The 144179-nt window shown below is 41.2% G+C and overlaps 1 protein-coding gene across 3 annotated transcripts; it reads left to right on the forward strand.

The window, feature by feature from the left end:
• The first annotated feature begins 18025 nt into the window (after window positions 1–18025).
• Window positions 18026–97452, forward strand: MEE18 (maternal effect embryo arrest 18). Of its 3 annotated transcripts, XM_087671429.1 has the most exons (14): window positions 18026–18372; window positions 54471–54587; window positions 54712–54844; window positions 55788–55884; window positions 68886–68929; window positions 69180–69336; window positions 69552–69638; window positions 94419–94502; window positions 95394–95495; window positions 95744–95791; window positions 95970–96095; window positions 96214–96306; window positions 96424–96557; window positions 96637–97452. In XM_087671429.1, exons 1-13 carry the CDS (start codon window positions 18159–18161, stop codon window positions 96523–96525), a joined length of 1404 nt encoding a protein of 467 aa, XP_087527555.1. In that variant the 5' UTR covers window positions 18026–18158; the 3' UTR covers window positions 96526–96557; window positions 96637–97452. The 3 variants fall into 3 exon arrangements, with proteins under 3 accessions (XP_087527555.1, XP_087527564.1, XP_087527570.1); XM_087671438.1 differs by lacking the exon at window positions 96214–96306; XM_087671444.1 differs by lacking the exons at window positions 94419–94502; window positions 95394–95495.
• Window positions 97453–144179: the final 46727 nt, after the last annotated feature.

The following is a 144179-nucleotide window of genomic DNA, read 5'->3' on the forward strand; positions in this document are numbered from 1 at the left end:
CAAGTCACGAACAAGAATGCTGGGAGCATTCGGGAAGAAGTAATCACACCTTAGCAGTTGGTCATACTAACGACCTCTGAATTGATCGTGATTGTACACTTAGGTACATTGTCTGAACTTCTTTGCTCAAGGAACTAATTCAAGGCAAAACACTTAATGCTTCAGGTTAAAAGCTTGGAGGGAGAGGCAGGTTCAATTACCTCCGACTGTTTGCCTGGCCCTATCCAAGGGAGTTGTTAGCCGTGTCAGGGATATGGACCAAACTCGCCACGAGAGGTCTCTCCGTGGGTGCTGCTTGGAGCAGGAGGACGCTTGGGTGCCAAGGGAGGCTCTGGCTGTAAATTGCTTGCCTCCGGATCCCGCACAAGAGGCCGACGTGACTCAAGATGGGATCTCGAGGCCCGTGTACTAGTCTACGGGCGGAACTTGGAGCAACAATCCTATTGATTGCTGGGATAGCCTTCGGGCATGATACTTGATGTATTCTGAGACTATGATAAATAAAGATCAGATATTTGAAAAAGGAACTTGCTTGACATTGTTTTTGTGTCAGTGTGTAAGTTACGTGAAGGAACCTGTGTTTAAATTGATTAATTAAGGAAGCTGCTTTTGCATGTCTAACATAATGTGGTAGGTAATTAGATAACTAAGCAACCCAAGGAAAGTGCGGTGGATGTGACTTGGGTCCGTCCTATGGAAGGGTGGTCCCAATTAGCTGGGAACTTTTCTCGAAGACGTGATAAGGAGACTGTGAAGACCTAGCGTCAGTAGAGTTAGAATCCCGATTTATGTTGTTTTAGGGGAACGGAATGGGACTATGCCTTATGGGCAGGGAGGTTGAGCTTCGTATCCCTCTCGTTTTCCATTCTCCATGAACCAAGTGCAGCATAAATCCGCTTCGACTCTGTTGTTCTTACGCAAAGTGGTTCATCTAGAACTCAACACTAGCTATTTCCTAGAGACTTTTCTGATAGGAAAGAAACCCTGACTTTAGGTCGGTCCTAAGTGGGAACGGTTGAATACTTCCGCTCGGGGCAGACTCAAGAAGACCTAGATCGCAAACCCTGTGACATTCTTTGCGAGTGCCAGGTGGCGCTTTCTAGACTCTCTTCCCGATGGGCTGCTAAGACGTGTCCCACAAGTGGACGAGCGGACACGTTACAGCATCAAAGATGAGGACTCCACCTTAGCAAATGTCTTGAGAACACTCGCCTTCATTGTTTGTTTGTGCTTATAAATCTAGGTTCAAGGTCTGTGAAAGGAATAAATGACCCAAGCTCACAACATAAAATTGAATAATGATTCAGGTTGAATTCAAGGAGAGCACGCCAAGCTACCCCCAGCTGGCCGCCAACCCTAGCCAAGGGGATTTCAAATAACCGTAACAGGAATGTGGACCAAACCCGCCATGAGAGGTCTCTCTGTAGGTTAATTTGAATGTAGGAGGACACTTGGATGCCAAGGGGGCTCTTGATTTAAATTCCCTACCTCCGGGTCTTACTCAAACAATCTACGTGACTCGAGATAGATTCTCAAGGCCCTGTTACTAGTGCAAGGGCGGATACTTAGAGGAACTAAGATGCATCCTCACGGATTGTAGAATCGGTCCTTTTTGGACAAGACTTGAATTTCAGTTAAGATGATAATAAAAAGTTTGCTCAAAATCTGAGATTGCCTGATCAATGACCTTTGATTGAAACTCATCGAAGCATCATACGTGTTCTATAGACAATCGACATTTTCATCTAATTGCCAGCTTACATTGAGAGCAAGGACATGAGACATGCTAATTAAGATATGCCTCGCGATCTTGAACATCACGGCCTTCATCGTTTTCCATTTGGTCTACGTACGACAAACAATTTGTTTTTGCTATCATTTTTTTTCTTTCTTAAATTGTTTGAGAAGGGATTTCTTCTCTTGTAACTCAACAAAATTAACGTATATAAAGTCTCCACCCACGGGCCTACAATATGTAATGTCTAATATGCTATGCATGGGGGTGAGAGACTAGCTACCCTATGTCGGAGTGTTCCCCGTCTCGTGGTATTGCACTGGACCTCGCTACCTTTTTTCCTTTGTGTACAACTTGATATGCAGAGCATAGGAGGAGGTAGCACAAAGCATGTCAATAAAACCATCCATTCACCTCCAAGTCCAATCTCTCTTTCACTTTACCAGACCTAGAGACACGGGCTTTTCGTACCTCCCCGAAGCATCGAACACACCTAAGGTACATCCTTAATACTATATATATATATATATATATATATATACTACTAGTACTCATCTTCCTAAAGCATCGAACACACCCAAGGTGCACCTTTAACAAAACCTCTCTCTCTCTCTCTCTCTCTCTCTCTCTCTCTCTCTACTACTACTACTACCACCACTACTAGTGCTCACCTTCCCGAAGCGTCGAGCACATATTACTACTACTAGTACTCGCCTTCTTGAAGCATCGAATACACCCAAGGTGTACCTTTAATAAAACCTCTCTCTCTCTCTCTCTCTCTCTCTCTACTACTACTACTACTACTACTACTACTACTACTACTACTACTACTACTACTACTACTACTACTACTACTACTACTACTACTACTACTACTACTACTACTACTACTACTACTACTACTACTACTACTACTACTACTAACAAGAAAAGAAGAAATTAAAGAACAAGATATTACCCTCTCTTTGTTTTTCATCCATTCCTTCTTCTCTCTCCCTTCCTCCCTCTCTCTCTTTCTCTCTTTCTCTCCCTCTCTCATTTCCTCTCTTTCTCTTTCAATACACATCATTTCCTCTCTTTCTCTTTCAATACACATCAATACTCTCATTTCCTCTCTTTCTCTTTCAATACACTACTACTACTACTACTACTACTACTACTACTACTACTACTAACAAGAAAAGAAGAAATTAAAGAACAAGATATTACCCTCTCTTTGTTTTTCATCCATTCCTTCTTCTCTCTCCCTTCCTCCCTCTCTCTCTTTCTCTCTTTCTCTCCCTCTCTCATTTCCTCTCTTTCTCTTTCAATACACATCATTCTTAACAAAAACAAACTAAAGAAAATGAGAAAAAACAAGAACAAGTCAAGAGGGAGCAATGCACTCCATGGCAAACCTCTGAGGATGGATTCCGTGGCTCCTCTTCACGATGGCAGCTCCTCTTCGCCCTTCACGCACTTTCTCCTCTTCTTCGTAACGGCGGCGGTGCCGGTGAGAAGCTCTCCTTCTCCCTCTTTCTCTCTTTCTCTCCCTCTCCCTCCCAAACACACACAATGTAGTTCACTCTCTCTTTCATTCTTTTGCACAAAATGACGCGCTCAGGTTTTGGCCCTTTTTTTGTCTGGGTACCATCATTATTTGCGTCACAAATGGCCGTCGCTATTCCCCTATATCCTTGTAGTGAATAAGGACTTTATATTATCCTCAAATGGAATGCCTTGTGAGATAATATGGTTGAAAATAAATTGGAACTCATTCAAATGAGCTGATATAGGGGTATCCTCCTTTATGGAAAGGTCTACAAGCTTCTTCAACCAATACAACTGAGATGCATCACTCTAATTGTCATAAAAATCACATATCTTCTTCCATAAATCATATGCACCATTATCACTCAAACTAATACTAAAGTACACTTGCTTAGACAAAGACAATACAATAGTAGACTACATAACTCATCAAGCTCATCTTTGTCCTAATTTTTTGGCTTTATGCCCTTGGTTTTCAATGGTTTAGTATGCTTCTTTTGCAACAATACCCACCATATTTATGTCTAGCTTTAAGTGCATGGGTGATCCTTTGACTCTTGTGCATTCCAATATATGTGGTCCTATGCCCTATCAGTCGGTGGTGATGACCGAGAAATCAGAGCAAATAGAGGCACCAAAATGTGCGTAACATGGAAACATCCTTTGCAAATTGACACTTTGCTTTTGTACTCTCTTGTAAAAAATCAATTATGAAGCAATGTAAATTGTGTAGTTCAAAAGGCTCACATTATAAAATGTAGAAAGGAAAAGAAAGGTCAGCACATTTTGTCCCATTCCAAAAATTGAAGGGTCTTTAGACCTTAGCCAAGATGTATGCACATTCAATTTTATAACATCAAGAAAGGAAAAGGAATAGGTTTGTCGGATGATTTGAGGATGTGGGAGGTTGAGGTGGTTATACCCTCTCTCTTCCTTTATCTTCTCCTCTCACACTTCATTTCCCACTCTCACTCATTTTGGCACAACTCTCATCTTTCTTGTTCTTGTTTCTTTCTCTCTTGTGCTTCATTGCCTAATCTAATGTAGAGTGAGGAGGAGGTAGAGAGTGAGGATGAAAGCATTGTTCAATTTCTTGTGTGCCATTTCCTCTTGTGTGTTCTTGGAGCAATGCTTTCTTGGTGAGAGAAAGAGTGTTTCTTGCAGGTTTTTGAAGGCACGGGCATTGTACCATGAGGCCTGCTCTCTTGGTATATTTGGTGCTTCTCACATGCATTCATTTTTGGCAATCTTACCAGGGGGACCCTGTCCACTATAAGAGGCAAACATTGCAACGTAGTCATGGCTGTTTGCAGTCTACGGGCATACACGGTCGACTAGGCAACGTGAAGGTTGATGTCTGTCTCTCTCTCTCTGTCTTCTCTAGAGTTCAAGAGACGACTGGCTTTTGTTAGTACCTCACCCTCACTACAAGTGTGAAATGCGGACCTCCATACGGCGATGCCACCTTCTGTCACAACTCTAGCTCCTCCACCTTCTTGAATCCTCTCGGCTGGCCAACGTCTCTGTCATCTCTATCTCCCCATGCCTCTTTTGTGCCATATGGTTTCAAGCTGCAGTTGTCTTTCAATCTTTCCACGTGGCATTTTAGATATTTGAACAATTTTCTTACCTTATCCTCCATCAAGTGGTCAAAGAAAAAGAAGAATTATTAAATATTTAATGTTAATAAACTATTCTTGCATATAACTCCTTGTTCATATGTTTCAATTCTTCTCAATCCCTTTTTCGCACCAAGAAATCTCTTACTCTTTCAAACATATGAGACCTTTTGTTGTTTTTACTTATATCCTTAATAAAGCCTATCTCTCTTTTTCCTTTCCAAAAGTAATTGGGTAGGAGAACTTTAATGTTTTATCCTTCGTAAGGGTGTGCTTAATGTTTATATTTTTTTCGGGTTTTCTTATGTGCTTCATTGGTGGTTATCTTTTATTCTATGTTGAGTGTGATGTTGCTTTTGCATGCAAAATTGTTGAAGAGCTCTATCTTTCGGGTATTTGCTTGTAGTTTAATTTGGCATGCTTTTAACTCTAGACTCAACGACCTAGTTGTGTGTTTTTCTTTTGTGTGTTATTTTCCTTCCCTATCCAATGACAATTCAAAGACGATGAAGAAAAGAAATGAAGATTGAAGAAAGAAGATGAAGATTTTTCAAGTGCTGATCATGGTTTTTTTTCAAATGTGTTCACAGGGATGCTTCACACTTGCGTGGGAGGAATGATGACCGGGAAATCAATGCAAATAAAGGCACCAAAATGTGCTTAACATGGAAACATCCTTTGCAAATTAACACTTTGCTTTTGTACTCTCTTGTAAAAAAACAATTATGAAGCAATGTAAAATGTATAAGGCTCAAATTATAAAATATAGAAAGGAAAAGAAAGGTCAACATCTTTTGTCCCATTCCAAAAATTGAAGGGTCTTTAGACTTTAGCCAAGATGTATGCAAATTCAATTTTATAACATCAAGAAAGGAAAAGGAACAGGCTTGTCGGGTGATTTGAGGAGGTGGAAGGTTGAGGTGGCTACACCCTCTCTCTTCCTTTATCTTCTCCTCTCACGCTTCATTTTCCTCTCTCCCTCATTTTGGCACAACTCTCATCTTTCTTATTATTGTTTCTTTCTCTCCTGTGCTTCATTGCCTAATCTAATGGAGAGTGAGGAGGAGGAAGAGAGTGAGGATGGAAGCATTGTTCAATTTATTGTGTGCCATTTCCTCTTGTGTGTTCTTGGAGCAATGCTTTCTTGGTGAGAGGAAGGGTGTTTCTTGCAAGTTTTTGAAGGCACGGGCATTGTAGATGCCACCATGAGGCCTGCTCTCTTGGTATATTTGGTGCATCTCATGGGCATTCAAGTGGCACAAAGTACTTTGTGTCATTTATTAATGATTATTCTCATAAGGTTTGGGCTTATCCTACTAAGTAAAAAACCAGATGTTCTAGCTACATTTTTAGCACTTTGTTGCTCTTATTGAGAACCAATCTAGGTGTAGTCTAATATTTCTAAGGTTTGATAATGCGATGAATGAGGTATTAAGCATCAATTGATCACTCCATATATTCCACCCTAGAATGATATTGTAGAGCACCAACAAGACTATTCAATAAAGATTCCATAGTATCTTAGTCAAACAGGCTTACTACAATATTTTTGGGTTGAGGCGGTTACTACTATCGTGCATCTCATTAATAGGTCCCTGTGCACTGCTCTTGGATGTTAGGTTGTAAAGGAGGTATGGTTAAGGAAACCTCCATCATATGCTCAGTTGTGGATCTTTCGATGTGAGGCTTTCTACCATATTCCTAAAGATAAGCATAATAAATTGGTCCCAAAGTTCAACAAATGCATCTCTCTTGGATATGGGGATGTAGATTATATGAGCTATCGCCTTTGGGCTCCCCATGTTTAGAAGGTTATTCGTAGTCATGATGTGATTTTCCATGAGAAGAATATTATGCATAAGAAACCTAAGCAGGTAGTTGAGGTACGCATGGTGGTCCTTCAAGAGGAGCCTCTTGTTATAGTACACCCAAATAGACCATCCTATAATTGATCATGTAGTGGCCCATAATCCACCTATTATGTAGGATCATGCTGTTAGATAGAGAGGACATGCTATACAAGCCCCATTGCTCACTTTGAGGCACTCTTTTAGAGCTTTGCATCCTTGTGATTGCTATGAGTCCTCTATGGATTATGCCATGTTGATAGGCTTTGCTAAGTCACTTACCTATGAGGAGGCTATGCGTAGAGGTGATTCTTATTCTTGGGAGAGGGCCATGTGTTCTAAGTTTGATTCACTATAGAAAAATCATACATGGAACTTAGTTTCCTTGCCTAATGGGAAATATGCATTGCCATGCGCAAGTGGATGTATAAACTGAAGAGTATCCTTGGTTATCCTATGCCAATATACAAGGCTAGATTGATTTCAAAGGGTTTTAAGTAAGAACATGATATTGACTTCAATGAAGTCTTTTCTCATGTAGTCAAGATGACTACCCTAGGCTTAGTCTTAGCCTTGCTTGCTCATTTGGACTTGGATCTTTATCAAATGCATGTTAAGATGGCTTTCTTACACGGGGATCTCCATGATGAGATTTATATATAACCACCTAAGGGCTTTACAAAGAAAGGTTGGGAACACCTAATGTACAAATTGAAGAAGAGTCTATATGGGCTTAAGCAACCACCTAGGGAGTGGTACCATGATTTTGATGCTTGAATGCATTAGCAAGGGTATTTCCCCAGTGATATCGAAGAAGGCCTATGATGGTAGCCCTACTATCTTGGTGCTTTATGTTGATGATATGTTTATAGTTGAAAGTACTCATATTCAACTGGATACTTTAAAGACAAGCAGCTCAAGAAGAGCTTTGAGATAAAGGACATGGAACAAGCCTCACATATAGTTGGTATGTGCTGTTGGGTTAGTTGCAATGGAGCTTTTGTGTGTAGAGATGCAAGTTGAGAGAGAGAAGAGATCGAGACACATGATTTGTGGTACTGAAGAGTGTACCTCAATAATGATTTTAGATAGGTATATGTACTATGTACAACCTGGCCCTTACAGGCGACACGGGCACTGCCCTTTATCCCAACAACCTCCCCCCTAAAGGCAATGTGCCCAAAGGTAGAGGAAAAGAATCAACTAAGTCTAAGTACGTACAAAGCTAAAGAGACTATACCTATCCAATACCCATCATTTGCCACGGCAATGGGCAAACCTCTCTGCTAGAAGACCTTTCGTGAGAAGGTTTGCAGGGTTATCATCAATGTGCACCTTGACCAACTCAATGCTCTTGCTGTCAAGTACCTCTCTGATGAAATGATACTTCACTTGTATGTGTTTTGTCTTTGCATAAAATACGGGGTCCGATGCTAACATGATAGCATTTTGACTATCACAGTGGAGAACAAGAACCTCAGTAATCCCAAGCTCAGCAACCAAACATGATAGCCATAAGGCTTCTTTGCATGCCTTAGTGGCAGCCACATACTCTACCTCCGCAGTAGACAATGCAACACACTTCTGCAGCCTAGATATCCAAGAGACAGATCCCCTGTGAAGTTAAACACATACCATGTAGTGGACTTTCTGTAGTCAGCATATCTAGCATAGTTTGCATCCGTAAAGCCAACGACAAATGTCTTTTGCTTACCAAAGCATATGCACAAATCCTTTGTGCCCTTGAGGTATCTCATAATACCTTTCACTACTTCCCAATGCTTCTTGCTAGGGTTTTCCATGTACATACCAACCACTCCCACTGCAAAGGCGATGTCTGGACATGTAGCAACTATAGCATACATCAAACTGCCAATGGCTGAAGCATACAGAATCTTGGCCATTTTCGCCTTCTCATCATCAGACGTAGGGTTGTCCTCTGCACTGAGTTTCACATATGGAGGCAATGGAACTCCGATTGCTTTCCCCTCCTCCATATTGAAATGCATCAATATCTTGGATATGTACTCCTACTGAGATAGATAAAGTAACCCCCTCGATCTATCTCTGAGTATCCACATCCCAAGAATGTGATTGGCATCACCAAGATCCTTCATGTCAAAGCAGACATGAAGACTTTACTTCAATAAATCCAAGGCACGAGTATCCTTGCTAGTAATCAGCATGTCATCAACATACAGAACCAAGATAATCAGGCTGCCATCTACTGCCTTCTTGGTGTACAAGCAGTGATCAACTTGAATTCTTTGAAAGGCCTGAGACTGCATGAAAGTATCAAACGTATGATAACATTCTCGCGATGCCTGTTTCAGCCCATACAAACTCCATTTCAGTTTATAGACCATCCTCTATTTGCCTTTAGCAACAAAACCCTCAAGCTACTACATATATATGTCCTCATGCAAATCACCACGTAAGAATGCAGTCTTTACATCCATCTATATGAGCTCCATATCTTCAGCTGCAACCAAGCCCAAAATGGTTCTTAGAGTAGTCATCTTGACTATAGGAGAGAAGATCTAGTCAAAGTCACTTCCATGTTCCTGCTTGTATCCCTTTGCAACTAATCGTGCTTTGTACTTTGGCAAAGAACCTAAAGTAATATTCATCTTGTAAATCCACTTGCATGGAAGAGTTTTCTACCCTTTAGGCAGTTGCACCAAGTCCCAAGTACCATTCTTATCAAGTGATTCCATTTTCGAAAACATGACCTTGAACCACTTCTTGCTGTTTGATCTAGTCATTGTTTCCTTGAAGCATGATGGCTCATCACAATCAGTAACCATGACATAATCTGCGGCATACTACACACCAGGAACAAACCTATTTGGTTGCCTTGAAGGTCAGGTTAACCTATGCAGCGAAGGTTTTGCATTTGCTAGCTGTGGGGCCTGCAAATTTGCATTTACACATTGCTATCTTGAAATATGGGCATGTAATTTTGCATGCACAGGTTGTTGTCCTAAAATACGAGCCTATAATTTTGCATGTACAGGTTGTTGTCCTGACAATTCAGGCTATCCTAATTGCATGTTTTCAGGCTAAAACTATGGTGTATCATGGACAATACCTTGCTTGTCATTTCCAGCACCATTTTTTGCATTTTGAGAAGTATTTATACCAGGTATACATTGTTGTCCATTGGGCACAAATGGCTGTCTAAAAGGTACATCCTTCCTGAAAACAACCCTCTTGACTTTCTTAGTCTTCTCAGGCTGTTTATGCATGCGATCTTCACGAAAGATGACGTCATTGCTGCACACTATCTTTCTTTTCTCAAGATCCCAAAGTCTATACGTCATCATATCCTAAGAATATGCATTTACAGGACTTTGGTTCCAGTTTGTTGTGTTCTTCTTTTCGTGTGTGCACAAAAGCATCACAGTCAAACACTCGCAAATGACCACTCTTCCTGAGGGACTCTCCCCCCCAAAGACCTGTTCAGTGACTTGTTAATTAGATGAACGGCCGTCATAACAGCCTCTGCTGCCCAAAAGCCATGGGGTAATACAGCATGAGTTAGCATCGTACGGACCTTATCCTGTATGGTCCGATTCATGTGCTCTGCAACTCTATTTTGAGGTGGATTATGAGGGGCATTGAGCTTCCTCTTTATCCCCTTGCTATCACAAAATGTTTGAAAGGCTTTGGACACATACTCCCCACCATTATCAGAGCGAAGACACTTAAGTGTCTTATCAGTCAGGTTCTCAAAAAAATGCCAAGAATTTTTGAAACCTGTCAAGCACTTTGTCCTTGTATGAATAGGGTAAACACATACCTTCAGTGTAGCATCATCAACAAATGTGACAAAGTATTTCTTTCCTCCTAGAGATAATTGTGGCATTTGACATACATCAGAGAATGTACTAACTCTAGAGGCAAAGATTTCACTGAAAGAGACTTTTTATGAGATGTCTGTGCATGCTTACCATAAACACAATGATTATAATGCTCAAAATCAGCATAATGAAGACAAGGCAAGTAACCCAAATGAGAAAGTACTTTCATACCTGTTTGACTCATGTGTACCTGGCCATGCCACAAGGAAACACTTGGCTGCTCGATCATCACGCACACTAGATACATGGAGAGGATACAAAGTATGGCTCTTTGAGCCTCTAGCATTAACCCTATATCCTCTACAGATCTTGCATTTCCCATCACCAAAGGTGGTATGAAATCCATTGTCATCTAGTTGTCCAATGTACTAATCAAGCTTTTATTGAGTTGAGGCATATGCCTTACATTCTGAAGAGTGATGACAAATCCATGCTAAAACTGCAATTGAATGCCTACAATGTCACATGCATAATTGTCCCCAAGATGGACAACACCATGTCGACCTCCTATACAGTCTGTAAACCACTCATGGTGAGGGATGACATGAAAAGAGGCACTTCAATCCAAAATCCAAGTGTGCATGTCATCATTTGTATCAGCTATCAAAGCATGTGCACTGAAACATGAAGAGACAAAGAGTACATCATTCCCACTGTCGCTCTCATGGCTAACTACATTCACCTCTTCGATCTTCGCACTACTTTTCTTAGCAGACTGAATCTCTTTCTTCTCTTCCTTGCTGTCATCCGTCTTCTTGCCTCTCCCTTTCTCTTTCTTCCATTTATAGCAATCAAGTTTGAAGTGACCCTTCTTGCCACAGTGGTGGGATTCACCATCCTTATTATGTGATTTACTGTGTCCCTTGCTATCAGATTTGAATTTCTGCTATGATTTGCCTCTAGTATGCAAAGCACTGGAAGACTTACTGGATGCATTGTTTTGCCGATTCATTTCTTCCATGAGTAAAGCACTCTCTACATCAGCATACAAAAGCATTTAGAATTGCTCATAATAGTCCTAAAGGTATCCCAACTCTCTGGCAGAGTGCAAAGCAAGAATGCAGCTTTGAACTCATCATCAATATTGAACTTCAAAGTGGCAAGCTCACTAAAAATGGAGTTAAACTCACTAAGGTGAGTAGACATTGCATTACCCTCTTTCATATGCAAATCCATGAGTTTCTTCAGCTAGTAGACTTTAGTTGCAGCACTCTTCTGGGCATACAATTCTTCCGATCACTTCCAAATGCCATAAGCTGAATCCAACCATTCAATGTTAAACAACAAGGTATAAAAAATCGATAGCTCAATGGTCGAGCGTGCAAGCTCATTTAGCTCATCCTAGTTGTCCTGCTCTACATCAACTGGTTTTGTTCCCTTTACTTTAATTAGCTTTGCTTGCTTCTTCTGCAACAAGATATTATAGCATTGCTATTGCCAAACTATAAAGTTGTGTGCTCCTTCAAGCTTCTTGATATGCATGAGATGATTGTCACATCTACTAGCCATGATTCACAGCTAATGATTCACAGCCAAATAATTGTATGACAGCAAATGACAACTAATACCAAGCAATGGAAGCTCCAAAATCCACTCAATAGTATGTTAGGAATATCCCCAAGTATGTAGCAACAATAACATACATCAGTTCATTGCCCAAACTGCCTCAAAAGCATTCAATGACAATAAACATACCAATTTCCTGACAAAAAATAGAGTGCAGTCCTGGCATTCAAGACAAATCTGTCCTGAAAATTTAGAATTGAAATAACCTCTCAGACTGACTGAGATTGAACTCTAAAGATCATGCAAAGATGCTCAAAACATCACCATAATGTTCTTGCATAGAAACATATCAGATTTCCTAACAGCCAAGACCAAGTCTAGAAGCAAGACATAATGCATACACATTCAAAATGTCATTCAGCCTTGTTATTCCAGCAACTAAATCTCTGTCAAAAACAAGTAAAATGATGACTCTAATCACCCCAAAATGATCTCTAATCATGGGCATAGCATCTCTAAGTCATGTAGCACCAAATGGGCATCAAATAGTCATCACATAAGTGAATCATACATGTTTACAGTCAAGATGGACAATGTATTGCTATTTCAAACTTACATAGGGGATATATGCCAATGCTATATGTTCTTTTTCCTATGGGCGATGATGGTTGACATGTAAAGGTGCCTTACAGTAATGTTAATATTCTAGTTAATATACATGGAATGTCTAATAAAGATTGTGTTACTCATATGCAAATTTATGCATTCTGACTACAAGTGCATGAGGACACTGAGCTGTACATGTTGCATGGTGGTTGATTGTTGCAAAATTTATTGTTGATGCTTATTCTAGTATAGAGCAATGTAGGTTGACTTGGTGTCATCAAAATCAATCAATTTTACTCTGGGAAGTTTATAAAGACTTGGCAGATATGATGGGAGTGATGGATAATGGGCCAATACAAGTTACTGGTGCCTCTGTTGGTAAAAGGGTGGTTTTTCCATCTTTTTTTACTAGTGGGCCAAGGCACATGTATCAGCTATACCAAGATGCCATGGCTATAGTGCAAAGTAAGGGAAAACCTGATCTCTTTATAACAATGATATTCAATCCAAAGTGGTCAAGAGATAGCTAATGCTTCGCTGCTTGGACAGAGTGCTTATGATCGTCCTAATTTGACTACTCGAGTCTTTCATAAAAAACATGCTAATATGATGCATACATTGTTGAAAAGGAATCTGTTTGGAAATGTTGTAGGCTATGTTAGTGTGATTGAGTTTCAAAAGCGAGGGCTACCACAATCTCATACTTTGTTGATCTTGGAGCACCCTTTTAAACCCTCTGAAGCATACCATTATGATAGATTTGTTTGTGTTGAGTTTCTTGATAAAGTAAAGTTCTCAGCTTTGTTCGAAACTATCACAAAATGTAAAGTCCATGGTCCTTGTGGTGCACTGAATCCCAAGAGCCCTTGCATGTGCGATGGTCAATGTACTAAAAATTTTCCTAAGAGGTTTGTGAATGCGACAATTGTTGATAGCTCTGGCTATCCTGTTTATAGAAGATGGGATGACTGTTTATAGAAGATGGAATGATGGAAACACAATCACGATAAAGGGTAATACTATTGAGATAATCAATGGATTGTTCCATACAATCCTTACTTGAGTAAAAAATACAATGCACATATAAATGTTGAGGTATGCTCAACTGTGGCAGCTGTTAAGTATTTGTATAAGTGTATATACAAGGGGCATGATTGTGCAACCATTAAATTTTTTGTTGGAAGCTCATGGTTGAATGGTACAAGCGTCCGTGAAGTGGACAAGATCAAGAGTTCTTTAGATGCATGATATGTTTTTGCTTCAAAAGCATGCTGGTGAATATATGACTATGCATTGTACAATGAGAAGCCTGATATACAACGGTTGTAGGTGCACTTGCCTGATGAGAATTGTGTGGTGTTTCAAGATATGGGCAATAATACAACGATGTACTTCGGAAGATGCAATAATGTGTATTGCTTTTTTGCAAAGATGCATAGTCATATATGTGTTTTTTGGAGGGTGGAATGATATGCTTGCTTCGAAGATGTATCTATTGAAATTTGATAGCTTTGTAGTCCCTACTTGGCACATATGTGAAATAGCCTTTATGCATGTTCGGTTGGCATATACTCGGTAGTAGAGCTGATTATTTCCTACGCTATATTTAAGTGTTTACTAGACTTTTGTAGATGCCTACTTCAAGTTGGGGCTATTATCTAGCTTTTGAGTATCAAAAGGAACTGCAATGTATCTTGCACGCAATAACAATGCATGATTATTATAAGAAGAATGCTTGCAAGGGTCATTGAGGGTTTATATGATGATGTCAATGTAGATATTTTACTTCCAATTTTTATCGAGGTGGTGCATTGTGGATATACTCAATGTTTTTGAGTGCATACGGGTGAAGTTAAATAGGATAAGAGGTTTTGATGATCTCACATTGATAGAATACTTAAGGGGTGGCTGACTTATGAATTTAAAGACCTCGGTTGCTTTGTAACATTACATTAAGCTATGATGATGCCTACGAGTGGTTTGTAGATATTAGGCCAGGTACTGTTATTCTAAAGTTAGGTAATCTTTGTCAATTGTTAGATGTATTTACATTTACATTATGGCTTTCTAAAAATTTAGGTGCAAGAAAGAGAGGAAAGACTATTATGTCCCTTATACCATTGCCAAAATAAGGAGTGGCGGTGGGACTTGCTTCACCTGACCATGCTATGTTGAATAATAGAAATTTTCTCGGTGATTCCTCAAAGAAAAGAAAGCTTCATTTTGGTTAGGCCCCACAGGAAATTTCTGATTTTTTGTTCATGTTGGGGCCCTTCTTGTAGCATTTGGATACAAATGCATAGGCACAATCAAGGAGTAGCAATTTGTTGTTTGTTGATACTTAACTTTGTGGTGCAAAGTTATTAGCACGATCTCTAGAACAAACTTTGGTTTTGGGTTCTACTTCACCTATGTGTATTATTAATACTAAGAGTTTGTTTATAGTGCTTGGATACACAGACTTTGTGGTGAATTTCATGTATCTTTCATTTATGGTTCATTTCAACATAGCAATGTTACTTCTAATTGTAACATCCAAGGATCATATAGAGCTACTTCTAACTGTTACGCAAAGCAAATATGGATACAAATTTACAAGTTCGATGCATGGTCATTGCACAAATATATGAGTCTCTATACACCTAGATACAAATGCATTTCTAGCCTTTTATACATGCATATATATGAGAGAGAGAGAGAGAGAGAGAGAGAGAGAGAGAGAGAGAGAGAGAGAGAGAGAGAGAGAGAGAGAGAGAGAGAGAGAGAGAGAGAGAGAGAGAGAGAGAGGGGGGGGGGGTGGGTGAGTGAGCATGGGTAACGTTTACAAGTCTGGTGTGTAAAAGGTATTGTATACATATATGAGTATGTATACACCTAAATGCAAATGCATGTTTGTCCTTTTATGAATGAGAGAGAGAGAGAGAGAGAGAGAGAGAGAGAGAGAGAGAGAGAGAGAGAGAGAGAGAGAGAGAGAGAGAGAGAGAGAGAGAGAGAGAGAGAGGTTGCAAACAGAGGAGAGGGATAAACAAGGGGAGGGAGGGAGAGGTGGAAAGGAGGGGAGAGAGAAAGCGATGGGTGTTGCAAAGAGAGGAGAGAGAAAGGAAAGAGAGAGAGAAAGGGAAGGAGGTGTGTGAGGGAGAGAGGTAACAAATATGTGGGAGAAAAATCACAAAGAGGAGAGGTGTGAAAAAGGGTAGGGAGAGAGAGACAACAGATAGCGAGAGAGATTCAAAAAAGAGAGAAAATAGTGAGCAAGCATGTGACATCTTATGCTTGAGGACGCAAAAGAAGAATATGTGTTCATGTTGGTTATGCAATGGAAGTGAAGCATGTGATGTTTTTACACTCAAGGATGGTGAAATTACTGTGCGATAGGGAAATCCACTTCGTGGCAGCAAGAAAAGAGAAGAGAAGAGAAGAAAAGTGAATATCTTTTTGAAAGTCAAGGGAATGGCACCTTCCCCTACAATTATACAACAATGAAGAGGCTTGTGCCAACTCTTCAACATGCTACTTGTATAGCATGTTTATGTATTTGTTTGTGTTACTGTTGTGCTTTTATGAAGCAATAAGCTAATTCTTAACCAAAAAATTTAGTGAAATACGAAAGCCACCACATCTCAAACTTTAACCAAGCAACTTTTTGTTTTTGGCTTTACTTTCTGCAAGGTACTCTTCATCAACATGATGTTTCAAGCTGTACAACAAGCTTCTAGCCAAATATAATTAGGTTCAAAAACTTGTGAGTGTTGTTCATCTAATTTATACTTTAAAATAGACGTTTCATTTTGCTTAGATAACATTGAAAACAAAACTCGATTTAGCGACATTAATATCATACATAAACAAATTCGCATTTATCCCCCCTCTTTTGAACATGAGGAGGTGCTGGCATCAAAAGAAAATAGTATAGCAAATATTGTACAAAAGGATTTCCTATGAATAAATTAAAATTTGATTAACCATTTGACCCGCTCTCATTGGTTGAAAGATGATGGCGAGAGGAGGAAGCCTTTTTCGCTTCCACTACTTGATTCACATATCGAATAGTGAATCCTCCTTTAGATAGGTCACATGAAGGTCGTAGCTCTACTACTTTTGTTGGAATAATCATAGAATGGGAGGATGACCCCTTGTATCCTAATGTCACTTTGCCACAAACTGCATCTATGAGCTCCCTATCCTCCCATAGAAGGAAATCTCGTATAGAAGAAGATCCAATGAGCTAGGACTATCTACCTAGCTTGTAAGGTCCCAGAATCCTATTAACAACATTATAGATGTATCCTAGGTCAATGTTGTTGGAGGAGGTATCTCCATGAATAAGTAAAAAAAAAGCATATGCGAACAAGTTCGTCACAACATATTTACAAAGCATGAATAACTTGTACTCTAGATACTATTCTCATGATCTTCAAGAAATGGAAAATATAAAGGCTCGCAAGCGGGGCAAGCCCGGTGTATACAGCTCTACCCAAGCTGCTCTTGTATGAGTTATGGGTCACATTGTTATGCAACTATTCTTTGCCCAAGTAGCAAGGTATACCTATCTTTTTCTCATCATGTATATCATCATCTATCTATGGGTAGATAGATGGAGAAGGGGCCTACAAGTCATCATGCATGCCTATAAGTAGAATTAAAAGAAGAACTTGACAGTGACTTATACATCCATGAATTTTTTTTTCTAAGAGATAATTAAATATAGTAGTAAGGTTGTCATTTTGGAGCCCCCGATCTCCTTGCCTAATTCCTACTCATTTGGCAAAGATCCCCAAAAAGCCAAGTGAAATTACCAATACCCACCTCAAATATTCTAATAAATAAAATCGCAAGACATAAGCTTAACTGCAAGTGTCAAGCTAGTTAATGTAGAGGGGGTAATGGGGTGTGAAAAAGTTAAGTGTTCCACCATTTGCTCCTTTACTACGAATGTGTTAAGCTAGTTAATGAAGAGGCTTGGGCCAATGGTGTGCGAAAAGTTAAATGTTCTACCATTGGTCCCTTTACTCTACAACAAACAAACGCTTTTGGGATATCAAGGGAATGGGGAAAAATGAACAAAGAGTCGTAAAGGAAGAGAAGTTGGTCAGACTAGGGCCAACAAACAGAGGCTTAGAGTGCTGCCACACGCTTAGTCTGCATTTGCATCCAAATGTAAAGGTGGTTACATATTTAGTAGATAAAAAAGAAAAAGGCATGTCACACGTTGCAAACTTTACTTATTTGACATGTAAAGGTTCAGTAGGTCTGCGCGTGACCTCACTCTTAGACAGAGGCGGAACTAAAAGTTCGGGACTAAAAGTCTCACGTGGGGATATGCGGGCCTGTTTGTACAAACGAGAGGGCCGACAGGATCTTTACATCGAGAGAGAGAGAGAGAGACACACACACACACACACGCTCTCTCAGAAAGAGAGCTCTCGGGAGTCGGGAGGTGTTGCAAATCGCGATGCAATCTTTTTCCACCTTCCGTTCTCCCCGTCATCATCAAGGAGGCCTCGGAACGACAGGAACCTTCCTTTCTTCGAGCCGGCTGGCCCCCATCTCAACCATGAGCTCTTTCATCCGCCTGCCTTCCATTCCTGCTCTCTTTGAAGACGGTCGATGTTGCTTGCATAGTAATGCCATTTCGTCAGCCCCTCCTTCCATGCTCGTCTTTTCGGGTACGTGCTTCCGCTCTTCCATCAAATCTCTCTTTTTCTTAAAGGAAAGGTGCTTGTTTGAATTTCCGCTACCAGAGTACTTTTTTGTACTCCATCTAGGATAATCGGCCAGCCTTAGAGAAAAAGAAAAATGTAATTCTTGAGTGCATTCAATCATTACATGACAACTATAGCATCTGACAGCATTTTTCAAGTACATCCAATATCTGTCTTTCTTATAGGAAAGGTGCTTGTTTGGATATCTGATACTAGAGTACCTTTTTTCTACTTGATCTATGGTAATCGGCCAGCCTTAGATGAAAAGGAAATTGTAATTCTCGAGTGTATGCGGCCATTGTATGGCAGGCATAGCATCTGGTAGAAGAAAGCGTCATAGCAGGCTGTTCTTGCTGCTCCAGGCCCCTCTCCATACAAAATCCCACTCAGTCGGGGTGCTTGGCAAGTACCTTAAAACCCAGAAAGCGGCCTATCAATCGGATTGAAGACGGGTCTACATGAAAAACTCAAAATGGTGACTGATGTAGAAGCATCTGGCTTGGTAAGAATGAGCCAAATTAGGACCCAACCAATCTATTATCACTTGTATTGAGTGACATCCATCACTGCACCCTTTGTTGCAAATAGTCATGCCAAAGGCTATCAACAACTTAGACATATATTTGTGTTGTGACACCTTGTGGTAATTGAAACACTTCAAACCCAAGAAAGAAGTGTAGCCACCAATACCTATCATATCAAACTCTTGGCCTAATAGCACATCGGCATTAAAGAAATATGGTCCATATGACTCCTTGTAGTGAACCATCAACATGAAGAATGGCATAAGTCACCAACCCATTTATCCATCTAAAGTAGAAGTTGTACTTCGACCTCTAGAACTCGTTGCAGAAGAAAGTTGTCAATTTGCTAATACTGATCTCGGGTTGCTTGGGTCAGGCCATAGGGGTCTTCAACAAGTATTAAACTCGATCCTCTAATTTTGGAACATTATAACTTGGTGTCTGGTCAATATAAATCTCCTCCTAAAGAACACCACGTAGAAAGGTTGACTTAGGTCGATTATTAGTTAAACAAGGTGAATTACGAGTTAGACCTTCATTAGTGCTTTTAAAACACAACCCCAAAACTCATTTTATACCAAGCATATATTTTCAGAAATGAAATGTGATCCTTATCCAACTTAGACACATTCCCAACATTTTCACTATCATATTTATCCACAGGAAAACCACGTACATTGCAATATGATTTTTCATTACTTTAGAGATGGTAGAAGCTAACATAACAAGGATAGATTCCCCTTTCAATTTTACATCAAGAGTATGGATCTTGCCCTTAAGTTGAGGAGTTACAACTTTGATATGGGTATCAACCACATGTGATGGCACCAAGGCAATGGTGCTATAAAGAACTCTTCATTGTCCATATAACTTTGAATATGCAAGTGAAGCTTTCCAATGATAGGAGTGACGGGCTTTACATGCTTGTTGTGTCAGAGTGCAGCGATGCGGAAGCGTGGGACCAAGACTGAGAGAGAGAGAACGCAGAGAGAAGAGAGAGAAAGAGACAGTGGAAGATGAAGATCTGCTGTATAAAGTGTGCTGTATACAAAGATATGCAGATATGTACACGGGCGCAGTGCGCGGGATTGCGTGTCTCCACCTCGGTGATGCAACCTGCTGTTCACCTCGAAGTCTGCTGCAGTCTGCTCGATCTTCAACTTGAAATCTGCAGACAGAGATGAAATCTGCACGAGCCTCTAGCCTGTAATCTGCGAACAGAAGTGGAAGAAGACTGCTGGAATATCGGCTATAAATAGCTAGAAACTAGGCGCCAAAAATAGGCAGGTCGGTTGCATTAAATGCAACCAACTATCCAGAAACAGGTTGGTGGCAGTCCGACTGTGTAGTTCGACTGTACGGACAGGATCTGATGGCTAACACCCCCTCTCAGAGCCTGGACGGGGCAGAAGCCTAAGGGATCTGGCATGTCTCCGAAGTAGAGCCTGGGGAAGCGCCTTCATAAACAAATCTGCAAGATTGTCCTCCATCTTGCAGTACTCCACAATGATGGTCTCATCCAGAAGCTTCTCTCTGATGAAGTGGTACTGGATTTCTATGTGCTTCGTCTGGGCATGGAAAACAGGATTTCGTGCCAAGGCAATGCAACTCTCATTGTCGCATTGCAGCAAAGTAGGACGAGTCTGGGGGCAGCCAAGCTCCTCTAACAATCTCCGAAGCCACACAGCCTCACATGTGGTGGAAGACGCAGCCTGATATTCCGCCTCAGTAGACGAAAGGGCTACCGTGGGTTGCTTCTTGCTACTCCATGAGATAACACCTGCACCCAAGGTAAAACAATAACCTGTTGTAGACTGCTTGTGGTCCACATCACCAGCCCAATCCGAGTCGCTCCAACCTGCAAGTACAAGATCTGAACCACCTGTGCCTGCTGGATAATGAATCCCTAAATCAGATGTCCCTCTCAAATACCGAAGTATCCTCTGGGCAGCCTGCCAATGCACCGTCTGAGGTTCACTCATGAACCCCGCCAAGAGCCCAACAACAAAACAAAGATCAACACGAGTGTTGAGGAGCCAAATCAATGATCCAATCAACTGACGATAGCGGGAAGCATCCGACATGGGAGAAGCTGAATGTGAAGTGGCCTTCCAGTTCGGATCCATAGAAGTAGAAATGGTCCGACAATCCTCCATCGCAAAAGAAACCAAGAGCTCCTGTGCATATCTCTGCTGAGAGATGAAAATCCCCCTTTGAGACTGATAAATCTCATGGCCCAAAAAGAAATGGAGTAGACCCAAATCCGTCATCTCGAATGTCTGATGTAAAGCTGCCTTCGTCTCTTTGACCTTCTGTGCATGATCACCTGTGACAATCAAATCATCAACATACAACACAAAAAGCACACAACCAACCTCGGAATTGTGTACATAAAACTGCGGATCGGCCTTGGAACGTCGATATCCCAACTGTGACTGAAGGAACGAATCTGTAGACTTTCCCATTTGAAGATCCAAAGCCAGGAGGCTGCTCGACATAGATCTCCTCCTTCAAATCACCATTGAGGAAGGCCGACTTCACATCCAACTGGTAGACAGGCCATCTCCTATGGCCAGCCAAGGCAAGAACAGCTCGAATAGTCGCCATACGAGCAGTGGGGGCAAAAGTGTCATGACAATCAATCCTTGGGCGTTGTGCAAAACCTTTAGCAACAAGGTGAGCCTTGTGCTTGTCCAAAGAACTATCGCTAAGGTACTTGGTCTTGAAGACCCATTTGATGCCAATCACCTTCTTATTCGGGGGGCGAGGCACGAGATACCAAGTGCCATTCCTCTCAATAGCCTCCAACTCGGCTTCCATAGCTTTCTTCCATGGTGTGGACTGTAAAGCCTCCTTCACGGAGGTGGGCTCTTGATCCTACATAACACGGGTCATCAAACAATAGTTAGAGCAAACAAGCTCCGTAGAATGTGCCTGGTGCCTCCGTGACCGCCGCGGACTATCCTACGGTCCCCACTCCTCAGGGACCCTCTCGATCCCTGAATCACGGAGTGTGTCACGGGCCCAACAAGGAGGAGGCCGGACCTCTCCTCGTCTCTCTCCAGCAGCTGAAGACTCTGGGATATCTACCGGTGGTAACTCCTCGGGGGTAACCGGTGGAACAATAGACTCTGTATCGGAAACAGAATCGGAATCAAAAGGCGCGGGCTCCAAAGGAACTGTCTCGGGAGCCCAACTCTCCCTTGGATCTCCAAGAACGGGATGCTCCTCACCCGTTGCTATGGCCGAAACATCCACGAACCGCACATCTCGACTAGTGTACACATTCCGCTTGACGGGATCATACAAACGATAGCCTTGGGACTGAGAGCTGTAGCCAACAAACACCTGTCTTCGGGAAGCTGCTTCAAATTTATCACGATGAGCCTTGGGAATGTGAACATAGGCATCACACCCAAAAACCCTAAAATAAGAAATATCGGGCTTCGTCCCAAAGTAAGCCTCAAAAGGTGTCATCCCATCAACGGCCGAAGTGGGGGATCGGTTAAGGATGTGGACTGGAGTAGCTACAGCCTTGGCCCACAGAAACTGAGGTGTCTGTCGGTGCTCCATCATGGTGCGCGCCATCTCGATCACACTTCGGTTCTTCCGTTCAAGAATGCCATTTTCTTGAGGAGTGTTGGTGTTAGCAAACTCCTGGTGAATTCCTTTATCTGCACAAAAACGAGCAAACTCATTAGAAACAAATTCACTACCCTTGTCGGATCGCAAGGTCTTCAATCTCCGGCCCGATCGGTTCTTCTCAAAGAGAAGCCAATCCTTGAAGTGGGAGAAAGCCTCCGACTTCAGCGCCAAGAAATAGGCCCAAGTCATCCTGCTGTAGTCATCTACGATCAACATGAAGTACGAGCTTCCTCTCAAGGACTCGTTCCTCATAGGGCCACAAAGATTCATAGATACAAGCTCCATCGGTGAAGTAGACCGCCGCGAAGCTTTGTGGGGAATCGCATCCCTATGTTGCTTCCCACGAATGCAGGAGACGCATGGCTGTTGGCTCACCACTATGTTTAGCAACCCTCGAACAAGCTGTCCACGTGACGCCCTCCGAAGATAATCATAGTTGAGGTGACCAAACCGAGCATGCCATAGCTCTGACTGTGTCTGAGAGGTAAGAAGAAGAGTAGGGAGGGCGGTAGAAGACGTTAATCTGTAGATGCCGTTCTCCTCATATCCTGATGAGAGAACCTTCCTTGATCCACGATCAAGGACTCGCACCGAATCACTGTCAAACTCCACCAAAAGTCCAAGGGAACAAATCTTATGAACCGAAAGGAGATGATACCCTAAACCTGGCACATGCAAGACCTCTGAGGTATGGGTACCACCACATCCATCTGGAATAAGCTGCATCTCACCCCGGCCTGCAATAGACACCGAAGAGCTATCTCCAATGAGAATCTGCCCACGCGAAGGTCGCAATTGGGTAACACCAATTGATGAAGGAGTCATGTGCCGGGAGACACCACTATCAACGATCCACTCTCGAGCCTGGGGAGCTGTCATCGCAGCATCAGAAGCATTCGGTGTAGAGTCCTCAATGATAGCTAGATGAAGAAACGCAGCTGATGAGGGTGCAGCCACCGCTTCAGAATCCTTCGTGTCCTTCTTGTTGGTGTCCTTCTTGTCTTTGTCAGGGCAATCCTTCTTCCAATGGCGAGTCTTTCCACAATTGTCCTTGTTCTTCTTTGACTTGTTGTCCTCTTTCTTCTTCTTTTGGTCCTTCCCCTTTTTCTGAGAGGCTTGACCTGTCAAGGCTTCCGACTTGGAAGCATGCTGTCCCTTCAGTTGTTCCTCTTGGTCCAAGGCCATAGGAATCAGCTCTTCCCACCGAAGAGTAGACTCACGCCCCGAAGCAATAAGGGCGGAGTAGAAAGCACCGAATCGTGGCGGCAATTGGGACAAAAGTGTGATCGTCATGTCTTCAGAGGAAATCGGCTTCCCTGCATTCTGAACCTGCATCTGAAGCTGTCTAAGCTTGTTGATGTGCTTCCGCAACGAAGAAGACTTGTTCAAGGACAAGGTCCGCATCTGCACCTCCAAAGAAACCCGCTTCATAAGGGTCATCCGGTTATACATCTGATCAAGCTCCAGCCATATCTCCCGAGCCACTGTCAAGTGCTCGATGTGGGCTATCACGGCTGTAGTACAAGACAGAAAAAGAAAAGAATGAATGCGAGCATTCAGTTTATCCCAGTGAGACTGTGCCTTGGCCAACTCCGCACGAGCATCGAAAGAGAGTTTGGACTCATCTCTCACCGAGGGTCGGTTGATCTCCTGTACAAGCTCCGCCAAATTGTAGGACTCAAGGATGGCCAACATCATCACGCGCCAGATGCGGTAATTGTCGCCATCAAGCTTTTGATCTGAGGGAAGAGCCGGTAAGACAGGCACCTTCCGGTCCATTATCGTCTGGAACTCCAAGTCAATCTCTGTAGACATCTTCACCTGTAATGCCTTCACAAACGCAAAGGCAGCCCCCTCTAACTGTGAGAACGCAGCCTGCTAGTGCTCTTTCTTCTGCGTCCCATACCTTCTTCACCCGCCGGAGGCGATGAAAAAGCAAAACCTGCACTTGAAAGCTGAAAACTCAGCCTTCCTCCTCTTCAAACAGCAGCAGACAGCAGCAAATCCACCAACCAGACTCCTTTCTCGCGCGCCCACGCTCGCTTCAGCCTTGTTCTGAGGTGCAGCCCTCCTGCTCGCCCTCAAATGCTGGAAACACAGCCTTGTGTCACGATGAAAACTCTACTTCAGGTTGGTTCTTCACTTAGTCAGCCCTTCTACACTGCTCTGATACCATGTCAGAGTGTAGCGATGCGGAAGCGTGGGACCAAGACTGAGAGAGAGAGAACGCAGAGAGAAGAGAGAGAAAGAGACAGTGGAAGATGAAGATCTGCTGTATAAAGTGTGCTGTATACAAAGATATGCAGAGATGTACACGGGCGCAGTGCGCGGGATTGCGTGTCTCCACCTCGACGATGCAACCTGCTGTTCACCTCGAAGTCTGCTGCAGTCTGCACGATCTTCAACCTGAAATCTGCAGACAGAGATGAAATCTGCACGAGCCTCCAGCCTGTAATCTGCAAACAGAAGTGGAAGAAGACCGCTGAAATATCGGCTATAAATAGCTAGAAACTGGGCACCAAAAATAGGCAGGTCGGTTGCATTAAATGCAGCCGATTGTCCAGAAACAGGTCAGACTGCCACGTGGTAGTCCGACTGTACGGACAGGATCTGATGGCTAATATATCATACCAATCTATCCCATGGGACCCATCTCATCCTCTTTTATGCCTAGATAGACAGCCATGTTTGTATTGATAAAATTCGACGGTGCATTAGGATCAAAGAAGATCAATGCATGCTGAGCTCTAACCTTATACCATGCTTTGCAAAGTTCTATTGCATCATCATTGGACTGATATGATGCCACATCAAGGACCAAATGAGCTAAGTTGTTGGGCTTTTCTCCCTTGGGATCTCCCTTATTTTCAGTCTTTTTATTGTGCTGCCCATTGGGGTAGTCCCTCACCATGTGTCCCTCGAGCTCAATAGAATGGATGATGTGCATCAAGTGTGTTTTGCTTTACAGGACTTGAGGACTATGCTTTGGAAGTGATTAGTTGTGTGCTCATATATGTTATCCCTTGGACTAGCGTTCTCATGCTATAGTTGGTGCAGTTAGTTTCTCTTGGGTGGACTTATGCATTTTCCTGTAAGTTATTGGGCATTTTACTGGCTACCCTATATATTTTATTGCTTTCTTTTGTACTATATATGACCACTAGGAAGCCTGCTCTCTATCACTTGTCATTTCAAGTATTGGTGAGAGAGATTGGCTCAAGGAGATACTTTGACAGCCCCTTGTACATCTTCCCTCTTGATTTCAGCATGCATTGACTGTAGATTTCTACGTTCTTTTGTCTCTTTTGCCTCTCCCTCTTCTCTTGTTCATTGCCTTTTAGCCTTGTCCATACACTTCCGCATTCATTGCACTCTGACATGGTATTAGAGCAATGTAGATGATTGATTATGGGCAGACGTGATTGGAAGGATTCTTCACAACAAAAGATTGTGTTTTTAGCCTTCAGAGGCTGAGGTGAACATGTATAATATGGAGAAGCTACAAAGTTGCTATTTTTTGCAGGTTCTTGCTGTTGGTGAAGGAGGAAAGGTTGCATTTTCAACCTTTTGGAGCAGATTTTGAGTTCTCATCACCCCCAGTATGTGAAACTCTTTGAGGACAAGTGGAGGAAGCCCTAGCAAGCATCAGCACCGTGTGCGGAGTCAAAGGGGGATTGCCCTTGTTTTTGTGCAAGTCATTGCATGTACAATGTTGACCGAAATTGATGTGGAGTTTTAGGCTATTATGGATCCTAAGGTCTCCATGTTGCCAGCTCTTCCTTCAAATCAAAAGCTTGATGGGGAGAATTAACGCATTTGGTGCATAATGATGCTTTCTATATTGGAGTCTTATGATTTGGTGGAGCTTGTGATGATTGAGGCTATAGACTATCCTATATCCCGTGATGCCTCTATTTGCAGATGAGAAAGCCGAATTGATAAAGATACGGGCGCATTGGGACAAATTGAATATCTGCATTTGTTCTCTTTTCTCTCTCTCTTCCTAGATCAAATGTACAATTAGATGACCATGATGAAGCGGGTGTCTTTGAGGTTCAAATGAGAACTTTGAGTCCTAACAAGTCTTCTTCTATTTGGGAGCATGTCAATAAGCTTCGGCAAGTGTAGATGCAGGTTTAGAATGTAGGGAAGGCAATTATCTTGGAGGACAGGTCGATGACTCTTTTCTCTTAGTTACCGTTCTGATTTAGTGCATTCTACTCTGCCTTGATTACTTCACGGCGGATATAGACCCTTAAGTGGGAGGAGTTGGTTTCTATGGTGAAACCAGCCTTCCTCCTTGGATAGGTGGTAAATAACCTGATTTAGCACTAATTACAACATATATAAAATTCACATAAACTGAAAATGCACACTTTACCACTTTAATCTTGGACATTGGACACCTTGTTGGCCTTAGAATTGACACCCCTTGCTGCATTTCTTTATCTTATATCACAAATGGAAGGAGTACAATTGAGATCCTTTGATCTCCTCTGCTAATCCAAGTGCCTCTTATAGTAAAAACTGACCAGTAAGTCTCCAAACCAATTTGCCCCTTGGTTTGCTTGGGGATTGGCTTTTACTTTGCTTCTTAAAAGACAAATTTAGCCCCAAATCTGATATTGATTGGTTGGCCTTTGAATCTCTCTGAAATTTCTCAATTTCAGCTGCTAAAATTGAAGTCCCAACCCTTCAATTTTAAGCACACATCCCAAGGAAACCCTAATTTTTGCTACAAATTAGGATGAGAGAGAATGATGTAGAGAGAGAAATTTCAAAGTTTCATTGTGAGAAATGTTGAAAAACTGCTACTATCTTACTCAAATAGCCATGTCATTTATAGCTTAGGACCACCAGAAAGACTGGTGCCCCCTCCTGTATGCTATCATCTACACCTATAGAATGCTGTCACTTGCTCATGGAGAGCTCCAAACTATTGTCAGATCCTGTAGGATTGATGTCTGGTGGCTACAAATCACATTAGCAGCCTCTCCTTGCTCTCTAACAACCTCCTCTCTCACAATGGTTGGAATACACTCCAGCTCGTAAAAACGTTTTTTTGACTTGCACGGGCAAGTTTTGCCAAGTGGCCGGCTTCTAATTCCATTTTCCAGCATTGTCTAGCTTATTAAATTAATTTTCAGAATATTACTTTTTAAAACTAATTTAATAATTTTTCTAGTGCTCAGAAAATTAATTTCACTAGCCAATAATTAAATTGGCTAGGTCAATTTGTCTTCCAAGTATCCCTAAGCAATTATTGGCCCCTAGATCGGCATTAATTAATTAATTAATACCTAGTCTCTAATGTCACCACTGACATTAGTGGCCAATTAATTGGTCTAGGCCCAAATCTGACAGTGAGTACCACCTAGTACCTGTTAGATATAAATTATTGCAACTTTTGCCTTTGGCACCCATTGCATTCTTGGAGTCCTTGGCTTGTTACCACGAAATAAATAACTGCCATGTACATTACATGTGCTAAACAACCTTGCACATTTGATTAATAATTTAATCGAATATTATTAGCAAGATTAAAGCATCGCAAAATTTCACGTCTCCGTAACATATGGTCTTGGATCAAGAGAAAGAACTCAAAGGTTAGAATGCTCCTAAGTCGAAGGCTTTGACAGGATACTCTTCCCAACAAAAAGAAATGAACAAGAAGAAGAAGAGGAAGGACAAGAAGTCAAAACAAGATAAAGCCAAGGAGTCTATTTGCCATATTTGTGGCAAGCCATGTCATTGAAAGAAAGATTGCCGTGACGAGGACAAGAAGGATACAAAGAATAAGAAGAATACAAAGGACTCATGAGCGGTGGATGCTCCTTCATCGCCCCCTTTCTTCGAGCTGATAGACAGTGTTCCTCCTTTGATGGCCCTTGATGAAGCAATGATGACCCCACAATCTTGTGAGTGGATTGTGAAGAGTGGTGCTTCCCACCACACTTCTTTCCATGGGATTGCCCATATGCATCCGACGCATGGGCAAATCCTTGTAGGTGATAGTTCTTCGGACCTATCAAAGACAAAGGTGACAGCTGATTTTAGACGGGGCAAGGTGGTGCCCACACATTAGAGATGCTCTATGTATTGGGTCTAGGGTGTACTTGTCCAATGTGCCATCATTGTAGTACTTGGTCTTGAAGACCCACTTGACTCCAATGATCTTTTTATGAGGAGGCTTCGGTACGAGATACCAAGTGGCATTCCTCTTAATCGACTCCAGCTCTTGCTCGATCGCTTTCCGTCAATGATCATTTTGTAAAGCCTTTTCACGGAAGTGGGCTCCTGATCTTGCATGACACGAGTCATCAAACAATAATTAGTATAAACAAGTGCGGTGTGGTATGCTTGGTTCCGTCGAGAACGTCGCGGGCCATCCTGCAGCTGCCACTCCTCGGGGACCCCCTCAATCCTTGCATCATGAAGAGTGTCACGAGCCCAATGAGGAGGATGGATCTCACCTCATCGCTCTCCATCTGTTGAAGTTTTGGGAAGGCCTAGCGACAGCAGGGGAGAATTCTCAAGAGGCACAAGCTCTAGAGGAACAGTCGATAGCTGTGCCCAGCTATCACCAAGATCTCGAAGAACAAGGTGTTCCTCACCCCCCTCTGAGGTTGGAACTTCCACGAACCGAACATCACGGCTCGTGTAGACATCTTGCTTAATCATACAATTGGTAGCCTTGAGATTGCAAGCTATAACCCACAAACACTTGTCGTTTGGAAGCCACTTTAAATTTGTCATGTGGTGTCTTCGGAATGTGAACATAGGCATCCCACCCAAAAATGCCGAAGCAAGAAACATCTAGCTTAGACTCAAAGTATGCCTCATATGGAGTCATACCAGCAACAACGGAAGTAGGAGAACGATTAAGGATGTGAACTGCGGTAGTCACACCCTTTGCCCATAGACAATGAGGTGTCTGACGATGCTCCATCATGGTATGGGCCATCTCGATCACACTGCGATTCTTCCGCTCCAAGATGCCATTCTCCCGAGGGGTGTTTGTATTGGCAAACTCTTGGTGAATACCATGATCTGCACAAAAATGACCAAGCTTTGTAGAAACAAATTCTCCGCCCTTATCTGATCGTAAGGTCTTCAGCTTCTGGCCCGATCGGTTCTCCTCAAAGAGCAACCAATCCTTAAAGTTGGAGAAAGCCTCTGATTTCAGCTTCAAGAAATAAGCCCATGTCATCCTACTATAATCATCCACAATTAGCGTAAAATACAAGCTCACTTGAAGGGATTTTGTCCTTAGGTCCACAAAGATTAGTAGAAACAAGCTCCAAGGTGCTGAAGACCGCCTCGAAGCCTTGCTGGGAACAACATCACGAGTTTGCTTCCCATGGATGCAGGATACACAAGGATGCTGGCTTACCACAATATCCGGCAAACCTCGAACAAGCTGTCCCTTGGACGCCTTGTGAAGGTAATCATACTTCAAGTGGCCAAACTAAGCATGCCAAAGCTCAGATTGAGTTTGTGTGGTAAGAAGAAGAGAAGTCAAGGCAAAAGAACATGGCAACTCGTAGACTCTATTCTCCTCATAACTTGAAGAAAGAATCTATCTCAATCCGCGATCAAGAATCCGAAAAGAATCCACATCAAATTCGACCAAGAGGCTGAGGGCACAAATCTTGTGCACTAAAAGTAGATGGTACCCTAGAGCCGGCATATAAAGCACCTTGAATATATGGGCACCACCTCGTCCATTTGGAATAAGATGCATGTCACCCCATCCCTATATTGGAATTGACAAATTGTCACCAATGAGAATATGGCTATGCGAAGGCCGCAAATGAGCAACACCTGCTGAGGGAGTCATGTGCCATGTGATACCACTGTTAACAATCCACTCTCAAGTGTGAGGTCGGCAATGCAGCATCAGAAGCTGTCAAGGTCGAAACCTCAACCACCTTCAAGTGGAGGAAAGCAATTGATGAGGGAGCAGCCACCGCTTCAGAATTGTTTGAAGATTTCTCCTTCTTCTCCTTCTTCTTCTCCTCCTTGTCGGGGCAATCCTTTTTCCAGTGACCTGTTTTGCCACAAATGTGACAAGTAGACTCTTTTCTTTGTCTTTCTTGGATTTGCCCTTCTTCTTTTGGTCCTTCCCCTTCTTTTGAGAGGACTGATCAACCAAGGCCTCAGATTTAGAAGCATTGGTCCCTTTTAATTGCTCCTCTTGGTCGAAGACCATAGGAACCAACTGTTCCCACACCGAAGATTCTTAGAACGCCCTGAAGTAATCAAGGCATAATTAAAACCATTGAAACGGGGGGGTAACTGTGAAAGAAGAGTTATCACCATTTCTTCAAAAGTGATCACCTTCCTTGCGTTTTGAACCTGCATCTGAAGCTGTCTCGGCTTGTTGATATGCTCCCACATAGAAGATGACTTGTTGATACTTAATGGTCCACATTTGCACTTCCAAAGAAACTCACTTCATGACAGTCATCCAATTGTACATGTGATCAAGCTCCAACCATATCTCTCGGGCCACTGTCAAATGCTCAATATGACAGATAACAGTTGTAGTACAGGAGAGATAAAAACGAGCGAGTGCGAGCATTGAGTTTGTCCCAATGTGCCTAAGCCTTGGCCAACTCCTCCTTATCACTAGAAGAGAGTCGGGACTCATCTCACGAAGAAGAATGATGAATAGCCTTCGTAACAAGCTTCGCCAAATCATAGGACTCCACAATGGCAAGTATCATGACCTGCCACATGCAGAAATTCTTGCCATCAAGCTTTTGATATGATGGAAGAGCCGGTAAGACGGGCACCTTCCGGTCCATGATTGCTTGAAACTCTGTCTTGGCCTCAGAAGACATCGTCACCTACAATGCCTGCACAAAACACAAAAAGCAATCCCCTCTGATTGTGAGAACACATCCTGCTAGGGCTCTTTTTGCTCGGTCCGCTCCTTCTTCACCCACGGAGCACTTCAAGGCCCAAAACGCAGCCTTCTTCCTTCTCTAAGAAAGAAAAAACAATAGTATCTTCAGCAAATCTTCTCCTTTCTCGCATGCCTACGCTTGCCTCATTCTTGTTCTGATGCGCAGCCCTCCTCCTTGTACTTGAATGCTGAAAACGCAGCCTTGTGTCGCGCTGAAATCTCCTCTTCAGGTAGGTACATCCTAGGTCAGTTCTTCAATGCTTTGATACCATGTTAGAGTGTAGCAATGTGGAAGCGAAAGACCAAGACAAAGAGTGAAGAGAGAGAGAGAAAGAGGGAGTGGAACACAGAAAATCTGCAGTGAAGAATGCTATATAAGGATGCAGAAATATACACGGGTGTAGAGAGAATATCTGCGTATGTCTCCACCTCGAAGATCTCAGTTTCTATCAGCTCCGAGGGCAGTCTCCATGGTCTGCAGCTTGAAATATGTGAAAACAACTGTTGGAGACTGCTGAAATCAGGGCCAATAAATAGACCAGTAAAAATGCCAAAAATAAAGCAAGTCAACTGCATTTAATACAGCCAACTGGACAATAGCTGTCCGACCTGCACTAGCCGAGTGTGCCACGTGGCACCTGCACACTTGCGCTCCTTGCCGCCTGCTGTATGGACTGACTGCCACGTGGACTGCCTGAGAAACAACAGAGGAACTGCTCAGATCTGAATCTGTGTCCAGGGAACGCCAATCTCTAACATCATCTCCTTTCAATGAGCAAGATTTGTGTTGTAGGTTCAACAATCCACTTTGATAAGGACTCCTTTTGAGTTCTTGATGGTGCATCTTGATAAGTTCTGTGCAAGACATGAGGAGAATGGAGTCTACAAGATGTGGTCTTCTGCTTTTTCTTCTCTTCTTCTTTCTTCACAGACTCTGATTCGAGTTTTGGCATGCTCGGTTTGGCCACCTCAACTATGAATACCTTTGAAGGCAACTCATGGTCAACTTGTACATGAGTTGCTAGAGATTGGGGTGAGCCACCCACCATATGTATCTTGCATTTGCGGCAAGCAACATAGAGATGCTATTTCTAGCAAGGCTTGATGACGGGCTAAGAGCCCTTGGAGCTTGTTTCAATAGACTTATGTGGACCCATGAGGATGGAATCTCTTAAGGTGAGTTTGTATTTTATGCTAATTATTGATGATTTTAGTAGAATGACATGGGCGTATTTCTTGGCATTGAAGGCAAAACCATTCTCATATTTTAAGGATTGGTTGATCTTTAAAGAGAACAGGTCTGGTAGGAAACTCAAGACCCTGTGTTCCGACAAGGGAAGGGAGTTTGTCTCCCAAGAGCTAACTCGTTTTTATGCAGATCGTGGCATTCACTAGGAGTTTGCCAACACAAACAAACCTTAGGAGAATGGCATATTGGAGCGGAAGAATCGCAATGTGATCGAGATGGTGCGGACTTTGATGGAGTAGGAGCACACATCTCTGCGTCTTTGGGCCGAAGTAGTGGCCATCGCTATCCACATTGTTGATCGATCCCCTACCTCGGCTATGGTTGGTATGACCACTTTTGAGGCCTTGGACAAAAGTTGAATCTCTCATTTCAGGGTGTTTAGGTGTGAGGCCTATGTTCACATCCCAAAGAAGAAGAGAGACGAGTTTGAGTGGACTTCCAAGAGATAGGTATTTGTGGGATATAGCTTGGAGTCCCAAGAATTTAGGCTTTATGATCCCGCTTCTCAGGAGGTGTGTACGAGTTGAGATGTTTGATTTGTGGAGTTTCCAGCTATGCAGAGGAGGTTGTTGAGCATCCCATTCTTGGAGATCCAAGTCATCGTTGGGAACTTGGTCCAGTGCCTTCAGAGTCTTTGCCTATTGAGGCTCCACCATCAGTGTAGGAGGAGATTGCTTCACCACCAGATTCACCCATTGAGTTGGCCCCGGTGGATCTTCGAGAGACTTTGGCAGAATGAGGGCGGTGGGGGGAGTATCGGCCTCCTCCTTATTGGACTTGTAATACACTTTGTGATTCAAGGATTGAGAAAGTTCTTGAGGAGTGGTAGTCTAAGGATGGTCCACGACGTTATAAAACTAGCCTCCCTTTTGTGGATGGGTGGTAATTCCTTGATTACGACTTAGTTACGATAGTAACATTTATTACAAAATTGAGAAATGCAAAATAACTTACAATCATGGACAATGGATACCCTGTTGCGGCCCCCAAAATTGGTGCCCCTTTTTGTATTTCTTTAACTTAAATGAAGAAGAAGTTGATGTACAATGGGATTCTCCCAATCCCTTTCAGTATTCCAACTCCCCTTGCTGTCCAAAACGACCAACAAGTCTTCAATCTAATTTGCCCCTTGATTCGGTAGTCAATTGGCCTTCACCGACTTTGATGGAGAGGAAAATGCCCCAAATTCATTGATTTTCTGGACCTTCCACTTGAATTCGACTAAAGTCAACTTCAGCCCTATTGAATCCGAGTCTTGGAGCTTCCAATTTCTGGCATGCTTCTTGAGGCTGCTACTAAACCCTAATTTCTACTCTGCAGATTGCGGTTTACAGTCCAGAAATTAAAAATTTCTCAGCCTCTAGTGATCTCAATGTTGTAATCTTTGGAGCAAGGTTGTAGACAGGTTGGGAGATTTAGAGGGAATGCTGAGGAGAGAGAAAATTCAGACTTTCTTTGCGAATAAATGAAGAAAATCAGTCATTTACTACTGTTGCCTTGTCTCAACAAATTGCAGATGCAAAGAACTGAAGAAAATTAGTCATTTACTGTTGCTACCCTATCTCAACAACCTGTAGATGCTGTCACCTGTTGTTGATTGGTCTTCTCTTGCCCTTGGTTGCCTCAGAAGATCCTCCAATGGCTGTAAATTAGACCAACAACATCTTTATCTCTCTTGCAAGAAGTTAGATGCACTAAAATGTCTCTCTCCAGCATCTAAAGACGTTTTTCAGTCTTATATAGGCATTTTTGACAAGTGGCAGCCTTCCCAAATAGTTTTTTCAGCATATCTATAGTTAAATATTAATTTTCAATCTTAAAATATTGAAAATTAATCTAATAAATATTTTGGTGCCTTGAAAAATAGTCAGACTAGCCAATAATTAAATTGGCTAGGCAACTTCCATTTACGAGTGTCTCTGCGCCATCTTTGACCATCAAATTGGCATTAGGTACCATCAAACGCCACTTCTCTAGTGTCACCAACTGACATTTATGGCCAAATGAATGACCTAGGCCAACAACTAGCACCTAATACCACCAAGTATGTGTGCGATATAACTTATAGCAACTTTTGCCTTTGACATTCCATGATTTCCTCGGGTCCAGGGCTGATGTAAGGCCATTTCTACTCTTATGGATCCGAATTGGAAGGCTATGGTCCATGCAAATTCACCAATGGCAGATGCTTCCTGCCATAGGTAGTTGATTGGGTCCTTGATTTGGCTTCTTAATACTCGGGTTGATTTTTATTTTCTTGTAGATTTGTCGGTCGGGTTCATGAGTAAACCAATACTAAAGAACCTGACTTCGCAGGATATCACCTTTGGAGAGGAAGTAACTCCTCTTTTCTTGCTTGGGACTCTGAATGAGTCATGGGATGTATTTCGCACTGCCCTATGTGCCTCTAGTGCTACTTTGAAATTGAATGATGTTGAAAGTGCTCTTCTGCAGGAAGAGGTTAATCGCAAAAACTTGGATGCCTCTCGTGTTTCACATGCTTTGACAGTTAGAGGTAGGAATGACAGGAATGAATGTGGGAATGGCCAAGTGAATGAACAATGAATATACGGTGCTCATGCAGTAAACACACTATGCAATGAATACTGAACCTCGAACTTTTGTATCTCTGGGGGTTATGAGCTATAAAGTGTATTGTACTCCGAATAGATCTTGAATTGCACCAACGGTAGTCTCCGAGTATTGAACACCAGCAAACACAGCCAAGGAAGGTTGGATCTGATGCAGATGGCAATGCAGGAGAGGGAAAGACTAAAAACGTAGGTACTTGAGGAGAGAAAATTTGCACAACAGTTGTTAGGTGCAACGCAACAGACAAAGATAAGAGAATGTTAGGGTAGCAGCCATAAAGTGTAAATGCAGCATTCTGTTGGAAATAAAGGCCCTCGTGCCTTTAAATGTGCTTAGGTGTGAACACACCCTTAGCACTTGTACTTACACATATATATCTATCTAAAAACCTAAAGTGGTACACTCATCATTGTACCCAAAAATCGTGCACACACTCTACTCTACTCTCTCTCACTCTTTCTGTCTCTCCGCGCATAAGGAACAACGATTGTCTCGATCTTCGTGCCAGCCCGTTGCTACAAATTGGTATTAGAGCTGCAGTTGAGGTGTTCATACCTCTCGGAGTTTGAGCAGGACAGGCGAGTAGGCCGCGAGGTCGTTTTCTGACCTGACAAGCAGTCGTGTAGCAGTCAGTCGTCAGGCAGCTGATATGTTGTTCGACTAGGCAGCTGACGTGTTGCCAGTTGGACAGGCGACACTGACGGGAGTTGTGGCTTGAATCAGGTGGCATTTTGTCACATGTGATAGGTCGTGAGGTGCAGAAGGCTCCAATGAGGAGAGTGTGCGACTTGACCAGTCACCAGGCGAGCGACGGAGACAGGGTGTCGAGCTCAACAGCTAACGAGCTGCACACGCGACGGGCCTCCACACGTGATGGAATAGCAGGTACCAAGCGGCAACCTGCACGGCAGGTCTATTGACCATCGTTCAACCTTTTTTTTTCCTTCAAAATTCTTTTTCTTGAAGTTCCCCTACCGAGAGTTCACATGTGGAGGCACACCTTCAAATTTTCGTGCAATCCAAGCCCAAAAATTTGGGGCTTTTTCCGAATTTGGGGATCTTAACGCAGAACTGGACAATCTGACTCGGCAATTGCAAAGTCGGTGCACATTTGCCCGGGAATTTTGGGGCTTTTTCACATTTTAGTGAAATTCTTTCAATTTCACTTAGTGCACGCAAGGCTAGGAAAATTTGGGGATTTGCCTAGATTTGGTGCGAGCAAGATGCAATAGTGATATTTGTCTAAAAAATTGCAGGAATTTGTGACATTTTGCCTTTGACATTTGGGGCTTTCATGTATATGCACAAATTGGGCTGAAATTCACCCAATTTCTTGACATTGATGTACATTGGACCCCGTGCAATTTGGGGCTTTTGCAGTTTGGGCAAAATTTGTGCATCATTTGGTCATTTTATGTACATGCAGGTTCAATTCCATGTAATTTGGACATCCAACACTTGGAAAATTTGGGGGTTTTACTAAAATTGCTCTATTTTGGCAAAATTGGCACGTTCTATGCATGACAAAGAAAATGCAGATGTGTGGTTGATACTTTGAGCACAAAAATTTTGGGGCTTTTGACCGTGCGTGCCAAATTTTATGCTCGTGGGTACATGTGTAATGTGATGCATATGCCCTTGGAACAATTGTGATCAGTTGTAGAATGCTATAGCACATGGTTTGGTGCTTCTGAAAATTTAATTACAGATCTGAAATCTGTGCTTCTACGTGGTCATTTATTGCTGGTTGGTACTTGTTTGTACCTTGGTCACTTGGGTGACAGTTTGGGCCTGCATTTGCTGATTTTTTTGTCACATTTGGGCTGAAAATCATGGCTGGCAGTAGTGACAGCAATAATCTCATGCACATAAAGAAGCTTGAAGGAGCACATAACTTTGCAGTTTGGCAAAAACAGTGCTACAATATCCTGTTGCAAAAGAAGCAGGCAAAGCCGATTAAAGCCAAAGGGGCAAAGCCTGCGGACATGGAACAGGAAGATTGGGATGAGTTAAATGAGCTTGCACGCTCAACCATCGAGCTATCGATTTCTGATGCCTTGCTGTTTAACATTGAAGGTTTGGATTCTGCATATGCTATATGGACTCGACGGGAAGAATTGTATGCACAGAAGAGTGCTGCAAGCAAAGTGTATTGGCTGAAAAAGCTTATGGATTTGCATATGAAAGAGGGTACAACAATGTCTACTCACTTGAGTGAGTTTAACTCCATTTTCAGCTAGGTGGTTGCCTAAAGTTCTTTATTGATGAAGAATTTAAGGCTAATTTCTTGCTTTGCACTCTTCCAGAGAGTTGGGATACATTTAGGACCGCTATGAGCAATTCCAATGCGATTCTTTTGTATGCTGATGTAGAGAGTGCTCTACTCATGGAAAAAATGAATCGGCAAAACAATGCATCTAGTGCTTTGCATACTAGGGGTAGATCATAGCAGAATGGCAAATTTGATAGCAAGGGACGCAATAAATCACATGGCAAAGATGTTGAATGCCACCATTGTGGTAAGAAGGGTCACTTTAAATTTCAGACAGAGACATAGATTTCAGACAGAGAAATGAAAACCAGTCTCTAATGGGGTGGAGACAGGTTTACAATCCTCCATCTGAAATCTATGTAGAAGCTGCCCAATGTACTTCGATTGTGACATCACAATTCCCCCCTTAGATCGAGCAAATTGAATGCCCAAATAGTAGTGCAACTGGCCAAGATCAGTCATGGAAAAAGACTGCTGTAATTCCTGCTTGAAATCTGCAATTTTCTCGGGATGTGGCCCAGTGAGAATCATATCATCCACATAGAGGATCAAAATCAGCAAATCTGCCCCCCTCTTGCGGATATATAAAGTCACTTCTGTAGGACTATTCTGAAAGCCAAGGTTGAGCAAATGAGTGTGTATCTTGTCATACCAAGCCCTGGGTGCGTGTTTCAATCCATATAAGGCTTTCTTAAGCCAGCATACCTTGCGTTCAGACCCTTCAACCTCAAAGCCTGGAGGTTGAGCAACATAGACTTCCTCTGCCAAAAGACCATTGAGAAATGCTGTCTTTATATCCAACTGATGTACCTCCCAATTATTATGGGCAGCCAGGGCAATAACACATCTAATGGTGGTGATGCGTGAAGTGGGGGCAAAGGTCTTTTCATAATCAATGCCCTCCTTCTGAGCATAGCCTTTGGCCACAAGACGGGCTTTGTACCTGTCAACTGAACCATCAGCTTTTCTTTTTACCTTGTATACCCACTTAGTCTCTACTGCATGTTTGCCTGCAGGCAAGTAACATAACTCCCATGTTTTGTTTGCATGAATGGAGTCCAATTCATCCTGCATGGCTTTCATCCACAATTCATTTGAGAAGGCATCTTTGTGACAAATAGGCTCCTCATCAAATGCTATAGCAATCAATGCATGAGCAACTGAGTTTGCCAAATCTCTTTTGGCTGCAGCTCTCGTACGGGCCTGCAAAGGAGCATCTAACTTGTTGTCCTTCAAAGTTTCAAAGAGCCAACGAGGAGCTCTTTTAGGCTGTCTAATATCAGCCAATTCTTGCTCTACTGCCTCTTCCACAGTGTCCCTAGTAGCACGTGGCATCTGTGTCAAAACAGGTGGCTGTCCAGACTGTGTAGTAGGCTGTAAATGAGCATTAGGTGGAGGAGCATAACCCTGTGGTGCATCATCTGAGGCATCAGATCCAAGCAATGGCACAAGAGTATCAAAAATATCTGAGACACCAAGTGTAGACTGCACTTTGCAGTCCCGCAAGGGCATGGAAGATGTCTCATCAAAGATGACATCTCTACTGACAATTACCCTCTTGGTGGAAGGCTCATAATTTGTAACCTTTACTCTCTGCACTGTATCCCAAAAATATACATTTTATAGCCTTATCCCAGCTTTGTCCGCCTCTGTGAAGGCACATGTGCATGGGCCAAACACCCAAAAGTACGCATGTGAGAAATGGTTGGCTTGTGTCCTTTCCAAGCCTCATAGGGTGTGATTGTTTTCAATGCTTTGGTGGGGCTCTTGTTGAGCACATAATTGGCACACATCACTGCATCCAGCCAAAACATATTGGGCAAATTCTTGCCCTTAAGCATACACGTGGCCATTTCCATAATTGTCCTATTCTTTCTCTCAGCAACTCCATTTTGCTGAGGAGTGTAAGGCACTGTACACTCATGATGAATACCATGGGATGTGTAAGCATTATATTCCTTTGATATATATTCACCACCTCTGTCTGATCTCAAGTGTGCAATCTTCAAGCCTGAATCATTTTCAGCCAAGGCAATGAAATGCTTGAAGCAGGTAAACACCTCTGACTTGGACTTCAATGCAAAGATCCAAGTATACCTGGTAAAGTCATCAATGAATGTCACAAAATAATAGAAACCTCCAGTTGAAGCAGCCCGCATAGGACCACACACATAACTGTGAATCAAGAATAGCTTGCGTGATGCCCCAACTCTACCATCCTTAGGTATGACAAAGCGGTGCATCTTGCCAAGCAAGCAAGATTCATAGACATGCTTATGAGGAATCTGCATCTGTGGCATATCTTCAACCACTTTAGGCAACCTTATCATAGCATTAAAGTTAAGATGTCCAAACCTCTCATGCCACAAGTAAGTATCAGGCAAAACATCTGCATCAACTGCATGAGCATCATGAGCTGAACTGTCATATGCATCCAAGCTGTACAAGCCCCCCTGAAGAGTACGAGTCAATACAATAGCATCGGCATGACTCAAGTCATAGACTGCACACCTATGCCCATCAAAGACAATCTGAAATCCACATGTAGCTATGGCTGAAATAGAAATCAGATTTTTTCGTATGCCTGGAACATACAAAACATTCTCCAAAGTGACAACACTGCCTGTAACTGATATAACAGCCACCTGCCCAATACCCTTAACCATATAAGATGCATTGTTGGCACATGTCACGGAACCCCCCTTTGGGGCATCAGTAAGAGAAATAAACAAAGTTTTACAGGAGGTAATGTGCTTAGAAGCACCATTGTCAAAGAACCATGTAGAGGCTGAAACTGTCATACAAGCATGTGAACTTGTATCATGCACTGGAGGATTGTAATGGCATTGAACAATGAAGCCCCAATTCTGATCCCTGGCATAATTAGCTTGCTCATTAGCATGCCCATGTGTATTTGCATCAGTGCCAGAGGTAGATGTGACTGAAAGTCCAGCTTCTTTCTTCTTCTTTTCAGAAGCAATCCTCTTCCCACATTCAGCAATTTCATGGCCCGGCTTCCTGCAATAATTGCACCTCTTTTTTTTCTTTTGATCACCCTGAGAGGATGAAGTAGAAGGCTGATTAGTTGCTGTATTTTTGGGGACAGATTTCTGAAATCTCCCCTTATTCCGATCATTGGCTGCAAATGCCTGATCCGAGTGGATACTGGCATTCCGATTCACACGGCTCTGCTCCTCCTGCAGTAAAAGTGCAACCAATTGATCAAAGGAATAATAGTTGGCATTGCCCATGGCAACCAACCTCAAGGTAGTGGCGAAATCTTGGTAAGAGTCAGGCAACCCATCCAATGTGCCTGATACAAGCTGTGAGTCAGGGATGTCCTCATCAATATTAGTCAATTGCTCCTTTAAATCTTGAATAGTTGTAAGATATGCATCCATATTATCACCCTCATTCAGACGAGTATCCTTCAGTTGCTTGCGAAGATAAGCAACACGGGCCTCATTGCGTACCTGATACAAGGAAGCAAGCTTATCCCAAGAGTCCTTAGCAGTAGTGCATGATCTGATATGAGGAACAATACTTTTTCTGATAGACAGAGCAATAAATGCTTGTGCTTTAGCATCACGGCCATCCCACTGTATCATCTCCTGAGTAGGAGGAATGAAGGCATCACGGGAAGAACCAGTGGATGTAACATCACTGGAAGAAGGTGTAGCCTGCTTGACGGGCCTAGGCTCATTGCCAGATACTAGATTCCACAAGTTCTTGGAAACCAAGACATGCTTCATCATGAATGACCACATAGGGTAGTTAACCCCATCAAGCTTATCATCAGCACCAAAGGCCCCAAAGAAATCATCTTTGCCACCAGCCATTATGCAGACAAATGCACAAGAATGACAAAAGCAAAGATTAGGAGAGATTAGGAGCCTCAAGCTCTCAACTGCAAATAGCAATTATTGACTCCACAAGCCTCAAGGCTTTCCAGGCATAAACCAACTGTATGACCAACTGAAATCTGCCAGCAATATTTGAATGTACCTGAAAAGACAAATCCCCACAGGCAAAATTCAAACTGAATGCAGGAATTTCAGTCAACCAGTTGACCGGTCAACCCTAAAAGTCAACACTGGTCAAACACACAGTAAATCAGCTTTGACCAACTCGCCACCAGTAGATGTATGTCTGCAACAGCAAATACTACTGCTGTAACTACAAAACCACTCAATAAACAAGCTGTTTTGACCAAAACCGGGGCAGTTTTGACCAAAATGGTCGTAGTTTTGACCACAAATGTCAAAATCCAGCAAGACCAAGGCAAATGGAACTAGAACAGAAGGACGACCAGATCTGCACCAAATTTGACCCAAAACAGTCTCCGAAACCCTAAAACCAGAAGTGGTTTTTGCAAAACCGGGGGTGGTTTTGGAGCAGAAAAGTGATTTTGACCTGATTTTTGCACCCACTAGGGGCGTCCTGACTTGTAGAACACAGCTATGCCAAAAAGTTTGCACTTTGTCAAAACCGTTGTGTGCAAGAAGTGGTTTTCTGATGCAGCAGGTGGTTTTGACAGAAAACAGGCGGTTTTGGCCCAAATGAAGGCTGTATCAGCTTGAATGGAGTCCCCCAAGGTTGGAGAAGCAGCAAGAAGGATGGGAGATCAGATTTGAAGCACTTTCCTGCGACAAAACTTCGAGCAATGGCTGGAAACTCTAGGAAATGGCGATGGGAAGCCTCCTGGGAGTGATGACCAGCAAGAAGAGGAAGCGGGAGGGTCAGATATGAAGCAATGAAGTGATGATAACCCGCTCTGATACCACTATTGGGTGGAGTGGACAACGGAAGCAACAGGAGACGGAAGGCAAGAAGCAAAGCTTGCTGCTGAAGTTGTATTATTGAAGTTATGAAGAATACAAAAGATACACCTAATATAATGAAACCCTAACCTAACATGATGAAACCCTAACTAGGTGTCATACATGTACTAGGTATCCCAACTGGAACTAGTACTAAGTGTACCATAGGTCCTAACTGATAATATCTAGGCCTACAAGGCACATACCAAGGAATGAGTGACACCTATGGATAGCCCATAGAGTGGCCTACAAGGGCTAGAAGACAGATGATAGCAAGGAAGAGAAGAAAGAGGATCAACCCAAGAAGAGCAGTGTCAAAATTGAAGAGGTGAATGTAGTCACTCATGACAGTGAGGACAGTGCGAATGACGTACTTTTGGTCTCTTCACACTTTGGTGCACATGCTTTACTTGCAGATACAGATGAGGACATGCATACCTGGATTCTCGATTCAGGTGCTTCCTTTCATGTCACCCCTCATCGAGAGTGGTTCTCTGCCTATACAGGGGGTTGCCATGGTGTTGTCCATCTTGGGGACAACTATGCATGTGACATTGCAGGTGTTGGCAGTGCGTAGTTTCAGTTTCAGCATGGCTCTGTCTTCACACTTTAGCATGTACGGCATGTACCTCAGCTCGCATAGGGCAGCTAGATAATGATGGTTTTCATACCACATTTGGTGATGGAAAATTGAAGATCTGTAAGGGATCTAGAGTAATTGCCAGAGGTTGTAAAAGTGATACTTTGTATCCTCTCCATGTATCTAGTGTGAGTGATTATGTTGTTGCCGTGACCGAGCAACCAAGTGTTTCTTTGTGGCATGGCCGGTTGGGACACAAGTCAAATAAGAATGAAAGTGCTTTCTCGTTTGGGTTACTTGCCTTGTCATCGTTATGCTGATTTTGAGCATTGTGATCATTGTATTTATGGTAAACATGCACATACGTCTCACAAAAAGTCTCTTTCTTTGAAATCTTTTCCTCTAGAGTTAGTACATTCAGGTGTATGTCAAATGCTAGGATTATCTTTAGGGGGAAAGAAATATTTTGTCACCTTTGTCGATGATGCCACACGAAAGGTATGGGTTTATCCTATTCGTAGCAATGATGAAGTGCTTGATAAGTTCAAAAAATTCTTGGCATTGGTTGAAAATCAAACTGATAAGACACTCAAGTGTCTTTGCTCTAATAATGGTGGGGAATATGTGTCCAAGGTCTTTCAGGCATTTTGTGATAGCAAAGGGATAAAGAGGAAGCTCATTGTCCCTCATAATCCACCCCAAAATGGAGTTGCAGAGCGTATGAATCGGACCATACAGGATAAGGTCCGTACGATGCTGTCTCATGCTGCATTACCCCATGGTTTTTGGGCAGAGGCAGTTATGACAGCTGTACACTTGATTAATCGGTTACCAAACAGGTCTTGAGGGGGGGGGAGTTCCCCAAGAAGCATGGTCGGGCAAGCCACCTTCATATGCTCACCTGAAAGTTTTTGACTGTGAGGCTTTTGTGCACATTCGTAAAGAAAAATGCAGCAAACTTGAGTCAAAGTCCTATAAATGCATTTTCCTAGGATATGGTGACGAGGGTGAAATGGGGTATAGATTGTGGGATCCCGAGAAAAGGAAAGTAGTACGCAGCAATGATGTTATCTTCCGGGAAGATCACATGCATAAACAACCTGAAAAGATTGAGAAGGCCCGTAGGGTTGTATTCCGGGAAGAAATACATTTTGGACAGCAAAATGTGTCCATTGTACAGCAGCAAATACCTGCTGTAAATGAACCTATAAATGCAGAAAGTAACGCTGGAAATGATCAGCCAGCTATTGCCCATGATATTGAGCCACTACATGTGTAGAAACAGCCAGGACATCAAGCTGTTAATGCTGATTTGCAGGTTGAAATGCCAGGACAGCAAGCTGAAAATGCTCAACAGTCAGCAAACAATGATCATTGGGTTAGGAGATCGTCTAGGGCTACTAGACAACCTGATAGATTTGTTCCTGGTGCAAACAATGTGGTTGATTATGTCATGTTGACAGACTGTGGTGAACTGTCTTGCTTCAAGGAAGCAATGGACAGACAGGACAGCAAGAAATTGTATAAAGCTATGTTGTTAGAAATGGAATCTCTTGAGAAAAATGGCATTTGGGACTTGGTGCAGTTGCTTAAATGGCAGAAAACACTTCCATGCAAATGGGTTTACAAGATGAAGATCACTTCTGGTTTCTCACCAAAGTACAAAGCAAGATTGGTTGCAAAGGGGTACAGGTAGGAGCATGGAATTGACTTTGATGAGATTTTCTCTCCTGTAGTCAAGATGACTACATTGAGAATCATTTTGGACTTGGTTGCAGCTGAAGATATCGAGCTCATACAGATGGATGTAAAGACTGCATTCTTAGATGGTGATCTGCATAAAGACATATACATGCAGCAGCTTGAGGGGTTTGTTGAAAAAGGGAAAGAAAAGATTGTATGTAAACTCAAAAGGAGTTTGTATGGGTTGAAACAAGCACCAAGAGAATGGTATCATAAATTTGATACATTTATGCAATCTCAAGGTTTCCATAGAAGTCAAGTGGATCACTTCTTGTACACTAAGAAAGCAACAGATGGCAACCTGATTATCTTGGTTTTGTATGTTGATGATATGCTGATTGCTGGCAGGGATACTTATGCCTTGGATTCACTGAAGCAAAGTCTTCATGGCAGCTTTGACATGAAGGATCTTAGTGATGCAAATCACATTCTTGGCATGCGAATACTTAGAGATAGATCAAAAGGCTTACTCTATCTATCTCAACAGGAGTATGTCTCTAAGGTTTTGTAGTGTTTCAATATGGAGGGGGTGGGGGGGGGGGGAAACAATTGGGGTTCCATTGCCTCCATATGTGAAACTCAGTGCAGAGGACAGCCCTACATTTGATGATAAGAAGGCTGAAATGACCAAGATACCATATGCTTCAGCTGTTGGCAGTTTGATGTATGCTATGATTGCTACACGTCCTAACATTGCCTTTGCAGCGAGAGTGGTTAGCAGATATATGACAAACCTTGGCAAAAAGCGTTGGGATGCAATGAAAGGTATTATGAGATACCTCAAAGGCACAAAGGAGTCGTGCATCTGATTTGGAAAGTAGAAGGCATCTCTTGTTGGCTTTACGGATGTAGACTATGCTGGTCATGTGGATTGTAGAAAGTCCACTTCTGGGTGTGTGTTTACTTTCATAGGAGGAGCAGTCTCTTGGATCTCCAGGCTACAAAAGTGTGTTGCATTGTCTACTATAAAGGCAGAGTATGTGGTTGCCATTGAGGTATGCAAGGAGGCTTTATGGCTTTCACGTCTGGTGGGAGAGCTTGGCATCACAGAGTTACCTGTTCTCCATTGTGGTAGTCAGAGTGCTATCATGCTATCACGGAATCCTGTCTTTCATGCAAAGACAAAGCACATACAGGTGAAATACCACTTCATTAGAGATGTACTTGACATCAAGAACATTGAGCTTGTCAAAGTGCATACTGATAATAATCCTGCAGACCTTCTCACGAAGGGTCTTCTAGTAGAGTGGTTTGCTCATTGCCGATAGATGATGGGAGTTGGATAGATATATGTATTTCAGCTTTGTACATACCTAGACTTCGTTGATTCTTTTCTCCTCTTAAGACACATTGCCTTTAGGTGGGAGGTTATTGGGAATAAAGGCCCTCGTGCCTTTAAATGTCTCGGGTGTGGACACACCGTTAGCACTTGTACTTACACATATATATCTATATAAAAACCTAAAGTGGTACATTGTACCCAAAAATCGTGTACACTCTCTACTCTGCTCTCTCTCACTCTTTTTGTCTCTCCGTGCATAAGGAACAACGACTGTCTTGATCTTCGTGCCGACTCGTCACTACACATTCAAAGGAGAGAGAAGATCATGCCAATAGCTGCCAGAAGATGGCGACAACGCCCAACTGTAGGCGACAGCTGATGCAAACATGAATGGAAGGTTAAAATCAGGCACGAGATAGTAGCAGGTAGCTGGTGGAAGCTTTGACCGCAATGTTCTCCGTGAACGGGGTGTGGGTAGTAGAGATACGGCTCTTGAAACCTGCAAAAATGAGATTGAGGGAAAGTGGTGGGCTACATGTCTATTTATAGAAGGTTTGGGACACCTAAATTAGGTTTTTGCATGTGGGACACAATAACTCTCTAGGATCACGTTTCTTGTTATAATAAGAGGTTTTCTTCATTAGTTAAGCATGTTTTGGGGCTGTTTAAGTGAGGCTAATGCATTTTTAGCTCAACACATGGAACCTTGTGTGTTTCATGCTAGGTTGAAGCACATTGAGATACAATACCATTTTATTCAAGAGAAGCTCTAGGATGAGACTATTGATGTGGTTTACTACAAGATAGAGGATAATCTAGCAGATTTGTCTATGAAGGCGCTTCCTTGGGTTTTTTTTTGATATCACTCCAGATCCTTGATCCTTATGGTGTGTCCAGGATTTGAGAGGGGGTGTTAGAGAGTAGTCATCCCTTGGACTAGCATTCTAAGGCTATAGTTGGTGCAATTAGTTCTCTCGGATGGACTTACACATTTTGTTGTCAATTATTCGGGCATTTTCAGCAATCACAGTGTATGAGCATCTTGTTACGGGTAGGGGCATGCAACTTGATGTGAGATTGCTGACCTTCTTGGTTTCCTGCAGTATTCAGCTGCATTTGTGGCTGTGGGTAGTTGGTTGGCCAGTTCTGCTAGCTGCCCCACATATTTTATTACTTTCTTTTGTGCTATATATGGCCACTAGGCAGCCTGCCCTCCATCACTTTTCATTTCACGTGTTGGTGGGAGAGACGGGCTCGAGGAGATACTTTGATAGCCCCTTGGTGGGAGAGACGGGCTCGAGGAGATACTTTGATAGCCCCTTGTACATGTGCCCTCTTCATTTCAGCATTCTTTGATTGCAGATTTCTGTGTTCTTCTGCCTCTTTTCTCTCTTCCTCTTCTCTCGTGTTCATTGTCTTTGTCTCGTCCATATGTTTCGGCATTCATTGCACTTTGACAATATACATGCAGAAGAATGCATATCAGTGGCTACTTTTGATGATGAAGAGGAAGATCGTTATAATGCAAGTATCATTATGATTTGCAATGATAGGAGTCAGTGGGAGGGCTGTCATAAGCCTTCTATAGCTTGTGATAATGCATTGATTTGCAAGTGTTTCATTCGATTACGATAATTTTGGTTTGGATTTGGATATCCTTTGTGAGTTGGGTAATGTTATGGGTGATGTTTCTAGTTGTATTGATGGTAATTTGCATGTTGATTATAATGAAGCTTTTGGAATTGGTAATATTGCATTGCTTGAAGCATTGATTGATAGAGTTTATATGATTGATGAAATGAAAATAGAGTATAAATTCTATATGCTAGGAGATGTAGGTACTTAAGGAAAACTCTTCCGATTTGGAATATACTTTTGCAATGGACAAATATTTTTGGATCAGCAAGTGTTGGAAACTGACTAGCTACAAAGGAGAGAGAGATAAGAGTAGATAGTGTGAGCTGATTACAATAGATTGTACTTGTTGAACTGAAAGCGATAGAGTGAAAGTATAACCTTAAGTCTAAGGTAGACTGAAACCCTAACTTAACTGAAGTTAGCTAACTCTAAAACTAACTCAAGAAGTGGTGACACAACTTATTAATGTAGTTGTGTTCACACTACAAACCAACTAAAACATTAGGCATTCCTTGTAGAATTGGCAAATTCTAACACCACCTTGCAGTGCCAATGTGATGGAAGTACAAGAAGATTGATCATCAAAGGGTAGCAAGTTCAACGACTTTCAAAAAGTCTTAAACTTTTCACGAGGAAGCGCTTTGGTGAAAATGTTTGCAACATTCTACTATGTAGGGACATACATCAAATTGATCTCTCCTGCATGGCATCTCTCTCCGACATAATGCTAATGTACCTCAATGTATTTCATGCGACCATGAAACACAAGATTTCGTACCATTACAATAGCACTCTCACTGCTATAAAGAATGTGTGTAGGACTTGTCAAAAAATGACTAAGAGACTAGGGAGATAGTAGGGTTTGCAGGGAGAAATATAGTGTGTGTATGGCAACCACTGAGAGAGAGAAGAAACTTAGAAACACAAGAACAACACATTGATGATGCACTGAATCATGCTACAAAGGAAAGCTGATACAGTGGGAGCCAAAGCTCTGAAGTTGACTATGTAAAAAATAACAGGTATGCTCTGATACCATGTCAAAATAAGCGACAGTGTAGAGAGACAGTAGGGTTTGCTGTGAGTAACATAGAGTGTGTATAGCAAAAACTGCGAGAGAAGAGAAACTCAGAAATATAAGAAGAACACGGTGATGTACTGAATCATGTTATGAGAAAAAAAGTTGATATAGCAGAGCTGAAGCTCAGAAGATAACTGCATTGTGCTATTTGAATCAGGCTGCAACACCTGTGGGAAATCTGCACAGTGAAGGGAGCAAAACGTAGTCCTCCGAGTAGTGGGCTATTGAAGTAATCACTGGAAGGTAAAGGATAGTTGTTGAGGGAGCAAACCGCAATCCTTTGATGCCGTCGGAGATGTGGAAGATGATCACCAGCGCTGTCGAGGGAGTGAAGCGCAGTTTTTTGATGCCAGGGAGTGACCTGGGCAGCAAAACACAAATCCTAGAGTGTCGGAGCTGTCAAACACAGGGAGAGTAGTCTAGATGTTAATGCCAGGTGGATAATGATGAGACTAGATAATGGAGAATGACCCGGGCTACAAAAATGCAGGTCCCAGCAGCCCTTGTGATAGATGAGTGATATACTAGGTGATGGAGGAGGAGCCAGGTTGTAAAAACGTAGGTCCCAGTAGTCCCTATGATGGACGAGTGATAAAATCATTGACGCCCAGTGATGTAGATTGTCGCTAGAGGCTAGGATGTTGACACCAGCTGGAGATGATGACGCTAGGCAAGGAGAAGGCCTTTAGACTAAAAAACGCAAGTGAAGGTGGAGCTTGATGGAGAAGGGTATTGATGCCAAGTAGATGATGGTGACGCAAGGTGGAAGATGTCCTAAACGAAATGCTTGATGATAGAACAAAGTGCCTTCATTTTTAGATTGTATATATTGATGGTAAAAATAATATTGTAACTGAAACACTGTCATGTAAGCCACAAATTTCAGCCATTAGTATGGTCTATCACATGAAGCTGGATGCCATGAAAGAGCAATATGTTGTTGATTCGGACTTTACTAATGTTTATGATCAGCTTTGCTATGGCCAAAGGCATGAACACTTTGTGCGAAGAGATGATTTCTAATGATGCATGGACGATTGTGTGCCACAAAGCAATTAAGGCCTAGAGTTATCACTGAAAGTCATGTTCCTCTTTATGAAGGACACAGAGATATTGATGCCATGGTCAAGGTAGTGGAGCATTTCTCTTATTGGCTAGCTTCGAGACATGATGCAGAACAGTTTGTCAGTACATATATTGTATGTCAGAAGGCAAAGCATGATAAGCAAAAGATGCTATGTTTGTTGCAGCCCTTGCCTATTCCAGATAGGCAAAAGATGGCGGGTTTGTTGTAGCCCTTGCCTATGTTAGAAGGTAAAGCATGATAGGCAAAAGATGCCAGGTTTGTTAGAGCCCTTGCCTATTTCAGATAGGCATTGGTAGACCATTGCAATGGACTTTATTTTTGAGCTTTCTAGGACACCTACATGAAATTATGGGATATGCACTATCTTTTGAAGGTTTAGCAAACAAATCCATTTTATTCTAGTGAGGAAGAAAATAAAGGCTGATCATATGGCACGATTGTTTTTGCAGCACATCTTTAAGTATCATGGTATGTGTCATGATAACGTGTATTTTTGAAACCTCACTTAACATGTGGATTAGTTTTTAATCACATGGTTAAGTAAATGTTGCACGTGTGAGGTGTAGCTAGAGTTAGAGTATATTTACGAGCCTGGGACCCGAGGAAATCAGGGGATGTCAAAGGCAAAAGTTGCTATAAGCTATGTCGCACAAGTAACTTGATGGTATCTGGTGCTAGTTGTTGGCCTAGGTCATTCATTTGGCTATAAGTGCCCGTTGGTGACATTAGAGAAGTGGTGCTAAATGGTACCTAATGTCAATCTAATGGTCAAAGATGGCACAGATATACTCGGAAATGGAAGTTGCCTAGCCAATTTAGTTATTGGACAGTTCAATTATTTTTCAGGGCACCAAAATAATTATTCAATTAATTTTCAGTATTCAAGGACTGAAAATTAATATTTAATTATGGATAATGCTAGAAAAACCATTTGGAAAGGTTGCCAATTGTCAAAAATGCCCATGCAAGACTGAAAAATATCTATAGAGATTGGAGAGAGGTATTTTAGTGCATTCAAATTGCAAGAGAGAGGGAGGAGATGCTATTGGTTTGATTTGCAGCCATTGGAGGATCTTCTGAGGCAGCCAGGGGCAGGAAAAAAGGCCAATCAACAGCAGGTGATAGCATCTATAGGCTGTTGAGATAGGGCAACAGTAGTAAATGACCAATTTTCTTTAGTTCTTTGCATCTACAAGCTGTTGAGACAGGGCAGTAGGAGTAAATGACTGATTTTCTTTAGTTCTTCGCAAATAAAGTTTGAATTTTCTCTCTCCTCAGCTTTCTCTCTCATCTTCCAACCTTTGCACAATCTTGCTCCGAAGTTTATAGCATTGAAATCACTAGAGGCTGAGAAATTTCAGATTTCTCTATTGTAAACCCTATTCTGCAATTAGGATTTAGCAATAGCCTCATGTAACATGCTAGAAATTGGAAGCTCTAAGACTTAGATTCAACAGGGCATTGAAGTTGTTTTCAGTCAAATTCAAGTGGAGGGACTAACAAATCAATGAATTTGGGGCATTTTCCATCTCCATTAAAGCGGGTAAAGATCAATTGACTGCCTAAATCATGGGGCAAATCAGATTGAAGACTTGTTGGTCATTTTGGATAGCAAGGGGAGTTGGAATACCAAAAGAGATTGGAAGAATCTCATTGTATATCAACTTCTTATTCAATTAAGTTAAAGAAATACCGAAAGAGGCATTAATTTTGGGACCAACAAGGTGTCCATTATCCAAGATTGTAAGCTAATTTTCATTTTTAATTTTTGTAATAAATGTTAGTGTTGTAACTAAGTTGTAATTAGGGAATTACCACCCATCCATGGAAGGAAGTCTGGTTTCAGTATGCTAGAGTCGATCATTAGTGATCGAGACCCTCGGATGACCCATTCATTTTGGAAAAGTTTATTTAAGAATATGGGTACCACGTTGAAATTCTCATCATCCTGTCCATCCGTGCAGATAGATGGTTAGTCTGAGGAAGCAAATTCCATTGTGTTAGATCTTTTGAGGTGCTATGTTTCAAATCATAAAGACATAGTGGGAGCAGTATTGCCCTTAGTTGAGTTTGCTTATAACAACAGAGTGCATAGTTCCATGGGCAATCAGGTTTAGCCAAGCAAGGGTCCGAAGTATTGCGTGATGCTCAAGGGGGAGGTAGCACTTCCACACCTGCAGTTATGGACAGCTCTTATATGTAGTGGATCTCAGATGTATTCAACATGCATCGAAGGTACTGTGCTGACAGTATGTTTGCCATGAGGTCACTACCTAGTGTACTAGTCATTGTGAGATATATGCATATGAGTATGAGTTTTACCTAGGCATTGGAACTATAATTTTGCATCAGCTTATGATTAATTTAGCATGAATTTTGTCTTAGTTTTGAGACAAAAATCTTGATTAGTTTTAGCTTAGTTTTTGATAAGCTTGAGAACCGTTTATGGTTACTTTTGGAATCAGTTTTGCATCAGTTTTTGTATTGATTGCTAGTTAATTTTTGCAATGAGTTTATGATGAGTTTGAGGTCACATTTGCAGCAGTTTGTGATCAATTCTCAGATCAACAAGTGATCAATTGAGGTCAGATTATGCTTAGTGTTCAATGGTTTACATCTGGTTCCATTGACAACAACATATGTTATGATGCCATTGATGTTTTAGCCATGGTTTATGCTTGGTTATGCTATGCTATGGTTTGATTTTGTCAGATGGGTTGGGCTCATGAGAAATAGACATATCATGTGATAATCTGGCAATGTTTTTGAGATTCTTTGTGAGTCTTATGTTATGCTATGATTGGCTGGTAATTTTCAGCATGTGTTGGGAAGATGGAATGGTTGCGCAGCGGTGCGCAATGTTGTGTTAACTATGATACCTTGTGAAAATTCCAATCCACTATTTTGCTTTTGATGCATTTGGTAGTGCAATCGAGGACAATTGCAAGGATTTTAAGGGGGAGGGCTATAATGAGGACATGTATTTTTAAAACCTCACTTAACATGTGGATTACTTTTTAATCACATAATTAAGTAAATGTTGCACATGTGAAGTATAATTGGGGTTAGAGTAAATTTACGAGGCCAGGACTTGAGGAAATTAGGGGATATCAAAGGCAAAAGTTGCTATAAGTTATGCTGCACAGGTACTTGGTGGTATTTGGTGCTAGTTGTTGACCTAGGCCATTCACTTGGCCATAAGTGTCAATTGACGACACTAGAGAAGTGGTATTTAATGGCACCTAATGCTAGTTTGATGGTTAAAAATGGTGTAGAGACACTCGGGAATAAAGTTGCTAGCCAATTTATTTGTTGGCGAGTCAGATTTTTTTTTGGGGCACCGAAATAATTATTAGATTAATTTTCAGTATTTAAAGACTGAAAATTAATATTTAATTATGAATAATGCTAGAAAAACCATTTGGAAGATTGCCGCTTGCCAAAAGCGCCCATGTAAGATTGAAAAATGATTTTAGAGGTTGGAGAGGGACATTTTAGTGCATTCAACCTGCAAGAGAGAGGGAGGAGATGCTGCTAGTCTGATTTGTAGCCATTGGAGGACCATTTGAGGCAATGAGGGGCAGAAGAAGACCAATCAATAGTAGATGACAGCATCTACAGGCTGTTGAGACAGTGTAGTAGCAGTAAATGACTGATTTTCTTCAATTCTTCGTGAAGAAAGTCTGAATTTTCTCTCTTTTTAGCATTCTCTCTCATCTTCTAGCCGTTCTACAGGCTTGTGCCAAAGATTACAGCATTGAGATCATGAGAGGCTGAGAAATTTCAGGTTTCTCTATAGTAAACCCTAATCTACGGTAGCTTCGGGAAGCTTGCTAGAAATTGGAAGCTCCAAGACTTGGATTCATGAGGGCTGAAGCGGTTTTCAGTCAAATTCAAGTAGAAGGACCAGCAAATCAATGAATTTGGGGCATTTTCCATCTCCATCAAAGCTGGCGAAAGCCAATTGATTGCCCGAATCAAGGGGCAAATCAGATTGAAGACTTGCTGGTCATTTTTGATAGTAAGGGGAGTTGGAATACCGAAAGGGATTGGGAAAATCCCATTGTACGTCAACTTCTTTTTCAATTTAAGTTAAAGAAATACTAAAAGGGGCACCGGTTTTGGGGCCAACAGGGCGTTATTTGTCCAAGATTGTAAGTTAATTTGCATTTCTCAGTTTTGTAATAAATGCTGTTGCTGTAACTAGGTTGTAATCAGGGAATTACCACCCATCCATGGAAGGAAGGCTGGTTGCAACAACTATGGTGAATCCATCTTTTCCTTCATCAATGTGCCACAATATGTTTCTCGGGGTGCAGCATTGTTTAGAAAGTAAGCAAGAGGGTTTACAAGCAGGTGTTTTAATATTGCCCCCCATACCCTATAAGCATTGAAGGTACCCAAAATTACAGTTGGAGCACTTTTTATTTCTCGCCCTTTAACAAAGGTAACTATGGAATGCTCTTAATCACGAAAAGTTCAAATATGTTGAAGATTTTGACATTTTATATACGAGATACTTTGTTTCAATATAAGAACATACACCCCCCTTGCACTGCAATTAAATGAACTCATCTTAGTAGGTATGCCATTCCTTTCCATAACTAGATGAATAACTATAGCTGCACTATTATGTAGGTGGCACAGCTTTCAATGGAGTTGTGGAAGAATTGAAGAAGTTCACTACTAGTGTCACTCATGTTCTCCCTGTCTCAGATGATGGTGGCAGCACAGCTGAGATTGTCCGTGTGCTTGGTTAGTTTCCATTTACTGATTCTTTTTGTTCCTTTTTGGTGAAGCATTCTATATTTTTATCAGTCTTGCAGTAATTTTTGTGTATCTCAGTTAGTATTTGTAAATGGGATTAATCGTGCACTAGGAGGACCAGCTGTTGGAGACATTCGGTCACGATGCTTGCGGTTGTCTGATGAAAGCACTGTAGAGGCTCTAGCAGTTAAACGGCTTCTTGGATATCGTTTGCCTTTGGATGCAACTCAAGCCAAAACTGAGTGGTATGAAAGACCTTTACCTGGTTTTTGCATGCCACAACTAGTTCTACTATACATTGGAGGAGGTCCTTATAGAGATCTTTTGGTTTCCAAGGAAGAGCTTTAGTTCCTATTTTGACAAACCACATTGGTTTCCAGAGTCTTGGTCACATTAAATGTTACATTGTGGACCCAATGCATTATAATGTTTTTAGTACTGAAGATTGTGGCGATGTTTTCATTTTTAGAAGGGTTTCAAAATATTTAATCTCATGAACTATACATGTATTGCTTGTTTATATACATGAAAGTCTATTTCCTGGAAATTTTTGGGTTACATATGTACCATGGGAGGCTTCATAAGGGAGTTTGAGGCCCGAAATAATTCAAAGATATGTAATTGTGTGGCTTCATGCAAACTTCCATGTTCCTGGGACCTGAGCAATCTCTGTAGCCAGTGTGCCATTAATAATCATAATTAGAGCTATTTGTAATTGATTACTGTATTTGAGCTTTTAGCCAAGGAGTTTGCACAAGTTACATTGCAAAATGATTATTCTGCACTTGTTGACCTTCAATCTCTCTTATACATTTTGCCCTTCTCATGCTTAGTCTGCATGACATGCTGTACTCTGGATGTCAGTAACAAGGATTACTTTAGACATACGTCTCAAGTTTGGGAACATGCTCTATCATGGAACTGTCTAGCAAGGCTCTTATGTCTGTAGTTATGCTGTTCATATATACAAAATGGTGCAAGACTGGCTTTTATGTAGTTCATTCACATTAGGTGTGTTTTGTCGTTCTGCATCTTTTTACGATGACATAGCATTCCTTATATTGTCTCATAAGACCTTTTTATCATGATATGACATCTCTCAAATGTCTGTCATTAGAGTTCTGATTCTCACAAGTAAATCTTATACAAGGAAAATTATTTTGAATGGTTTCGAGTATTTCTTGCAAGGTATACAATTGTTGAAGGTGAAAATGACCTTTGGAAAGGTGTTTCTGGACCTTATCGGGAGACTATCCGAGCTTTTCTGGTGTACTTTCAAAGTCAAGTAAGTTATAGTTTTCATTGCAGATTAAACTTCAATGGATTCATTGTGTTGTAAAAATATATCTAAGACCTGTATAAGGTGCCTTCTCTATGGTCATGGACTTGAGGTCAAGGGGAATAGGTAAAGGCACTGCTAAGAACTTGTGACTAAATGGTATCAGTTGGAGGAGCTCTGATAGATGTAGAAATGCTGGTGATGGAAGCTGTGTGCTTTAAGACTTCAAGGATCAGCTGAGCTGACATGAAGGAAAAAGCAAGAGAACGGCCAGCCTAAGAAGGGACAGGCTCTTGTGGGCAGCTGACTGTAGTTTAGCATAGAACACTTGTGTGGGGGGCTTTTTGGTTTTGTTGGTGGGGGGGAGCTGAAGGCAACAATTTGCAGGTGTCGAGCAGCAAGGGAGTTTTGAAGCCTGCAAAGTCACCATTCGTTCTCCTTCATTGGTTATGTGCTTATGACACTATCTCTCGAGTCTTATTACTTATGTGCTTATGACGCTACCTTTTGAAGCATAAATTATACACAAGAATATGTGTTTCCACAATATCTTTTTCTTATCCAAACTTAGGTTCGCAATCGTTTTTTACAACCAATAAACCTACCTAGAGCGGGCATGTAGGGGGGCCTGGAGCTTTCCTTATTTGGCAAGTTGGAGAGTATCTTCTCAACATTGACTTTTATGTTTCTGATACTGATCACTCACTTTATGTGAGAGAGGGAGATGCAAGTTTGGTTATCATAGTCATCTATGTGGATGACTTGATTATCATAGATGACAGTGTTAGTGGGATCACTGAAGTCAAGCAACATTTGAAGAGGAAGTTTGAGATGAAGGATTTGGGTGAGCTGAGATACTTTCTTGGTATTGAGGTGATCAGATGTGCTGATGTATATGGCTAACCCAAAGGTAGTATGGGTTGGATAGGTTATCTAAGTATGGTATGACAGCATGTAAGCCTCTTTTAGTGCCATTGGAGCAAAATGTGAAGTTGAGCGCTGATGTTGGGGATGAGATAGAAGATTCTACTATATTTAGGAGGATAGTAGGAAGTTTGATTTATATGACTATCACAAGGTCAAACTTAAGTTATGATGTTAGCCTTGTCAATTAGTTTTTATGTAGATGCTAGAAAGCTTCATTTGGATGTAGTTAGATACATATTGAGGTATGTGAAGTCCACTTTGCATTATGGATTTTTTTATGAGGTGGGTAAGGATATATAGGTGTTTGGATACATAGATGCAGATTGGGTTGGTAGCATGCCAGCTAATAGAAGAGCTATCAACGGATTCATGTTTTTCCTTGGTAGTATAGTAGCTACTTAGAGTAGCAAAAAGCAACCTAGAGTTGCTTTATTGAGTACAAAGGCTGAGTACAGAGGAGCTACTATGGTTGAATGTGAGGTGGTATGGATATAAAAGTTATTGTGTGATTTGGATTTGTAGGGAGATGGTCCAGTTATCATTCACTTTGACAACATGAGCAGCATACAAGTCACCAGGAACTTGGTGTTTTATCCTAAGATAAAACACATTGAGATGCATTATTACCACTTTGTGAGAGAGAATATACTTGCAAGAGAGATTGACTTGGTATATGTCGAGCATGTAAGATTAAATAGTTGATATTCTCACAAAGACATTGGGTGGAGAGAAGCTTCAAAAATTTCGAAGCTTACTTGGAGTTGTAGAGTTAGAGTCAAGCTTGAGGGGGCCTGGGGGGGCGAGGCAAGGATAAGTTTGTAGGTGTTGAGCCCGAAGGGAGCTTTTAAGTCTGTTAACTCACCATTCATTCTCCTTGATCAGTAATGTGCTTATAACACAATCTCTTTGTGGATAGAAATATAAATTATGCACCAGAGTATGTGTTGCCATAATATCTTTTCCTTTGGAGACTTAGGTTTGTGATCTTGTTTAAGGACTGATAAACCTTACCTAGAACTAGCACATAGGGGGACTTGGAGCTCGCTGGTTTTGTTGTGTGTGGCTGGTACCCATTTCTTCTGCAAAAGAAAAGGGAAGGTTTGTCTGGAAATTTTTATGGCATGTCCTGGTACCAATGTCTTGCAAAAGGAAAGGGAAGGATTGTTTGGAAGGATAGTCACTATTTGTACAATGAGGCGAATCTTCCTATAGACGGGCAACATATAAAAAGCATGATTCACATATTGAGCTATTAAAACTTGTCTCCAATTTATCCTTTTCTTTTTTCGGGCATTTGTGAGCTCATTAAAACAGCCCCAAAAAGGCATATTAACCATCACACCACTCTTCTTCTGGCTTCATGTAGGAAGCATGATTCACTTATTGAGCTATCAAAACTTGCCTCCAATTTATCCTTTGTTTTTTTTTTTTGGGCATTTTGAGCTCATTGAAACAGCCCCAAAAAGGCATACTAACCATCATACCACTCTTATTGTGGCCTCAACCAGCTCTATAAAACGGACAAAGTGTGCACACCACTCTTCATCCCTTTTGCCAATCCCTTGTATCCCACATCGTACTCTTGCATACAATTGGCACCATGATCATCTACCCTCATCTTCACAATTCGAGTTGCTGCCTTGCTGCCATACATCAGCATCTTGGCTGTTGTCAGCCTGTTAAAAGACATTTTTGTTGCTGTCACCAGCTGCCACATGACATCCATCTGCTGTGTGTGATTGCTGCCAGCCTTCTCTACCTTTTTGATCTGCTACTGTTGATAGTTCTGCTCTGCTGCAGCTTCCATGATTTGATCTACAGCTTCGTCTACATCTCTAGACAAGAGCCGACTGCCTCTTCAGCACTTGTGACCTGTTCTATTCTCTAGAACTGGGCGACCTGATTCTGATCTGTGCTTTGGACTGGAGCTGCTGGGTTCTCATCATCTTCATCAGCCTGATCTGCGTTTTGCTGCTACAGCAATTGGCACTCGGCTGCTGTGTGACATCACCCTTAGCTCCAGTTTGGTGCATCTACATCAGATTTGGTGGTATTGCTAAACTTGGGAGCCGTACATGGAGGGCGCCACTTTCCCTTAGCCCATTCACATAGGAGTCTGTGTTTGTTGAAAATCTTTTCTCATTGAGCATTAGATTTGAATCATCTTCTTCACTCATTCATATTCAACATTCATTCATTCATTAGATTCTACTCTTCTCTCGTCTTTTTCGTTTTTGCATTTTTGTCTAAGTTATTGTGTTTTAGTCATGTCGGTATGCTATGTGTTTTCTTCGTGCAAACCCTATCATTTCCTCACATGGTATCTGAGCTGGTGTTCTATTGGAGAGTATCTTGTGGTTGTCATGAAGGTTTGGTTTGAACTAGTGATAGGAGCCACAAATAACCAATTCACAAGGGCTGAGACACCTTTCTTTTGGGAAACCATTGTGCCTTCTTAGTTTTTCCCTTCACTAGAGGCTCTAAGGCGATTTTGTGCTCTCAATGAGGAGGACAATGCATCCTCCTCGTCTTAATACAATTAGTCAGATGTTGAGTGGATGTCAGATGCAGAATTCACTTTTGTATGCACTCAGCTAGAAATCGTCACACTATCAAGTACAACAATAATGTGAAGGTCACAATGAGCATCAACTAAATAGGCAAAAGTGGGGGGAAGAAGTGTTGCAGGTTGGCCCAAAAAGCAAGACGACTAGATGTAGGTCAGCTTGAGTGCCATGTGGCAATTCGACCTGCGTGTACTGCTTGCACACGTACCCATGTTGCCCATGCTTAGCAGCTTGCATGCCTATCTAGGAAGTAATCTCTAACACCTCTCAAATCTTGGATGCAACATGAGGCTAAGGGATATGGAGTGCTAACATAGAATGGCTTGAAGAAGAGCTTTGGTGAAGAGATTTGCCAACAAGTTGCATTTTGCCTTGTAGTACTCAACAATGATAGTACCATCCTAGATCTTCTCTCAAATGAAATGGTACTAGATTTCCATGTGCTTTGCTCGTACATGGAACACAGGGCTCCATACAATCAATGGCTATACAGCTTTCATTGTTGCATAGAAGAGAGGTAGCATTGTTCTGAGGACAGCCAAGCACAGACTGATAAAAAGAACAAAGTTAGGGTTAGGGTTAGAGTAACTCAAAGACAATGAACACAATGAATAAATGAAATGATATGACTACTAATAATACGATGCTCATGCAGCAAACACACTATGCAGTGAATGAATACTGAACCTTGAACTCCTGTATCTCTAGGATCAGGGCAGGGGCAATGAGCTGACGAGTGTGTCGTACTTCGAACGGATCCCGAATTGTAGCAAGGCAGCCTTTGGATGTTGAACACCAGCAAACGCAGCAGTGAGAAGCTGGATCTGATGCAGACAACAGTGAGGAGAGAGAAAGACTGAAAACGGAGCCTGTAGGAGAGAGAAAGACTAAAAACGCAGGTAGGACAGCCTGCAGGAGAGAGAAAGACTAAAAACAGAGCTTGCAAGAGAGAGAAAGATTGAAAATGATAGCAGGACAGCTTGCAGGAGAGAGAAAGACTGAAAACGCAGGCATGACAGCCTGCAGGAGAGAGAAAGACTGCAGTGACTGCAGACAGGAGAGAGAAAACTGTCAGGGCGGCAGTTGGAGTCTGCAAACGGAGCAGTTTGTTGGTGTGGCAGGTTGTACGACAGCAGTGCAGATGAACAACAGTCAGTTGCCAGGCAGAAACAACAGCAATCAGCGTGTGGAGGGCTGGAAACAGGCGCCAGACTGTAGGGAACAGTGATGGACAGGGCTGAGATGTCCTCCGTGACCGGGGTGTGGGTAGCAAGCTGGTAACACCTGAAACCTGCAAAAACGAGATTGTAAAAGAGTGGAGGGGTGGCTACCAATTAATAGAAAATTAGGGTTCTAGATCCTCTCCTACTTAACTTTCTCGTTCCGCTTCTTGTTTTAGGGTTTTGGCTAAAATAAGCCTAAAATAAGCATGTTTTGAGGCTATTTAAGTGACTAAGTGCATTTCTTAGCACAACACCCCCTCTTAGGCCCAAAATAGGGCGAGAAAAGTAGGTCAGTCTAAAGTTTGATTTATCCCAAGGCATCCCACCCCAAAGTAGCCAGGGCATTGGACAAAAGATGCATGTTGGCTGCCCAGTGGCCTACCAAGACTACAGAGGCGATGGATATCTTACCAAGGGAGCCCAAGTGATCACCCCAGAGAGGTCAGGGCATCGGACCAAGGGTGCTTGTCGGCTGCCCAAGGGCACCAAGGCCTACAAAGGCGGATGGAATCAACAATAGATTTTTTTGTTTTGTTTTGTTTTGTTTTTTGTTTTAAAAAAAAAAAGTGTTTTGAAAATACATAAGTAATATAGGGGCAGCGATCGATTAAGTGACAAATAGGAAAAGATAAAGAGAGTTTTAAACCCAAGTTATTCACAAAACTAGCAAGCCAATCCGTCGCACTGACGAGGATAAGTGCCTAAGGATGATAAAAGTGAGTGTATGTGCCAATCATGTGTTGAATATGTGAGAGGCAAAAAAAACGGTGGGCTTAGTAAGACAAGCAAAGCAAGCAAGCAAGCAAGGATAGAGAAATTGCCTTCAGGAGAACTGCCATGTGTTATGCTACAAATATGGTGGATCCTAGAGTCGACCACTCCAAAAGACCGAAAAGGGATAAATGTGCATAGATGCATGTTGACATGAACAAAATGCCAATGCATAGGGTAATGCAAAGGGAGATGTAAGATGTCATGCTCATGCAATATGCTATGCAACGGTGCCATTGGGACAGTACTCTCGCAGGGGAAGTGTTCACTTGTCCAAGTGCCCTTTTATAATCAGGTCATCCTGATAGTGCGGATGAAGTTACAAATGCCCATAATACAATACAAAAGAATAAGTGAATGTAATGTCTAAAAAACTGTAAGCATCATCACTATCACAATCAAGAGTAGGAGCCGCTCCCTCTCAAACTGGAAGGGAAAGCAAGAGGGAAGCACCCTCTCCCCGTCAAGTTGAAGAAGTAGGGAAGGGTGTACCCAAGCCGATCCTGGGTAGCAGGTATTGAAGATGTGGACGAGACTCGCATCTGATGTCTCTATGGAGATGATATGGGCCTCTGCAGACCAGTCAGACAAGCCCTCTGGAGTTGAGAACGTTGTCAACTGAGATGACTATGCGGAGGCAGTGTGAGTCTGACCTTTAAACTGCCCCTTACCATCACCCTGCCTCCCTTTCTGGGGGTTGCCCAACTAAGGGGCGGGGGTCTGAGACTTAGGTTTTGGTGCTGTGCCTCGTGTCTTTGATTGACACCCGTCGTCAAAATGGCCAGCCTTTTGACAATGTTGACAATACCTATTCTTTTTAGATACATTTTGCCACCCAGGTTTGAGTTGTGACTGGGAGTTTCCTTAAGAATCCCCAGATTGATTTAGCTTTTGAGTTTGATTTTGATTTTGAATGGAGGTTTGATTTGGTTTGCCCTTCCCTTGTTGCCCTTTCTAAGAATGAGGAAGAAGAGCCCCCTCTGAAGAGGAATTTATATGAAACTGATCGAACAACTGTGTGTAATGCAACAATTGACACTCAAATTCATAGAATGTAGGCATGTAGGCTTTGAAACTATTCCTTCCACAAAATTGAAGTATTTCTTAGGGAGTTTATTTAGGAACAATGTGACCTGATCGTAAGAGGACTTGGGAGTCCCCGTAGTGGAGAATTCAACGAGGAGACGCCGATACTCAGCTAACTTGACTTTCAAGTCATCCCGGTCAGTGATTTTGAAAAGCTGAAGCTCATGGTCAAGATTAATACGACGGGTCCTATCTCGAGCTGCATAGTGGTCAGTCAAGTGTGCCCATCGCTCTGACGCTAAGTCAAAATGTTGAAGGTGAGAATGAAACTCTGGCAATAAGCCCTGCATCAGCTTGACAATAGCGGAGGCATTCCTAGTATGGAGCAAATGCGGAATCGGGTTGGGGTTCCAACCCCTGCACTAGATCCCATAGGTTTTGTGAATCAAGGACATGTCTCATCAAATTCGACCAAGTAGTAAAGTTTGACCCGTTAAAATGAGTCTTGTCATTAAATGCATTCTTGGCAGAAGATGAGCTAGAACCATGAGGTGTCGGGTGGGTGGAGTAAGACGATGGTGGGAAAGATGGTGGAGGTGAGAGTGTTTGATAAGAGTAAGAAGGAGGGGGAAGAGGTGGGTAGGGAGAAGTAGGCTGTGAGTGTCCAATGAGTGCCGATTGATGCGGAGGCACTGGAACATGAATGTTTCCATAAGGTGCCGGTGTAGGTGGAGGCACTGGGACACAGTAGCCTTGTCCAAAGTAAGGCTGGGATACAACATTATGACCAAAAGGTCCACTAGACAATGCCATGGAGGCAAACTGTGGAGGTAAGTGATCCACACTCGGGAGAGACTGAGTGGGATACCCAGGCTGCAATGATCCCGAAAGTGTGTATGAGGTAGGTGGAACACCACCCGGCTGAGGAAAGGATGAGGTCCTAAAGGATGTGCCTATGTTTCCATAACCCCCCGGTGTGATGTGCGGTGCGACATGAGGTGTCTGAAATGGAAATGTTAATGGTGTTAATGGAAGTGGTGAAGCAACGGAAAAATGTGGTGGGATGGGTGGGTTTTGAAAGTAAGGTGTATGAGGTGCAGATTCTTTTTGTTCATTTTTATCATTTAAAGACTGAAAATGAAACTGTGAAGATGATGATACACCATGTAATGAAGTGAAATGAACACCAAATTCAATCTGATTATGTAAAGTAGACGGAAAAGAAGGAAGGACAGAAGAAGAGTTACCTGGCTTTTTCTTATAATCCCCGCGACGTGTGTTAACATACAAGAATTGGTCCTCTAGAGGACCTTTTCCGTAGTCAATAGTCTGAACTCTTTCTTCCACATGATCTCTACCAGTATATTGCAAAATAGAAAAGGTAAAAGAAGAAGACACAAAAGACGAATCAAAAGTACCTTGCACCGGAGAGGACGGAAGAGTTTGAAAAAATGGAACATACTCCGGATCTTGCTCTCCAAGAGGGGGGCCCATCCCTGATGGAGGTCTCGACGGCCCTGCAACATCATCAGACTTACGCGCAACATCTGAAGAGTGAAATCCATGCATACCTTTATTTAGAAGCTTTTCTTAAAGGGCAATCCTTCGGTCGAGCTCCTCAATCTTCTTTTGTCAATAGGCTATGATCAGTTTATATTCTTTAGAGGTCAGCTTGCCTATCTTTTCTTCCATGTACTCAGATGTTTCTTTCACCATGTCGGAACTTTGTGGAGCAAGCTGATCAGCCGACTCTCGCTCAGTTCTCGGCATAGGCTGATCTAGAGACTGAATCGGTGTTGATGTGTTCGAAGTCATTTGAACCTACTGTTGTTCTTGCTTCTTGCGAAGAGCTTTCAGATCAAAGGCCTAGGTTTCTTAGAGAGTACCAGGCTCTGATACCATGTAAAGAAAAATACCCTAACACAGAAACATAAACAGAAACCGTACGACAAAGCATAGACAAATAAAAAGAAGACAGTTAGGGTTAGGGTTAGAGTAACTTAGAGACAATGGGCACAGTGAATGAATGAAATGATATGACTACTGATAATACGATGCTCATGCAACAAACACACTATGCAGTGAATGAATACTGAACCTCGAACTCCTGTATCTCTAGGATCAGGGCAGGGGTAATGAGTTGGAGAGTGTGTCTTACTCCGAACGGATCCCGAATCGAAGCAAGGCAGCCTCCGGATGTCGAACACCAGCAAACGCAGCAGTGAGAAGCTGGATCTGATGCAGACAGCAGTGAGGAGAGAGAAATACTAAAAACGGAGCCCGCAGGAGAGAGAAAGACTAAAAACGCAGGCATGACAGTCTGTAGGAGAGTGAAAGACTAAAAACGGAGCCTGAAGGAGAGAGAAAGACTGAAAACGCAGGTAGGACAGCCTGCAGGAGAGAGAAAGACTGCAACGACTGCAGATAGGAGAGAGAAAACTGTCAGGGCGGTAGCTGGAGCCTGCAACCGCAGCAATTTGCTGGCGTGACAGGCTGTATGATAGCAGTGCAGATGAACAACAGTCAGTCGCCAGGCAGAAACAGCAGCAATCAGCATGTGGAGGGCTGGAAACAGGCGCCAGACTGTAGGGAACAGTGATGGACAACAAGGGCTGAGATGTCCTCTATGACCGGGGTGTGGGCAGCAAGTTGGTAACATGTGAAACTTACAAAAACGAGATTGTAAAAGAGTGGAGGGCTGGCTGCCAATTTATAGAAAATTAGGGTTCTAGATTCTTTCCCACTTAACTTTCTTGATCCGCTCCCCGTTTTAGGGTTTTGGCTAATATAAGCCTAAAATAAGCATGCTTTAGGGCTGTTTAAGTGGCTAAGTGCATTTCTTAGCACAACACTGCTTTTAGCTGTTTCCCAGCCTTCTAGAGTCGCCCTACTGCTGCGTTTATTGCCTGCCAGTTGATGCCAGCAATCTGCCCTCATCCACGACTTGTGATGCTTGTATTTTGCAGCTATGCAGGCTGCCCAACATCAGATCTTCTTCTTCTAGTGGTCGCCCAGCTCCAAACTGCTGCTTGTGACCAGCTGCCATTGTTTCACAAGTAGTACACTGCTGTGTTTGCTAGTTCCAACCTCAAAGACTGCTGCATTTTGGTTTCCAACTTGCTGCCTTGTCATCTACAGCTTCGACTGGTGTTTACAGCACATAGGATCCATCTTCGGTGATGTCACACTCTGACACACTCTGACTACTCCCTTAGCCCGCTCCCATGAGGGTCATCAACTGGTGGATAGTTCTGCCTTTGAGCGTTGTGTGCACACATTCATTCATTTAAAGGATTCATTCAATTACTTCAGAGTTATTTTTCTTCTTTGTTTGCAATTTTTGAGTTTTTTGCGTGAGCTATCGTGTTTTAGTTGTGTTTGTATATTTTGTCTTTTCTTAGTGCAAATCCTAGCATATCCCACATCCTTGATACACGTGTTCTACAAACTTTGCATCATTGTTCGTTCTATATCTAGAAAAGAAAGTCAAGAAGATGATGTGTTCTCCCTGTTCAGGCCATAATGTCTCTTCAAGGCCTCCAATGACAAAAAAGCCTAAAAAGGCACTGTAGGATCCCAAGGAGTGTGAGATATTGTGAATTGGTTACGTGTCGTTTGCATATCTCGCACAAACCAAGGCTCCATAATATTCGCATGATATTGTCTTTAGAAGAGCACTTTTCTGATAACTCATGCATATCAAATATCCCAACTACCCTTCTGTTTCTCTAAAGCGCAAGTATCAACCAGAGCTGATGGTGAGGATGGCAACCTCTCGACTCAAGGAGGACATACTACATATGCCTTTTGAAGTTTCTCTGTCATTGGAGGCCTTGAGGAGACATTATGACCTCAACAAGGAGGACAACACATCATCTTCTCGACTAATTTTTCTAGATGTAGAGTGAATGATAGACATAGAGTTTGGAAAAGTGATGTGTATCAAGGATGTGGATTTTAGAGGATTCATGCATATCAAATATCCTAACTACACTCGTATTTCTTTAAAGTGCCTGCAGGAGAGAGAAAGACTAAAAACGTAGGTAGGACAGCCTGCAGGAGAGAGAAAGACTAAAAACGCAGAAGACTAAAAGCGTAGGAATCAGGAGAGAGAAAGACTAAAAACGCAGGCAGGATAGCTTGCAGGAAGCAAACTCAGGATTGTGATGATGTGGCAGGCTATACGGCAGCAGGTATGCGTAGGAACATCAGTCACCTGACTGGAATCAGCTCCAAACTGTGTGAAGAGGGCTGGAAATCAGGCGCCAATTAATGGAGACAGCAATGGACAGCTTCGGCTGAGATGTCCTCTGCGAACGGGGTGTGGGCAGCGAGCTGAAACACCTGAAATTTGCAAAAACGAGATTTTGATGCAGCGGAAGAAGAAGAGAAGTGGATGCCGAACTCGCCACCGGTCTTTGCCTTCACTGGAGTGGAGGATCTTTGCTGCTAGGTGAGCAGATCTAGCTCTGATACCATGTCAAAAGATGACGTACTAGTGAGAGAGTAGGGTTTGTGGGGAGCAGCACGGAGTGAACTCGGCAAACATGGAGAAGAGAAGAGAAGAGAGAAGAAACTCTGATGAATGGAATGATGAAGTTCTGAATCATGGAGTGAATGTGGTACAAGGGAACAAGGGTGCCGTAGCACAAGGAAGATGATGAAGACAGCTACGATCCATGAATCACAATGTCCTCCTGAAGGGGTGTGAGGGTAGTGGAGAGGCTAGAGAGAAGAGGTGAGGGACTGAATGAATGAGCCGTAAGGAATGAATGAGAGTGGCCTATAAATAGGCATTGTCAGTCTAGGATGGCGCCCCTTTTTGGGGCTGCAAACCCTAAACGCAAAACACAGAAACGCAAAAATGTAAACTGCGGGTGAAGGTTTTCTCAACATGGTGTTGTGCCCACTCAGAATGAGAGATTGCTTACTTTCAAAGCAAAAAGTTTGACAAAACAGAACAGGATCATTCAGCTTACGAGAAGCAACTTTATATGATCGTTCATTCATTAAAGAGTGACAACCTTACTTTTGTGCAAAATTTGTGTTTGTTTTTTTTAATCTCAAGTGTCTCAAATAGCTGTCTAGTCAAAATGGACTAAAAGGAAGACAGGCCCAATGGACTTTTGACGGATAAGCCTAAAGGGTTGCTACAACATCATAGTTGATCGCTCAAGCAGAATGCCAAAATTTAATAAGTTTAGCTTCATGGCATTCACATATTGATTTCTTAAAGTCACTTAAAAGGAAAATGAATAGTTGATCCATTTCATGCCTTTGTGTGACTGCTATTATGGAAAGGGGATTTGAATAGTTTTGCTGCACAAGAACAAACTATGGTACTCTTGTATAGAGGTAGAATACGTGTACACTTGGCAGTGACTATTGGCAACAAGTAATAGTTAAGTGTCATGACAGTCCCAATGCTGGTCACTCCCGCATACAAAAGATCTAAGCAGTACTTGAGAGAGAAATTTACTGGCTACATTGAAGTAAGGATGTTGAAGTGTCTAAGTGTCATGTCAATAAAGCTGAGCGGGCCCTTGAAGATTCCAGGTGGTAAGTGGGAAGTATTCCTATGGATTTCATAGTGGAATTCCCTAGGACAAGCCATGGCCATCTGGGGCATTTTTTCAGAAATCCATATTAGACTAATCCAGTAAAGCCAGCAAAGCTGTGGTATATTAATGCTCTTTTCTTCTTTCTTCCTCTTTTTTAAAAGATTCAGGTATAAAATCAAGCCTTGTTTTTTTAGCATTCACATGTTTTTCCTCATAGTTTCCAACACCCAAAAAAATGTTCCACAAACCAAAAATTGAAGTTTGTGTATCATTGCATGTCTCCCAAGATGGCTGCCTTCCATGCAGCTCAGGCATGAGCCACTGACAGCATCAAATTTCCTTTCTTGAAAGTTGCCAGAAGCATTTTTCTAGGTAGAAAATGGCACAGTGGTTTTGTGAGTCCAAAAATGGAGATTTGGCATGAATGCAAGGTGGAAAATTGTACAAATGGATAAACTGTTCATGCCGAAGGACTTTGCCAAGTGGTAACATGATGTATAGAGTCTGACAGGAAAATGCTGTTTTTGCTTGACATGGCATGTTCGCTATCAGAGTTTGTGCTCACCTCTTACAACCTGACCACTTCACAATCCAGTGATGGCTGGCTGTTTACCTGCCTTGTATGGTGTATTTTGTGTCTTGTATTGCCACCACATTAAACTAATGAAAATACTCATTATTATCCATAAATATAATATACCACCTCCATGTGATTGCATTTACTACTAAACAACACTGATTAGTCATTGGGGAATGTGTCATGGGTTTTTGGTAGCCTCAAATTTTCTTGTTTTGAAAACTCTCAAAAGTTATTCTCTAGGTAGGAAATGGCCCTTTAGAGACTTAGATCAAGTTTGAAAATTGTGCCACTTGGAATAGTATTAATTAAAGAATCAATCTACAGTTTCAGTTGACTTCTCTCCATTTTGCAGATTCTATGTCGTTCAAGTGAAAAGTTCTGCTTTAGTAATGGAAGGTATGATATGTTTTTAAAAGACCCTGAGGTTTTTTCTGTGAGTTTCTACAAGAGTCTGGGCATGATATGACTGTATCTTTACATGAAATGAAAGCTCAGGATAAGCAAGCCAAATCCTTGATTCAATCAAAATATTATTTCTTCCCTGGAAAATGCACATTTGTACATTTAATATTTGCAACATAGTATGTATTATCTTCTTTTTTTTCATGATATGTAGCTGGGATTTCAATATATTTATGTTCTGCAGTATAGGAAATTTTTTCTTTGCTGGAGCTCGGCTGTTTTTCCAGTCACTAGATGCTGCCATTTTTTTGTTTTCACGGGTTTCTCAGATTCCAACAGAGAGTTTTGTGCTTCCTGTGATCTGCACAAATGATCGGCTCACACTTGGGTGCGAACTAAAAGTAGGTCCTTTTGTATCTATGTTCTTGCTCTGTTTTTTCTTTATTCTTAACATTTCATTTGTATTGCTTATTAGAGGTTGCAGGACTGTATTGCCATCTTTCTTCACATATTAACTTTCAGTTAGACAGTTCTTGGAAGTTTATAATGGTATCATTGAGGCTCAGGTCATTCAAGCTGCTCATGGCTCTTGCTTTTCATCCCTCAAATTTGATAGGATGGTACTGTGATTCGTGGGCAGAATGAAATTTCTCATCCGAGCACTCTGAACTCTGCAGAAACATCTTCTCATTGTGTGAATAAGGTCAATCTTTCAGTTCTATAACTCTAAATTCAAGCATAATTGTGTGCTAGATGCTGTCATCCTTACTTTACATATTTCCAACATGTATGCTGCTTGTGCATGCATTTCTTGCTTCTGAAATTGGCACACAACAGATTGAAAAGGAAATGATCATGATAATGTCGCAAAACCTAATTGGATAGATGTAGATGGCAATGACTTCTGTGCAAGTGGATATCCATATCTGTGTTTATGTTTTATATGCATAACATAAACACAATCGACAGATTTTAGAAATGGCAAGAAAATTCATTATCTGTCATATTAATGATTTCCTCCTAAAGGAGGGAATGTGCTGGAGCTAGATTTGATAAAGATAAAATGCCTGCAACATTCCCTCCTCTTAAGGAATGTGCTGGAGTTAGATTTGATACAGATAAAGTGCCTGCAACATTGGGATTAGTAGAGCCCGTTCACATGTACTGTATTAGCATTCCCTTGCCTAAACTTCCTTCTGCACTAGGCATTCTAATATCCCCACCATGAAAACTTTTGCCTGTGAGATTGATTCTGTTACCCAAAAGAATGCCAAATGGCTACTAGGACCCCCCTCTATGGGTACAAAATAGTTGTTCTAGAGGATTCGACTCTGAAACATGAGGAAAAGCTTACCATATTTCCTGCATTCTCTTAAGTTTCCATGCAGTCTTCCACAGTAGACCCATAAGGAGTGAGTGATGCTAAGCCGAATAGTTGGAACACTCATCCCACTTTCTAGACATGTCAAGCTCCTGTGTCGCTTATGATCTTGCATCTTCGGCTTGTGGAGATTGTGTCCAGCTTCACTTTGTGCACTGATATGTTTTCTCATGGGGTTATGCAATTGATGCTACATGCACATGCTCTTGTGAAAAAAAAAGAAAGATTCAACACACAAGTAGTTCGAACAATATAAAAAAGTACAGCCTAAACAAAAAAATTGAAGTACTCATTGTAAAGATCATGTTAAGGTCTATTCAATCCTTTAGTAATGAGGTTGTTGGAAAGAGATTGGTGCAAGTAACTTCGAAAAGTAAATTTATCCATCATAAACAATGGCCTCAAAAGTAGCAAACTTTTGAAGCTTCCAAATAGTTAAGAGTGTACCCATGCAGCCAAACATGATGCAAGAATTGACACTTAAAACTCTTAAAAGGTTGGCAATCAGGGTAAAGAGATGACTTGCTACATTCTTAGATCCCAAAGGCCTTGCAACTCAAGCCACTTGTTGCATGTGATTTGAGCAAGTTTGACCCCTTAAAAGGCCTTGTCACCATAGGTATTCTTGGCTATAGAGATAGGAGTGTGAGTGCTGAGTGGTGAGTAGCAATGGTAGGGTGGGGGATTTGAGTGAAGTATGCATGATGAATTCAAATGTGTGTCTGGGCTGACTAGGCACAGACATGGTCAGTCATGGAGAACGGATAAGCATAGTAAAAGTAGAGGATGGATATCTTGTGTCTAAATGGCCCATGGAATGTGTGAAGGCACACTATAAGCAAAAGATGGATATTCCTGTGTTTGAGTGGCTGTGGGTAGTGGTTACTACTAGTGATCCAAGGAGTGTGAGGGGGGATACCCAACACGAACATCTGAGGATAGGTAGGTCAGAGGTGTGCTTACTTGTAGGGAGGTGTGAGGTACAGTGCATGGGTGGCATTCTTGACAAAGGAGTATCAAGGTACAGAGTTGCATGCACTTGTGGGTAAGATGGAAATTCTAGTGAAGACCTAACATCAAAATGTGAATGATTAAGCTAACCTATGAAAATGAAAATGAACTTTGTGAAGAAACATAATATCCCAAGCCTAATGTGCTTGACATTGATCGAATGGGACCTAATGTAGATGATGCAAGTTTGGAATCTAATCCTAAGCTATGGAAATCATAATAAAGAGATTCTAAATGATTGTGTGAAGAGGGAAGGAGAGGAGGGAATTGAGATTGATTAGGACCAAGAACATGCTCTTATTAAATGGAAGGTAATGTAATTGGAATACCTAAGGGCGCACTGTTGCCTCTAAAACCTCCTCTATGAACATTAACATACTGATACCGTTCACAGTCTCCATGGTGACTTACAATTGGGTCTTGCACAACAAAAGGTGAAATAGAGAGGTATTTCAGCTTGTATGAATCAAAAGCATTGTACAAACTTGATACCAGGCCTGGCTGAGATGAAGATGAAGGTTCGCCAATTGTTCCAAATGTAGTATGTCCTCCTTGAGTGGAAAGGTGGCTAGCCTCACGAGCTGGGTACTTTCACTAATGCACAACTCTTGTTGGAGCGTAGAGTGAAGACTAATGAGTGTAGTAGGGTCATCCTCTATGTGAGTACTCTGTCAACTCTGCATCTGACATCCATTCAATATTTGGTATAGTGAATGCATTATTCTCCTCAATGAGTGCATAATGCAGCCACAAGGCCTCCAATGAAGGAGAAACCTGAGAAGACACTATGGGTTCCCAATAAAGGCAGCTGCAGCAGGGCTGTGGGACCTTTGGACTGCGGCGGATGATGTCATGGATGCTGACAGCTGAAAATGCAGCTGAGGAATGACATGTGGCAGCTAGCAACAATGGGGAGGAGTCCATGAACATGGCTGACAGTTGCCAATTGTTGACGTAGATGGTTGGCAACAAGGGCAACATATTTGGATGCTGTGGATGAGGGTAGATGATGATGGTGACAATTGTGGACACAAAGGTGACAAAGGAATAAATAGGGATGAAGGTGGCATGCACACAGAGTCCCTTTTATAGAACTAGTTAGAGCTAGAAGAAGTTTGGTGTGTGGTACAAAATGGCTAAAATACATTTTTAGGGATGTTTTAAGGAGCCAAAAAATGTTGAAAAAAGTTGATAAATTAGAGGCAAGTTTTGGTTGCTAAGCATTAATTTCATCGGCCTCATCCTCACTACTAGTACTCTCCCGAAATACTCATATACTATGTTTATTTGGCCAACCATGATTGCTTTGACTAACTTGATCACATTTTGCAACAAAAAAAAGAGTTCTAATGTTTCACATGTTTAGGAAATGGGCAAAGTATTAGATGCTTATGGCCCATTAGAAATAACAAGTGATGGAAAATATTAGTGATATGGCTTATGGGTTAAAGCTACCAGATCACTAGAAGATTCATATTGCATTTTGTTTGACTTTGCTTTGAGCTTTCCATGGACGTATGCTTGATAAGATTCAACAAAAGGTTAAGGAAGTTAATAAGATCTTGGTTCCTTAATAGATTGGCATGTAAGGAAAGACTAATTAGTAATAAGGGATAAAAGTTCCAAGTTGGTCTTTGGTGAAGTTTAAGAACTATTCATTGATACATGCGAAGTGGATGGAAGAGAGTGACCTTACATATTTATCTTAGTTGGGGCAACTTTACCTAGAGTCATTTCAGTTGGAACCCACTGTGGTTGGGGTTGAGACAAGTATAGCAAAGCATAGGTCTGGAGCATTCCCTAGTGCTCAAGAGGGGGGTAACACTTATACTTCCCCATAAAAAAATTGGCTCCAATATCTAGAAGTCACTTGGTGATGCTATATGCTCATCGAAGGTATTGTAAGATGGTAGTATATTTTCTTTGAGATTTCTATGAGTAGTGTTCGTGACAGTCCAATTTGTTGGAAAATGACAGATAGCTATTGAGGAGAGAAAAAAGAGACAATGAGAGTGTGCTGAAGCAAAAGAGTAGTGTACTTGTTGAACTAAAAGAATGAAAATGAAGATACAAGATAGGTCTAAGATAGACCTAGCTCTAACTCAACTAGAGTTAACTGACTCTAACTCACTCTAAGAGTGGTGACACAACTTAATAACTTCAGTTGTATTCACACTAAGAACTGAAAAAGAATTGAAGACTTAAACATTGGGCACTACCCATAGAATTGGCAAATTCTAACACCCCCCCTGTAGTGCCAATGTGGTAAAGTACAGGAATGATCGATCACCAAAGGATAGCATGCTTAAGGACTCGCGAAAAGCCTCAAACTTCTCACAATCTAGTGCCTTGGTGAAAATGTATATAAAATTCTCCTATGTAGAGACATACATCAAATTGATCTCTCCAGCATAGCATCTCTCTCTGACATAATGCTAATGTACCTCAATGTATTTCGTGTGACCATGAAATACAAGATTCCGTGCCATTGCAATAGCACTCTCACTGTTGTAAAGAATGTGTGTGGAACCCTCCGATGGCAAATGTAGATCAACCAATAATCTGCACAACCATACACATTCCATTGTTGTTGTGAAGGCTGTCCTGTACTCAGTCTCATAGGACGAGGTAGCTAGTGTAGGCTATTTCTTGCTTGGCCATGAAATGCATGAACGGCCCAGAAAGAAACAGACTGCCTAGTGTTTGCATCACCAGCCCAATTTGAATCACTATAAGTCTGTAATTGCAAGTCTCCTCCTTGGGAAATAATAATGCATGTGATTGAGTACCTTGCAAGTATTTGAAGATCCAATTAACAGCTTGCCAATGTATAGCCCATGGGCTATGCATATACCTGCTCACCCGAGATACTACGTATATTGAATGTCAGGGCATGTATTGCAAAGATAAATAAGACGGGCAACAGCCTGGTTGTAAATTGCAACATTAGATATCTCTTCATCTTGCAAAACATGTGCTCTTTTCCCTTAACCACAAACCTTGGAGGTTGGGACACATTAACATCCTTATGCAAATTCCTATTTAAGAATGATGTCTTATTGTCCAATTGATGCAGCTTTCAACCATAATCTACAGCCATAGCAATTATACATCTCACCATACTCATACGGGATATAGGAGCAAAAATCTCTTCATAATCTATGCCCTTCTTCTGTGCATAGTCTTTTGTTACCAACCGTGCTTTGTACTTGTCAATGGTACCATCAGTCTTGCATTTGAGTTTAAAAACCCATTTTGTGCCAATGGCCTTCTTGCCAAGTGGTAAATCCACAAGATCCCATGTAGGGTTAGTGGCAATAGAGTCAAACTCATCCTGCATGGCATACATCCAATGTACATCTTGCTGAGCTTTGTTCAAGAAAGTAGGCTCATCATCATCCAATTGTGAGCTCATAACTAGATGCTCATCACAATCACCTACTTTCATAAAATCAGCCAAGTGGGCTCCCTTTGTAAAATATTACACGGCGCAGCGAATAGAATCTGAGAAAGAGATAGAGAGTACACAATAGATAAGAGGAGAATCAGTAAATTCTTTAACTCCAAACAACTGATACAAAGATGGCTCTGTCCACCCGTGCGCTTCCACTGTGTGAAGCTTAGATGGCGATCTAGACAAAAGATAGGTGAAGAGCTTAAGGCTAGCTGGAACAACAACTCTGACTAGGTGAAAGATGAGTGAGAGATGGCTGCGAAGGGGTTTAGCTTTTATAGCCCGTGAATGTCGTTAGGTCGGCTTGCTGACCGACCTTCCATATGAGCCTCCACTAGTTGGCCAGGGAATATTCCAAGGAATATTCCCTTTACCATCGGGCCGGGGACGCTGCCCCCGGACCCCCGCTAGGGGGGCTGCTGGCCCCCCTGGGACCCCCCAGCCAGGGGCCGCTTCCGCGGCCCCCGGACCCCACAATAGGGGCCCCTTTTAACTCCCTTACACCGCAACTCGATGCAATGCGCCTCGAGTTGCTACCAGCTTAACCACTCCGTCTAACCCAAAGATTAGACCCACAACAGTTACCTTTTTGCCATCCGGTCACATAGACCTCATCTGATATAAAAGTCAGGACTCAACCAATGTCCGGGCTCACATTTGGCTTCTCCTCATAATGGGGGCCTTACAACTTTGAGCTCCATGGATCATTGGTAGCACCTAATGAGGGTGGGGCATTGATCATATCTAACATTGCATCACGTGCTGTATGTCTAGTAGCCTTTCTAGTGCATTGAGCTAAAGGAGCATCCATTTTACTCTCTTGGAGAGTTTGTAACAGTCATCTCAGGATTGTTTTTGTTGCATTTACAGCAGAGCCTTTCATGTTGTACTGCATCTTACACTGCATGTGGTAAACCATCATCAATACCCTGTTGTTCAAGTGCAGATGGTGTAGCAACAGCTTGTTTTATTATGTCTGTCTGGCCATTTACGTTTTGCATTTTTAGTGTTGCTGAGCACTGTTTGCACCTTGGATAGTATGTACTTCAGATAGTTTTTGACAAAGTGTGATTATATTTGCTAATTACAGTAAAGTGCTTGTTGTAATTTGTGGAAATTTTGAGATTTCCAGGTTGGTCCAACTTGAAGTATTGCTCTTTTGCTCCTTGATTTCCAGGTTGGTCCAACTTGAAGTATTATTAATTTGCTCCTTGATTAGTGATATTTACCATGGCAAATCAAGGAGGTGATGTATTCACATATGTGTCCGAGGAGGATAGGTTGGATAGCAATTACTATTCTCTATGGTCTTTTATGATGAAGAATATGCTGATTGCAAAGTATCTTTGGGATTATGTCAGCGGTGAAGAAGCTAGGCCTAGAGTTGTGGCTCTTGCTACACCTCCTCTAGGAGGATGTGGACAAAGGGCAACTCAGCTCACTGAACTTGTTCAGTCCGCTCTAGCTAGCCACTTTCCTAGAGATCAGCAACGCAAAAGGCATGGGACACATGGGATGCTCAGGCTTTGTTATCGATTGCATTGGTAGTTCAACGGTCTATCATCCCCCACATTCGGTCTATAGCTTCTTCACCAGAAGCATGGCTGACCTTAGAGTAGATTTAAGTTGGAAAGAATGAGATACGCATCTCTTTCTTGAAGAAAGAGCTTAAGACCATGAAGATGGATGAGGGTGATTCTATACAAGATTATCTAAATAAAATTCAAAACTTGTGTGAGCAGCTTATGAATGTAGATGAGTATTACTTCGATGTGCAGTTAATATCTACTACTTTGAATTCATTGCCGCCCTCATATTTGGCCTTTCATATGGCCTTGAATCTCACCATGAGGATTTACCCATAGCCACTTACTTTCCTTCAATTGGTCAGTTTGCTCTTAGAGGAAGAGTAGACAAGAAAGAATAGTGGTGCGGATGTTATTGCCTTTGAGCAGGCTTTTTTGGCAAGGTAAAAGAGCAAGGGCAGCCAAGCTAAAAATGCTCCGCAGAGCTTTGGGGCACTAGGTGATTCACAAAGCAGCAAGAAACAGAGGGGCACACAAGCCAAGAAGGTAAGTGCCACTATTGCAAGAAGCTAAGACACTATATCACAGAATGTAGAAAGTGCATAGCCAAGGAGTTAGGAATGTCTGTTTCTGATGCACCTTCCACTGCTATTGAGTCTGCATCTTTTATTGTAGGCCGGGACTATTGTTTTTACACGTGTAGTTATGACTCTTCAAATGGGCTGATAGAGCATTTCGCTCTATTGAGGATGTGAGTACATGGTTTTTTGACAATGGTGCTTCAGGGAATATTACATCTTTCAAGGATTTGTTTTCTTTTGTTATTGCAGCCCATGTTGGCAAGGTTGTGCAGTGTGCAATAATGCATCATACCTTGTTAGAGGCATTGGGGAGATTGTGTTGACAGCCATTGATGGCTCTATTCTCCATTTGTAGGATGTCTTATTTGTGCCAGGTATAAAGAACTTGTTGTCTATTTCTTCTTTGGCAAGGTATGATTTGCAAGTCACCTTTGATGAAGATAGATGTATGGTTAGAGATAAGGAACACATGACTTTGGTTTTGACTAGCACTTTATGTCATGGGTTATATGAGTTGGATGCTTTTTTAGTTGATCAGTCAGTCTATCTAGCATCTACTCTCACTTCTGCTATGTCACAAGTAGAGTTATGGCATGCTCGCATGGGGCATGTAAACTATGGTAGCTTTATGCTTATGTAGCATACATAGATGCTTGATGGTTTCTCTCTCTTGGAGAGACCTCCTAAGCATATATGTGAGGGGTGCATTTTGGGAAAAACGCATCATTTTTCGTTTCCTCACGATGTTGCTTTTAGAGCAACTGCCAGATTATAGATTGTGCACTCGGATGTATGTGGCCCTATATAGACAAAGTGGCTGTTACTATTTTGTCACTTTCATTGATGACTTTACTCGTTTTTGTTGGGTCTATCCTTTGGTGAAAAAGTCAAAAGTGTATGATGCATTTTTGGCTTTTGTAGCACTTATTGAAAATCAATCTGGCTGTAGAGTTAAGACTCTCCATTCGGACCGAGGGGGGGAATACATGTCTTCTATGCTGAATTCTTTTTGAAGAAGAAAGGCATTGTCCACCATCAGTATACTGTTGCTTATGCTCCTTAGCAGAATGTGGTTGCAGAGAGGAAGAATCGCTCACTCATGGGGATGGCCAGATGTATGCTTAAAGCAAAGAGCTTGCCACAGAGTTTTTGGATGGAAGCAGTTATGTGTGCTTGCCATGTTTTGAATAGATGCCCCACCAAGGCATTAAAGAATGTCATGTCTTTTGAGGCTTGGAATAGTTGGAAACCTTCTGTTGGACATTTTCATACTTTTGGGTGTCTTGCATATGCACACATTCCCAAGGTACTCAGAAAGAAGTTGGATAACAAGGCTGTTAAATACATTGTTGTGGGGTACAGCAGTGAGAGCAAAGGATATAGATTACATGACTTGTCTCTAAGAAGTTATTTGTCAGTAGGGATGTGGTTTTTGATGAAAAGTCAGAATTATCCCTTGCTAGTTTTGATACATATCAGGCTGCCAATGATGTATTTGAAGGGCTGCTGCCCATTTCTTTTGATGATATAGCTGGAGCTTCAACAAGTGAAACTAATGTTCAGCCAGCTGCTCCATTAGGTAATGCAGAAAATCAGCCTATGGCTGATCTGAATGTTCAGCAAGGTGCTGAATTTGAAATTCAGTAGGAGCTTGTACATAGTCAAGAAGCTAGGCATATGCCTAGATGGTATTTGCAGACTATGAAAGATAGTCATTTGGATGCTCCTATTGCTGGTCGTACTAGAAGGCAAGCTTGTATGTATGATGGTACACATACCATGTAGTTTGTTATGCAAGCTGAGTTTGATTCTATCATAAAGGATCAAACATGGGATTTAGTGTTCTTGCCTGTTGGGAAGAAAGCCATTGGTACAAAGTGGGTTCATAAGCTGAAAAGGAATGCATATGGATCCATTGACAAATATAAGCCAAGCTCGTGGCCAAGGGCTACACACAAAAGAGCATTGACAATGAGGAGACATTCGCAACATCCTGCATAACTACCATTCGGTCTATGGTTGATTTGGTTGCCCATTATGGATGGACTATACACCAGCTTGATATAAAGACTGCATTTTTACATGGGGAACTTCAAGAAGAAGTGTATGTACAACATCCCATTGGTTTTGCAGTTGTGGGATCCAAACACTTGGTGTGCAAGCTGAAAAAGACTTTATATAGTTTGAAGCAAGCTCTTCCAGCTTGGTATGCAAAGATTGATGCCTTTTTACTCAGCCAAGGGTTCATAAACAGTTTATCAAAGTCTAGTATCTACACTTTACGTATGTAAAGAGGGGGGATTCTTGCTGGTCATATGCCTTTATGTTTATGATCTTCTACTTATAGGGACACATGCTGATCAAATTTCAGCATTCAAACAAAATTTGCAGCAAACCTTTGAGATGTTAGATTTGGTTCCTTTGCACTATTATTTGGGCATTTAGTTCATTCATGATGCTCAATAGAAAGAACAATGAAGAAAGACATCTACCATGATAAGTGGAATGATGCTGGAGGCCTACTTCGTGATAGAGAAGACATCATCTCCATCTTCACGGTGATTAAGGATGTGGGGAAATACTCACGAAGGCAAGCACTGAAAACCCATGCCTTCGCTTCAGTTAGGACAAATAGATTCTTGCAAATGAGGAGGATTTGATCCATGAATGCTTAAAATAGGCTCATCAATCCTAAAGGAAGTCTCCCCAATCTCAAGTGCTATGTGGTATACCCTTCTTTCCAATAATACTTGGCTAAAATGACTATTTGTCTCTACTCTCTTTGTCTACCATTTGTGCTGCCACCACAAGCATAGAGATTTGAGTACTAAGTTTATCCAAAGAATCTCTAATAGAAGAAGCAAACTTCTCTAAGAAATCCTTAGTAGATTGGGCCATCTGCTCCATGACTTCCTTGGTTTGAATATTGGTTTGAACCATATGTTCAACCACATGATCTAGTTTGGAGACTTATTCCATATGTCTAATAAAATGCCTAGTCTCATGGTTACAAAGAGTAGTATTAAGAGTATTATATGTACCATATTCTTGAGAATCTTCTTCATCATGATGTGTCTCAGATATTGCCTCATGTGCTTCCTTAATTTGTTGCAGGCTTCATTGTGTTGAGAGTGATGTATGTTAGTTGTTTGCATGGGCTTCCCATCAGCAGAGAAGAATGGAAGTAAAGGATCTCTACTTCTGAAATTGGGTATGTGGTAGGGAATATGTATTATGGGCAAGTGTTGAATGCACAGACTCAAGCTAGTGGAAACTTGGAAGGATTTGCAGCCATGAAAATGATGAATCAAACTTCATAAAGTTCGAAGCTCTCGTAACTCTTTATCAATGCAAGATATGCTGAGATGTATCTATTGTTATACTGAAATGATCATTTGAAATCAAAGAAAGTGTCTTCCCGTTTGCAAATTTGGGCTTCTTGGAACAGAGAAATTGTGTTTGTTGTAAAGAGCGTGCAGAAATTTAGGACTACAAGCTATGTAGAGCTGTTTCAAGACAGCAGATAAAAGAATTTGACTCGTAAGTTTTTCTAGAGAGTTCTAGATATTGAGATGCTTTTGGCACATAGTCAAAGCTAAAAAATGGATTTGAGTGTGTGTGTGTGTAGTGGAAATAAACTAAGAGTAAGTGACTAAGTATGCATTGAAAAAGAAATAAAAAGATACCAAAGTCAGGCTTAGCCTATGGTAGCCTAAAGTGGCATAGGTAGCCTATGTAGTTGATGAAATCTAAAGATCTAGCTAGATTACTAACAAAAGATGAGCCGAATTCAACCTAAAGGATTGTAGCCTTACTACCTTAATGATCCTAAGAGTAACCTAGGAATCTAGCCTAATGGCGGATGATGACCGAACTAGTCAAATAGGCCATTAGGCACTAACTAAGGAGTAGATCTAGAATCCATTGCACTAGTGGCCAGCCATTGATAAACTGGGACATCAAGGGGTGGAGAAATTGTACTATGGCCCTAGAGAAGATCCCCTCTCAGCTATCATGGCACGGCACTACCAATGGGTGAATGGAGGCTAGATTATGGAACACACATGAGCCATAAAAAGTCTGGGTTGTACAAAAAACAAAAATGCCTTTTTAGGCTATTTAGTGAGCCCAAAATCGCCGGAAAAATTTGATAATTTAGGAGGCAAGTTTTCGTAGCTCAACAATGTGACCTTCTAAATTCCCAAATATAACATCAGCTATGGCTAGTGACTTTCAATGTCCAGATGCATCTATGCAAAGGTAGAGCATCAATGTCCATGGTTGCTTCTGCTCCAAGAAAGTAATCAATAATGTGGTCTTTCTAGCAATCACAAGTATATGAATGTTCGATATATTCAGCCACTCATGCATATTTGGTGTCCAAATATAATTATATACTTAAGAGGACAAATAGTCTTTCAATCTATCTTGATATGCCAAAGACATTCCATGGCCTTAGATATAAAACGGTCAAGATGAGAAGATGGCCAAGAAAGAAAAGGCAAATAAAATTGAATAGAATCTGTAATAATGGATAGAATGGTCTTGAGGTGATCATGAAGGGGCCATGTAGAGAGCTTCCAATAATGAATCTTATGAAAGAGCTTAGTCAAGGTCCATTGTCTTTCCTATGCATATGCCAACCAAAAGGATAACTCAAATGAGATGCAACTTGATCAGAAGGCAGCGGTGCACTAGGCCACAATACTATGATAATCACATTCTTTCAATGGCAACAATTTGAAACTATTGAAATCGACCCTCGGACTGCTGCACGATCATATAACTCCAAAGCAAACATAATTTGTGGCACATGTGACTGTTGATTTCCAACATAGAAGGAAATATCATTTGCACATGCATGACTCACAAATGAGGCAGCGATAGTGTTGAGAAATGTGCAATCACATCCACCATAGCCTCTTTGTAAGGAACAAACAAGGCAAAGAAACACATTGCAAATAAAGCCTTAGACTAGGTCATGTATGCATGGTTTATTAAAACCATATTTGGTGAATACCACAGTCACTTTCTACCTTTCCTCACCTACCAATACCACCTACAGTAAGCCTATAAAAGGCACTCATCCCCACACTCATTCTATCAGTCATTCTCATCAGTTGTACTTGCATTATGCTTGGATAATATCAGTTTTTTTTCTTTGTCAATGCTTATGTCTCATTATGATTGTCTATTTGCTCATTAGTGATCCTCCTTAGCATGCATCCTCAATATTTTAACATGGTATCAGAGCGGATTTTAAGGTAATGAGTCATTAGGCCACTGATTGGGTCACTTCAGTTTGAAATTTTGGCTCCCTTCATTTTCCCATGAATCTCTCACCTACCTCCATAGCCATCTACCTGCAGTGGAGGACTTGAATCTCTCTTTCCAGCCCATTTCAGCTCGTGCTTCCTTCTAGGTAAGTCTTCCTTGACTCTAGGTGCTCCTCCCTATCACTTCAAAGCTCAACATTATTGACTCTATGCTCCAACATTGCGCTGTTTCTCAGTCGCTGTCCAGTTTGCACTAGCTGTGATTCCTACCGTCTATTCTGCCTGCACGCGCAATGATTCCATCCACTACCATAGGGCAATTGAAGATATACAACTAAGCTATCTCCAGCTCAGAGGGTTTATCAAATGGTTGTCTCTCTATGTTTTGCAATCAGCAAAAAACCAGTCGCCTATCAAAACCCTAAAGAGGGCAGCCATAGCCATTAATCTCAAAGCTCAAATTTTACTTCATGTTCCTACTTCCTTTGGCTCAGTAATGTTACTGACTCTTTGATCTACTACAACACTGAGTTCTCAGCGAAGCTACCACTTCAAATCGGCAAGAAGAAGATTCAACATCAAGTGCTTCAACTATATAGTATCTCTTAATATTAGTGTTGATTAACACTAATCCTCTTGTGTCCTTTGACACACTCAAATTCAACTCTTCTGTTGGACTATTCTCAGTTTTTTTGGGAACTCTAGCATCAAATCGAGGGGAAGACTCAGATCACTGACTTGCAAGAACTTGAAGATCCCAAATTCAAAGGGCATACAAGTCACCTGATCTAAAATTTTTGGAGCTGATTTGTTGCTAATCTTGTAACCCCAACATAGGCAAGGACTCACCAACAGCTCGATTCAACAGTGTTGGATTCCATACATGGCAAACTAGGATCAAAATGATCCTGATGAAGAAAGGCTTGTGGTCAATCACAACTGGTCAAGAGAAGAAACGAAGGGAAGCTGCACTTTTAGTCATATGGGATAAAAATGATGATAAGGCTTAAGCTATTATCAAGCTCGAACTTGATGATAGCTACATTAATCATGTTGATGATTGTGAAACCTCTCAAGCAACATGGGATTGATTAGAAACCCTGTTTGGAGCTCATTCAAAATCCTCCAAATATGGCTTACTGATTGAATTTTTTAGGCTTGACATGAAAAGTAATACTTCACTTGCAACTCATTTGAATTATATGGAAAGCTTGTTGACAAAACTTGTAGGGATCGACTTGAAGATGGATGAAGACATTTGCATTGGAGTGCTTCTCAAGAGTCTTCCACCTGAGTTTGATAATGTGTCTACCACATTAATTAACATGTCAAAGCCAAAGCTTGTGGATATCAAAGCCTCTCTCCTGGAAGAGGAAAAGAAGCTCAAGAGCAAGGGAGAAACAAGCATTCCAAGAGGAGACCAACAACTCCTCTATGTGAAAGGAAAGAAGAGCATAGTCTGTGATTTTTGGAAGAAAACTGGGCATATTGAGAAGTTTTGCCATACTGAGAAAAGGTCTCAAAAAGCATATCTTGCTACAGTCAAAGAAGATAAAGACAACAATGAAGAAGAAGAAGAAGAAGACATCCAAGAAAAAAAGGACAGGACTCAGTAGTCCCTCTTTTGTAGCTCATTTTCTGATAGAATTTTTTAAGTTTAAAATGTGGACTTGCCTAATGTTCCCACCATAAGCTCCTATACTCCTCATGTAACCTCTGCACACTACAGCCTCTACACACTTAGTGAGACCTTGTAACAGCCTCTAGCTTTGTATGGTTGGTTCTTTCCATGTCTACACTTAGCAAGGTTCTACTCATGCCAGCCTCTATATACTCGGTGTCTTTCTTGGTTGTGATTGAGGAGGGGTGTTGAGAAATGTGTAATCATATTCACCATAGCCTCTTTGTAAGGAACAAACAAGGCAAAGAAACACATTGCAAATAAAACCTTAGACTAGGTCATGTATGCATGGTTTATTAAAACCATAGTTGGTGAATACCACAGTCACTTTCCACCTTTCCTCACCTACTAATACCACCTACTGTAAGCCTATAAAAGGCACTCATCCCCACACTCATTCTATCAGTCATTCTCATCAGTTGTACTTGCATTATGCTTGGATAATATCAGTTGTTCTTCTTTGTCAATGCTTATGTCTCATTATGATTGTCTATTTACTCATCAATGATCCTCCTTAGCATGCATCCTCAATATTTTAACACATAGGAATTCCAAGGCCATGCAAAGACCAGCGTATCCATGTAAAGAAGCATTGTATATGTGGCAATTGCTTATAACAATGCACTAAGGGGCATCCTTGTAGAATAGCTCCAAATCGCCTATAATTACATATTTGACTGTGTCTTGCAAAGACAAATGAAAAATCATTTGCATGTGACCGACCCACAAACAAGGTAGCCCCAAGAATGTCAAGGCTATGCAATTGATTTTGAGAGACTAGCTTACCCATGTAAAAAATCATTGGATGAGTAGCAATTGATATACAACACACTACGAGGACATCCTTGTCCAACATATTGACCTTAATTCCAAGAAGAGGTTAAGGCATCAGAGAGCAAGCATTGAGCAGAGCCCTGTTCATCTAGCCAATCCTAAATTGTGGCCCAAATTCCATGCGATGAATAACATTAGCAATAAAATAGCATCTAATAGTATTAAATGCCTTCTCAATATCCAACTGGAAAGAGAGCATCTTGATCATCATACGTAGCATATTCAATGTCCATGTAAACACTTGCAATGCTATCCATGGTTTGCCAATGAGGCACAAAAATGTATTGGCTTGAGTGTACAAACATCATTATACTTAAGAAGAGAAGTAGCCTTATGACTTGACTTGGTATGCCAAACACATTTCATTGCCTTAGATATAAAAGAGTCAAGGTTAGAAGACGTCCAAGGAATAAGAGAGAAATAAAATTACATGTAAGCCATAATAATGGAATGAACAATTCTGAAGTGAACATAAAGGGGCCATGTAGAAAGCTTCCAATAGTCAATCTTATGATAGAGCTTAGTCAAGACCCGTTGTCTTTCTTGTGCTAAAGATATATGCCAACCAGTAGGATCTCCCAAATAAGGTGCAACTTGATCAGGAGGCAACACTGCACTAGGCCACAATACTCCATTCTAATTACATTCTTTCAATGGTGACATTGAATTCATTGAAATTGACCCTTCGCTTGCTGCAGGGTCATATAACTCCAAAGCAAACATAGTTTACTCCACATCTAACTAAATGAGGTAGCCCAAGGATTTTAAAGCCATGCAATTGATTTTGAGAGACCAGCTTATCCATGTAAAGAAGTATTGAATGAGTGGCAATTGTGTATAACAATGCACTAAGAGGACATTCTTGTTGAAAAGGTCCAAAGGGACATCCTTGTTGAACAAGTCGACAGAAATTCCAAGAAGAGGTTAAGGCATCAGAGAGCAAACATCAAGCAGAGCAGTGTTAATACAGCCAATAAACCACTTGCCTAAATTGTGGTCCAAGTCCCACTGAGAGTGGGCAATGGAAGAGAATTACGAACATGGAGAGAGAGAGAGAGAGAGAGAGAGAGAGAGAGAGAGAGAGAGAGAGAGAGCAAGAGATGAAGGAAATAAATGTGTAGTGACTGAAGAAGAATACTAAGTACAAAGGAGAGGACTGATTAGTCCTTGCATGCAGCCCAAGGTGTTAATAAGGGCATTGGATCAGGCTGAATATTGATAACAGCACTGCAGATGGTACGCAGCCTGCTGTCCACATTGGAGAAGGAGAAAAATGCAGCCACCTGATAGAGCACCTGTGAGGCAAAAGAATGAATGATCTGCCCAGGCCCCAAGTCAGCTATATATAGCTGAAATGCAGAAAAACTGGCCGACTGCTGCCAGAGGATGGCGCCTGCAGAGTCAGTTGGATACATAAAAAAACTGCGAAAATGTTGATGTGGCAGCAATCAGGCTGACGTGGGATTTTGGAGCAAGCACAATGCTCACATGGTCATCTTGGGGCTGGAAACTGACAAAAATGCACACTAAATTGTTAGAGCTCCAATGTCTTTGTCAGACTTTGATGGAGCTCACAACCAAGAGATGACTGATTGATATATAGAAATAAGGCAGGCTAACACCCCTTCTCAGTATGTGAAGACCCAGAAATCTCATGTGATGAAGCATAGAAGCTTTGGGCAAAGGCTTGGTGAAGAGATCTGCCCCATTGTCTATCGTAGGCTAGTAGACCACTGCTAACTCGGAATCCGCCATTTGCTCCTATACATAATGATATTGAACTTCTATGTGCTTCATGTGAGCATGAAACATGGTGTTGTGGGTAGAGCTAAGGCACTTTGGTTATCCATGTGTAGTTGAGTGGGACTTGTTTGTAGAAAACCAATCTCCGCCAACATTCAACAAGCCAAACTGCCTCCATAGTTGTGGAACAAAGGGTGCGGCACTCAGCTTTTGTAGAAGAAAGTGCCATAGTAGGCTATTGCTTATTGCTCCATGAGATAGCTCTCGATCCAAGGAAGAAAGTGTAACTTGTAGTGGATTGTCTCGAATCCACATCACGTGCCCAATCTGAGTCATTGATCTAGAAAGAGTGGCCCCCGACTCTTCGTAAAGAAAGGCAGCAATGCCACCACAAAAGAAATATCTGGCCGTGTGTGAATAAGCTAGATAAACAAGGTACTTATATCGGGTAGCATTTGGAAGGGGATCACTAGTCGCCAAAATCTTGGACTTTAGGTCCATGGGGCAAGAAATAGGTCAACACTTGGCCATGACAAACTTTGAAAGTAACTTGGAGGTGTATCTGTGCTAGGATATGAAGATGCCTTGATAAATCTCCAAACCAAGGAAGAAGTGTAGGATCCCAAGATTTGTCATGTTGAACTCTTGCTGCAATATTACTCGAGTATGATCAACCTCTTGAGAGTCACTCCTTGTGATAATAAGGTCATCAACATACAAAATGACCAAGACAGACCTATCACCCTCAACCTTATAGTAAAGGTTGGGATCACGATTTGATAAATCCTCGGTACCAAGCTTGAGGAGCTTGCTTTAGGCCATGAGAGAGTCTTTCACAACTGGTGAGCATGGTCCTCCTTCCCCTGCACAAGAAAACCAAGAGGCTGTGAGACATAAATCTTCTTCTCCAAGATGCCATTCAAAAAGGTAGACTTGATGTCCATCTAGAAAACATGCCAATGGTAATGAGATGCAAGAACCAAGATAGCTCAAATAGTGGATATTTGAGGTGTTGGTTTTAAGGTTTTTGAGCAATTCAACCTTGCTCATCAAGAAAATCCCTTGGGAACAAGCCAAGCCTTATACTTGTCCAAGGATCCATTGGCAAGATACATGGTCTTATAGACCCACTTTGAAACCAATCACCTTGCACTTCTTGGGACATGGAACCAACTCCCAAGTTTGGTTCTGCTCAATAGAATCAATCTCAACATGCATAGCATTACACCAAACCTCCTGTGCAGGAGCTTCATCAATTGTAGTAGGCTCATGGTCCTAAAAAATCTGACATAAGGGCATAGTTCACACAGAGTGAACTATTCTTCTTGGCCTGAATCTTGGCTGATCTGCGTGGGCCAATGGGTGACTCAAAGAAATTAGTAATTCGTGATTTCTGCATAAACCATTGATACCACCAAGGAATGGTGATAGGATCATCTTGTTGCAAAGGAGACAAGTAGGCTTCGGTACCTGTAATGCACTTGTTTGTAGAAGGGATTCCCCTTCACTAAGGGAAGGTAAATCCCCCTCATCCCTTATTGAAGGGACTCCCCCTCACTAAGGGACGACTCCTTACTAAGGGAAGGTAAACCCCTCTCATCTGATGAAGAAGGCTTCCTCTCTAATGGCTCAATCCCCCTAGATGAAACTTGAGGATATGGGAAAGAGGTAGAAATACTCGATGATGAGGTAAAAGGAGACATCTAGGGTCGAAGGGGAGAAAGAGAGGAAGATGAGGTAGTTTGGGGGGTTGCAGACAAAGAAGGGGTGTGAATGGGTTACTTGAAAGGAAGGGGAGGGACTGATGGTGGGGAAAGGGGGGGGGGGGGGGGGGGAAGGGGGGTGTAGTAGATGACAAAGAAATTAGTAATTCGTGATTTCTGCATAAACCATTGATACCACCAAGGAATGGTGATAGGATCATCTTGTTGCAAAGGAGACAAGTAGGCTTCGGTACCTGTAATGCACTTGTTTGTAGAAGGGATTCCCCTTCACTAAGGGAAGGTAAATCCCCCTCATCCCTTATTGAAGGGACTCCCCCTCACTAAGGGAGTCCCCTCACTAAGGGACGACTCCTTACTAAGGGAAGGTAAACCCCTCTCATCTGATGAAGAAGGCTTCCTCTCTAATGGCTCAATCCCCCTAGATGAAACTTGAGGATATGGGAAAGAGGTAGAAATACTCGATGATGAGGTAAAAGGAGGTATTTAGGGTCGAAGGGGAGAAAGAGAGGAAGATGAGGTAGTTTGGGGGGTTGCAGACAAAGAAGGGGTGTGAATGGGTTACTTGAAAGGAAGGGGAGGGACTGATGGTGGGGAAAGGGGGGGGGAGGGGGGGGGGGGGGGGGGGGAAGGGGGGTGTAGTAGATGACAAAGAATCACTTGCAACAAAAGGACCATCAACCAGATCGTCAAGGGGCCAATGGGTGACTCAAAGAAATTAGTAATTCGTGATTTCTGCATAAACCATTGATACCACCAAGGAATGGTGATAGAATCATCTTGTTGCAAAGGAGACAAGTAGGCTTCGGTACCTGTAATGCACTTGTTTGTAGAAGGGATTCCCCTTCGCTAAGAGAAGGTAAATCCCCCTCATCCCTTATTGAAGGGACTCCCCCTCACTAAGGGAGTCCCCTCACTAAGGGACGACTCCTTACTAAGGGAAGGTAAACCCCTCTCATCTGATGAAGAAGGCTTCCTCTCTAATGGCTCAATCCCCCTAGATGAAACTTGAGGATATGGGAAAGAGGTAGAAATACTCGATGATGAGGTAAAAGGAGGTATTTAGGGTTGAAGGGGAGAAAGAGAGGAAGATGAGGTAGTTTGGGGGGTTGCAGACAAAGAAGGGGTGTGAATGGGTTACTTGAAAGGAAGGGGAGGGACTGATGGTGGGGAAAGGGGGGGGGGGGGGGGGAAAGGGGTGTAGTAGATGACAAAGAATCACTTGCAACAAAAGGACCATCAACCAGATCGTCAAGGGGCGTAGGCTCATCAAAGATCTCATCCTTGCTCACCTCTCAATATTTCTTTTCTTCAGGTCATAGTGCCGATAGCTATTAATGGTGGTGCTATAGTTCACAAAGATAAGCATATTCGACTTGGAGTCGAATTTGCTCCCTCTTTTCTTGTTGTCCACATGGACATATGCATTGCACACAAAGATGCAAAAGTGGGATATGAAAGGCTTCTTCCCAGAGAAAGCCTCATAGGGAGTCATATCCTATCTATTGCGGATATGAACTGCTATAGCCACTACCTCACCCCAAAGGGAACAAGGTAAACTCCTATGCTCTGGCCATTTCTAGCATGGTCCGATTGGTATGCTCCATCACATCATTCTCGGACGGTGGGTTCAGATAGAAGTACTCCACCCAAATACCATGATTCTTGTAAAAATGAGAAAACACTTTAGAACAAAACTCGCCACCATGGTCTGCTCATACACCTTGAATCTTGAAAGATGTTTGCATTTTTTGCAAAGACCTTCGACTCACAAAAGTTGGAGTATGGCTCGCTCTTGTACTCCAAGAAATAGGGCCACACATATGGTTGAAGTTGTCAACAATCTACATTAGATACTAGGCCTTTCTAAGGAAGGCCGTGCCCATAGGTCTGCAAAGGTCGGTGTGAACCAACTCGAGTAGTACATAAGCCCTCCTAAAAGCAACTTGTGGATAGGGCTGCCTATGTTACTTGCTTCTCAAGCAGCTAGGGCAAAGAGTGTGAACGTGAGGGAAGTCTGGAAGTCCCTCCACCATCTTCTTCCATGAAGCCTGCTTAATGGTATCAAAGTTGAGATGCCCATATTAGGCATGCCAAAGCAATCCTAGCTTGTGGGAAGTCCTCATGGCAAGGGTTGTGAGCATACAAAGCCCACCCTCTTGTGTATCTGTCCAAAGAACCGCTCCTGTAGAAGCATCTTCCATAGTCACTGCATCCTATGTGAACACAATGTGGGTGGGTATCTGTGTAAGACCATGAATAGAAAATAGGTTAAATCCCAAGTTTGGTATATAGAGAACTTTGGTTGAAGAGTTGTGCCAATCTGGCAATAGGGGAATAGTCCCCACTCTATGAACGGATATGGAAGAGTTGTCACAAATGGTGATGGATCCCCCTCGGGAATGCATGTCCTGAGGCCAATCCTATTGGAAAGTCATATGGGAACATAGTTGTTTTCAGACGTCTGAAAAACAGACTTCTGAAAAACACATTTCAGACTTGGCATTTTCTTTTCATTAAAAAATTGGATTTAAAAAAATAAAAATCACTGATTTCAGGTTGCATTTGCCTATTTATTGGTCTTGATTGCACACAGCCTGGAAATCATCTTCTGTGACTGAAAACAGCTCAAAATCCCTCACAAAGTCCACAAATTGTAGGCAACACAGCTGCCTGTCTGGAAACAGTGCTGCCCCAAACTTTTTGACCACTTGGGAAGATCTCTCTCTTAGCCTTTGGGCAGTGCAGTGTATTCAGCCTGCACTGTCACTGTTCACAGCCTAAAGGCTAAAAGCTAAAGTCTGAACTCTAAAGTTTGAACATTGAAGAGAACACCTCCTCTGTGTGTGTGTCCTTCACAGACTATAGTGTGCAGTGTAATCAGCTTGCATTGTTAAAGCTAAACTCTCTCTCTCTCTCTCTCTCTCTCTCTCTCTCTCTCGCCACACACACACACACACGCATATAAAAGCTGAAGCTTGAAGGCTAAATTTTTAAATTTGGAAATTGGGGCTTTGTTGTAATCAAAAGATAGCAAGCTTTTACAGCCCGATGTCTTCATCTAATAATAATGATGTTAAAATATGTTAATAAATTTAGGGTCACGTATGATTCAGGTCCAGGGTCTAAATCATACTCGAATCATACTTTCATACATGTTTGCGTTTGACGTTTGATTCATGTATGAAAAAACTATGTATGGGAAGAAGCCCCATTGTCGACAAGCTAAAGCTTCTCCATAGAAGAAAAAGCAAGAGCGGTATTGTCCTTCTTGAACAGATGTATGAAGATGGACTTAGTGGTAGCCGGGGTAGCCTTTGAATCCTTAGATCCCCGCTTGGGCTTCAAATAGGTTTACATATGTCAACACTTTCCCTTCGGATGAGTGGCCTTTCCACAGTGGGTACTTGGGCTTCTTCTTAGTATCCTTTGTGTCCTCTTTCTTGTCATCCTCTTTCTTTGCTTTGGGCTTTGCCTTTTGCTTCCCTCCTATTGAACTTGCTATAAAAGCCTTGGTGAGGCTGAATCCATTAACACCAACTTGTTTGAGTCATACTCCAAGACTAGCAGGGCAAGCTCCTCCCAAAGAAGAAATCTCTAAGTCCTTGATGTTAGAAGGTTGGTGTAGAACACATCGAACTTTGGAGATGGCAATTGATTCAAGAGAATCATTGCTATATTCTCTAAAGAGGTAGTCCTCTCAAGGGATGCAAGTTCATCTCTCATGTCCTCTAGTTTGTTGATGTGATCCTTCATGGAAGGAGAGTCATCAACATTGAGCATCTGAAGTTTCTTCTCAAGAGAAATCTTGCGGGAAAATGTATTTTTATGATATGAAGATGCAAGCTTCTACGGTGGTCTTTAACCTACGAACATGCATTAGAATAGAATCTTGTAAGCTCATGAAAAGGAAGGATCAGGCTTTAGAGTTAAGTGGATCCCATAGGGTTGCACGATCCATTGTTGTTTCCATATGGGGATCCTTCACGGGACCGGGTACAGGTAGGGTAACAAGCTCCTAAAGATTATAGGTGTCAAATATCCAATCCACTTTACACAACCAAAGTGAATAGTCAAAACCATATAGTTGGTCCTCTTTGGGTAAGGAAGGGAGAATAGGCACGTGAATAGGTAGTGCAATGTGAGGGAATTTAAAGCCAATAGAATGTGCTCTATGGGAAACATGGAGAGAGGGTGGAGGAGGAGGGGAATGGTGCTCCGAATGATGAGAACGAACAAAAGAGCTTGGAGACTTCTGTTCTTCGCAATGATCATGTTGCCGTTCAAAGGAGTGATGAGAAATCTCCTCGTCAGAGTCATCAAAGCCATTGAACAGACGATAAGACATCTTGGACAATTGCAAACACCCACAAAAATCTGTGTTTTTCTGTAGACAGCCCTGGACGGTGGAAATCAGCTACACCTCCATGAAGGAAAGACTGAAGATGTCCCGCCTGAGTCGTATGGAGCAGTTGCCTGCAGAAAATCTGTGTTTCCAGCAAGGACCAGGCGGCTGAAAATTTGGATTTTCAGCCCAAGGGGGGTCTCCTCTCCATGGGGTAAGTCCATGTACTCACTGTTTTTGATACCTTGTGAGAGTGTGCAATGGAAGAGAATCACAAATATGGAGAGAGTGAGACAGAGAGAGGGAGAAGAAATCCGCATTGACTGAAGAAGTATGCTGAATACAAAGGAGACGAGTGATTGGTCCCTGCATGCAGCCCAAGGTGTTAGTGAGGGCACCTGATCAGGCTGAATAATGATGACAGCACCGCCAATAGTAATGGAGATGGTGACAGTGACGAAGATGGAGAGTATGCAGCCTGCTGTCCATGCCGGAGAAGGAGAAGACAGCAGCCACTTTGACGGAGCACCTGTGAGGCAAAAGAATGAATGATCTGCCCAACCCCCATGTCAGCTATGTATAGCTGAAATGCAGCAAAGCTAGCCGATTGTTGCTAGGGGATGGCCACTTGCACAGTCCGGCTGCATTTAATGCAGTTGTCTGCATCAAAAAACTGCAAAATGCTGATGTGGCATTGAGACATGGGACTCTGGAGCAGGCGCAATGCTGACAAGGCCTTCTCGGGGCTGGAAACTGACAACAAATGCACACTAGACTCTTAGAACTCCAAATTCCAATGTCTCCATTAGACACTGACAGAGCTCACAACTAGGAGATGAGAGACTGACATACAAAAATAAGGCAGGCTAACATTCCCATGGGATGCATAACATGAGCAATAAAATCACACCTAACAGTAGTAAAGGCCTTATCAATATCCAACTGTAAAGAGAACATCTTGACCAGCATAAATAGCATATTCAATGCTCATGTAAACATTTGCAATGCTATGCACGAATTGTCTATTAGGCATAAAACCATATTGGCCTGTGTAAAGTATAGTATAATATTGGAGCAATATGTATGACTAGCATTTAAGAAATCAGCTTATAGATGATGGGCATAAATGCAATAGGACATCAATATGATAATGTCTCACACGATCGTTTTTTTGGCATAATCGCAGCAAACCAAGCCAAGCTTCATGAACAGGGCCTATGGCCCCCTCGGCCAAGCGTCATTTATCATCCACAACAAAACAGGACTAAGCTGATCCCAGTATAGAATAAAAAGTCCAACTGTTAGCCCATCCCGTCCTGGGGCTTAGATAATGCAACATGAAGTTGATCCTATGTATAGGGCAATTCTAAACCAGCTATCTCATCTATCGAAACAATAGGTTGCACAATGTCAAGAAAGACAATCAGGCTACAACTTCGTTGGGGAAAAAAAGGGGCGTGGAGCTGCAAATAATCAGCAAAATAAGTGTGAGCCACATCATTAGGCTGTTGCATATTCTCTGTTAATGTACCATCCTGTCGTAACACATGATAGAGAGAGTGCATCCTTCTAGATGTATGTAGGCTGTTGATGAACAATCTTAATCCTGGACAGTAAGCGTGGGTGCGCATGTGGAAAAACCTTAATCCTGGAAAGTGAGCATTGTCCATGCACGCGTGCACACATACTCCTTGCACGTGTGCACACATACTCCTCTGAAAATATTTTTTATTATCTCATAAATGTACAATCAGAAAAGGACTTCATGACGGAGTCTTTCCCAAAAAAATTCTGGCAGTCCACGTTTTATGATTATATTGCTACATTAGTGTTCAAAACTTTAGTTTGCAACTGATATTTGTTTTTATTGTTTTTCCTTTTTCTTCTTTTTGGTGGGTGGGGGGGCGGGGGGGGACGGATAATTCCACAGGCTGTTTGCACTTTGAGCAGGCTTCCAGCAGCAGTGAAGCGCATTTTTTACATGTCAAGTGAAGGCACAAATTTGCTCCATGAGGTGCACCTTCTACCTTGTCGTTGCACTGTGCATGCAGAAGTTCAAAGTCCACTCTGTTTACTGGCCTTCTTATTCTCATTTTGTCGTTCGACCTCTGCAATGCCCCCTCCCAGCCCACTCTAGCTTTCATCTACTCATAAAAGCTACCATGGGAATTCAAAAGTGCTACCTTGTCAATTGTCCCATTGTGCTTGCCCTTGAAGGGAGGGATTACCTTTTGGCCATGTAGTAACTCCTTTGTGAGGTGGATGTTCAAGCGTGCCATAGCCTTGTCAGCCCAATAGGCGTCACATGACGAGCAAACTCTTGTTTAGAGCCAAGGCTTGCATTGACTGAATGAAGAGGGTTTGCGAAAGTAAGTGGAGATGATTGCCAAAAAATCAGTGCTGAATTTGCATAGAGGGCTGCAAAATACAAGGCTTGTAGCTATGGTGCAAGAGAGAGAATGATGGAAAGGCAGGACATAAGTGACGAATCCTAATGTATAGGTTGCCAGGGGAGCTGTTCCAACAGGAAATGAGGGGAGGGGGTGGGGTGATTTAGATGAGCAGCTGTTTTCTGCAGCCCTACCATGTGATGTTACCTGCCAGCCCTCCTGCTTGCATGCCTGGTCACTGCCCCAGCTCATTTGTCACTCAAAATTTTTTGTTGAAGTCCAACACTCGATTAGCACGGCCTGTGTTAACACGTGCACAAATTTTTTATTCTTCTTTATTTGGTAAAACCACCTCTTATAATGCTAACAAGAGACATACATGAATGCGTGCATGCACACAATTCATCGCGGTTACAGCAAGTTACATTGCTTACCACAATGCAGGAGTCCTTGGTCTTCTTGACAAAGATGCATGATTCTTCTTGCTCTTAAAGAGCTAACAAAATTTATTGCAGGTTTTTCCTGCAGTGAACCCTACTGTACTCGAGCATCTCAAGCAGGTGGATGCTATAATTTATGGCATGGGCTCCCTCTACACTTCCATTTGCCCTTCTCTGGTTTCTTTCTATCCCTCTGCTAGATTTTCAGATACATGCATGTGAACAACCAAATGCTCATTCCCATTTTGCGTAAAGTGGTTTAGACTATCAGTCATTATGCTCGAGTAACCTCTGGTCTAATAAGAAGCAGATCGAACCTACTCCTAGTTTCAAAATTCAATGTAAACAGCTGATTTTTTCAAAAGCCCGTGCAGGAAACAAACTCAGGCTGACAAAGGGGTATGTTTATACTCTATGTGAAGCAGGTTCTCTGTGGTGTGGGTGAAGTTATTGCCAAGCAAACATCCTTGAAGGTAGCTTATTGTCAGGACTAGTTTATTTTGCCTCTAGATCAGCCTAAAAAGTTGTTTTGTTTGCTCTGCAAATTTTGTTTGGCGAAATTGTCTAGTGGTGCAATGGCATGGCAGAAGGATCCAAACATGGGATTATAGCAGTTGTGATGTGTGTATTTTACTTGAACTTTTTTTGCAGATACTCATTCTCAATGGCTCACATGACAGAGAAACATTTGGGATGTCAGCTTCAGATTTTGTTGTGTCGATTTGTGATGCATTAAATAGGAACTATGGGGATTCATGCAAGGGCCTCAATAATCCAGTAAGTACCAATTCAAGACCGTTGTGATAAGATGAAGAGGCAAAACTGGGTTTGCCATTTTCTATAAGATTGAGGTTAGTGCATCTCTGCTTCAAGGGTTTCAAACAAATTTTTTCAGGCAACTGCATATATCAATGTCATGTTTGTGCCAAAAGGTGGAAAGATACCTGTTGATGTAGACAGGCTATCTGAGTTGGGTGTGGTGAAGGTGGTACGTTCTTACATGCCTTTAGGCCTATCTAAGACTTGCAAGGGATGATGCTCTTTTGTTGTAAGTCAGGAAATAACATCAGGCAATGCAGTATGTGTACTCATGTTGTATAAGCAGGTGTGTGTGGAGACCACTGCTGATGAGAGAGGCACTGTTATTTACGAACCAAAAGCCTTGATACAGGCATTGCGCCAGGAAATCCAATCCCATACACTCTGAGGAATGCCTCCACGAGCTGTCTCAAGCATGAGGTTCGAGTCCATGTCCCATACATGTTCTTGCATTCTCAATTTAAGGATGAGGTGTTCTTATTATTACCTCTTCTTTCAGCTGTGAAACATATCTCAACCTCCGCTAGTAACGACCTACCCACCCACCCACACTTCTGGTGCAACCATTGTATTGAATTCTACTATATGATTGTATGATATGAATGTACAAAGGCAGCTGTTTCCAGTGTCAGCACACCCGAAGTCTGAAATATCGGCAAAAGAGAATGCTGGTCGTGATCAGTATGTCGGAGTCTGTAGCAGCCATAAAGGGTTCGTGGCAGAGATCTCTTCAAGAAAGTGCAGGTGTCAATGGTGGTGTCGACAATGACCACAGGATTGCAAGATATTCTAAATGGTCCAAAGTGTCCATAGGTGTCACATCCAAGCAAAGTGTATGTCCTCAAAAGGAGTCAAGTTTGTCCAACTGATGAGAAGGGAAACACACCCTTAGAAAACCAAAAAATCCATAAGGGCAAAATCACAAAATGTGAGGAAATGTTTCAGTCAATAAACACAATGTTAAAAGAAAAAGGAAGCAGCTGCCATTCTCCTCAGCAAGGACAATTACCAGATGATATAACACCAACCAAACATCCCCAATAAAATAGAGGTGATTTAAGAGGAAGTATATACTTTGCCTTGAAATGCTCTCCCCCACGGAGGCACTCGTGCACATATACGCATGCATGCATGTTCGCGCACACAACTTTTGGTGAAACTGCCATTCATAGGCTTATTAATGTATAAAGGAAATAGATTTCTGACAAGGCTATTCATATAATCAGAAATAGTGATAAAACACAGATGTATGACAAACATAGCAGCTATCGTTGAAGGATTGCTATAATACGAGTTGAAGGAATGAAATGGTCAAGGTTTCCAAGGATGCAAGCTTTCCAAGTGTTGATATAGGTGGTTTCACATACATAATCTCTATGCTCAAAGCATATGATATGTGTAAATCTTTAGCTACTATGTGATGTGAAGTTAATTGTCATGAAGCTTCAAGGATCAAAACAAGCCTTATCTTGTGGATATGATGTAACACACAATGATTGTGTGCACTTATTTTTTTAGGTGAGGTGGGGGTATTTGGATGTGCCGTTGGAGATGTTTTTGGTTCCACTGTATAGCATGCCCTATTGTTGTTTTTGTTTACAATCTAGGGCTTGAGAAGTGGCACTGGCTCCTATTGTTGTTGATATGTTTCCATTGTCATGTGGTTTTATGGGCAATGGTTGAAAACTTTAGAGAAGTTTGATAGTGATAGTACTTGTGTTTCTATGGGATTGATATGCTAGTGTTCATGCTGAATTTACATGTGTCCAACGGTCTCTGATCAAATTACATTCCATCTCTCAAAGATAATCAAGATTGGATGATTATACTTTTCATTCTAGGATTGCCTTTCATGGAGAAACTTGAATATTGAGAAGCTCATGAATACTTGAGTCACTAAAGAGCACAAGAATTTAATATTCATATGATAAACTCTCAATAAGATTTTGTATCAATGACTTTGCATATGATGGCCCTTGACATAGCATTGTAAGTTCTCACTAAGTTCATCCTATCTCAATATGCAAGCATGAAATACCCTCATGTTGGTGGACTTAGATGCTCACCTTCATATATGGTGGATATGGATATTCACCTCCATGAATGGTGGGAGGACCCTAAAGGACTCTACAATAAAGTTTTAAAATGATCAAATTCTTCACAATGGCTTAGTTTCCCCTACTGGCATTAAACCCTAATACTTCGGTCAAGTATAGTTGACATGTCTCTATTTGCTCAACCCTCGAACCCTAGTGATTCTATCATTGATATGCTCTATTTTGGCCCTTGGATATGCACAAGAGGTGCGAGCAAGAGACCACAAGCCCAATTGATGAAAGATAAATAAAGCCTAGCATTATGTCAACCCTCGTATCCACCAATATCTCAACCCTACTTGGATTCTTCATGAAGGGAAGCCTTGCCATATGGCAAGCATTCAAAAGTTGGGTGGATAGCACATGCTTTACACCATCAACATGCAATCCACAACTTAGTTATCTAGCCATAACCACCCTAGGAGCCTTGGGGATCAATACTTTTTGGAAAAGGGTAGAGCATCACGTATGGCTTCCATTAGAAGCCCTAAAGGACCATACCAAGAGAGAAATCATTGACATTGGAACTAGGGTTAGTGTAGTTAACAAGAATGTGCTTTGTGCCTAGGGAAGCCTTATGACCAAACCAGTTTATTTTTAATTGATTGTTCTTCATGGATTTAAGGTCCACCCACAAGGAGTATTGAAGGATTTGCCAATCAAAATAGATGGGATATAATTTTTAGTTAACTTAGTAGTTTTTAAAGAGGTCGATTATAAAATATAAATGGAAACTTGGAAAACATCTCCAATTGTCCTTGATAAAACTTCTAGCATCCTATGAGGAGATATTGATTGTCCCCCATCAAAACATTCTATGCCTTGATTATCACATTAAAGTAGAAATCTGCTCAAGATGTCTATTCTCTATGTAGCATGCTATAGGTGTTCAATCATGATGACGATTAGCAAACTTGATACAATAGTTATGATGAGATGATGCAACAAATCATAGATGATATAGGAGGCACGGAGGGCTCTCATATTTACTTTGTTCTAAGTGGCATAATCTCTCCATATCTACGTGAGTTGTGCTTAGATTTGAGCAAGTTGTGTGATGTTGTCGGAGTGGTTTGCACCAATGTATTTGGATGTCCTTGTGGTCAAGATATCCCACAATTTTGTATAATGTACCCTAGCTACGAAGTGCATGATGTTTTTCTTTTGCTTTTTTTTAAGGGGGGGTGGGGGGGTATAATACGTTGATATAGTTGATAGTAGCACTACAGCTATAAGACGTGCATATCCATGCATATGCATCAAGCTTGATTGTTTAACAAATGTATAGTGTATGAATTCAAGAAAATACTATTTGTATTCTTGCATTTTGGTGGAGGAAGGGGAGTTAATACATTGATATAGTTGATAGTAGCACTACAGCTATAGGACACACATATCCATGTATATGCATCAAGCTTGGTTGTTTAACAAATGTAGAATGTATGAATTCAAGAAAATAATCTTTGTATTCTTGTATTTTGGTGGACAAGGTCCTTGACCAAGTCTCCAGTATGCATTTGTATTAAATCTAGTCATAAGATTTTGTTCCTCTTTCTTGGAAGGGCTTAAATATGGGAAGTCATCATATTAGAATGACATTTTCGAGAAAAAGACTAGGATACTACAAAAAAGGAAAAGCATTTGAATATATTATTCAAGAATTTTAAGAAAGTAGCTAAGACACTACAAGGTTGTGCAAGATTGACAAGAAATGTCTCTATCTAGTGTCTTAAATTGCATTGATACCTTTTGTTCTTTGTGCCTTCACAATTTGTGCCACAAAAATCCCTAAAAATAATTCATTTCAAAAATATTTTAAAATGAGATAAAATACATCAAAATTAAAAAATCTTACTTTTATAGTAACACTAGCTCTTCCTCTATTGGTTGAGAGGTTTTCTCTCTTTAAAACTAAACTTAGTTCAAATCTCCCCTAATGACTGTCTAAGCATTTCTAGGTACTCCATTACTTCCTCATTGAATTAATCTAACAAACCAATCATTTCCACTTCATGAATGGCTCTAATTGCATCCCTTGTTTCCTCGAAAGTTTTCTTTTCTAGATCTTTGATGCATTTCATGATTCTATTAGTAATAAGTAAAGTTACATCAAATAGGTCATTGGTTTAAGGATTGGATTTTCTTTTATGACAAATATTAGAATGAACAATCAAGCATGAAGGATATGGATCTCTTAAGCCTTTTCCACTCGTGGCTTTAGACAGAGTAAAATAGACAATTTTGGAACTAGAAAAAAATGAATATTTTAGATTAAAGATTTATATAGATATTTAAAGATAATACAATCTAATGTTGTGAGACGATAGGTGAAGCCTTTTCATGCCATTATATGTCTTTTTAGGTTTCTTTTGTGGATAAGGATATTCAGAAATATAATTTATGTTTATATACAAATCAGAGAAATGCTTGGACTCCCTAGGTCAACCAAACTTGGGATATGAAAAAAGTATGTTAGATTATGTCCAAAGGGCAATGAAAAGCCAATATCTCTAGATATATGATTGTATCATAAAATTTGAATTCACTTTGTATTATATGAGATGGTATGATATGGATGGAAAGGTTGTGGCGATTGATCAAGACTTATAGGATGGCATTAATAATCCTATGATATTGTAAGAGATTTGACTATAGAATGAGCTCTTAATGATGCTTAGTGTAAAGTACGAATGGACCTAGTAAATGAGAATCCAAATATCTCTACTATGTATTCGGTCAAGTGTAATGGTTGCAAGGTAAATAAAATATGTAATTTGAAATTGTATTAGATTAACTAAAATACATGTATTTTAAAAAAATTAATGTTAATTGTGGTGAATCTTAGAGTGCCTTAAAAAAGAGAGAAATAGTTCATATAAAGACACTCTCATCACGAAATAAGTTTTCCTCCTCCATAACCTACTTAAAAGAAATACAAATGAAAAATCCATAAAAATGATAAAAATAATAAAAAATATAATTTAAATTCCATAAAAATATTATTTTATAATTTGATTACAAAGCTATATTTCATATATAAGAGGACAATTTGTGATATATTTGGGCCTATCTACTATCTTTGCATTCTCTTTGCATCCAAACTCTCAAAGTCATTTGTGATTTCATCTAGACTATCTAAATCTAAATAATTAAGATGAGCAGATGGTAGACCTAGGTGGTGGGCATACTCCGGGAGATATGTAAGAAGCTAGTGGTATCGAAGTGTCTCTATGTGATGCACAATTGATGAGATTATCCACCGTCTAAAGTCTAAATATAAGAATGTCGTCATCGATATAATTTACAAATCATTGATCATCTTGCATAAAATCATACGAAATGAGGCTAAGTAACAAGTCTATAACGCTTATACTTATACTAGGTCAATTTTTTAAAAATTAAACTTGTATTGCTTGTTTGTAACCCAAGTAGGTGCTATAGGAGTATTTTGGAATTGTAAAAAATTGTTCAGTTGCAATTGTGGCTATCATCTTGCTCTAGCACTTTGCAATTGATAATTCTAGTGTTGTTTAACATCTCAAGTTTTCCAATATATCTATTTTGACAAAGAAAATAAAGGTTTCTCTCTCTCTCTCTCTCTCTCTCTCTCTCTCTCTCTCTCTCTCTCTCTCTCTCTCTCTCTCTCTCTCTCTCTCTCTCTCTCTCTCTCTCTCTCTCTCATTGGCTTAAGGAACTTATTGCTTTACATTGTCATGGTATCTTTTTATTGAACTAGCAAGAAAGCATCTTCTTGTTGCAATATCGTACAATATTAAGCTCTAATGATATCTACGTGGCAAGGAATATTGTTGCTAGCACTTATCTAGAAAAAAGTAGAAAAAAATATAAATAAATCTTTCCCATGCATGGATTTATAATATTGAATGAAGCTTTTGCTCAGAATATATTAAATGTATCTTTTTGAGCTCTTGCCTTTTCTTTTTCTTGCATGACTTGCTTTTATGCAAATAAATCAACCACACCCTATTCTAAATAGCTTTATAACCAAAAGAAATATTTTCTCTTTTCTAATAAATGCATCTAAAATAAATCTATTATGTATGTGTGTATGTAAAGTCTTTGCACTTATGAGCATATACAAAATATGATATTTTCACACAATGTGTAGTATAATTTTTTAATAATATTTTCATGCTATAAAGAGTAGAAATATGTACATCTCAAACTACTAATTCTAGATAATACTATCTAATAATTTACTCACCACAACACAAAACACATTAGTTTTCTTCCATCTATCTACTAGGCATAATGTGACTAGTATCATATGCATGCGTTTGTAATAAATAAGTCACTAACCATATGGAAAAAAAATAAAATTCACAATAAAGTTAAAAAAAATCCTATCTTTGTAATAAATTTTGGTAGAATATTGTCATAAATCTAATCTCATAATTTTTTTTTTTTGGGGGGGGGGGGGGGGGGTTTAAACAACAACTATTCCCACTTAATAATACAAAGAAAAATGCAAGAGTGGCCAACCTTGTGTTAGTGTTGCCTTTTGTGACGAATGGATTTTACATGAAACGCTACCTCTTGCTGCTAATCTATGCTCATGGGATATTTAATGTGATTGTGATTGATAAACATTGATTAGATTGTCATATGTTAGAGTTATTTGTTGCTTATCTTTGAATCTATTGAGATTCTTCCACAAAATGAGTTATGTACTTGACTAGAGTGATTTTCAATTCTAGTTGTGGTTTGGTCATGGTCAATGATTATTTTAAGAACTAAAATTTTGGTATCTTCCTCTAATATAAAAGGATCAAACATGAGTAATAACTAGAGGTATTTCCTTAAATGGTTTTAATAAAATAATGTGAAAAAAATATGGATTTGCTTGAGAAGGAATTTTCAATCTAAATGCATTCTCATTAATCTTGTGAACAATATAGAATGGTCCATAATACCTTGGTGCTAATTTAATTTTTGGAGGCCTTTCAATATATTTTAACATCCTCTTTTTAATTCTCTATCATATTAAATTATTTTCTTAAAATTTAATAGATTTACACTTCTTATTAGGTTGACCTACATACCTCAATTGGAATTGCTTAATCTTTTTGGTGACTTTCTTCAAATTTTTTCTATAGTCATTAGGCTAAAGTGTCAATAGTTAGAGTATTAGTGGTAATAGTAGTCATACAGATAGGCAATTTCTTTCCATCATAGACTACCTCAAAAGATAATCTACTCTCATAACAAAATGTGGGGTATTATTGTAAGCAAGCTGAAGGATGTTGGCTCCAATTATTAGGTTTATCAATAGTGTAAAATCTAAGAAGGTTAAGGATGGTACTATTGGTCACTTTAGTCTAACTATTACTCTTATGGTGGAAAGTTGAGGTAAAATCCATCTTAGAACTTAGATTTTTAAATAGAGCTAACAAAAAATGATTACAAAATCGGCCATCACGATTAGATAGAATAACCTTAGGAAATCTGTGATGAGGAAACATTATTTGAATGAAGAGTTTGGTAGCTTGTGGTGTAAACAATGTATTTTTATAACGAATACAATCTAAGAAGTTAAGGATAGTACTATTGGTCACTTTAGTTTAACCATTACTCTTAGGGTGGCAAGCTAAGGTGAAATCTATCTTAGAACTTAGATTTTTAAATAGAGCTACCCAAAAATGATTACAAAGTCGGCCATGACAATGACATAGAATAACCTTAGAAAATTCATGATGAGGATATATTATGCGAATGAAGAGTGTGGTAGCTTGTGGTGTAGATAATGTCTTTTTATAAGGCATAAAATATTCTTATTTATTGAATTTATCCATGATTGTCCAAATCATGTCATGATGTGAGGACAATGTGGGAAGACCAATAATAAAGTCCATAGAAATTTACTTCCATGGGCCATGAGATATTGGTAGAGGCATGAGCAAACCATATGATTTTCCATGATGACATTTTATACGTTGACACACTATGCATTTAGACACAATTTTGCTATAACATGCTTCTTTGCATGCTAGTAAAAATATTTTTTGCATGTAGCTATAGTATGTTGAATGCCTCTATGTCCCATATAAGCACATGCATGCATTTAAGTCATGAAAATTTTGTAACAAAATTTTCTTTGATAATACAATAATCTATTCATATACGAATAATTATAAAAAGGCCAATCAAGCTTAAATACCTACATTCGCTTACACAAATCAAGAGTACCACAGTAACCTTGTGGGTGGCTATGGTATGCGTGGTAGAGGAAGCGTATGAGGAAATTTCCAGCCATTCTCTAAACATTGTTTCTTTTGTATATATGAGATCTGAGTGTCCGGAAGATTAGACATATGATGCTAAGAAAAGGCTCAACATCCATGCTCGAAGCCAACATAGTTGAAATCAACAAATTTATAGAGTCGGAAGTTCATGTAATAACCTAGTCTGAGAAAACATACAAGGAAGCGGCATTGAAACCCACATGCACTTCATAAGATTAAGAGAAAGTTCGCCATCAAGTGGCAGGTTGGGGCTGTGATGAGATATTCACCGACGAGCTCTAATCCAAAAGTTAGATCCGAAAGTTGGTCTAGTAGCTCATGCACAAAGCAGAATCCTCCGCAGCATAAGGATATTCACGATGCTAAAAACCCAACAAAAATGAAAGGAACTGCAATGCAATGAAGTATTCATAATCTAATTGGTAGATGGATGCACATACCCTACTATTGCAGGGAGTACAACAGGGTGTGAAGATAAACCCACACCTAGGATGGAGTCACCCATACCACACACCCTGCTATTGCAGGGAGTACAACAAGGTGGTGTGAGGAGTCGCCCAAACCCCAAATGGGCATAGGCCCAGAGTCTGCAAAGTCAAAACCACAGTAGAAATATGGATAGGCAGATTCAACCCCAAAACATGAGAAAAAAAAGCCAATTTTCCAAGAGAAGATCTGCAACCCTATGGAGTGAAGAATTTAGATGGTCACCTTGAAATTCACATAGCAAAGAAGTAGAGGTTTATCCTTGCAATAGAATAATCATATACCAGATGATCATCCTAGTAGGGAGCACAATAAGAATTTGGAAGATCACCCCAAAAAAAGACATGGTAAGATCCTTGGGTTTAATCCTAGAGGTAGTAGAAGCCATACAAAAATGATGTTGAGCCCCCAACAATGAAAGGGAATATGCTAGTAGTTTTTTCTATTTTGGACTCATCCAAAGGATCAACTAGATGGGGGCAAGTGAATATTATTGTCTCACTAGGAGCTCTCTTGAATCTTATACCTACTTTCAAGGATAAGCTATTGAAGATAATTCAGCCAGAGTGACTAGTGTTACTAGAACTTGAAGTAGCGGCTATGACTACCAATGCTCTAGATGTGACATTTTGAAGAATCCAATAAGAGCCAATACCACTAGGCCCATTGTTTGACCTAACCATTCTAGTAATTCTTACTCGATGTAAGGACCAAATAATCCAAAATGTCCTACTCGAGAGTGGATATGGTGTCAACATCATCACAGTGACAACCTGTCAAGAATTAGGATTGATGGATAGGAAACTAGCCCCATTCTTGGTCCTAATGGTTGGTGAATCAATAAAGGGTGAGACCACTTGGTATCATATGGTTTGTACTTTTGGAAATCGCTACAATTTAATTCTTGGTTTCATTAGTTGTGTTAAATATAAAGCACGCATACGAGGATTACTACCTATTGTTGGAAAGGCCTTCACTCCACCAAGCAAGAGTAACCTAGAATTGGGATAAAGAAAAACTCACAATCTGCTAGAACTAGCATAAAGTCACGATGTTCTTGAAAAATGTTACCCCCCTCACCACAATGTAGACTGGCAAATATTCAATATGATAGAATGCTTGAGAGATCATGGGAAGGAAGAATTTCTAAATGCTAATGTAGATTTATAGCCATGGTGTCTAATTAATGTGTTGCAGAGATCGGTGAACCGTATATGCAACCATATACTTTACTTAACAAAACCCTAGAGAAGAAGGAGAAGGAAAACATTCAAAATAGTTATGGCATCTAGAACCTAGACTTTGAGAAGGAAGGTGCGAAAATGGATGAGATTCTTGAAGTTTAGATAAAAATAAGTATTGAGATAGGGGCAAAAATTTGAGGTGCAAATGTAGAAGGTCACAAGAGTGAAGGAAGATGAATTAGACACAATGTTTCTTGCTTCAAGCCAATGAAGATGTGTTCGCCTAGGAGTACTCAAAAAATGAAAGGATTGGATCCCAGATTCTAAAGCTCAATGTAGCCACTATTCTTGATCCATTCCCCATCCTCTACTTGGATACTATTTTGGATGAAGTAGTTGGCCATAAGATATATTCCTTTCTTGAAGGCTTCAATGGCTATAACCAAGTTGACTTCCCCCAAAAGATAACCCTAAAACAACTTTCATCACTACATGGGGTGTGTATGTCTATATGGTAATGTGGTTTTGCCTCTTTTCAGAGAGACATATAGGAGATCTTTGGGTCTTATTTGATTGATTTTATGAGAGTATTTTTGGATGAATTTAGTGTATTTGGGAAAATAATACTACATCTAATGCACCTCCGGCTCTGTCTAACACATTGTTGAGAGGTAATCTTAAGTTTAAACCATTTAAAATGTGTGTTTGTTGTTAAAGGAGGAATTTCACTAGGCCACATTATTTCTTAAGATGACATTGCTATCGACCCCACCAAGAGGCAACAATCATGCGAGCCATAGTTCCAAATGCACCATCCACACTAAGATTCTTGGGGCAAGTCTAGTGGCATGGTCACCACCTATGACTTTTAGCGCACTTGGCCATTCCCTTGAACAAATCGGTACATGTGGTGAAACTTATCTATCAATGGAAACAAGAGGAAAACTTAGCATTTCATCACCTCAGGCTATTACTTTCCAAAGCCCCAATTGTAACCCTACTAAATTGGGATAAACCATTTTATGTATTTGTTGATGCCTCTAATATGGCTATTGGTAGTGTGCTTATACAGAAAGATGCCAATGGATGGTTTTGCTGCCCAGTATTATATGTAAGTAGGAGATTGTCCAATGGAGAAAAGAACTACTTGTCATGGAAAAGAGTGCCTCAACATGATCTATTCCATCAAGAAGTTTTGGTACTATTTGCTCGAGTAGAATGTTTTTGTTTTTCATGTGGATCATTCACCTTTAGTTTATTTGGTTAAGTAGCAAAATGACTAGGCAATTAGCCGGATGGATTCTAATGCTATAGGAATTTGAATACAAGGTGATACATTGCCATGGAGCACAACATGTGATTGCTGACTTTCTATTAGCCCTTGATTTTGGAGAACCCTCCATTGGTGTAAATGATGAGTTTCAAGATGCCCATTTATTTACAATTGCCATGGATGTACTAGAGCCTGAGCCACCTAAGCCTCAGACCCTCAGTGGACATGCTATGAAGAAATGATGACCTTCTTGGAGATCGGAGTGCCCTTGTTCCATCTCCAAAAGAATCAATGTAAACAATTGGCTCTCCAGAGCTAGTGTTTTGATGCCACAATGGGCCAGTTGTATTATCTCACCCTCTCTAGAGTAATATAAGGAGTAGTCCTCCCAATGGTGTAGCTTGCAGTTCAAGAGGAAGCTCACCAAGGGATTTTTGGTGGCCACTTTGTTCTGCAGAGGTGATAATCCACAAAATCCAACAAGCTGGCTTGGGGTGGTTGACCTTACATGGTGATGCATACATGTGGGTCTAGTAGTGCAATTGTTACTAAAGGCTGGGTCACCATGGTGGTGGTAGAGACTGCGTGTAGCTCTCATCCGCATCTACTTATTCAAGAAACAAGTACATCCTGATAGCCACCGATTATTGCACGAAATGGGTAGAAATATGGGCTCTACCAATCAATACCGCCAAATCCATTTTTCTAAGTGCCTATTTAGAGATATCTTCACAAGGTATGGTATCCTTATTGAATTGGTTAGTGACAGAGGTATGAATTTTGTCAATAAGATCATTAAAAAAGTCACCTCATTTTTCCTCATTGTACATAAAAAGAGATATTCTTATTATTCAGAAGCTAATGGCTTAGTAGAATCAACCAACAAGGTGATGTGTAAATTCTGACGAAGTTTGTAGATTAGAATAGAAAAGAGTGGGATACCAAGCTTCTCATAGTACTATGGACCTTTCCCACCTTCTTCAAGGCTGCTACTAGAATGAGCCCTTACAAATAAGCATTCGGTTTGGAAGCAATTACACTTGTAGAGTATGTAGTACCTAGTTTATGGATCGTGGTACAAGGTCGGCTCATTCCTTCTTTTTCATATTGAAGCCATGTCACAATTGGAAGAAGACCAAATCCACAGTACCTACATTTTACAAGAAACCACTTTTCCAAAAGGGTCAACTCATCTTGTTGTTTAAGACTTAGATGGGCAAGATTAAATTCACATGGAGTCGTCCTTTTTGGCTCTTTCATAACTTTGGAACTAACTCTTTTTATCAGACTGATATACAAGGAAAACTACTGCCAAAACCTATCAATGGATTTCCGCTACATCATTATTAGACTGAAGGCTTCTAGTGCCATTCTCAAACCAACTTCCCTTACCACTCCTTTGTTATTGGATTTCTAATCTTATGCCCCATTGGTTACCTACTTGACTTGGATCTAGAAGTTGCTAGTCATGGTGATATGGCATTCATTTATGAACCCTACTCATTGGTTGATACCCCTAATAGAGGCATGGTATCTCGCAAAACCCATTTTCATCATGCCCTTTTATGGCCTGTTTGTTGGTAAGGTGGCATCCATGCATTGACCACAGTATACTTGTGCTCATTTCCTTATTTCTTGAATCTTCTTGCACATCTTTTGCATTCTCTATGTATCACCTTTCTTGGTTCTTGCTTCCATGTCTACTTTCTATAATCTAATTGAGAAAGTTTGCCTTTTACCCTTAAGGCCATTGCATACACACAACCTTGGATTGACTCCATGTAGCATACCAACTTCGTGAACCTACCATGGAGCATGATCCCAATTCAGCCCCACACCTAGTCCATCTTGGAGCAACGCCTCTCATGCTCCACAATCCACATTCAAGGTCACAAATAGTCTTGTCAATATGAATTTATTGTTAAGCACTTTTGTCTCACTAATGCACCAACTATGTTTGCACGCATGATGAATAGAATTTTTCTAGATTATCAAGGTTTTGTAATTTGTTTCTTTTATGACATACTTGTTTCCAGTAAATCAAAGGAGGAGAATAGGAAATATCTTTGCATTGTATTTGATTTACTACATAAAAATCAATTATATATAAATGTTGATAAGAGCTCATTCTTTCAAAATCAAAGTAAATATTTGGGATACAGAGTTTCTGTTGAGTGTTTCACAATTAATTCTAACAAAATTAAAATAATAAAATATTGGTATAATCCTACAAGAGTGCATGAATTTTGATCTTTCTAGGATTAGCTGGGTTTTATAGAAAATTTATTAGAAATTTCACATTGATTACTTTGCCTTTAACGATATTGTTGAAGCGAAAGAATATTGTTTTTCATTGGGGCCCTAGTCAAAATAAATCTTTTGACACTCTAAAATGCCTTTTGACCCATGTACCCCTTCAATTGCTCAAATTTTTCCAATCTTTCTTCCTTGTAGTTACTAATGCTAGTGATTCAAGTATATGTGCTATTTTGATACAAAAAGATCATCCTATTACCTATGAGAGTCACAAACGAAAATCTTTTAAACAAAAACGTAGGATCTATCATAAAGAATTATTAGCTATAGTGTAATTGGGTCCAATCACCACCATCATAGAGTAGAGGGTGGTCATACTTAGAGGTGATAGGTGGACACTCACATCATACTCTACAGTCAATGTTCAATGTACAAAGTTTAACATAGTCAAAACAATGAATATAGATACCAAGATACTTAATGAAGGAAGTACTCAAATGTCTATTGCTAGATGAAATAGTACAATAATCTCAATAGAGACGGAAATGATAATGACCAAATAATCAAGAACAATCAATGGAGGGACAACAATATTTCATAGACTCAAGACAACTAGTGATACATACACAATGGCACTACTACTACTAGAAGTTGTGACTCAAGATATACTAAAAGAGACAATCCTACTACTATTGTAGTATGCAAGATGCCAATTGGTCAAAGGGACACATAGAAAATCTAATAGTTGAGATTTCATCCCCCTTGATCCTCTCCTAAATCCTCTACTTGTGGAAGTCTCTCCCTTATATAGCCTATGGCTAGAGCTACAATATTTTCTCCATCTATGTGCCATGCCAATGGTCTTTACTACTCCTGAACCTATAGCTCATAAATGCACAATTGGCAACCCTTGCTTTAAATGCCACTATTGATGCAAATGTGGACTCAGACCCACCGTATTACTCACTTGTATCACCTTCATCCTTTGTATTGGGCACATCATCTTGTTGGATTTGGTCCTAATACTACAAAGATGGGGCAATGAGGTCCAGAGAAGGACGGGAGCGAGGTGGATTTGGGTTGGGGGGAGGCTAGAGGCGTGATGCTACTAGGTGAGAGATTGGGGTCACAGTGGTGGGGGGAGTGGGTTGTATTGGACATGGTGCTGCTATACTGCCACATGGGTCCAAAAAGGAGACTGCACGACATTGTGGAAGATGAGCTCGACTGTGCAAGCTTTTTCAAATAGATGGCTTTAAGCTGCATTTGTAGCTAGAGATGGTCATGCTCGAATGTGATTCTTGAAAAGTGAGAAGGATCAATGCTTGCTTGGAAGTGAGCTATGGTGGAGAGCAAGAGCATGTGGGCGTATATGACCCTTTTTGCTGCAATGATGACATATCACATTAGCATTTCTCCCACGAGACTTGCTGCGCGACTTACCACGTGACTTAGACCTAGACTTCTGCAAGTCTCTGTCACGGCCATTCCCACGATCATTCTTGCCATTACCATCTCTTCCTCTAGCAGTCAAAGCATGCGACACACGAGAGGTATCCAAGTTCTTACAGTTGATCTCTTCTTGTAGAAGAGCACTCTCTACATCAGGAAAGTTCAAAATAGTACTAGGAGCACATAAGGCAGTGCAAAATACATCCCATGACTCACTTACAGTCCCAGGCAAAAACAATGGAGTAACCTCATTATTAAAGGTAATACCCTGCGAAGTCAAGTTCTTGAGAATAGCATGGAACTGGCTCAAATGAGCAGACATTGTCATATTCGCCTTCATGCGCAGGTCCATAAGTTGCTTTAGCCAATACATCTGACTTGCTGGACTTTTCTTGTCATAGAGGTTCTTAATTTTATCCCAAAGCTGCCAAGCACTCTATGCTTCCTCAACCACATTGTAATGCACCTATTTAGTGAGAGACAAGATAAGGGTGGACTTACATAACTCATCAAGCTCACCCCATTCGTCATCAGTCATAGTCTCAGGCTACTCCCTATGCATCCTTAGTGGCTTTATTTGCGATTTTTGAACCAATACTTGCAAAACTTGGCTCTTCCAATAGGCATAATTCACACCATCAAGCTAAGTGATGTTGAAGATAGCATTGTCAGTGGAAGAAAAACCCATAATGCAGTCCAAAACAGTGCAAACTGTTCAAAACTGCTTGCTGTTTTCTATTGTAAACAGCCAAAATACCACCAAAATCAAGGCAAAATGACCACAAACTGATAGCTAATGATACTGTCCACCAAGTACTATCAAAATTATATAAAATCATGATGATTCAGCATGAAAATTCCACATCAGTCCATACACAACTACTTGCTATAATAAATTACACCTAGGTACAATGAGAGCAAAAACTATAGGCAAAATCAATGCACCAAGTCAACCACGGTCTGTCAAAGCATAACCAGCATCAAGCGGGCATAAATCAGCATATGACTGTCATACGGACATTGAGCAAACACCCAAGCATGTCAAAAAAATCCGTCAATAAGTCGTCACACCCCCTGTGTAATAGGACAAAGTGTACACAACAATGGTAAGACCTGACACAAAGATGTGTATGCTCAGTAAGTGCAAAGCCCAAATCAGCCCAAGTACATGTATGCGGACCACGGAATATCAACCATGCAATATCCAAGTGAAGAAGATCCCAGTCTCAGAAGACTCAAAGCTCAATATCATAAACCACTTGCTCAATGTCTGTCAAACATCCAATGATGCTCCCACTAGCACAAAAGCCATATGGATCAAGCCAAGAAGCTCAAGAAAGGCATATGAGAGCACCAATGATGAACGATCCAAGACCAGACATCAATAAAACATCATGAGCATATAGGCTCTGTAGCCTCCAAATAGAGCATCCATAGATATAAACTATATCCCAAATACAACTCTGGCAAGGCAAGAAATATCCCAAGTAAGTTTCAGGAAGCTAGATGCAAGCCAAGGCAAGGCACTAGTAGCAATCGGCTCCAAACAATGTAACTAGCATGTAGTAGTGGAATAGGCTAAGCATGTCAAGACTGGTGAGACATAGGTAACATAAATGCCATATGTACACCCAAGGCAGAGCATCAAATTCATTCCAAAGCCAAGCTCAAGCTCAAATGAAGATTCGAAACCAAAGACAAACTGGATGTCGTACCCTGAAGGTCAATACTTCATTGCATATCCCAAAGATATAGCCCGAAACCAATAGGCATAACCAAACTGGAGGTAAAATGACATGTCAACCAAGGTAGCATAAATCTCAACCAACAACGAAGTGTCCGCATCTAAATCAAGGCTCAATATCTCTCAAGTAGCATATCCAGGCATAAATCATGATGATCAAGCATCAATACATCCAACAGGACACCCGAATGTCAATAAAGAGTATTATGCATAAGTTGTCCTTGATAAAACCTTGCTGCCCAAACAATGTATAGTAGTAAATCCCTACATAAATCAAGCTATGGAAGCTCAAAACAAGTCCCAAAGAATCTCAAAACATTGGGCAAACATCCCCAAAGTATTTGGGCATCAAATACCAAGCCTTGGGAGCATCACATAAGCTAATAGCATGACATTTTCTTATTGTAAATCAACTCAGATATATTGCAGAAAATACTGTGATCAAAATTTGGCAGATCTGACATCACCATCACGTCTGGAGTGTGCCAAAGCCCCAAGTTAGACTCTTACCTTGCCTAAATCGGGTTCCGAATGCCCGAGCCAGATTTTGAAATAGGCGCAAAAAAACGTGAGATAACTGTGGGGCCTGCTAATTATGCTGAGGATAAGGGGGCAAATGGGGGCATACAAGGTGTCAAATGAAGCCAAGAAATAGTTGCAAAGAGCCTACGAGGGCCGGGGAGAGGCAGGAGATGAAATCTTACCTCGAGGGGAAGAAGCCATGGCTGGCATTGAAGCTCCGAGCTCTAGGTCTTCAATCCGGGCTGAAGTAATGCTAGGTCAAGATCCATGATCAAGCTCTAATCCAAAACTCTGATACCAGTAGAAAGGTGAGAAGGATTGAAGCTTGCTTGGAAGTGAGCTATCGCAGAGAGCAAGAGTAAGAAGAGAGAGAGACACAAATGGAAACTCCAATAGTCACAATGTGTGACCGGGCCTTTCTTTATTCAAACTATCACTAAAATAATAAAGAATAAAGTGATGCTGACAGGGTGCCCACCACCCACAGTGTGCAGTGGTGGGTACTGTCAGTGTAGTAATACACAGGCGGCTAGGCAGAGGCACTTTTACCCTCAACAATTCTAGCAAGGTGGGCCTGCAATCTTTCAAGTTCTAGTTTATGCATAGATTCGGCACTCACAAGAGCATGGATACAATGCCATCGTTTGAGGGAGAGAGCTTCGGTTTTGGTGAAGTGGGCTTAGAGATGGTTAATATTAGCCAACTTTATGATGTCTAGGGTGTGAGAGTAGAGGGGTCTTTAGAGAGTGGATAATGGGAATTAGGATCTTTGCCTCCTTGATCCTTGCTTGGATCATCAGGATTTGGGGATTCTTCTCCCTCATCTGGGTGGGGTTCCTCCTTGACTCTGGATTTGGGCTAGAGAAAGCGCTCCAACAACATTTCAATGGAGGATGGGGGTCAATTGAATCCTGACAAGGACGGGGGATACCTACCTTCTTCATGTACTAGGTTACTCTGTCCCACTATTCCTCTGGGATGTACTGCCAAAGAAGGTTAGTTTCCGCCTCATGGTTTGGCTTGTTGCAACACTTGAATATGCTCCTCGGCCTCGACATTTAATTATTCTAGCACTTGACAATGCTTGACCATCATTTGCTACTTAGGATCCGTAGAGCTAGTGCCAACAGAGAAGTCAAAGAAATCTAAAACCAAGGGTTTTGGTGAAGTATCTTCCTTGCTCTTAAGAGATATTATTTCATAAATATAAATATGCCTGATATTTGTTAGTTTATATACACCTTAGCTATATAACTATGTGTCAAATAAATATAAATATCCCTAATATTTGTTAGGTTATATAGATCCCTATGTGTGAACACACCTCTCTCTCTCTCTCTCTCTCTCTCTCTCTCTCTCTCTCTCTCTCTCTCTCTCTCTCTCTCTCTCTCTCTCTCTCTTATCATGGAGCTTGACCCTCCATAGCTTGCTAGCCACACACAAGCTCAATATATAATTGTCATATTAGAGTAAGCTTACCTATCATCCACTGTTCACAGTGTTTCTATTGCTGATCAAGAACAAGAAGGAAAAGAATAAGAAGAAGCTGACTTGATGACTTCTGTGTAGCTCAATTTCTACAACAATGCCACTACTTGCACAATAGTTTATCCTTACAATCATTGCTACTAACTGTTGACCCTCGAATGAACAAGGTGGAAAAATGTTAACCCTCAAACGAACAAGGTAGAAAATCTAAAGCAAAAGACAAGGCCAAGGCAAAAGTGAAATAGAAGATGAAGGCATGCCAAGAAGAATTTGGAAACACAAGAAGTGTAGAAAAGTCCTAAATTAAGGAGAAAGGGGCACGAGAAAAAGAGCAAGTCAATAATTTTGTAAAAAAGCACAAGGCACACCATGATTTATTTTAAGAGTGATGAGCTCTCACCCATGCAATTTGTAAAGGTAGATGGGTGGTAGGAAGGAAGCTAGGAAGATGGGAGGAAAATGGGAAAAAGGGCCTAGGCCATGGTCGGGTGGCCATGTAAAAATGGGGATAAGGGGATGCCTGCCCAAAAGGGATTTAGGGTTTTGTATATAAAGTTGAAAAGTGAATGAGAAGGTTATTCTTGTGTGTGGCCAAAAGTGACTCTCCTCCTCCTCTTCTTCTTCTTCTTTTTCTTGCTTGCTCGAGCTTGTGTTAAGAGAGGGAGTGTGAGAGTGTAAGGGAGTGAGTGTGTGAGGGTGAGGGACTGGGGAGGAGAAGCTCTCCATCTTCTCCTCTCTTCTTCTCTTCTCTTCTCTTCTCTTGTCTCGCTCGCGGAAATGGAGCACGAAGCGTGGAGCTTGAGGATGGAGCTTGCTTAAAGCCTACACTTGGATTGTGGAGCTACCGGAGTGCTTGGGAGAGGAGGTAACTCGATTGGGCATGGAGGTAAGCTCACTATACCCGTACAAATGGACGGTGTGTCGGCTATGTGAGAGGTAGCCATTAGTGCTTGGCTTGGAACGCTTGAAGCAATAAGCAATCTATGGGTCTTGGTGGTTGATCGCCTCTACATTTTGGTTCCATTGTCGGGACCAATGGATTCAAGCCTTGAGCCCTTGCATGCTTTGAATTAAGCATTGAAGTAGGGTTTTCCCCAAACCGGTGCTTAAGGTAGATAGGTAGGAAGCGAGGGAGTTTGAAGAGGTATTCGATCTGGAAGAGAAGATAGAGAATACCCAAGTGGTAAACACTACAAAGACAAATCACAATGAATTGAATCAATATGTATTGAAAGAACCTGGAATCTTCACACTAAGAAGCAATCTCCAGGCATTAGATTTCCTCGAGCTTCTTTGTAGAACAAAACGTGCATAAAAATTACAGCTTCTTCTCTACTGCTCGGAACCCAAATCTGATGGCTTCGTTGGCTCCGAAAGGGGGGGCTAAAACCCTAGGACACCTGGTCATGGATCTCTCAGATCACTCCTTCTTCTTCTTTTAGTTCAATCTGCAGTTTTCAGCCTGTTTGTCCCTCTGGTGAAAATCCCCTAATTGGCTGAAAAAGCAACTAGCTTTTTGCATGGCATCCTAATCTAGAAGCTTTTTTCTAACTTTTTTGGATTTTTTACAATAAATAATATCAAAAATAGGCTAAAATTATCCAAAAATCTAGTATTTTTGGATAATCCATGCAACTCACACTAGTACTAATGGCTTAGATCACATTGACTCTCTAGATCAATAAAGAAGTCGGATGATGATGCATTCCATACTTTTTCACATTGTATCCTCATAATATCACGACATCCACCCCCTCTGAACCTATACATCCTCCAGTATGTGCCAAAATCCTAGTTGTCACTGGGTTTTGAGTCCTCCTCATCCTCTGCAACCATATCCTTTACTTCTTTATCTTCCATATCTTCCTGGCTAGCCCTTGTATCAGGACCACTATTTTCTTCTAATTCTGGCAACTCATAGGTAGTAGATACCCGCCTTTTGAATAATCTGATTCTTTTTCCTGCTACCAGAAGTTTGATGACTGTCCCATCTAGCTCATTTAATGCATAAGTAGCATTATCAAACACCTGTCTTACCACGTAGGGTCCAAACCATCTTTTGGAAACTTTACGCATGGCACTATGCTGGTTATCTAAACTGCTATCATAAACCAATACCCAATCCCCATCTTGTATGGTTCTTGGTCTTAGTCTATGTCTTTTGTCACGTTTCTTGTTCTGTATCTTTGCTGCCCTTAACTTTGCAGTTGCTTTATGTCTTCTGACTTTCTTTCCAACTGTCTAATGCGTAAGTCCAACAACTCCTCTCAATTCAACTCCTCTTCCCAAAGTAGTACACGACATGTGACTGTCATCTCTTCTATCGGCATGATAGGTTTTTGACCATACATCAATTCAGCAGGCATATATCCTATAATAGCTCTATGAGTTGTTCTGTTGGCCAACAAAGCATAAGGGAGCAATCGTGGCCACTCTTTTACCTTCTCTCCACATGCTTTTGCCAATGCCTTCACAATAGGTGGATGACCTCTTTCACTTTTTCCATTTCCTTCAGGATTATAGGCTGATGTTAAAGCAAGCTTTATCCCCAACCATTCAAAGAAATCATGAGCCTCATCTGCATCTAGCTCACCCCTATCTGCTGTAATTTTTCCCACACAACCATATCGACAAAAGATCTCTTCTAAGAGAAAAGTACATACGGCATTTGTCGTCTTAGAATGTAGAGCTCTCCCTTCCACTTGATTAGTCAAGTCTTCATGAGCAAGCACAAGATACCTCATTTTCCAAAGACCTGTAGGCATTGTGACCAAATCCACCACCCACTTAAAATGAAGAGACAATGGATATGTGGGTTGCAATCCATCACGATGTCTCACAGTTGAATACATTTGACATGTTGTACATGTTTCCACAAAGTGAGCAACATTCTTATACATACCCTGCCACCAATATCTTTCTTTAATCTTTGTAAAAGTACCCCAAACACCTCTATGACCAGCCCACAAGCTTTCATGAAATTCTTGCATTACTTTTACTTGTGAAGCTCTATCACCCAAAACTCGCAATGGCATACCCTATTTATTTTTTGTTGAGAATCTGCCAATCACACCCTATGTATGCCCCTTTGTATGGAACAACTAGGCTAGGAAGGTGCAGTTCATTCTAGGAAGAGAGACAGATCCCATAGGCACAGTGATGAAATGTGCTACCAAGCAATTCTATATAATGATGTACTTGACTATCACTTTCATATGATGATAATGCAATAGTACTTGTCTCTTTCTGTCAAGTCTCTGTGTCATTGTCAGTCCTACACAAGATTGTATTTATGAGTTCAAGTCTCAATCTTGAAACCTAATTCACTTGTGTAACAGTTGTCTTCTTTGTCAATGTCAACATGAGTAGTATCTTCATCTTCCATCCTCCATAGCTTCGGTCTTTGCCATGCTCTAGATCCCGCATTTCTAACATGGTATCAGAGCTCAGTCGGGCATGGCATAACTCCCTTATCTGCTCTCTCAGTCCCTCTTAACCTCAGGATAGCTCAAGTCCAGCTCATGGTTCCATTTCTTACCTCCATCTCTACTTGACCTTCCTTGGCAGCCATAGCCAGCAGCACCCTGTCAACTTGAAGCTCCTGGATCTCTCTCCATAAGTCATACCTGAACCTGCTCTCTTCTAGACATTTGTTCCTTGACTCCCAAGGCTTCTTTCTATCACTTAAGAGCTTGACATTGGCCACTCCATAGCTCAGCATTGCTTAAATTGTCAATCACTGCCATAGCCCAAATATGTGACCTGCAGGACATACCTTGATTGGAGTCCCTGGATCTCCCAACACAAAGCATATCTCCTCTTGCTTCCTTCTAAGGAATCATTCCTCACATCAGGAGGCTTCATCCCAGCACCAACAACCATGACATTGGTCACCCTCTGCTCCAACATTGACGAAATCGCGGAAATCTGTATAAACTGCGCCTGTTTATGGTATTCTTCTCTGCGCGTGCAGTACAGGCTGCGATCTGGACGAGGAGATTAGGGCTTTGGTAGAGCATCACATAAGCTACATTTCCATAAAACAAGTTTTGAAAATGGTCCACCATAGCTCCTGCAATGTTAGAAAAACCAGGCCCCTGTCTCAGAAACCCTAAAATCCACCATAGCCAAAATCCTTCAAACTAAAAAATTCTTCATTTTCTCTCTCCTGACACTCAACCCAAGCCTCTGTCACTCTAATCCACTATGTTATTGAAGTTCCCAGCAAGAAAAATATTCAAGAAGATAAGCATCAACAAAATCAAAGCATTAAGAATCATCATCAAGTTCAACCATAGTATCTTTTGATACTACATAGTGTGTTTTCACACTGCCATTGGTTGTGTCTTCTGACACATTAAGATTTCAACTTTGTGCTAGAAAGTTTCAAAAATTTTAAGCTGATTCCATCATGGAAATGCCAAGCATGAAGTCTCTTGGGTGGTTACCTGTTATAAAGAGTAACATTACTCTTGTTGCCCATTTACATTGCATGCAAGACTTGGCTATCTTACTTGCAGAAAGACATGGAGCTGTGTACATCAAAGTTCAATCAATGAATCCATCAGAAGATTTTGAAGACATTTCCACTACCTCAAAGATGATACCTTTGCTTGAGGGGGACATGGACATGAAGATTAAAGCTACAAGCAAAGTCAAAGAAGAAGCAGACCAAACAGACAATGAAGAAGAGAAGAAGGACAATAAGAAGATCAGCCATGAAGACCAAAAGACCACATCATTCAAAGCTGAAGAACCAAAGATAAAAGACAAGAAGATTTTCCATGTTGACAAAGAGAAATCATATGCTGAAAAAGACCACAAGGGCCTATCGGTCCTTATCTCTCATTTTCTGTTTTAAAAGCATTGTACCTGCCTTAATGTTCCTTTCATAAGCTTGAAAAAAAAAACTCCTCATGTAGCCTTGTACTACAGCCTCTGTACACTTTGTGAGGCACCTGTTACAGCCTCTGGATGTCCACCATGTTTATGGTACCCACACTTAGCCTTTTTTTGCGACAGCCTCTGGTGTTTTGCCATGTTTGTGGTATGCCCACACTTTGTAGGTGCTGCTCTCACTAAAGCCTCTACACACTTTGTACTTTCAGGTTGTGATTGAGGAGGGGTGTTGAGAATCTGCCAATCACACCCTATGTATGCCCCTTTGTATGGAACAACTAGGCTAGGAAGGTGCAGTTCATTCTAGGAAGAGAGACAGATCCCATAGGCACAGTGATGAAATGTCCTACCAAGCAATCCTATATAATGATGTACTTGACTATCACTTTCATATGATGATAATGCAATAGTACTTGTCTCTTTCTGTCAAGTCTCTGTGTCATTGTCAGTCCTACACAAGATTGTGTTTATGAGTTCAAGTCTCAATCTTGAAACCTAATTCACTTGTGTAACAGTTGCCTTCTTTGTCAATGTCAACATGAGCAGTATCTTCATCTTCCATCCTCCATAGCTTCCATCTTTGCCATGCTCTAGATCCCGCATTTCTAACATTTTTAGCATGTTTCCATAAATATCCACCTTTTAAGAAAAATCCATAAGATTTCCTCTTGATCTTCTTAAACTCCTCATCTGACCATTCATCTCTCTTTGTTAATGTATTGAGATATTGACCAATTCTCAGCCACTCTCCTACATATTTGTCTTCCAGAAACACTTCTACACAAGATGCAAAACATCTAAAGTGTCTTCTCTTTGTTCTCCAAGCTTCTGTTAATGCTGTAGCAACACCTTGTATTGCTAAATTCACTCTTGCAACATCATTTTCAGCCATAAGAAAGTCATCTTCTTCCTCCTCATCCATCATCCCATCTTCATTCTCATAGCGTGCTCGAGATAACATGTCTGCCACTTGGTTATCTGAAATTCAGGGTTCAAAGATTTGATGCATGCAATCCACCGGAGCATAGTAATGTCTGGGGTAGCACAACTAGTAATCATACCAAATACCGACAAACAATCGGTCTCAATGACTACATGAGCACCCATAAAATAATCCTTATCACATTTAAGGGCTGTCACAATTCCCCATAATTCTCTTTTAACCTGTGAATATTTCCTATATCGTTCAGTCAATACTTTAGCACCAAAGCAAATTGCATATCTTTGTCCTTCCTCATTATCTTGCCCAATTGCCCATCCGATCCCGATTGGGCTTGTATCAACAGTAATAATGATAGGCTTTCCATGTGAATAGTCAGCCTTTCTCAATGTAGGAGCAGATTTTAAGAGTTGCTTCAATTTCTTCATTGCTTTCTGATGTTTCCTTTCCCAATGAAAATTTTGACCTTTCCTTAGAAGTTGATATAGAGCATCGGCTACATGTGCAAAGTGAGGAATCCATATAAAATAGAACACACATGCTCCCAAGAATCTACGCACCTCTGATACATTCGTGCATACATCTGGCATTCTATCAATCCTATCTATTTTTGCTGGTGATGGTCTTTGACCATAGGGCCCACACATATGCCCAACAATCAAAACCTCTTCAACTCCAAAGACAGACTTTTGTCTAGAAAGAGTTAAATGCACCTCTTCTAGATGCATCAAAATCCTCTCACAATCCACAATATGGTCTGCAACAAACTGTCTACACCCATGAGCATCCATCTCTTCATTCTTTTCATCCATTGCACACCCTTTGATTGGAACATCATCCAAGAAGGGCATTGTCAATTGTGGTATAAAATCCCTCAGTACCCTATTCATAGCATTTGTCATGTGTGCCACTGAGTTTGTTGCACCCTGTGGGAGAGTACACATCTGTACTAACCCCAAAGGAGTCTTCATGGTTGTGATATTCCTGCTTTCAATTGCAAGCTGAAACTAATCATAAACCGAGTAAAGATCACCCAAAGAATAGATCGCTCTGCCTGCAAAAGCCTCTGCAAATTTATCAACCATAGGACTTGCACCCACATTTCTTATGGTCACTTTATTGATCGGTTGGATGTCTTGAATAAATGAAGCTATGTTCTGTCGTTGATTCAGGACCATAGAATCAATCATGGAGTACCAAGAATTATCAGGGCAAGTAGCCACTTTTGAAGAGTAACTTTGGAATATGTCATCTATTCACAACTCCAAATAGTTGACAAACAAAACAGCTTGTAAAACCACGTCTCCCACATACCAAGCCATATCCACTTCATCTGGAATCAACAAGTCTCCTTGGAGATACATATATGAGAGCAACATGGTATCTGTTGTGACAGAATCTTCAAACACCATACAGACCACTTCTGTTAGTAACTCAGGAGACCAAGCCCCACTCCAACCATCCTCTGGAAGAGGAAGATCCATCGTTGAAAGCTTCATGTAAAAGGCCAACTTGTGTAATTGATAGTGGACAAAGAAAGAATGGTCCGGAGGAACATATTCCTGGAAATGCTCAAAGGTAGACCATAGCAGATCCATCCTGGACTGCAATCGTTCCACTTTATCTTGGAAGAGAGGACACAAGGTAGCCTATCTCTGGAGAACTGCCAAGTCCTGCTGTGAGAGAGAAGGGATCAGTGAAACATTAGGACTTGGAGGAAGACCGTGACTGTGCCAGTTGGTCTTGCAACTGTTTGATTTGGAAAGCTTGTGATTCCACTATGTCATTAGCAGTCTGTAAGGCTGAAAGTTTGACATCTAAGAGAGTTTGAAACTCTTGTGCTTCATTAGACATCCTCTCCTTCTCCTCTGAAATTCTAGTAACCTCTGATTGAGCCTCTGTTAACTGAATCTTCAAAGAAGAGATCTCTTCTCTTTGGGTTTCAATCAGTTGGGTTTGTTGCTCCATCTGCTTAAATAGATCTGCCAGTGTGTCCTTAGCAGAGGCTAACTCGGATGTTGCCTTATGAAACTGGTCTTTAGACTGCATCAGTTCTTCATAAAAGGAAGCATACAGCTATTGAACATAGACAGTCTCACTGACAGTTCAATTGAACTCTGGATGCCTTTACATAGGAATGGAATGGCATCTCCCGATACGAGACTATTCAGTGAAGGGACTAATATGTCCAAGGAACCCTCTCGATGTGCTCTGAATAGGTTATTACATGTGAGATAAGCAGGGAGATCACTGCCAGATGTAGCAGGAATTGGCACTGAAGGAAGAACTGAAGGAGCCTTATCTGCCACCCGCTTCAAGCGTTTGCGCTGTATGACCAGGGGAGGAGGAGAATCCAGATCCTCTATATGAATTGGTTCTGACTCATCTGAAGGTAGAGGAGGAGGTACTGGATCAGATGGAGGAGGTGGAGGCACACTCTTCTTTAAACCTGAGTAGGTCAAGAAGGTAGACAAGTAGGATCCATAGGTGATATTGGTAACATTGCCCCTGGTTACTTTAACGAAATGTTGATCCATCTTTGTGAGTAGGTAAGTGCTCCAATCAATAGCTACTCCTTTTAACACCATCTGTGAAGTTGTAAAGAGCTCTTTGGACAAGTAATGGGATGGTGTTTTTGCAGGCATAAACCTGTCTTGGAGGAACTGGTAGACCAACTTCCATACAGGATCAGTGATCATGGAAAAGGAAACTCCTGAAATGTTGATCACCTTCTTGACATCCAGAATTTCCTTGGTCTATTTTTGTAACAGCTTCAAAATCTCATCGTTAGAGAAGAGCTGGTGAGCTGTAACAAAGGGTTCACCTTTGTAGGGAAGAGACAGAGCCTTTCCTAATCCTCAAGGTGTCAAAGTCATGGAAGTACCATGGACCAGTCCCGACTTCTTGCTGTATAAGGCCAGGAACTCATCACACATGGATGGATCTTCTGGAATCAAGGGAAAGGAGGCAGCCACGAAAGTCGCGAGTCTCGCCTTTGTGAGAGGCTCAAAAGTGAGTAGGGAAGAGTAATCCCTACTGACCAGTGGGATATACTGGATAGTGGGAGGAGCGTGAGGTGCCATTCACATGGTAAACACACACACCACAACACAGACAGTCACAAAGAATGCCTGCAAAACAACCAAAGGGCTATCAAAATGGAATCAATCCAAAAAGAAGGACACTCATACAAACATAGATGTAACTAACCCAGTTACCACCCCAGACAATACGAAGCCTAGAAAAATTTTGGCATGACCTCTACACATATGTGACCGAAAGCTTCATGCAATGCAACATGCAAGCACTCAAATCCCCGTATCAGGCAAGAAAGAAAAAACTACACACCGTATCTGTAATCGTAACACATGGACAAATTAGACTACCATAAAAATGGACATGAAGACTCGACTATAACTTGGACCATCAGGGTCAACTAATAGACTTTTATGCGCCCATCCCACGAAGCGTGTTCATTAAAAAAGGGGGGAAAAGTGCAATGAGGGGAAATATTTTAATGAAGGGTTCATTTTAATAGATTATTAACAATGGGTGACATTTTATTAGGTGATAAACCTTAATAAGAAAATGGCGGTTCCTTCTTAAAATTTTAATTACAAATTATTAAGGTGAAACGGTGCTTTAGCGCAACCCGGCCTATCAAGATTGTGGGAGAGAAGGAAGGAGTCTCCCTTGTAGCTTTCTCACTTACACAATGGGGGAATACACAAAGATAGAGGCTGAAAACAGTTTTCCTCTTCTTAGTTGTGTAAGCCAAAAAGAACTCTAGTACAGAGAAATAGAAGAACCCTATATATGGGTCTCAAACCAAACTCAACTAACTAAGGTGGCATACTAACTGAGCCACGAACTAGAGTAGATAAGGATTGCTGTCATCTAGCTATTATTCATGGGCGGTGTACCAACCGCATCTGCAGCTAACAAGTCGGTGACATAAATGCTCAATGGTCACCCTGGCATATCACAAGTGGAGCTCGATATCTCAACACTCCCCCTCGAGCTCAATCCCAATTCCTGCACACCAAGAAGGTCTTTGAACTTGCGCAGCTTCTCTGTGCCCAATGCCTTCGTAAATATACTAGACATAAACTAGATCAATAAGACCTAGTAAAACCCTCTCCCGCACATAGTGATAATGCACCTCATTGTGCTTTGTTCTAGCATGATAGATTGGGTTATTTGCCAAATGTATACTACTCACATTGTCACAATAAATGACAACTGGCCCATCTGTAGGGTGATGCATATCATAAAGTAGCTTATGCAACCAAGCTACCTCACATGCAGCCATTGCTACACCCCTGTACTCAGCCTCTGTGCTCGACAAGGCAACTGTAGGCTTTTTCTTGCTGCTCCAAGTGACTGCAACACTCCCAAAAGAGAACACATATCCACTGTTAGATCGTCTATCAGAAATACTTCCATCCCAATCAGCATCAGTGTATCCATGCAACTATATCTGAACCCCAGTCTCATAAAATAGTCCATACTGCAATGTGGACTTCACATACCTGAGTATGCGTCTAGCCGCATCCAAATGCGGTTTCCTTGGAGCCTGCATAAACTGACTTACCAATCCAACAGCATAGCTCAAATCTGGCCTGGTAATAGTCATATAAATCAAACTTCCTACTATGCGTCTGTACGTAGTAGAGTCTTCGAGAAGCTCACCTGCATCTGCACTCAGCTTCACATTCTGCTCCAAAGGAACTAAAATAGGCTTACAGCCTGTCATCCCATATTTGGATAATATATCCAATCCATACTGCCTCTGCAAGAGCTGTATCACACTTGGTGATCTAATCACCTCAATGCCCAAGAAATAACATAGCTCTCCCAAATCCTTCATCTCAAACTTCTGCTTCAATAGCTTTTTCACATGAAGGATATCTTCATCACTATCACCTGTGATAATCAAATCATCAACATAAATGACAAGCAGCATAATACCTTTCTCTATTTTTCTCACATAAAGTGAGAAATCTGCCTTGGAAATCAAAAAGCCAATAGTGACAAGATACTGTCCTATCTTGTTAGACCATGCTCTAGGTGCTTGCTTCAAGCCATACAAGGCTTTCTTCAACCTGCAAACAAACTCAGGATGAACAGCATGTATATAGCCTGGTGGCTGCTCCATATAGACCTCTTCTTGCAAATCACCATGCAAGAAGGCATTCTTTACATCCATCTGATGTAAAGACTATCCCTTTGATGCAGCCATAGCAATGATTGCTCTTACGGTTGCCATCCTTGCAACCGGACTGAATGTTTCTTCATAATTAATGCCATATGCTTGTGCATACCCCTTGACTACTAATCTTGCCTTGTATCTGTTCACAGAACCATCTGCATTGTGCTTCACCTTATAAATCCACTTACAACCAATTGCATTCTTATCTTTAGGAAAATGTACCAATTCCCATGTAGCATTTGCTTCCAAGGCATCCATTTCTTCATCCATGGCTTTCTCCCATTTTTCTTTTCCCATGGCTTGCTCAAAAGAAGTGGGTTCTGGTTCCTATATCACTTTGACTATATAGGCATAGTGAATGGCTGTAAATCCATCATATTTCATCCTATCCATAGGATACCTAGCTCTGGTAGACCTGCGCAAAGTAGGCTCACTTCCAAATGCTCTCAAAACATCCCTAGTCTTCCTTACTCCAGGTGTAACAACAGAAGGAATACCCAACTCATCATCAATGCTCTATTCTGAGCCACTGGATTCACGATCCACATAAGAGTGACCTGCATTCACATCAAACATGGGCTGATCTGCCTTCTCTTTTCCTTTTCGTGATACTGCATACCACTATCTGCATTGCTTTGAGGAGATTCTCATGATCTCAATCTGCCTGTCCATGGCGAAGAATGTGAACCACTGCTAGAGGACACTCCAGGTCCACTAATATCTCGTGAGACTGCTATTGTGAATTCTGTGCAGCATTACCATTTTGTGCATCTACATTATCAATCACATTTACTGGTTTATACCAGCTACTCATCTCATAAAAAACATCTCTGCTCACTGTAAACTTACGAGTAGAAGGGTTATAGCATCTATACCCTTTCTGCTATAGAGAGTAACCAATAAATATGCACTTCTCAGCTTTTGGATCCAACTTGGATCTCAACTCATCTGGCACATGAACATAGGCAATGCAACCAAAAATTTTCAAATGAGAAATATCTAGTTTCCTACCAGTATACCTCTCCTCTAGAGTCATCCCATGTATTGCTGCAGTGGGAGTCCTGTTCATTATGTAGACTGTTGTAGCAACTCCTTCAGCCCAGTAAAAATCTGGCAAGTCTTTTTCATTGAGCATGGCACGAGATACCTCTCCAATATGCCTGTTTTTCCTTTCTGCAATTCCATTTTGTTGTGGGGTATGACTGCATGAATATTGCTGCTTTATGCCATGCTCCTGCAGGAACCTTGCAAACTCATTTGAGAGGTACTCTCCCCCTCCATCTGACCTTAGGCATTTTATTTGCAGGCGTGTTTCTTTTTCAACCATATCTTTAAGATTTTTGAAATGCCCAAACACTTCTTTTATTTTTCATAAAATACACCCAAACTTTTCTGCTATAGTCATCAATAAAAGTGACAAAATAATGACAGCCTCTAATAGATGCAACTTTAGTAGTCCACACATCAGAGTGGATTAATTCCAATGGCTTCTTACTCTCTTGAACATGTCTAGGAAATGGTTTCCTTGCCTGTTTTCTAGATTGACAGGCTTCACATACCTTATGCATTTCTACAACCTTGAATTTAGGGAATCCTGCAACAATATTTTGGGCTTGCATTGATTTAAGTCGTTGTACATTAACATGACCAATGCGTTTATGCCAGATATCAATATCTGTAACTACACCGGTTCCATGTGCAAACATTGATGCACTCAATTCAGGCATGTCTACATCCAACGTAAACATTATGCCCTTCTTGTTTCCTTTTGCTATCAAGCGACCTTTATTTTTCATATCCTCAACAAAGCATCCATGAGGATTAAATCTGGCTTGCAAGCCCTGCTCAACCATTTGACCAATAGAAACTAGGTTCTTGGTGATATTCAGGACATGAAATACATCAGACATGTATTTCTTTTTCCCATCCTGCATAGACAAATGAAATTTTCCAATCTGCACAATAGGATGTGCAATATCATCACCAATCTCCACAAATCCTGGTTTTTCCATTTTCCTTGCATCCTGTATTCATTCTACATGACCTGTCATGTGGTTTCATGCATCTGAGTCAACATACCACACAACGTTGCTTTCTTCTACACTTGTCACAGAATTGGTCATGTGCTGCACCATAAACAAATGCTCATTTCTGTCATCACCCTGTCTATGAGAAGATGCATAATTTCCTTGTTGCAATTTTCCATTCATGATGTCATTCTGCTTTTTATAGCAATCTTTAGCCATATGATCCATTTTACCACAGCAATAGCATTCAACATTGCTGTTTGCATTTTGGCCTCTTTGCCATCCACCACGACCTCTTTGGCTCCCCCTGCCTCTAGAGTTACCACGTCCTCCTCCATAGGACTAGTTTTCTTGAGTTTGCTACATATTCTGATTTCTACCACAGCCTCCAGATCGGCCTCCTCTACCTTTGCCTCTACCTCTTCCAGCATTTGAGTAGAAGACAGATTCTTTTGAAGTTCCTCCTGAAGAAGATGCATCACCATTTCTCTGCTCCTCAGAAATTAGAAGATCAATCAACTCCTCAAAATCAAGAAATCTTTCATGGACGGAAATGGATGTTTGGAACTGTGCGTAATCCTTTCCTAAACCATTCAAGGTCACAGAAACTAAATCATCATCTTCCACTGGCGACCCAATGGAAGCAAGTGCATCTACAATCTTCTTCACCTTCATGTGGTAGTCATTGATGCTCGTACTTTCTCTTTGCACATTGTGCAACTCTTGCTTGAGCTGCATTTTCCTGGCTTACGTATTTGTGCTATACATTTTTGATAGAGTATCCCATGCCTCCTTTGGCGTACTTGCATCCTGAATATGCACAATCATAGAGTTTGAAATACTGATAGATAGCCAGTACATAACTTTTGTGGCTCTCTCATGCCATCCTTTAAATGCCTGCATTTGCTGTTGATTGGGAACATCAGGAAGAACTGGTTCTTCTTCATTTCCTGCAACAAATTCCCAATATCCTTTACCCATAAGGAAATTCGTCATTCTAAACTTCCATGCTTGGAAGTTGTTCTTGTCAAGCTTTTCAGTGACAATCTGTGAAAGAGAATCAGACGCCATTACAGAACACTGCAAAAAATTTTGTCACTGCAAAAAACACACCTTCAGCCTCACAAGGGCAAATCTGCAAAACTGACGAAAGTCATATTTGACCACACAGTCACTTCCTAGTGACGATTTTGCATCAACAGCCAACAAGGATGATTCTGTAACTCCCAATGTCTTTGTGCATAGGCATACGATGCAATTTCTATGGTAACTTTTCACCGACCTGTAGAACAGTGGTCGCACAGCAAAAAATAGGGCCTTTTCCTGAGTGCGTGCGGAAAACTTCCACCTCCAAACTAGGCACCGAAATGGCCTCAAATCAAAAAAACAGGGCAACCAAGGGCTAAAGCCCTTGCCCGCAGCATATACTGCCCTCTTGCTGCACCGCGAATGGTCTCTCAATCTGAGACAATGCACTCTTGTACTTTCCGGCTGTGATACCTGTAGAGACTTGCTCCCAAACTCAAAAAATGAAAGCAACACTAGTCCTCTTACCAGAACACCGCGAACTTGGTTTGCTTTCTTGAGCTCCTTACCACGAACTAGGCTCTGATACCATGTCAAGATTGTGGGAGAGAAGGAAGGAGTCTCACTTGTAGCTTTCTTGCTTGCACAATGGGGGAATACACACACAGGTGGAGGGTGAAAACCGTTTTTCCTCTTCTTAGTTGTGTAAGCCAAAAGAACTCAAGTATAGAGAAATAGAAGAACCCTATATATGGGTATCAAACCAAAGTCAACTAACTAAGGTGGCATACTAATTGAGCCACGAACTAGAATAGATAAGGATAGCTGTCATCTAGCTATTATTCATGGGTGGTGTACCAACCGCATCTACAGCTAACAAGTCGGTGACATAAATGCACAATGGTCACCCTGGCATATCACGAGTGGAGCTCGATATCTCAACACATGGTTGAGCCATTAATCTCAAAAACTGAAAAGAAACCATAAATCTTCCACTTAATAATGAGCAAACTCGTTATCTTCATCATCTTCATCTATAGCTTCAACCATTATACAAGAACAAAAGGGAAAAGAAGAATTTTTTCACAAAAGACAGAGGAGAGAGGAGAGAGAACAACTTTTTGCACCACCAAAAGGAGAATATGCAATTGGACAAGAGAGGGAAGGGAAAGAGGCACATAACCACTTGTACACTCCACCCCACCTCTTCCCCAAAAAGCACACCCCTTCATATTTTATTATTTCTTTGAAACTTTGATACATTTGATATTATAATACCTTTGGCCTTTAATTTTGAGTATTCCTACCCTTCACAAATGCATGCATGTAACACTTTTGTGCATACCATTTATTTATTATGGATCTAGATGTGGATGTGGCCCCCTCATATCTCTATCTCTTTTTGGTGATTTTGTAACAATGTAAATGCTATATTTTTTTATAAAAGATGAAATTATGATATATGCATGGATATTTTTGTGCCTTGTTTTTATGCTTCTTTTGGTATCATCAGTAGTTCCACAAAGATGGCCAGAAACCCTGCAAGTGTGGATGGAGGTTCAAATCAAAGTGGCATCACAACCGTGAACGGTTCATTAGGCATCAATACCAGTGGAATCAAGACATCACTCCAAACCCAGGTTGCTCTATTATTAAATCATAGGTTATAAATATCACGGTGAAAAATCATATTCACATGCATCACCTTAATTGCATGTTTGATAATTAGATATGAACTTAGTTGTGATGTATGTAACAAGCAAGATAATTTTCGTTGTAAGATGACATCATAATAGGTGAAATTGATTAGATAATTACATCATAAATTACCTAAAACATCTTGCAAGAATTCCTACATAAAGTGCATTGTTCCTTGTACAAGTTCTTGCTTAAAATGCATTTCAGAGGACATTGAAAGAAACAAAGTGCATCCCCATATCCCAAGATGGATTCTAAGGTACATGTAATAATCTGCAGAAAAGATTAAAGTGCAGCTAGACTCATACAATGATCACATAAAATTAGATCATTCAAGAAGGTTATAGATCGTGTAAATAATTACATAGAGGATAATGTTAAGATTGCATGCATAGAAAATACATTCGCATGTGTGGCATAAAATATCGTATGGATTATATCAAAATTGTAAGCATTGAAATGAAGGCATGGCATTATGTTGCGTACATTAAAGTTGTTGGGAAAATTCAATGTTGTTTGTAATTTACCAAATGGGACTGTGATCCATAAGTCCCATGTCAAAGTCCTTGGTGACTTCAAGAGGGATAGGTAAAAGCTTAAGCGCCTGTGAGTATTAGTAAGAGGGCTTAAGAAGATTATACTTAAGATGGAGTAGGAACGTTCTAAACAGAACCATCTTGACCAACCATGGTCAAGGGGATAGACAATCTTGATCAATTAAAATCAAAGATAAAGGTACATAGGTACTTCAAGGGATCTAGGAGATAACCAGCAAGTTGACCAACCGAGGACAATGGGGTTGCCCATGATCTATTTCACAAGGAGACATAAGGTAAGGATAATTAGTGTCAGCAGGGTACAAACCCTAACCCGAAGAAAAAGGGAAAACAAGCAACCGAGCTTGCCAAGCCCTTGGAATCTTGCCAAGTCGCGAACGATCCAAGACCGAATGCTGGGAGTATTTGGGAGAAAGGAATCACACCTTAGTAGTTGGTCATACAAACGACCTCTGAAATGATCGTGATTGTATACTTAGGTACATTGTTTGAACTTCTTTGCTCAAGGAACTAATTCAAGGCAAAACACTTAATGCTTCAAGTTAAAAGCCTAGAGGGAGAGGCAGGTTGCGTTACCTCCAACTGTCTGCCTGGCCCTATCCAAGGGGGTTGTTAGCCGCACCGGGTATATGGACCGAACCCGCCGCGAGAGGTCTCTCCATGGGTACTGCTTGGAGCGGGAGGATGCTTGGGTACCAAGGGAGGCTCTGGCTATAAATTCCTTATCTCCGGATCCCACACAAGAGGCCGACGTGACTTGAGATGGGATCTCGAGGCCCGTGTACTAGTCTACAGGCGAAACTTGGAGCAGCAATCCTTTTTATTGTTGGGATAGCCTTCGAGCATGATACTTGATGTGTTCCGAGACTATGATAAATAAAGATCAAATATTTGAAAAAGGAACTTGCTTGACATTGTTTTTGTGTCAGTGCTTAAGTTATGTGAAGGAACGTGTGTTTAAATTGATTAATTACGGAAGTTGCATTTGCATGTCAAACATAATGTGGTAGGTAATTAGATAACTAAGCGAACCGAGGAAAGCGCGGTGGACATGACTTGGGTCCGTCCTACGGAAGGGTGGTCCCGGTTATCTAGGAACTTTTCTCAAAAGGCATGAAAATGATACTGTGAAGATCCTAGATTCAGTAGAGTTAGAATCCTGATTTATGCTGTTTTAGGGGAGCGGAATGGGACTATGCCTTATGGGCAGAGAAGTCGAGCTTCGCATCCCTCTCGTTTCCCATTCTCCATGAACCAAGTGCAACATAAATCCACTTCAACTCTGTTGTTCCTACTCAAAGTGGGTCATTTGGAGCTCAACGCTAGCTACTTCCTAGAGACTTTGCCGATAGGAAAGAAACCCTGACTTCAGGTCAATCCTAAGTGGGAACGGCCGGATACTTCTGCTCCGGGCAGACTCGGGAAGACCTAGATCGCAAACCCTTTGACATTCCTTGTGAGTTCCATGTGGTGCTTTCTAGACTCTCTTCCTGATGATGGGCTGCTAAGACATGTCCCACAAGTGGATGAGCGGACACGTTACAATGTATGAGGTATCCTTTGCATTGTGACAACGCGATGTAGTATAATTGAACACGTTGACACCTAACTCTTGGTATAGCTGGTAGCTATTGGGCTTGCTCAACGAGTACTGTGTACTTCCCATGGCCATTCGTGTGTTGCTTACTATGATTGATTGCAATGGCACTAAGGTGGAGTGCAAAAAGGAATTGTGCAAATGGGTCAGGGTGACAGGTCTAACCATAGGCAAGACAAGCTCCCTAGGTATGCCATGCCCTTGATGTGCCCTGAACAATTATGGGGGATGTGTAGAGGGCTAGGGGACTAGGGACGGGAGCCAGCCAACCAAGGTCACTGGGTGTACCTAATTGGAGGACCCCTAGGTATCGTATTGTGATTATGAGTGCTTTTAAAAAAAAAAGGAATAACGAGAGTACAACCATTGCAATACGTTGAGACTATCAGCCTCGGATTGGGAAATGTCGAGATTTGAAGGCTATGGAAATGGATATTACAATGATGATTGTGTCCTAGCCTCGTTGCTAGAGAAACAATTGTTGAGATGGGGAGATACACTGGAGATTTTGCAAAACCTCTTTATAATGTGCAATGTTGGTATAATTGAGGTAACAACTACCTTGAGTACCAGGTGTAGAGTTTGACCCAAAAAGAGGGAGTGGCCCACTGATCATGCTTTGGCCCATGCAATGTAGGCGATTGGCAAGGATGATTTTTGCTTTCTGCAATGAGGCCTCCATCATGGCTCTTTGTGAGGTTGGTGGTCTTGATGTAAAAAGATATTACTTTATCTAAATCCTATGGTGTTGACTGCAATGCATCTCATCGACGGTTGTTAAAGACATGCCATGTATTAGTAGTAAGGGAGGTTTGTACAATTGGGGGAGCTTGCCCCTTTAACCACTTAAGGACAAAAAATTATGGCAAGATGGCTTTTGTTAAACAACTTATACAACATAGGAGCTATTCTATTTGTATGAGGCGGGGTGAGTTTGGGTGGTTGCGCGATTGGGGCTGTGCCAATGAGGGGCTCCTATCATGTCAAGCAGGGAAGATATCGGCTGGGACCTGAATGGTGTAGTCCTTGGCCGCAGCTATTTCAATAATGATTTTAAATAATTCATCAAATTCCCTCTTGTTTCTAGCTTCCTTCTCCTCTTTTGAGCACCTAGTGCCCAAGCGTCTGGTGAGGGCCTGCACGGTTGGGATTCCACCCCTCGGGCATTCCCTTGGCCTTCGTTTTCTTGGCCTAAGAGCTTTTTGGCCTACATCCGGGGCAATGTTTCTTAGGGCCTCTTTTTGGTGCGTACCTCTTAAGGGTAGGCACATAGTGCTCTGGTAGAGGAGCTTGTGCCGTATGCTCCCTCCGAGGGCAGATTGCTTCCTTGCAAGCCAGTTGCATTGGGTGCTCCATGACGACTACTGTGGGGGAACCTGTAAAAAGTGAACCAAGGGTTAGGCCCTGAGGCAGGATGGAATTATTTGCATGAAAGGGATTAAACAATAAATCATTAAGCGCATAGTAGTCATTGTAGAGGGATGGCCCCCATGAAAATATTTGTCTTCGACTGCGGGGGTGTATTCCAACAAGTAGCAGATCTTTGCTCACTCCAAATCAAACAGGTTGGTTGTGATGGACTAGGGTAGGGCTCGTCCATAGAAGGGGAGATCAGAAATGGAGGGAGATCCTATAGAAAGGGATGGTGCCCTATGTACACCCTCAAAGGTGTTGGTCACGGCTTTCCATGGCGAACATGAGGACTACATGCCCTCTATCCAGAGGAAGGAATGGTCACACGACTTCTAGATGTGTGGTAAGAGGAGGACCCTAGGAGTTCAGCTTGTCAAACCCAACTTTTCTTCTTGTGCTTGATTATAATTGCTTGTGTGTGCTCGCTTGGGTATTATATTTGTTCACAGTCACAAAACACATTGTTCATTTATTTACAATTTATGCATCCATGTTGCTTGGTAAGGATAAAAACCAATTGTAGAACTCAATATTATACTGGAGTGTGGCACACGCATCTAGTACTCGTGGCATCTTACTCAATAACACTAGATATTTTGCAACATCGAGTAGCATGGTACCTTGTCCGAGCATACTCGCAACGTGTAGCTCCTCCTCAATGAGAATTTTATCGACCAAAGCATTTTCTTAGCTAGTTCTGGCTAAGTCCATACCCTTAATGGCAGTCAGGACTCGGAAGGAAGTTTGCACCACATAGGTTGGGTCTCTTTGAGACCCTGCCATTTGGCCAATCACTCCTCTGAGACCGTCATAATTTGGGCTCCTAGTTCGGCCCTTGTAACACAATTTTTAACCAACATTTTTCGAATTGACTTCGACCCTCTGATTGTCGCTTTAGGTGCTCTATCTCTAAGAGATTTGGTTGGCACAACACATTGTTGAATGTCACATTTAAGCATAAGTCGTCGGCTTCCACGTCAGAGATGAGTTGCATGCGTTTATGTAGAAGCTTATCGTAGCGCTCGTCAAGATATTCTTGCTCTTCCCAGGACATAGGAAATGGCAAGTATTCCTCAAGCTACTCCTTAGGGAATGCACCCATGTCTGCAATGATGTAGACATGTGTAAATACTTTGAGTTTAGCATCCAACTCAGTTAAGCATTCTGCGACACTTCTATGTTCAATGAGGGCTTGCTTGGTGGCTATCTCATGCAAGGTTCTAGGAGTTTCCCTAGGCTTTAGCATAGCTGGGGGCTCCGGCCTAAATGAGTGAGATTGGTCAGCTCTAGGATTGCTTATGTCCTTGGGGTTTTCATGTTTCGCCTGAGGCTTTGATGTTACTATGTCATGGTTCTCCTTTGATGCAACTGGTATAGATTGGTCACCCTGTTGTGGCAGTGTTATATCCACTCTTGATTGGTCAATGCAAGTTCTATTATCGATGGACTAAGTATTGCAAGCAACCGTTGATGGTGATGGTTGCTTTGACTTATCAGAACACATGGATGTGTCGGAGGTTTCACTGCTGTTAGGGGAGATGGCAATGGGTTCCTTAGTGGGTGGACTCGATGCTTTATTCCCAAGTTCTTCCATGCTCTTGGTCTCAATCTTCTTGGCATCCACAACCACTTGTAACTACCATTGTATTTCTTATTCTCTCCTCTTGTTCTTGGGCAATGAAGGTGTATCCCTTAAAGACTCAGGATCCTGAACTAGGTCAATCGATGATATGCTTGGTTGGGGTCTTAGCTCTCTCCTTCTCTGGTGTGTTCTCATGGGACGTAGTTATGACCTACTAAACAGCCTTGCTAGGTTGATTGCTCAAATGTGCCATCTCCTTGGCCACATCTTTGAGATGTTTCTCCTCAAGCCTAAGCTTTAGGTGCTTTGGTAGTGCTGGAGGTGTCAAGGATGTTGGTTGTGACACTTCTTCCATTGGTGAATGGCTAAGGACACATTGCGCAAGGGGCATCATCACGACCAAAGGCTGTGACTGCTGTGATTCCTGATCGAAAGTAGTAGCAACTAGTTCAATGGACCGTTGGCTACTATTACTCGACTGTGGTGTCAAGTCCTTAGGCAGATTAGAAGTGGTTGTGTCTTTTTTTGCCCTTTGAGCATTCACTTGTGCAGATCAAGCATCAGTTGAGCTAGTCACAATGGATTGGACATGCATATTCTTAGGCTGAGATCTAAAGGTGGTGTCATGTCCCACCTCTTGGACATTTGGAAGCTTAGGTGGAGATGGAGATTGGGATTGAGAAGTTGCACTTGACGACTATTGTTGTGCTTTCAGTGTCTGTTTAGAAAAAGAGGGTGTAGGAGATGGATATTGGGATTGAGTAGTGCACTAGCTAGAGGATTTTCTCGTGGCTGTTAGATGATTCTGTTATTTGCTTTGTTGAGCAACCAACCTTACTATGAGAAATGTTGCACCTATGATGTTCACTATCCTCTCGGGAAATGAAAGGCTCCTTGGGTACTAGTGGCTTTTGTGTACACTCGACGGGTACATATGATATTCACTTGTTAAGCACGCTAGGCTAAGAATCTACCCTTCGAATAGTCTCATTTGGTTTCTTGATTTTAATCGTGAGGGGCTCGATCACTCCAATGTTTTTGACTCAAGACTTGTTTTTTCATTTAGATTTCCTCTTTGCGCTTCTTTGCTCTTGATAAGTCTTGGCCTTCAGCTGACAGAGGTGGTTTAGCAAGGGGTTTTGGTACCCAAATCCATTGGTTACCTGTGTAATACCCTTGAGCACGTAGCAATGCTTTGGATATCCATCACGCTGTTGTGATGGCTCTCCATTGATACCTTCGTCTATAAGGTTTGGACTTCTTTTGGGGCCTTCTACAATATTTGTAAGTCCAAAGCCTGTCCTTGGCATTGTCTCCTGACCTTTTTGTCTTGAACATGGCCTCGCTCACCAGTTCTCTCTGTTCAACATACACTTATATCAACTCTTTCAACAAGTCCTTGCTCTCATCACTAGACTTGCATGGTATGTCAGAATTGTCTTTCCCTTGAGGTTTGATGAGGTCACCCTTACTAAAGGTTGTGATTATCCTCACACCCGGTAGTGTCAAGTGTATCCTCTATGCTATGTAATTAGCCTCACACTTCATTGCCCTTTTGAAGGGTCGTCCTAGGTGGGTTTCCTTTCCACAACTAGCACTATTTGGAGGAACATGGAATAGGATAGGCAAGCTTTCAGTTTCAATGGTTACAAGGATTTTGCACTTTCCTAGAAGTGCTTGGGAGTGTCCTCTATAAGGACTAAGAGTTGCGTTAGTCGGTGTGAGCTCTGGTTGGCCTAGTAGGGTCCATGCTTCATAGGTTAAGATATTAAAACTCAGCTCCTTCATCGATGAGAGCATCGACACAATGCTCCCTTTTTGTGGTGAGTTTGATCCTAAGATAAGTAGGCAGTACTATGTCTTCATCTTCCAGGTCTTGGCTTATAAATTTGAGCCTTCTAATACATGCCCTTGAGTCCCTGACTGTACAACCAGATGTAGATTCTCTATTTATATCTTGGGTGGTCTATGCAGTGTCGCTCAAGGTGCATCTATTGGTAGGAATGTCATGTCTAGTCATCTTCGCAGGTATAGCTTGATGTTGTTGCATTTTTCCTTGACTAGATGCAGTCCGAATGCAACACATACGTGTTTTTCCAGTGTGGCCTTTTTGTCCTTGTTGGTTAGATTGGCCCATTGAGGTTCTAGGGTCTCTGTTTGTCTTTGTTTGGGTATGGGCTTTTGGTTATTGTTTTGCAAGTGAGAATCTATACTTGTGTAGAGCCATTACCACACTAGGATCCAATTTGGAGGACTTGTCACGGCGCACGTTGTCGTGATGTTATGAGGACACAGTGTGAAAAAGTATGGAATGCATCATCATCCGACTTCTCTATTCATCTAGAGAGTCAATGTGATATGAGCCATTAGTACTAGTGTGAGTTGCATGGATTATCCAAAAATACTAGATTTTTGGATAATTTTAGCCTATTTTTTATATTATTTATTGTAAAAAATTTAGAAAAAAGCTTCTAGATTAGGATGGCATGCAAAAAACTAGTTGCTTTTTCAGCCAATTAGGGGATTTTCATAAGAGGGACAAATTGTAGAAATCACGCACGTCGCGATCACTGTAAACAGGCTAAAAACTGTAGATTGAATTGAAAGAAGAAGAAGGAGTGATTTGGGAGATCCGTGACCAAGTGTCCTGGGTTTTAAAGGTGTCCTGAGGTTTTACCCCCCTTTTGGAGCTAACGGAGCCATCAGATTTGGGTTCCGAATAGCAGAGAAGGAGCTGTAATTTTTATGCACGTTTTGTTCTACGAAGAAGCTCCAAGAGATCTAATGCCTTGAGATTGCTTCTGAGTAGTGCGAAGATTCCAAGTTCTTTCAATACATATTGATTTACTTCATTGTGATTTGTCTTTGTAGTATTTACCATTTGGGATATTCTCTATCTTCTCTTCCATCTCCTATCTCTACTTCCTTCTACTTCTGATCCCTGGTGGATTCGATTTTTTGACAAAAATCCCTCCGACATGAAAGGTCGTCAGAAGAAGGAAAGACAAGATGGGAGAATCTTCGAATACATTCTCCAATGATGTTTTGCAATAGTTGGTGCAAAATATGAATATGCTTATGCAGGTACAACAACAACAACAACAGGTGATGCAAGCTTCAGCTCAACAAAAAGTGTTGTGATTAATGCTTTGCAAGCAGTTGAGCGTGAGGTGAAGTTATTCAATGGTAAGAATGTATCTGCATATGTATATACCTATGCTCAGAAGATGGAATTCTTTGGGATGGCTCAATCTGCATGGAGCCGATATTTTGTACGTGTTACTATACATGAACTGAAAGCACGGATTACTGAATTATACTTGCAGGATGCAAATTGGGTAGCCTTCAAGAAGACACTCAAGGAAGAATTTTACATTGAGGACACCAATTTGATTATGCGCAAGACTTTTCAAGAGTGGGTTTTACAACCCAATAAGGGTCTTGTGGCTACGGAATTGTTAAGAGAATTTGAAAGTCAATTTGAGCAGTTGGATCTGGCAGAACAACAAGCTCTTACAAGTCAGAAAATTGAATTGTTTCTACAGGTAGCTGATCCTGAGCTTCAAGAGAAGCTTGATGATTTGCTAGAGGATCAGACTACAGAGACAGGTTTGAAAACAAAGTGGAGACATGTCAAGGAAGCTGTTACTGCACTTGTGAAGAAGCATAGAAGAAGAGAAAGATTACATGTCTCTAGCTTGCCCACTGTTACGGGCAAGACAATTGATGTATCCAATAAGCCACCTACTTCTGTGGCTAACCCTATGGTTGTACCTGCTATTGTTCCCTCTATTAGGGAAGATGTCTTAGATGAATTGGTCAAAGGGTTGCGGGATCTTCAATTGAAGGTTGCAAAATTGGACGAAAAAGGACAAGAGGAAAGGGGACGAGTAGCAGCCCCTAAGCCTGGAAAAAGATGTATGTGGTGTGACAATTTGCAGCACGAGAGAAAGGATTGTGCTGCCTATCAGGAGACCTTGGCATGACAGCTTATCTTTTGGAAAGATGGCAAGATCCATGCACAAGAAATGGAATTGCCTCTTGATTTGAATTTTGGAAAGGGAGGTATGTAGAAGTTGTTGGAAGACTTGGTTGTCCGAAATGCTTATGCAGCAGTACATGCTTCTACTTTTGGTCTATAGTTGGATAGAATGCATGGCCAAGTGATGGTTGGTCCAAAGGTTGAAATATGGGCACATGCTTTACATGCAGTTGAAAAGAGAAAGGTCACTGATAGTGAAATGTCTCATGCAGGGCAAGACATTCGTGGCATAACCGGTTGGGAATCACCGGTAGATGCATATTCAGTGTATGCATATTTAGCAAAGGTACAAAACACGGATGTACTTGTGGAAGAAAAACAAAAAAGAGATGAAGATATTGCAGGGACATCTAAAAGAATGACAAGAAGAAGTATGGATCAGCGTAAAGCTGCAAATCAACCACCTCACGAGCATGTTATGGAAGAGGTCAATCAGGAGCAAAAATAGGATAACAAACAAGAGGGCAAAAAGAAGGGCAAGCAGCCAGGTTATAAGTTGCAATCTGGCATTGAGACAACCGCAGATCTTAAGAAGGTTCTTGAAGAATGGATCTTAAACAATTGGGTGGAATTTACCTTGGGAGAGGTGCTTGGCATTGCCAAGTGAGAATTTCATGATGAGATCATTGACATAATTAAAAGGAAGCATCAGTTTCTTAGTGATACCACTAGTGCATTGCTACAATTTGAAGAGGACACTGGTTTGTTGGGTATTCGGGCTGAATATGAGCATGAAGTAAGTACAGGATTGTCTATGCAGGATGCTACTAATCAATGGACAACATGTGGAAAAGAGAAGAAAGTGGCTGGAAATGCATTGTCTTGTAACAATATGCATGGTGGAGTAAGGCAAATGCGACAATATGGAGAAGAGACTCTAGGATTTATTCCTCAAAGTCACTATGCAAGAAATCATTGGGCTAGAGCTACCACTGAAACGGTAGTGAAAATAGGGGAACGTGAAACTCCTTGTGTTACTTTATTTGACCATGGGTCTGAGATAAATGTCATTGAGTAGGGATTGTATGAAAATGGTGCATGGCCCATGGACACTAATCATGGTTGGCATATGAGGGCTGCAAATAATTCTTTAGGGGAGCTCTATGCTACATGTCCTAATGTAAAAGTGACGATTGGTGATGTACAGGAAGAGAAACACTTCTTTGTGCAGGATAATTCCTCATATGCAGTGATTTTGGGACAACCCTATATTACAGGTGTGCATATGGAAACAAAGGTGCTTGATGATGGTTTTGCTTATGCAAGATTTAGAAGCAAGAATGGGAGAAAAGCAGTCCAATTTCTTACTGTTTATGTTAATCATCCTAGAAATCGTGATACGCTTCAAGAGTCTCTTTTGGTTCCAAATGCAAGGGAATTCAAAGACTTGGATTTTCATTAAGCACTGCTATAATGCGGGGCTACAGTAGTGTTGTTCAGAGGGTGTACTCGTCTCTTGATGAAATGAAACATGTATTTACTATTGGTAATTATCAGTTTATAGCAAACAGTTCATGTTGGTTTAAACCTATGGAAGCTGTGTAGGGCTGAACGCATATCTATGAAACGGGCTGCTAAGAAATTGAAAGCATTGGGGTTGTTAGCTGAAAATGATGGCATTTCAGGCATCTTTTATGGGTTGAATATTACTGACACCATGGCTGAAATTTCAGCAACTATACATGCAGAAAATGAGGCTGAAAACAGAGTGTTGTCAGTATGTTCTTTGGCTATGTATGATGTTATAGCATTGTTTGCTCAGCAGGAAGGATTAGAATGGGCTGAAGCACTTGTGGAGAAAAAATATAAGACAGTTGACAAAAAGGTGAAACCAATTGCTTTGCCACTTTCACCAGAGAGTGAGGGTATGTATGAAAAAGTGTCAAGGTAGACAAACTTACGGGATCCTAAAGATATAGGTCATCAGTTTACATCTGAAACATTACAAGAATTTAAAGTTGGTGCAGAAGGGTTTCTTTTGCCTACTGAGAGAGACTGTTTTATGTGGATGTTGGCTAGACATGGGAAGGCATTTGCATTTCAACCAAGTGAAATAGGTTGTGTGGATCCAAATGTTGTCTCTCCTATGGTCATATTTACTGTGCCACATGTACCATGGAACTTGAGGCCTATTCCAGTGCCTAAAGCCTACTTGCCAAAGCTGATGGATTTGCTAAATGAAAAGTTTTGCATGAAGATCTTGGAGCCTTCTTCGGCCCCGTACTCAAATCGTTGGTTTACTGTGCCCAAAAAGAATGGGGCTTGGGTGGATCTCTTAGCTCACCTTTTCAAAAATAATCCATTTGATTTCATTTTTTTTATGCCTATCAGAGAAGATCTATCTTAGGTCCCTCTATTCCTAGACTACTATATTATCAACAAATGGCTCACCATTATGATAGCTATCTTTCCCTCTATCAAACCAATTCCACAACCATCTTACCCCTTCTTTTTCAACCTCAATCTTTTCCTCAAATTCCCATATTTACATATTGCTCTTTTATCGAAGATAGAGTATTTGCCCCTTCTCCACCATGTCCTTCTCCATCCATTCATGTACCTTCTATCTTTCCTATTTATCAATTAACACCCTTCCTAACTAATTCCCTAAAAATTTCAGCCACTCCTTCTTTAACCTATTCCTCCTTTTATGATTTTGCCTACCCATCTCTTCATCCACTTTTACTTATTCCATTTCCATCTCCTGCCACTTCTATCTCTCAACCCCCTCAGTTGGTTAGTGAATATGAAGGGTTTGATTAGTAGATTCCAAGAAGAAGAGGATGGAGCTTGAGTGATTCTCTTACAGGACCTCAGATAAACTGGCCAATTATTCCAAGGGATTGGACAACTACCAATCAAGCATACCAGAACTACCTTCATTTTGCTCACCAATATTCACAATCTATGGATCCTTCGGTGAGATTGACAGCTCATTTTGCTTGGTATCTAGCATACATGCATAGGCATTTCCATAATGATCAAAAGGCCATTCAAAACTTTGTATGAATGTCAATGTGAACATTGACCCCCACGAGTTGGATGTCCTATATTTTCATGCCCTATGTCTTCCTAGCAGATACCTTGTCTTACTAGAAAGGATGTGCTGCTTGCAGTTTTTTCAAAACCCTCCAAAGAAATTTGTAGATGAATCCTTCTCCATGGATCGCTTCCAAAACCACCAAGCTTTTAAAAGGGATCATCTTCATTGATGCCTTTGCAATGTATTTTGGAAGCTTCTTAATGATATATCTCTTTTTGGAGGTGTCATTCAAATGGTTGTGTTAGTGTTTGTGTACGTGTTATCTTAATTATATGTGATGAGTTCGTGTTGATTGTGAATACTTGTTCGAGAGCTCTTTTCAAAAGATTGCTGGTGGATGAAAAGCCTATGGTGGAAAGCTGAAGAGAACCTCTCATATCCTTTACAAATTTGTTATGGTTTTTAAATGATTAATCAGAAGAGTTAATGAATAATGAAGTTTTCCTTTAGTAGTATTTTTTCTCTCAAATACAGGTGATAAGTTGGGGTCGTGTTTTGGAAAGATTATTGAAGATTTGACAGAAGACAAAATTGAGCTGTTTAGTGAACTTATATTCTTCTTTTCCTTAGGTCGCGAGGACGCTTCCTTTCTAAGTGTGGGAATATGTTGAGATTGAAAAAATACTGAATTTTTGTTGTTTTTGAGGACTGAATGATTGATTTTTTATGGATCTAGAGTGATGTATGATTGTCAATGGAAGTATTTGAGAGTATTTTGGATGATATTGATAATGTTTTGGAAGTTCATAATGATTCTCAGTGGAGATATGAGGTTATGTGATGTTCTAATAGGTTCTGATTGGTTCTGTATACCTTCTGTATAGCTTCTATTTTGTTCTGATTGTCTTCTGTATAAAGCATGGATTGATGATTGATGAATATTGAGATCTTTTGTAAGCTTATTGAATAGTTTTTGATAGTTTGGAATGGTTTGAGTATGAGTTATGAGGTTCTGATGACCTTCTGTAGAGTCTCTGTCTCTGCTCTGTCTCTGTACTGTAACTGTACTGTAGCTGTTCTGGTGTTATACTGTAACTGTTCTGTAGACCTTCTGTAAGTGTTCTGTAGAATATATGTGTGACTTTGGAAAAGTTTTCTAACCTTTGTAAAGGATGAATTTAAGTTCAAAAGAGCTAAAACAAGTGGAAGAAACAGTTGCTGAAGACTGAAGAGAAGACTAAGTGATAGTGACAGTAGTGAGCTGTGAAAAGACATTGTAGTGGCTCTGGTGACTCTTCATAT

Source organism: Lygodium microphyllum, chromosome 3, assembly GCF_053477565.2.
Source record: "Lygodium microphyllum isolate KBCC chromosome 3, Lygodium_microphyllum_v1.1.10, whole genome shotgun sequence".
NCBI classification, from domain to species: Eukaryota; Viridiplantae; Streptophyta; class Polypodiopsida; order Schizaeales; family Lygodiaceae; genus Lygodium; species Lygodium microphyllum.

What these genes read in the sequence shown, in the direction of transcription:
- MEE18 (XM_087671429.1), top strand. Translation starts at nt 18,159, where the DNA reads ATGCAATCTTTTTCCACCTTCCGTTCTCCCCGTCATCATCAAGGAGGC. An exon ending in TGAGATTGTCCGTGTGCTTG is followed by an intron (nt 54,588 to 54,711) that starts GTTAGTTTCCAT and finishes ATCGTGCACTAG; the next exon opens with GAGGACCAGCTGTTGGAGAC. An exon ending in ACTCAAGCCAAAACTGAGTG is followed by an intron (nt 54,845 to 55,787) that starts GTATGAAAGACC and finishes ATTTCTTGCAAG; the next exon opens with GTATACAATTGTTGAAGGTG.